Source organism: Peromyscus maniculatus, chromosome 6 (genome assembly GCF_049852395.1).
Source record: "Peromyscus maniculatus bairdii isolate BWxNUB_F1_BW_parent chromosome 6, HU_Pman_BW_mat_3.1, whole genome shotgun sequence".
Lineage (NCBI taxonomy): Eukaryota > Metazoa > Chordata > Mammalia > Rodentia > Cricetidae > Peromyscus > Peromyscus maniculatus.
The window spans coordinates 61,262,118-61,406,296 of record NC_134857.1 but is presented as its reverse complement, the minus strand read 5'-3'; the positions used below and the strand labels follow the sequence as shown (position 1 = coordinate 61,406,296).

The 144,179-nt window shown below is 37.7% G+C and overlaps 1 protein-coding gene across 1 annotated transcript; it reads left to right on the top strand.

The window, feature by feature from the left end:
- Window positions 1-49,413: 49,413 nt before the first annotated feature.
- On the top strand, window positions 49,414-121,352 carry Glrb (glycine receptor beta). The gene is made up of 10 exons (XM_076574292.1): window positions 49,414-49,542; window positions 51,124-51,274; window positions 83,380-83,486; window positions 85,077-85,144; window positions 101,492-101,721; window positions 101,827-101,909; window positions 103,590-103,730; window positions 108,489-108,641; window positions 112,486-112,778; window positions 119,673-121,352. The coding sequence occupies exons 2-10, from the start codon at window positions 51,153-51,155 to the stop codon at window positions 119,967-119,969; spliced, it is 1,494 nt and encodes a 497-aa protein (XP_076430407.1). The 5' UTR covers window positions 49,414-49,542; window positions 51,124-51,152; the 3' UTR covers window positions 119,970-121,352.
- The last annotated feature ends 22,827 nt before the right edge of the window (window positions 121,353-144,179 follow it).

Genomic DNA, 144,179 nt, shown 5'->3' with positions numbered 1-144,179 from the left:
AACTGATAACAGCTTGCAAATGAAATGTTCATTTTTTTTTCTAATTGAATCTTGGGGAATACAAACTACTCTTAAGGCCAGGTCTCATGCATAGCAGTAGATGGCCAACAAAAAACGAACCTAGTGGCATTTTTGGAGATTTCTTGTGTTGTAATATTTTGTCAGCACATTTTTTTTTCTTAAACCTTACAGGTCCTTTGGGTATATATTATGACTTCTGGTTTTATGTTCTTAGGTGATTCCTTTGTGTATGAATGAACATGTATGTCTCTGGATCTATATGTCTTTTTCATGGCTTTTCTTCAGCTCTTTTTTTATTTGTTTGATTTGTCTTATAACAGCTTTCTTGTTTTATACTATTTATTTTATTATTATTTAGATGCCTGTTTGTTTTCCAATGAGAGACAAAAAGGGTCTAAATTCAAATGGTAGAAGAGGTAGGAATGATCATGAAGGAGCTGGGGGAGGAAAAATCATAATCAGATTATATTGTATGAGAAATAGCTCTTTTCAGTACAAAGAAAAAAAGCCTTCTCTGTATCAATATGTGAGCAAAATCTTCTTGACCTAAACTTTATGACCTTCAAGGCTCTTAAATAGCAGAGCAATTGAAATAAATTGTTTACTAACCTGACAATGTTGACAAAATAATTTGTGATTTGCAATTTTAAGTCAATAAAACACACTTTCTGATAGACAGGAAACATTGAACAAGTATGTACTCAACTGTAAGATAAAATGAGACTGGAATCCAGGCACAGTGATGTGTGTCTGGATCCCCAGCTACCTGGAGGAATGTGGCAAGAGGACTGCTTTGTGCTAGCCTGGGCTGCATAGAAAGATGCTCCTCTGTCTAATAACAGGAGCAAATGCAGATATGAGTAAACTGAAGTATCTGATCAAAGAGGAGGAGGAAACAGCATATCATTTTCATCTTCCTACTAGTATAAATAAAATACCAAGATAACTCAGTTTTATTTGTAAGGAAAACCTAATAATTTCTTGGCCAATAAACTCATTGATTTATGAAGATAACAAATAACCTTTTACATTAAGAATAACTAGCAAGTCTTAAAGGACAGGAAGCTTGCAGATATCTAGATGGAATCCATTTTCTGCTTATTGTCTTTGTGGTCCCCAAGTTGTGCTGTCCTGCATGTCCCTGTTATCTGCTCCTGAAAGACAATGGCTAGAATTTATGTGCTGTTTTGTGAACCATTTTCTTAACAGATCCACATATAAGAAATCACATTGAAAATTACAATTAAATAAAGTACTTGCTAGCAGTTCAAGCACGGGGATTTGAGTTTGAATCCCCTGAACTCACACAAAGTCTGATTCTGTGGCACACCTGTAATCCAAGTATTCCTAAAAATGAGATGGGAGGTGGAGGCAGGAAAGTCTACTGACACTTATAAAACTCATGGTCCAGCTAGCTTGGTGTACACTGCAGGCAGTGGTGAATTAGCAAAGAGATTTTATATCATAAAACAATGTGAAAGATGTGGGCTAACTGAAACCCAAAGATGTACACTGACCACAAGAATGCCATAGCATCTGCATGCCTGGCACTCACATACATGACATACAGAAAAACAGACAGAGAGAAAGAGAGAGAAAGCAAGAGAGAGAGAAAGAAAGAGAGAGAGAGAGAGAGAGAGAGAGAGATTTAAAAGATAAAAATGCAATTAAAATTAAGATAAAGACATAACAACCAATTTAAGTTCACCTTTTTTCATTATTTTTATTCAATTTATTATCTACTTTGTAGTAACATTTCTTTTGTATTTGCACAATGACAAAGCTGTAACATTTGACAAGTTCATACACCTCTTCCCAAGTCCATATTTAGGTCATAGATGTATCTATCAGACACAGAAGGAGTATTTTCTGAAAACAGGCAAACAGTGAAAACCACGAATTCATCGCTTTAGACAACTTGTTATTAAACACTTCCTAGCATGTCTCTGACTCACGTTTGTTTGATGTTACGTAGAACATGATGACAGTGATCTGTGGGGGATAAATCACACTTTCTCCGATTCCCACAATTGTACTATTGTGTTCTTCATTTATAATAAAATCACTTTAAAATGTCCTGTTGCCAAAGGTCACAGTTAGGAAGATATTGTCATTGAAAAGACTACCTAAACCCAGCCCTTGTGGGTAGAGCAATTGCAGCATCCCCATGGAGACACAGGACAGCTCTGGCTCTTTGCCATGTTCTGCGCTGACCTCCAGCTCTGGGTGTTCTCACAGCTAGTGAAGTTCACCTTGTGTGCATAGAGCACGGGGGGGGGGGGGGGGCTTCCATGCTAACTCACAAGAGTCCATGTTCCAGGCAATTTGAGCTTCTTGATGATTTATTTGGTAATGATATCAATGCTTCTTGTGTACATTTAACTACCAAAACAATGCAACTGATGCATGTATCTACTGACAGTTCCTATGCGTCCACAGCGATTACACATCCATCCTGCTCTGCCCACCTTTTAGTTTCTTCAAAGGCAGGCTGAGGAACTCCTGGCAAGCTTTCTCATTCTCACTCATGACCTTTCTGACCCAATGAAAATGGAATGTTCTGTGGTTTGGGAACTCTCATGTAAATTATTTGATTCATATTCAGATACAGTTTGCCATGATACTCACCTTAGATGTTTGTTTTTCAGTCACTTTTTACATTATGTAAAGAGAAAAACTTAAATAGAATGTAAATTTTTCCTGAAAGCAAATGTATACTAAAGAATAATGAGCTTTGGTGGGCCACAAAAAACTGAATGTCATTTATGTCTTTCAGGAGAGAAGTTTCTCTTGGAAACTTGGCAAACTAGAGGCAGTGCTATCCGTTGTGAGAACCATGTCTTTTTTCTGAGGACTTCCTTGGAAGCTAACTACCTATATTTCAATCTGTTTATCTGAAAACATCCACTGATTTCCCCCCACACATTTAGAGGGTATATCTACAAGAAAAAGCTGATTATACAGACGTATTAAATGTATTTCTTCAACTGCTTCTTTCAGTACTTGGACTTTATATTAGATGCCTTTGGGATGAAGAACCAACTCTCAGACAAGCTAGGTAAGTAGTATTCAGTCAATATTACCACTGAACATGTATGGTAATTTATATTCAAGTCAGTTTAAATCAACTAAAGTTAAAAATTCAGTCCAATTTACATCTTAGTAAATATTGTTGTCTTGTGTGTAAAACATTCTGAAGCATACCTATGGGACTGTCACTGTTTTGGAAGCCATGCTGGACTTCTCCTCAGAGTTTTTGAGACAAACGGATGGCTTCCAACCCAGACTCTCTAGATCATAATTTTCTCCTCTCACAAAACACCTAGGTGCAATGCAAGGGTCCATCATAGGAAGACCTCTGGGAAGAGGTTGTTATTAACTTTGTTCCTAAATAATCACCCTGTTGTTATGTGCAATGTTAAAAGATTCCTAAGTTTTGTGTTTTACATCCTAAGATTAGAACACTTTCCAATCATTTCTTTCTATTCCATGGTAAAACATGTTTTACTAAATCATTCTAATGAGAATTATTTATTTATGACTATGTTTATTCTTTCAGGATCCTTGAAAATCACGGAAAACACTGGAGAAAAGCAGAAACAAAGAGCTTCTCATCATAAGGTACCACTATTTTTTGTTCAACAAGACCAACAACTCCTAAGATGGAACTGCAGATGGAAAGAAGTAGATATTCACACTTCTAATAGGATAGCATGTGATAATCCAATTTTAGAGGCAAACATAATAAATATTCTATATTCATCTTTATATATACAAACCCCAATACATTTGATTATTATAAAATCATAAAATAAGAATTTATATCTTCAAGTTGCAAAGTCACTTATTGTGGAAATATTTGAAACCAAAGGGTATCTTACTTGATCATTATATATGTTACAACTTGTTTCATGAATAACGAATTGTTTTTAATGACAGTTATTAACATGTCAGCCATCAAAATTAATACTGAGTTTTAGTAGTTAGGTCATTAGAACTCAATTATGTTCTACATATTTTTTTTTTACAAAAAGCCAAGAATATGAAATAAGCAGTTATTTTAAAGATGTAGAGGGTTTAGTTCAGACACTGAAAATAACTAGAAAGCTCCACACATGGGACATCCTTGAATTCCAACTCTTGAGATGAAACAGGGATCCAAATAAAATAAGATAATCTGGCTCAAGCTTCATAATATCATGCCAAAGTTCCATCTTTAACTGTTTAAAAAATATATACTTTTTAGTAGCCAAAGAGAAAAACAATCACATTATTTTCTGATGAGGACTTCTCTGAAGTGAGATTAATTTTATTTTTCTTCTGGCTGAGCTCCCTTTCAAGGATTACAATTTGCAAACCTAAATAATCAAGAACTTGTTCAAAGTGAAAGATTTTTCAGTGTTCTAAGTTCACAGAACCCCCACTCATTTGCCCTGATGGAAGTCTTTCTCACTTTCTTTATTTGATAATAGTCTCAGAGCCATGTTGGCATATGCATAATGGTGAATCTAAACTGTCCCATTGGCTCAAATGGTCATCTACATTAATTTCACCACTGATAATTTAACACTTTATCTAAAGCATGTCCCTTTCAAACATCAATGTTTAAGCTATATGTAGATGAATCTCTAAAGGTCTTGTTAATAAAAAAAAAAAACATGGAGCCAAATATAGGGGTGAAAGCCTTAGAGAGATGAGGAAAATAGGAATAGCCACCAGCCAACCTTACCTCACCAGCTCTGCAGCTTCCAAATGTGAGCTACTTCCTGTCTTGCCAGCACCTTTATTGCCTTGCTGCTCTTCCCTCTCATTGGCTTTTAGCCCAGTTACCTCACTTCATTGTCATTGTTTGTCTGTACAGACCTCCAGGTCTCTATGGTTGGTACTGGGATTAAAGGCATGTGTCACCACACTTGGCCCTGTTCCCTAGTATGGCCTTGAACACACAGAGACCCTGTCTGCTAAGTGAACAGATTAAGGGCATGTGCTACCTCAGCCTGACTTTTGTGTTTACTTAAAATGGCTTGCTATTTCCTCTGATCTCCAGGCAAACTTTATTTATTAACATAAAAATAAAATATCACCACATTTCAGCACAAATAAAATATCAGCACAGCTGTAAATCCTTGAGGTACTTTTCCAAGTATGTATTGACTATGATTTGAATATAAAACATCTCCACAGGCTCAAGTGTTTGAACTCCAGCTAGTGATACCATTTTAGGAGGCTCTGTAGCCTTCAGGAGGTGGATGGGACCTCTCTAGTAGAAATAGGTTACTAGTCCCCCGACTCAAGTACACTTTGTACCTTCTGGCCACCCTATCACTCCTTTGGTACAAGCTTCTGTCACCATGAACTTAAGCATATCTTCTGAGCCATGACGGAGAGGTAACCTCTTAAATCATGAACCAAAACAAATATTCTTCCCTTTAAGTTATTTTCCTTAAGCATTTTGTCCCAGAGACAATAAAAATAACAAATATAATATTTAAATTTTTTACATTTATTTATTGTGTGTATGTGCCATGGTGTGCATGAGGTCAGAGGACAGCTTGCCGGAGTCAACTCTCTCTTTCCACCACGTGGACTCCAAGGATTGAACATGGTCATCAGGCTTGGTGGCAAATGCCTATTGAGAGAACCTGCTGTCCCATTCTTTCTTTCTAAAAAGAAATTTCTGTTTCAAATATGACATTCTACTGTAGCTATTCTTTTATCAATTGCTTCCCTCCAGCTACGACAGAGTGTAGTGTCTTTAAGGAATGTGATTAGGAACAAAAGGGATAGGAAAAAGAAGAACCCTAGGGCACTCCTACAGATGACAGGCTTTGCCATGGTGCTAGAGGACATTCTGAGCTGCCTGGAGCTCTGACATGCCCAAGCAAAAAGCAGGTATTAGAGACAAAAGGAGAATCAATAAGCTCATTTTATTTGTTACACAGAGTTCTGAAGCCTGAAGTATTCAGAGACTATTAGTTGCACTGAAGTTTCTGTTTTTTTTTTTTTTAAGTGGGGTAGTGTTCTGGGAGTCAAATCTAAGCCCCCTTATCCGCAGTCTAGCAAAAATTCCACCTCTAAACATTGTTTCAACCCCAGCAGTAGAACTTTCCACTTTGCCTGAGAAACCTGCATGAAACGTCTAGAGATTAGAGCATTTTAAGGATAATAGATGCTATGAATCAGATTGTTTAATTATTGAATTAAAAGCTATGCCAAATGAAATGCATAACACAACAAAAATTTCCCATAGAAAAATAAAGATAATCCAAATAATGACTAATTTTTTTCTAGTTTCAATACTGATGAAAAATAATATCAGTATGAAATATCTACTGGGCTTTTCTTGATAATCACTATAGGCTCACAGTTTACTGCCAGAGTCATAGTCGGATTGTAACTCTTGTTATTATAATTGTATGTGATGTTACTTATTTGAATTATCACATAAAGATAAACACTTGAATCATTTGCCAGGATGTTTTAGTCACAGAAAATGAATATGGAAAACTGATAGTGATGGTAGTTCAAAACCAAACCTATCCCACCAAACAAACTTCCAAGTCAGGCATTCACAGAAATCCCAAGAATCCACCTAGATCAGTGGTTCTCAACCTGTAGGTTGACATTCATTTGGTAAGCCTCTACCTCCAAAAATATTTGAATTACAGTTCATAACAGCAGCAAAATTATAGTTACAAAGTAGTAACAAAGATAATTTTATGGCAGGGGTCACTGCTACAGAAGGAACTGTATTAAAGGGTCACAGCATTAGGAAGGTTGAGAACCACTGACCTAGATAAAAACTAACAACAAAAAGATTAACTTAAGACTGTAAGAAAAATTCTAGACTATATAAACTTGCAAAAACAACTTTTCTATATCTTTATGATTTCATATGTTCATACCATAATAATTTTCTATAAAAGTATATTGTTGGCCGGGCGGTGGTGGCGCACGCCTTTAATCCCAGCACTCGGGAGGCAGAGGCAGGTGGATCTCTGTGAGTTCGAGGCCAGCCTGGGCTACCAAGTGAGTTCCAGGAAAGGCGCAAAGCTACACAGAGAAATCCTGTCTCGAAAAACCAAAAAAAAAAAAAAAAAAAAGTATATTGTTGAGTATTTCCAGAAGAATGTTATACATTATTTACAAATGAATAGGAAATGATTAGTATTTATTTCGTGTCTAACTTCTCTCTACTTATTAAATTCTTCCAGAGCCCTGATGAATTAGAAGTGCGAAGAAAGCACATTTAAATTACATCTTATTAATTTAGTGCTTCTGGGCTCATATCAGCATTTTAATGATCTTATATGTCTAGAAAACTAAAACATGGCTAGATGACATTATTTCTTGGATTGCAAAACTATATTATAGTGAAAAAATGTTATTTTAATGTCCATAATTCCTCATAAATCTAAGACCTGATTTATTAAGTTTGCATGTGATATGAATTTATTATTAAATGTAAAGTATAATATTTAATTATAAATTCACAAAATGAAAAATGAGAAATAACTATGGTAGTTATTAAATATATATTAAATTATTAAAAATACACAGGCAATTTTGTATATAAATATATTTGTAAGTATTTTTTCCTTTTTAAATTTGTATCAATTGACATATAGAAATAGAAGAACTATTTGGGAGTCCTATGTGATATTTGGATACATGGTCAAAACTCTCAAAGCCTTTGTTATTTAAAGTATGCAATGTCCCAAACCAAATTCAAATTCAAAATTAAAACAATTTTTTACAGAAAATGAAGTAGAAATATGTGAAGTTGGGTGGATATGGGGATGGGAATAAGGGAGGAGTTGAGGGAGAGGCAAGAACATGGTCAAATATTTCATATGAAAAATTAATAAATAAAAAATCTAAAAAGTATATAGTATATTACTTTTGTCACTCTTTCTTGCACTAACAAACTGGAACCTTCTATTCTTACCTATCAACTTAGTACCGAATGATCAGCCTTTCCCCATTTCTCCATTTGCCGGTTAAATATTTTAAATACAGTCTTATACCCCAAATTTCATGCATTATATTAATAAAGTAAGTAACAGGTTTTCTGGGATAACTTGATTAGGTTCTCTTTGGCACATCGACTTTATTTATTTATTCATTTGTCATGGGAAGGCTTCCTCTTTTGTAGCATGAGTGTAACCTCCTGCTCTCTCTCCTCTTCCTTTCCTGGATCACCTGTTAGCTTGCACACACTGATTCTAGAATCCAGTTCTGGTAAGTGGTATGCTTTCTCAGGACCAACTATTTGAACAGTTTTATTTATTTTACCTTTTTCTGGTGCTGAGGATTAAACCCAGAGCCTCCTGAGTGTTAGACAAGTGTTCTGCTCTGGGCTAACTCCTCAGCTCTCAGCATTGACCATTTTTAGAGATCTTCATTGCAGGAAAGATAGACTATGACTTACAGCTCTCTCTGCCTTCCCAGTAAAGGAATTTTGCACTTAATTGTACAAAATTCAGAATAGAGGAATAAAATGTCAAGTTTTTCTTTTGGTATGAATTAACAAGAGCTCTTAGGTAAGGAAAATTAATGTAAGGGATTTGCGACCCAGGTCCTGGAGGAATACTGAGACAAACCACATAAAGAAATAGCAGGAATTAGCCACAATTCCCACTGCTGAATATAAGTGGAGGAGATTAGGATAACCAGAGACTCAAACAGCAGACCATGAGGCAGGACACTGCCTGGCTGCCATTCATATCACTGAGCGGAAGCCGGAAGTGGAAAAGACTGAATAATGAAGCCAACTACAGTGCTGAGTACTGATGGCAGAGGAGAGTTAAGCAGAGGGCAGAAGTCCTTCCTGCTTTCTAGACTCCCTCTAGATTCTTCCGTTTGCTGAATCTAGTGGGAAGTTACTGGCCAGGAAGTCTTAGCTAAATACAACAAAACATTTCAGTTCCAGCTCTACAAGGCCCATTGTTGAGGGGCTAATTTGGAGCTCATTGAAAGATAAAACTCTAACACACTCACAATGTGTATTAATTCTATTATTTGAATTTCATGTCAAATTGAAATGAGAAATATAGGGATAGTGTTGCATGGAAGAAGGACCTCATATCTTGCAACCAATTAGCTAGTTTTTAATTTAATTTTCATCATTGGTTTTGGACAAATCTTTTGGAAATTGCCTAAACTTCACATTATTCATTTTGTTCTGCCAATGTAGCTTAAGCTTCATTTTTTTTTATTCCATGATTTTTAGATAAGCGATCAAACACATTTTGGTTTTAGAACCGTGTAATATGCTTTAGAATTTACATGCAGAAACTTAGGAAATAGTCAAGGGTATTAAGCAATGTTGGATCAATCTGTTTGCTTCTAGACATGTAAGCTAAGAGGAAAGGTTTTCTTTAGTAGTAGCACATTGTAGGAAGAATGTTTTTAGTGGAGTTGTTCTTATAGCACATTGTAAGATGAGTGTTTTCAGTAGAGTTCTTATAGCACATTCTAAAATGAGTGTTTTCAGTCAAGTTGTTCTCATAGCTCATTGTAGGAAGAAGCAGAATTGTTCTTTGTCTTATGCAAAATCATTGCATTTTTACTGAAGTGGGAGAAAATATAATTACTTTTTTCCCAGAACCAGAAGAACTTGGTTAAGTATTGTTTTCATGATGCTTTTCTCCATGAGAGTTATGATATAGTTGGAAAAATAAACAGTAGTTATTGTAAAACTCAGTATTGAAATTACTGAATAATTAGGCTAGCACATACAGAGGGGATTGAGTGTTGGGTACATTAGCATCTGGAAACCTTGGCTTTATTCTTGGATGTTCAAATAACAATCAAAGTTGACATTAACAAAAATACTGGTTTCTGAAACAAAATAGAATGTAGAAAAGGAATAAAAACATTGGAAATTGTGACTATGGACACAGAACAGAGAGACCTGGAGGCTGACACTAAACTCCAACCCTGTGATTCTGGAATTTATTAAACAGAACAATGCGTGGAGCATTTGGAAGCAATCTGTGTGCTATATTATGCATTCGAGAGCTAGTTATTTAGGTATTGTGGCTACTTTTGGTCACTGCACTTTTTAAAAGATGTAGAAAAACCGAAATTGATCAGGGAAGAATGAGAACAATGAAGGAGAGGTTAGATAATTGAGGCCTGGAGGAAGTTTAAAGAATCCCGACTCTAACACAGAGAAAAGCCCCGAGGAACAGTCTGGTTGCTATGATTGGATACATGCAGTGATTTTCTAATATTAGAACCAATTAATACTTTCCCCATTGGCAATGGTACCTAGAATAAAAAGGAATTTAATAAAAGAGCAGTTTATTTGTTTTTGATTCTGCCTTTCTTTGCTCTGTGATGGAAATGCTAGAAAGTATGTAATCCTTGGGAGAATAAATCTCTCTAGAAATTGGAAAGCAAGTCCCCAGATCTTTCCGAAGAGTATTTTTTTTTCCTTAGCAGCAAATGGGCTACACAGATATCATCTATGTTTGGCTGGTATTAGAAACCAGACACTTAGTTAATCATCTCTTACTAGGGTAAGCAACGAACTGGAAAGAAATGGTACCCAGGATCCTCAGAGTCTCAAGAAATCCAAGAAGATCCAGCTAAATCTCTACATAGGTCTATAAACAGTGGTTCTAGGCTGCTAAGACACTGCTAGAAATATTTTGAAAAAGTATTCACAGAGTCTGGGCCATGGCTGCCAACAGCTGAGGCACATAATGACAAGTAGCTAGATTGCATAATCCCTGCAATGAGGATTTCAAAATGCCATCCTTCTTGGGAGGCACAAGGCTCAGTCACTTCCATGGCTATGGCTGTCCAGTTGTCAACAGAGACACCATGTGGTAGCGAGAAGCAATGGCAACCAAGATAGTGAAACCAGCTGTTCCACCTACAGGACACGCAGGGGCCCCAGAAAATGGGGTTTTTCTTGTAATCAGGGTATTTTGTCCTGAACTAGAGATACAATTGCATTACAGCCCAAGTAGAAGAGTAGCCATGGAGAGGAGCCACTGTACTAAGAGTACATTTTTAAAGACAGAAGGATTGGCTTAAATTCAAGTTGAAAACATAATAATCTACAAATTACTCATAAAAAAGCATTCCTAATATGCCTAGATTAGATCAAAGTGCCCAATTTTCAACTCCCATGGCACTAGAAACCTCTACTTAGAATTAATCAGAACTGAATTTTAGGATTTATTGCTGGAAACTCTGTCTTCCCTCCAAAATGTGAATTTCACAAGAACACACATTTCTCACCTTGTTCCTTTATTGTAAACTCAGGCTACAGTAGGAACATAGACATATTCAATAATTATCCATGGTCCAAGGGCCAACCTCTAACCCATTTAACAGGAAAAATTAAACACAGTGTTCAAATACCTTCTCACAATGAAAATCCTATCCTGAAATATTATTACTAGCATATCTTTACAAACATTCAGAGAATTAATAAAAATAAGAACCAACTCCAGTTAGACATAGTTCTGTCAGGAAACAGAAAAAGAGGTGTCTTAGTCAGGGTTCTCTACAGGAACAGAAATGACAGAATGGCTGTGTGTGGCCCAGCTTGTCTATCAATGGCATGGTCTATCCTTCTACCCATGGAAGGTGCAAGAATCCAGTAACTGTTTAGTCCATGAGTCTGGATGTCTCAGGCAGTCTTCAGGAATGCTGAAATTCTGGATAAGTAGGGTTTTATGCCAGTGAAGAAATGAAACTGGCCAACATGAGTTTGGACAAAAAACAGGCAAAGCAATCAAGCTTCCTCTTCCATGTCCTTTATACAGGCTGCCAGCAGAAGGTATGGTCCAGATTAAAGGCGTATCTCTCCACCTCAGAAGATCTGGATTAAAGGTGTATCTTCCCACTTCAAAAGATTCCGATTCAAAGTGGGTCTTACCACTTCAACTGGTTTAATTAAGAAAAAAAAATCACTCAGTAGTGTACCCAGTATCTTGGATTTTAGTTAATTCCAGATGTAGTCAAGTTCACAACCAAGAACAGCCATCACAGCAGGCAAGGTTCCTGTTTTTATTAGGTTAATATTCAAATCCTGATTCCAAATCCTAGTAAGGAAATTACAAAGGAAGTTACAGACCACTCTTGGGCATAAATGCAATTCAGTATGTTTTTACAATTATATAAATTCCAATACCAGATGCAGTCTTTCCATATGCAAAGTCAGCTTAACATTTACAAAAATAATTTATCATTGCAATGTACTACCTGAAAAGAAAAAAGGGAGTGAGGAAAATGATCTGGTTACCTTGATAAAACTTAGGAAAATTATTTGAGCAAATTTAATACTTATCCATGATAAAAATTCCAAAATATTGGGAATAAAGGAAAAGGTATCTGCTTAAAACAAAATAGATTCACATAAAATTAACCTGTAAGATTTGTAGACATATTATAAAACCATAAAAAAATTTAAAGAGCTATGAAAAATTACTTTCCCTTAAAACTAGGAAGTTAAAATTAATTAACTAATTGAAATTTAAAAATTCACTTTCAATGTATCACTCAATATTTTGCTTGAAACCACTGAAGCTATAGTTATTAAAATAAGGCAAGAAAAATGACACATCAATCAGAAAGAATGGAAATAAACAAAACAATTATTCATAAACATAATAATCACAGGGCCAGAAAACATCAAGAACTTACTATTATAATCAAATGGTGAGTTTTTCAAGTATTTTGGATAGATATTCAATATACAGAAATTATTTGCATTCCAGAAACAAAACAACAAAAGTAAAATGGAAAAATAATAAATGATAATATTACATCATCATCAATAAACATCAAATATCTATATTAAAATCTATCAAAGCCTGTGCACTAAATAAGTACAGGCATGGTATCTATTTATTGGATGGTACAGTGTCTGAAGGCACAATAATGAAAATAACAGTCAATTTTCCCCTAAGTTTGCACAGATCCTATGCAACCACCACAAAATCCCAATGATTCTATTTTCAATCTTCAATTGAAATTGGTGATAGGGTGTAGTGATGTACACCTTTAATCTCAGCATTTGGGAGGCTGAGGCAGGAAAACGGGCAAATATCTGTGATTTTGAGGTCAGGCTGGTCTACATAGTGAGTTCTGGGATCACGTACAGAGATCCTGAGTTAAAAAAAAAAATTGATGAGCCAATTTAAAGCATATGCAGAACACTTCAATAAACACAAAAGCAGTACTGGTGAGGACAAATAAAACTCAAGACCAGATCCTCCTAATTACCAAGTACCATTTTAAAGATAGAGTAAGTAAATCAATGTAATACCTATGCGAAGAAAGCCTAGTTGGGACCTTGGAACAGGACAGGTCTAAAATCACCCCCTTCTCCACTTATTGGATTGCAGTAAATGTTCTGAGGTACAAGAGTCCACTTGCTCTCCAAAAATGGACAGCTTATTCTCCCTTCTAACAATGGTGTTTGAAGCTGATCTACAGTTCTGCTCCTCCTTTGTGCATCATTATAGTTGAACATAAGCGGTCACACCTACTTCTGAGTTAGCCTGCACCTGTCACAAGGATAGAAAGACACAGCCGCTCACTAGTTCTGGATAACTCTGGAAGGCTCCAAATCTATTCATGGAACCCCTAGAAGCTTTTGTGGAGATAGGCATTCAGATTAACTTCTTTCTCTGTCCAGTGTCATTTCTTTTCAGTCTCATCTACACCGTGGAATCCTGAGTACTTTATAAACGTCTGGCAATTTCATCTTTGTCTCAGTGTCTGCTCCACATAAAAGCAAAATTGAAGCAGTTAGTGCCAGAAATCTGCAAAAAAACAGATGTTAGAATGTGTTTCTAGAGCCAAGTCATCTGTTATCTGATGGAGGATAGCAGGCTACTGCAACGTCAACCACATAGTAGTTCCATTTGCACCTGCAGGGCCAGAGGAGATGATCTTCAGTAGAGCAAAGTAGCAGGTGAATGATATGTGGCCTTTGACTTTATCTGTGCGTTCTTTCCCATTCTTACCTACAGGAGGGTCATAAACACCTTGCAATTAATTAGAATCATCAGAACATTCACAAACATTTACAGTTTTGTTGGACTGTGTTAACTTTCTTGCACTGTTCCATAATACAATTCAAGAAGATCTGCACCCATAGATATCCCACAGAACAGAATTCATGCTTTTCAAGTGCTTTGAAGCCATTATCTTAATTAGAATGTATGCCAGAAGGGACTAATGATTGGGGGCCTTGGTACCATCCATGTATTCCAATAAAACTCACAAACACGGACATTTTAAAGGGTCAAGAGATCCTTCATGCCTAGAAGTGAGAGAAAGACTATTGTTTTCCTTATCTCTTATTACAAGCAAAGACAATACTGGACAAATGTATTTGAACTAAGGAGACATTATGTGATAAACCTGGAAATGATTATGACCATTGTTTACCATTGTGTTACCACACAATGATCGTCTACCATGTGAGTAGAACCTTGAAGGTTCTTCAGAAAATCCTATGTTCTTTAGATGTAGTCTGTGATTTTTCACCTTTAAGTTAGTTAATGCATCAGTAGTTAAAAAAATACAGTGAGGAGTTTGTGGAATGCCTCAGAGGGGACAATATCACATGAAGCCTCAAAGTTCTATAACAGAATCATATCACTTCTACTGAATTAACTGAAGCTTTTTGAAGAGTAGTTCCTATCCTGGAGTATTAATGCTTCTTAGCATTCTAGACAGGCCCTGGAGCATTGTAAGTGATTATTTAATTTAAAAAAAAAAACTGCACATGATAAGCCAGATTCTTTCAAATCGGCCATGAAATGAAGTCTGTTATGCTTACCAACAATCCTCTTGTATCAGAACCAGTACATCTTGCAGACCAAGTATGGGCATATCTAAGAGCCCAAGCTTTAACTTAAGGGTTACCCTAGCTAGCTTGAACTGTCAAGTTGACACAGCCTAAAGTTGCTTGAGAAGGGAGTCTGAACTGAGTGATTGTCCTGGTCAGATTAGTCTGTGGGTATGGCTGTTAGAGACTGTCTTAATATTAATTTATTTAGGATAGGCCAGACCACTACAGGTGGTACCTACCATTCCCTAGGAAGGTGGTCCTAGACTATATAAAAAAGCTTTAAAAATGTGGGTCTGAAAGTGAACCAGAAAGCAGCATTCCTGCAAGTTTTCTGCTCTAAGTTTCTTCTGTGACTTCATTTGGGGATAGACTGTGACCTGAAAGTATAAGCCAAAAAATTCTTTCTTCCTGTGAATTACCTGTAGTGATGGTGTTTGTCACAAAAGAAAATGAAGCTAGAATGATGATAAAACTGAAAACTCCATATATATCTATCACCTGTGTACACCTCTTTCTGTTCACACTCATTGCAAAATTGATGTTCCAGAGGAATAAAAGCTTCAGGTTTTATTCTGAGGTAGGCTGGCTTGGGATATGAAGGAAAATCATTCTAATGAGCACAGCTTTGAGTACCTGCTCATCAACTTTATGTAAAAGGGGAATTATCTAAAAGTGAGAAATGTATGAACTAATGGTCAGCAGCAAATGGCTTGTTCAGCTAGTCAGTAGTTTAAAAAGAACTGGAAATTTGAGACAAGTCATTCTGGAGAAGCATTTGAGATGAGCCCACAGAGATGGGCACCATGTGTGAAATATCTCTGTAGCACATGTGAGTCTCTGTTAAAGAACACCCATGAAGAAAGAGGAAGCAAGCAAGGGGACAAGATTTTTCATCCAGTCAATTCCAGACAGTTTCTGTCATTATTGTATCCCAGGGCTGCACAGTACATTCATGAAAAAAGCAATCGTGGTAACTGAGATGGGATATACCTCTGCCCAGAGGTTTGGGATCCATTTACCAGGATGAAATTACTCTTTCTATCAAATTACTATGGCAAAAACAAACAAAACAAAACAAAAACAGAACCTGCCCACCCTCTTCCAAGCCAACTAGCCTCAGCAGCACCAGTGACCACCCAAGCCATATGCCCACCCTGCTTGCCCACCTGCACCAATTGGGAACAGGTAAGGCTCCAATCTCCAGACTGGTCAGCCCAGTTCTCTAGCCCTAGGCCACATGGACACATTTTGTGCACCTCTCCGCCAACCAGTGTAGCCCCAGAGACATGGCAATAATCCTCTCCTACCCCAAACCCCTCACCAACCATCCTCTGCAGCACCAGTGACCAACAGAGTCATAAGCCCCCTCCTGGACCTATTGGGAGGAAGAGCAAACACAGGAGCTAGAGACCCCACCTACACCAATTGGAGGAGTGACCTGGAGTTCCACCTGTTCAGATTAAAGGAAGAGATGGGTAGACAGCAGTGTAAGAATACATTTAACAACATAAAGAAAAATATGGTACCATCAGATCCTAGTGATGCTACAACAGCAAGACCTGGACATCCCAAACCAGATGATCCAGAAGAAAATCACCTTAAAAACAACTTTATGAAGATGATAGAGGCTCTAAGAAAGGAAATGAAAAATTCCCTTAAAGAAATGGAGGAAAAGATCAACAAAAAATTGGAGGAAATCTCTTAAAGAAAATCAAGAAATCCAAGAAAGAACAACCAAACAGGTGAAAGAAACAGTACAAGACTTCAAAATTGAAATAGAGGCAATAAAGAAAACACAGACTGAGAGACTCCAGGAAATGGGAAATCTGAGTAAAGGAACTGAAACTACAGAGGCAAGCATAACCAATAGAATAAAAAAAAAATGCAAGGGGCATTGAGGATACGCTAGAGGGAATAGATTAATCCATCAAAGAAAATATTAAATTCAGTAAATTTTTAAGACAAAACATTCAGGAAATCTGGGAAACCATGAAAATACCAAACCTAAGAATAATAGGTATAGAAGGAGAGGAAATCAAACTCAAAGGCACAGAAAATATATTCAACAAAATTATAGAAGAAAACTTTCCCAACCTAAAGAAAGACATGCCTATGTAGGTACAAGAAGTGTACAAGAACACAAAATAGACTGGGCCACAAAAAAGTCCCCTTGCTACATAATAGTCAAAACACTAAACATACAAAATAAAGAATATTAAGAGCAGGAAAAGAAAATGTCAAGTAACACATAAAGGCAGACCTATCAGAATTACACCTGATTTCTCAATAGAAACACGAAAGCCAGAAAGTCCTGGATAGACATTCTTAGGATAATAAGAGACTACAGATACTAGCCTAGATTACTATACCCAGCAAAGATTTCAATCACCATAGATGGAGAAAACAAAATATTCCATGACAAAACCAGAATTAAACATTATATGTCTACAAATCCAGCCCTACAGAAAGTACTAAAAGGAAAACTCCAACCCAAGAAAGTTAGCTGCAACTACCCAAACACAGGCAATAGATAACCTCACACCAGCAAATCCCAAAGAAGGGAAACACACATTACCACCAAAAAAAAAAAAAAAAAGTTACAAGAATTAGCAATCACTGGCCATTAATATCCCTTTATATTAATAGACTTAATTCACCTATAAAAAGACACAGTCTAACAGAATGGATACAAAAACAGGAGCTGCATACAAGAAACACACCTCAACCTCAAAGACAGACATTACCTTACAGTAAAGGATTGGGAAAAAAACTTCCCAATCAAATGGACCTAGGAAACAAGCTGGTGTAGCTATCCTAATATCTAACAAAATAGACTTCAAACTAAAATCAATCAAAAGAGATGAGGAAGGAAGGGCATTTCATCTTCATCACAAGAAAAATCCATCAAGATGAAGTCTCAATTCAGAACATTTATTTCCCAAATACAGGGGTAGCTACATTTGTAAAACATTATTAAAGCTCAAATCCCACATCAAATCCCACACACTAATAGTGGGAGACTTCAACATTCCTCTCTCACCACTGGACAGGTCTGCCAGACAGAAACTTAACAGAGAAATAAGTGAATTAACATATTTGATGACTCAAATGGACCTAACAGACATCTATACAACAATTCACCCAAACACAAAAGAATATACATTCTTTTCAGCACCCCATGGAACCTTCTCCAAAATTGACCACATACTCAATAACAAAACAAATCTCAACAGATACAAAAAAGAAAATGAAATAACCCTCTTTATCTTATCAGACCACCATGGCTTAAAGTTAGATTTCAACAACAACACAAAATGCAGAAAGCCTACAAACTCATGGAAACTGAACAATGCTCAACTGAATCACCAATGGGTCAAGGAAGAAATAAAGAAAGAAATTAAAAACTTCCTAGAATTCAATGAAAAGGAATGCACAACATACCCAAACTTATCAGACACTATGAAAGCAGTGCTAAGAGGAAAGTTCATATCACTAAGTGCCTACATAAAGAAGTTGGAGAAATCTCACACTAGTAACTTGACAGCACACCTGAAAGCTCTAGAACAAAAAAGAAACAAACTCACCCAGGAGGAGTAGATGCCAGGAAATAATCAAACCGAGGGCTGAAAACAATAAAATAGAAACAAAGAGAACAATGCAAAGAATCAATGAAACAAAGAGTTCGTTCTTTAAAAAAAAATCAACAAGATAGACAAACCCTTATCCAAACTAACCAAAAAGCAGAGAGCATCCAAATTAACAAAATCATAAATGAAAAGGGGACATAATAACAGACACTGAGGAAATCCAGAGAATCATTAGATCATACTTTGAAAACCTCTACTCCACAAAATTAGAAAATGTAAAATAAATGGACAATTTTTTAGATAGGACCAAATACCAAAATTAAATCAAGATCAGATTAAACAATTTAAATAGACCTATAGCCCCTAAGGAAATAGAAGCAGTCATCAAAAGTTTTCCAACCAAAAAAAAAAAAAAGCCAGATGGCTTCATTGTAGAATTCTACCAGAATTTCAGAGAAGAGCTAATACCAGTTCTCTTGAAATTGTTCTGAACACTAGAAACAGAAGGAGCATTGCCAAACTCTTTTTATGAGACTATACTTTGATACAACTAACTCTCTCAAGACTTGAAAATTAACCCAAAACTTTTCTTTTCAGAATTCCTTAAATGTATTTGTCCCCAGAAAGTAGGAAGTAATTTTTAAGAACACAACAACCACATTCTCAAGAGGTGGGGTGGGCAATTTTGGTTGTTTAATGAGTTATGGATATTGTCATTGTTTACAATAGTTGGTTACAATTTATTAATTGTTAATGGTCAAAAGAAAAGCTAAACAAAGGAGATTAGATTCAGGGTTCTTTAAAAAAAGAAAAAGAAAAAGTATAGATAAGAAGTAGATTATTGAATCTACTTTGGAAAGAAAAAGGTAAGATATAGAAATAATAAGATAAAAGGTAGAATTTTTAAAATGTGGTTAATATATTGTGCACCCCAATAAACTTATTTGAGTGTCAGAGAACAGAACAGCCACTATATTAAACATAGGTTTAGGTAGTGGTAGCACAAGCCTTTAATCCTAACATTCCAAAGGCAGAGATCCTTCTGGATCTCTGTGAGTTTAAAGCCACACTGGAAACAGCCAGGCATGTTGACACAGGCCTTTAATCCCAGGAAATGATGGCAGGAAGCAGAAAGGTATATAAGGCATGAAGACCAGGAACTAGAGCCTTTTTAAGCTTTTAGCTTATAGCAGCAGTTAAGCTGAGATCCATTCAGATAAGGATTCAGAGGCTTTCAGACTAAGGAAACAAGATCAGCTGAGGAATTGGCAAGGTAAGGTTGGATGTGGCTTGTTTTGTTCTCTGATCATTCAGTGTTCACCATAATACCTGGCTCTGGGTTTGTTTTTATTAATAAGACCTTTTTAAGATTCGTGTTACAAGAATTACCCTGATATACAAGCCACAACTAGGAAAGAGAATTACAGACCAATCTCCCTCATAACACTGATGCAAAAATTCTCAATAAAATACTAGCAAACTGAATCCAAGAACACATCAAAAAAATCATCCACCATGATCAAGTAGGCTTCACCTCAGAGATGCAGGGATCGTTCAACATATGAAAATCTGTCAATGTAATCCAGCATATAAACAAACTAAAAAAAAAAAACTACTTGATCATTTCATTAGATGCTGAAAAAGCCTTTGACAAAATCCAACACACCTTCATGATAAAGGTCTTGGAGAGATTAGGGATGCAAGGAATATACCTAAACATAATAAAGGCAATTTACAGCAAGTCAACAGCCAACATCAAATTAAATGGAGAGAAACTCAAAGCTATTCCACTAAAATCAGGAGCAGGACAGGGCTGTCCACTCTCTCTACATCTATTCAATACAGTACTTGAAGTTCTAGCTAGAGCAATAAGACAACAAAAGGAGATCAAGGGAATACAATTTGGAAAGGAAGAAGTCAAACTTTCCCTATTTGCAGATGATATGATAGTATACATATGTGACCCCAAAAATTCTACCAAGGAACTCTTAAAGCTAATAAACACCTTCAGTAATACATGATTAACTTAAAAAAAAACCACAGTAGCCTTCCTGTATATAAATGATAAATGGGCTGATAATGAAATTAGAGAAACATCACCCTTTACAATAGCCACAAATAACATAAAATATCTTGGGGTGACTAACCAATGAGTGAAAGTCCTGTATGACAAGAACTTTAAGTCCTTGAAGAAAGAAATTTCATAAAATATCAGAAAATAGAAAGACCTCCCACGTTCTTGGATAGGTAGGATCAACATAGTAAAACTGGCAATCCCCATCAAAATTACAACACAATTCTTCACAGACCTTGAAAGAACAATATGCAACTTCATATAGAAAAACAAAAAACCTAGGATAACCAAAACAATCCTATACAATAAAGGAACTTCAGGAGGCATCACCATCCTTGGCTTAAAGTTCTACTATAGAACTATAATAATAAAAACAGCTTGGTATTGGCATGAAAACAGAAACATTGATTAATGGAATCAATTTGAAGATGCTGACAGTAAGCGACACACCTACGAATACTTGATTTTTGACAAAAAATAGCCAACTTACACAATGGAAAAAAGAAAACTTCTTCAACAAATGGTGCTGACACATCTGGATATCTACATGTAGAAAATTGTAAATAATTCTATATCTATCGCCATGCACAAGACTCAAGTCCAAATGGGTCAAAGACCTGAACATAAATCCAGTTACACTGAACTTCATAAAAGAGAAACTGGGAGGCAGTCTTGAACACATTGGCAAAGGAGACGACTTCCTAAATATAACACCAGTAGCACAGACACTGAGATAATAAATGGGACCTCCTGAGAACCTTCTGTAAGGTGATGGATAGTGTCAATAAGGAAAAAAGGCAGCCTACAGAATGGGAAAAGATCTTTACCCACCCCACATCTGATAGGGGCCTGATCTCCAAAATATATAAAGAACTCAAGAAACTAGAGAGTAAAGTATCAAATAATCCAATTAAAAAATGGGCTTCAGAGCTAAACAGAGAATTCTCAACAGAAGAATCTCAAATGGCCAAAAGACATTTGGGGAACTGTTCAACATCCTTAGCCATCAGGGAAGTACAAATCAAAACAACTTTGAGATACCATCTTACACCTGTCAGAATGGCTAAGATAAAAAACACAGATGACAGCTTATGTTAGAGAGGATGTGGAGAAAGGGGAACACTCCTCCACTGCTGTTGGGAATGCAATCTTGCACAGCCACTCTGGAAATCAGTATGGCGGTTTCTCAGAAAACTGGGAATTTTCTCAAGACCCAGCAATATCACTCTCTGGTATATACCCAAAAGATGCTCAACCACACCACAAGAACATTTGCTCAACTATGTTCAGCAGTATTATTCATAATAGCTAGAACCTGGAAACAACCTAGATGCCCCTCAACTGAAGAATGGATAAAGAAAATGTGGCACATTTACAAAATGGAGTATTACAGAGCTGTAAAAAAACAATGTCACCATGAAATTTGCAGGCAAATGGATAGAACTAGAAAAAATCACCCTGGGTGAGGTAACTCAGACCCAGGAAGACAAACACAGTATGTACTCACATATAAGTGGATATGAGATGCAAAGCAAAGGATAACCAGGCTATACAATCCACAATCCCAGAGAAGTTAGGTAAAGAGGAGTACACTAAGAAGGACACACATGGCACATGGATCATCCCAGGAAGGGGAAAGGGTTAAGGTATTCTGGGTAAACTGGGAGGAGGGAGTAGAGGGGAGGGGATGGGAGTTGGGAACATGATGGGAGTTGGGAACATGAGGGCTCTAGATGACCAAGTTCGGGAGGAGATGGGAGGGAGAGCAAGGAAAGAGATAACTTGACAGATTGTACCATTATAAGGATGGGGATAAATCTGCAGATAGAGAAAACCCCAGGAACTCATAAAATTGTCCCCAGCTAAGACTCATAGCAGTGGTGGAGAGGGTGCTTGAACTAGCCTTCCTCTGCATTCAGACTGGTGTCTACCCTGATTGTCATCGTAGAACCTTTATCCAGTGACTGATTGAAACAGATACAGAGACCCACAGCCACACACTTGGCAAAGATCCTGGAGTTCAGTTGAAGAGAGGAAGAAAGGATTATAAAAGCAAGGGGGATCAGAATCATGATGGGAAAAACCACAGACAGCTGACCAAGCCAGCGGGGGCTTATGGACTCTGAGCTGACAGCTGGGGAGCCTGCATGGGACTGGACAAGACCCTCTGAATGTGGGTGAAAGTTGCATGGCTTGATGTGTTTGTGAGTCCCCTGGCAATGGGACCAGGACTTACCCCGGGTACATGAGCTGCTTTTTTAGAGACCATCCCCTATGGTGTGATGCCTTACTCAGCCTTGATACAAGGGGGAGGGGCTAGGTCTGGACCCGACTTAGTATGCCAGCCTGTGTTGATTACCCAAGGGAGGACTTACCATCTATGAGGAGGGAGTAGGGGTGGGATGGGGGTAGGTCTGGGGTGGGGAGCAGGAGAAGGGGAGGGAGGCAGAACAGGGATTGGTATGCAAAAAGAAAAATTTTTTTAATAATAATAAAAAGCCAGAAACAGTACTCATCATCTTTAGAGACTCATCCTTTGAGGAATTCTACCAGTCACTGCACTGACGTTGGAAACACAAGGAGTCTGTCAAGAGGAAAGGACATTGAAGAATTTGACAGGAAACTACATAGCATAATAGTTTAATTTTTATGTATGTAGGGCATCAGTGAACACCATTGATGTGCATTTACCAAATCTTTGGTCTAGCAGCATGGGATCCTTTGTAACACTCGCTACTGAAGATCATGTGACTCAGTCTATTACAGATATGGTATAAGCCCACACTATGATTAAGGAACCTTTCCCAAAGATTAAGCAGGTTGTGAAATTTGTAGGAAAAGAAATTATGAATATTAGCCACCTTCAAAACCCAGGATAGTAGTGTGTCTCATTATAATGACTCTTCTAAATTTCCCTGGAAGGAGAGGCTCATTAGAATCCCAGAGGAAGTAGATCTGTGTCCTGTAAGAGTTACATTCAGGGTCATGGGTCCTAACTCAGGAACTAAGAATTGAACTTCCCTCATCTTCTAACAGTAATGCTAGCGTCAGTCCTCCTTAAAAATGAAGCTAAATCTAGGCAGATTCTAGGTGCACAACTGTGCTTCTGTTCTTGGTCTGTATCTAATGACTGAACAACTTAAGAGCATGTTTGAGACCTCAGCTTCAAATCTTTTTATTTTTGTCAGAGTATAATCATTTTTTATTAAGAATTTTTTTTTATTCATTTTACATACCAATCATTTATCCCCCTCCTCCCTTCTCCCTCCTTTCCAGGCTTCCTCCTACATCCCACTCCACATCTCTTACAAGAAGGTAGGGCCTCCCATGGGGAGTCAGCAGAGCCTGGTACATTCAGTAAAGGCAGGTCCAAGACCCCCACACACACCTCAAGGATGTTCTGAGGTATCCCACCATAGGTGGTGGGCTCCAAAAAGCCAGCTCACATACACCAGGGCAATCAGCTTCAAATCTTAGCTCCAGAGCATCCCATATAGTTTACTGATTTTGTCATTGGTGCTGTATTGCTACACCACTTCTCTCTCTCTACCCAATATCAATTCATTGTTCAATCTATTCTTTCTGCCAGTACTGATCCTGATCCTAGAAGCATTCCACAACAAACATTTGACCTGCTAAATTCCATCTCATCATCTGCTTCTCAGGAGCAAAGCCAATTATGAGAGGTTTCTTATAGGCCAGAACTGGCTTAAAGATAGCTGCATCAACAAAGCTCACCACAGTATGGGTGGACAGCTCACAAATGCTTGGAGTCCTGGAGCACACTGCACAGCCTGAAGGTAGTTCAATAGGCTGGTAATCACCCTGTCCAAGTGACTCAGTTGGTCTAAACCTCTTCTAGGCAGCTAAGCTGGTTTCTGTTTCTTCTAGGCAGCTGGTCTGGCCTCAGAGTCTTCTTTGTCACTTGGCTTGTCTGAGAGAGGCTCTCAGCTATCTTTTATTGCTTACTCGGAGCAAGAGGGGCCTAGCAAATTTGATCACCTTCAGGGACATCCTGAAGGTATTTTGAGTTCTTTTCCTTATGTCTTAAAGAGCTTTCATAGGAGATGGAATATTTCATTCTCTGATGAAAGTGCTATACAACAGTGTTCAAGCCTGCCCCTGCCCATGTCATTACCTAAGAGTTAGTGTTCACAGTCAGTGATTCCATTGATTTCCACCCATTGAAGATATATTAGGGCAATTCATAACAACTAGCAAGCAAAGATAGATGAAGGTACAAGGTCCCACTCTCCCACTAAGGGGCACTTCTCCAGTGATGCAACTTTCCCCAACTAGGCCCAACCTCCCAAAGGTTCCTCTCTGTCTATAGTGCCACAGACTACTCATTAAGCCTTCAAAATGGGGGCTTTGGGAACTATTTATCAAAACCCTAGCAGTTCAATATTACTATTATATTCTCACTCTAGTCAAGCAGTTAATCAGCAAAAACTATCTCAGATATTTCATGCATTCCGAAACCCCACTTTTTCTCCCATATTCATACATTAGGAAGCAACTATGCCTCATGCTTCAAGAATCTAAGTGAGTCTTTATCTCTCAATTCATCTTGCAGACACAGCCATGTCGTTCAGCTTCCTGTTATGCTGAGTGACTGATTAACTCAAACCTCCTCTTTATGTTGTTCATCTTCCTCCACTTCCTTCTCTCTCTTCATCTGAGAATTGGACAGGTGAAGCTAGGTTATACAGGTAGCTGTGTGCCCAGGGAGAAGAAATTGATTTGATGGACATTATCTGGCATCAAAAAAAAATCTTCCTGTCTCTTTACAAATATACCCTACTATTCTTGTGATTGGAAAACACTGGCCTTCATTTTGGAATTAAATCAGAAAAAGGACCACAGGGACTGCTGTAAAAGATGAGGTTTATTATAAGCAGTAACATGTAAAACAATTATTTTGACCTCTCATGTTGAATCTGAAGTTAGCAAAGTAAATGCTTTGGAAAGAAAAAGGAGGTCTGGTAGTAGCTGAAGATCATACTGGCTGAGGATACATTAGGCCAACAAAGCCAATTGACGTACCAGCTATTTGTGTGAGCTGCCACAATGCAGTACTGTCAGCATAGACCTTCAGAGCAGCGAGAGAAAAAGACTGTTGCTGCTATTGCCCTGTAGTCCCGACACAAAATGAGGCTTCTTGCCCAGACTAGCTTGATATGTTGCAAGATAGGAATCTTCACAATATTAAGAATTTTAAAAACTGAAGTACAAGTTTCTCATGTCTCCTTGCCCATGAAGATGACAAAATTTTATCAATTTCTGAATGCATGGATATCTGGTTGGTTCACTGTGTCCTTGAAATCTAGCTGCAGCTTCTTGCACAAGTCCACAATATATAGCAACATAATATCACATGGAACGACAGGAAAATTAGGGATATAGAACAAATATCCTTGAAAGCAACGCTAAATCCTAGTGGCTACATGTCAGTGTTCTTTCCTGATTTGTGGAGACAGAACTCCTGGATGAATCCTTGAATGTCCATTGGACAGATGTTCATGTCCACCTCATTTCATAGTGCCTGCTGGGTCTTCTCACAAGGCAGTTCTTACAATGTCTATTATTGTCTATTATTACTTCTAAAATTAGACTTGAGACCTAGACCCCCTTAGGGGTATCATCATCTTCACAGGATGCAGGTTTGGGGGTTCAAGCTTTGGCTTTTCAGTGATTCAGTTCTAAGTTCTATGAATTTTTATTTGGAGCCAGTATTAAAAATAATGTAATTGAAAATGTATTTAGAATGTTAAGCTGAAGCTCATTTATTTATTAATCTATCCTTTCCAGAGTAATTTTTAAATGTTACCCTTTTCACACAGGCACAGCAGCATGTCTGACCCCCCGCCCCCATCCTGTGTCATTGATCACTTTATCCAGTCAGGACTCCTTCTGCTCTACCTCAGGAAAAGTCACAGCATCTCAGAGGGTTTTTATATTTTGCTTTTAAGTAAATGAGATGCTCACTTTTGAACTAGCTAAAGTGAAGAAATTTGTCCATATATATATATTGAAAGAACTCTCAAGTTCCCATCCTCCCATCCACCCATTCCATTCCCAGTTTACCCAGGAGATAGATCTCTTCTATTTCCCCTTCCCAGGAAAATCCATGCATTCCTCTTTGGGCCCTCTTTGTTATCTAGCCTCTCTGGGGCTTAGGATTGTACATTGGTTGTCTTGTACTTTACTCCTAATATCCACTTATGAGTGAGTACATACCATGTTTTTCTTTCTGGGTCTGGGTTACCTCACTCAGGATGATTTTTTCTAGTTCCATCTGTTAGCCTGAATATTTCATGAGTTTGTTGTTTTTTTTACAACTGAGTAAAACTCCATTGTGCAAATGTACCATATTTTTGTTACCCATTCTTCAGTTAAGGGGCATCTAGGTTGTTTCCAGGTTCTGGGTATTACAAATAATGCTGCTATGAACATAGTTGAATAATGTCCTTGTGATTATGGTTGAGCATCCTTTGGGTATATGCCCAGGATTGGTATAGCTGGGTCTTGAGGTATATTGAGTCCCATTTTTTTCTGAGAAACCACTATATTGATTTCTAAAGTGGCTATACAAGTTTGCACTCTCACCAGCAGTGGAGGAGAATTTCCCTTACTCCACAGGAACTTAACTGAGCAGGATAGGTGGGGTAGGCACAGTGGGAAGGTTGGGTAGGTGTAGAGGGGAAGAGTAATGAGAGAGACATCTTAATGGGAGAGGGGTATTTCAGGATTAGGGAGAAACCTGGTGCCAGAGAAACTGCCAGGAATCTACAAGGATAATGCAAGTAAGACTCCTAGCAAAAAAAGTGGAGAGGGTGCCTCGATTGGCCATCTACTGTAATCAGATTGGTGACTACCCTAATTGTCATCAGAGAGCCTTTATCCAGTAACTGAAGGAAGCAGATACAGAGACCCACAGCCAAGCACTGGGCTGAGTTCCAGGAGTCCTCCTGAAGAAAAGGAGAACTTGTTAGAGACAGGGGGGTCAAGGTCATGACTGAGGAAGCCACAGAGACAATTGACCTGAACTCATGGGAACACATGGACTCTGAACCAACTGTTAGGGAGCTTTCATGGGACCAACTTAGGCCCTCTGCATATGTGTGGCAGTTGTGTAGTTTGATCTGTTTGTAAGATTCCTAGCAATGTGATCAAGATCTGTCCCTGACACTTATCTGAATTTTGGATACCTATTCCCCATGTTGGATTCCCTTGCTCAGCCTCCATGCAGGGGGAGGAGCTAGGTCCTACTCAGTTTGATGTGCCATGTTTGTTCAAGCCCATGGGAGACCTGCCCCTTTGGAGGAGGAGTGGAAGGGGAGAAGAGGAGGGAGGGAAAACTGTGATTGATTTGTAAAATAAATGAAAAATGAAAAAAAGAAAGAACTCTCAATTGTTATTTGTTATCTGGATAAGTTAAAGTGCATAAATCAAAAATGTTCCATTTATTTAGAAAATAATCTTTCTGATAAATTGAGAAATGAAGACATCTACTTCCGGCCTGTATTTCTATTCATCACTATAAAGAGAGCTAAATATATTTCTCCCCAAACATGCAAATGATAGTAAATCTCCTGAGTTTTATTCAGATGCTAACAATCCCAGTTGGTTTTAACCATTTTTAGAATGTGGCCTTTTCTGAATTTCTTCTAGAGCACTCCCCATTTGGAGTTGGAATTTGTTACAATGCTTTGGTGCACATGAATAAGCCAGTAAATGTGCACTATTGTATACTATGAATTGTAAATCTTTTTTCAATAGCCTAATGGGCCTGTGTTGCTTTCACACTGTACCTCACCTGACATCTGGGCTGAAAATTCTGATTTGGTTTTCAAATAAATGCAATTAACTCGATCATTTGCACATATTTTTGTTAGAAATTACACTTAATAAAAACAGAATGGAGACATATGGAGAATTTTTGTTTTTTCTTGGAAAGTCTTTTGTTTTATAACATGTCCAAACAAAACAAACTTTCTTTGAGGTAGAAACTTAAGATTCTTTTGATATGTTCATTTTCTAAATGCATCTCATATTACACATTAGAAAAGAAGTAATAAAGAAATATATTATCTTTATGATATTTAAGCATATAACTCAGACATTATATAAGGAGGACTTCTGGCATTGCTGTTATAGATTTCTTCTGGAATTAAATAGACAGAGACAGTGTTGATTGATTCATTAACCAGCTTAGTGATTCCTTTTCACAGTGCTGCAGTTTGAATTTAAAATGTCCCCACAGATCTCTATGTTAAGGTTGCCAATTTGTGGGCTACTGAGACATGGGAGAAACATTATGGGATGGAGTATGTAGAGAAGTTAGGTCTTTGGTATAACATAAATCTTAAAAGGTCTTATAATAATAATTAAAAAAAAAAACAGAGCCAGATACTGGGGTGAAAGCTGAAATATCAGAGAAGCAGAACAGCCAGCCACTAGCTTACCTCTATGAAATCCTCTGCTTCAAGAGAGGGAGTTCCTGTTTCCTCACACCTTAGATACCTTTCTCTGTCCTGCCATATTACTTCCTGGGATTAAAGGTGTGTGCCACCACTGCCTGACCTCTATATCTAATTTAGTGGCTGGCTCTGTCCTCGATGTCTAATTTAGTGGCTGGTCTGTCCTGTGATCCCCAGGCAAGCTTTATTGGGGTACACAATATACCCCACACTTTGGGGCTTGCTTTCTATGGGGATATTGGAATCCTGGCCCTCCTTTCTTTGCTTACGGGCAACCATAAAGAGACTAGATCTCCTTCACCACATGCTCTCACAACGATGGACTGGGTGACTGCAGACCTAGTACAACAGGGCCAAGTGGGGTGCAGAGATAGCTTAGTGGGCAAGAGCACTTCCTTTAAAAGCAAGAGGACCTAACACCCATGTGAAAGCCAAGCATCATCATGTCTATCAATAGCCCCAGTGTGGGGGACAGAGGAATACAGATCTAAGGGCCTGCTGGCAAGATAGCCTAGCTGAAACAAGCAAGCTTCAAGTTGACCGAGTGACACTGTCTCAGAAGCTAAGGTGGCCAACAGAGAAAGACACATGGCATCCTCTACAGCCCCCATGTGATCACATATGGATGTTCCCATTTGTACCCACAGAGAGGCAGAGAATTGTTCTAAGAGGAGGTAAAAGGAGAAATTCCTAAGGTAGAAGTTCACTGAGGTGAGGTTTGGAAGGAAGCTTAAAGATGGGTAGGAATAATAAAGGGGAGGACTAGGGAAAGAGGTCAATATCATCATCAAGAGAAATGAGATAACTAAAGGAGAGAACAGAACAAAACAAATAAACAAGAACAAAAAACCCAAGAACAAATGGAGCTGAATGCTCTGTAACCAAGAGCCAGTGTAAATCCCCACCTTTACTTGTTTACTGTTGATGTTTTGTTACAGTAACAGAGAGCCTGAAAATGTGTAGCCACACCAACAGAAGCAGAGGTTCCTAGAACAATCCTGATTAGCATCAGCACAACCTTTTTGCTGTTGCCATTTTTTTTCTTTTCTTTTTCTCTTTTATTTTGGGGAGAGGACAAAATTGTGAAAAGAACAATACTGCGATAGAGCTGTTATCATTTGAGGGTTTGAAGATAAATCACAACTTAGGCTTTGCACAGAACTTGTTAATTAGAAAGTTTACAATTGCAACACATTATATAATTATTTAAATTCAATTTGAAGCAATTTTTAATAAAAGTAACAAAAGAAGGGATATTAAAGGATGAGCAAAATAAAAATGTCAATTCTTACTGTGAGATTTACTCTCAATGAAAATCCATTGTGCTGTTCACTTACTCTGTTATTGAAGTTCCTTTGTATTTGGAAATAAGTCAAAGTCCCCATATTGTTGTGTTAAGCTTAATAGTGATTGTTTTAGTTAATATTATAGTGCTATGAAGAGACACCATGACTAAGGCAACTTATAAAAGGAAGTATTTAATTTGAGTCTTCCTTACAGTTTCTGAGGGTAGGGAACCTGGCAGCAGGCAAGCCAGCATGGTGCTGGAACAGTAGTTGAGAGCTCACATCTCATCTACTGACAGTATGCAGAGATGGAAGAAAGAAAGAAAGAAAGAAAGATAGATAGATAGATAGATAGATGATAGATAGATAATAGATAGATAGATGATAGATAGATGATAGATAGATGATAGATGATAGATAGATAATAGATAGATAGATAGATAGATAGATAGATGCATAGATAGAGATCGAGCTTGCCATGGGCCTTTGAAACCAGTGACACAGCCTCTCCAGTGAGGCCATATCTATTCCAACAAGGCCACACCTCCTAATCATTCCCAAACAATTCCAGTAGCTAGGGGCCAAATGTTCAAACACATGCGCCTATGGGGGTTATTGTCATTCACACCACCACAGCAAGTCTGCTCATTTTTATTATTTGTCTTAGTTACTTTCATGTTGCTGTGAGAAAATACCTTGACAGAAACAAAGGGTTTATTCTGTCTCACAGTTTACAAAGGGTTTATTCTGTCTCACAGTTTACGAGTATGAGAGTATAGTACATCATGGTGGAGTAGCAAGGGAGCAGGATCTAGAAACAGCTGTTTACTTCATATCCAAATCAGGGAGCAGAACAAGAGATTGATCTGTATCAGAAATAAATTTTGTCTTGGGATCAGATAAGTTGATCTTGGTTCTATCAAGTTGAATTAATGAAATCCATGGATGTTCATGGGACTCTCTGATCTCCACTAGACTTACACCTTACATGATCCTGAAAATGCCAGACTTCACTTTCTGTACATGCTGTCTTCTAGCTGTATCTCTGTATGTTTATGTCTGGCTGCTCTATTAAACTATGCCATTTTTATCAATTCTATTTTCCTTTAGTGTTTTTGTTTCCATATATTTCTTCTAAAAATCCTTTACAGATAACATCCAATGAATAAGCTACATCAGGAGGACATGAAAAAGGAAAGGTTTAATTTTTAGTGCTGGCCTTAGTATACAGAAAGCTTGAGACATGGTTTGCACCAGTAGTGTTAGAGGCACTCTATGTAAACAAAGCTTCTGGGAAAAAGGGGACAATCTGCACCTGCTGTTAGGCCTTCACCATTCCCACCCTGATTTCTTGTTGTCACTCATCTCTCCCATTAGGTGACAGACAGTCTCCTCTGCTCTGACAATTGTCCTTTAGGGAACTCTCTCTGTCACATTCATGACAATGCAGTTTATTTATTATCTATCTGAATTATTTTACTATATTTTTATCATTTAAAAAAATCTAAAATATATTTTGTTCATTTTTCCACTCTCCCTGTAGCACAATTTATTAGAAGGTCTTATTAATAAAAACAAATCCAGAGCCAGGTATTGGGGTAAACACTGAAAGATCAGAGAAACAAAGCAGGCCACAGCTAACCTCGCCTTGCCAGTTCCTCAGCTGATCTCAGTTTCCTCAATCTGAAAGCCTCTGTGTCCTCATCTGAATGGATCTCAGCTGAACTGCTTCGAAAAGCCTAAAAGCTTAACCAGCTGTAGTTCCTGGTCCTCCCGCCTTATATATTTTTCTGCTTCCTGCCATCACTTCCTGGGATTAAAAGCATGTGTCACCATGCCTGGCGGTTTCCAGTGTGGCTTTGAACTCATAGAGATCCAGGTGGATCTCTGCCTTTGGAATGATAGGATTAAAGGTGTGTGTGTGCCACCATTTTCTGGCCTCTATATCTAGTGGCTGTTCTGTTCTCTGATCCCAGATACATTTATTTGCATGCATAATATATTGGGGAACACAGTATCACCCCCCAAGACCTTCTAGATTCTCTCCTCCTCCCTACCCACACAACTTTTTCTTTCTTAAAATACAAGCAAAACTCAATACAACAAAAACCCTCCAAAGCCTAGAAAATGAAATAACCCCCCCCCCGAAACTGACCAAATTGCAATCATAAAACCATACACAAAAAAAATCTGTGAAATCCATTCTGTGTTGGTTAACTACTCCTGAACATGAGGCCTGCCATGAGTGGCTGATATACTCAGTGTCACTCAACTGAAGAAAACTGATTTTCCTTCTTCCAGCAGGTATAAATGATTGTTCAGTTGTTCACCTTTACCCTAGTGGCTAGGTTTTCATTCATTCATTCTTTAATAAATTCATTCACCTTTATTTTTTCAACATTTGTCATTTATACATAGTAGGTGCCATTGATTTTTTGAGTTGATTTTGTATCCGGCTACTTTACTGAAGTGTTTATCAGCTGGAGGAGGTTTCTGGTTGAACTTTTGGGGTCATTTGTGCATATGATCACATCATCTGAAAATGGTAATACTTTGAATTCTTCCTTTCCAAACTGTATCCCTTTGATATCCTTCAGTTAGTTGTCTTATTGATCTAAGATTTCAAGTACTATAATGAAATAAGAAGAGAGGGGAAGAATTTTCTTATTTCTGATTTTAATGGAATTGCTTTTTGTTTCTCGCCATTAAGTTGATGTTGGCTATGGGCTTATTGTAATCATCTGACTTTATTATATTGAGGTATGTGCCTTGTATCCTTACTTTCTCAAGGAATTTTCAGTATGAAGTGGTGTTAAATTTTGTCAAAGGCATTTTCTTCATCTAATGAACTGATCATATGGTTTTCATCTTTCAGTTTGTTCACATGGTGGGTTATATTCATCAGTTTACATATGTTGAACCATCCCCGCATTGATGAAGCATCACTGATCATAGTAAATGATCTTTTTGATGTGTTCATGGATTCAGCTTCCAGGCATTTTGTTGGTAATTTTTGCATCTATTTTCATAGGGGAAATTGTTTATAATTCTTTTTTTGTTGGGTCTTTATGCAGTTTGGGTATCAGGGTAACTGCAGCCTTGTATTGGGCAATATTCTTTCTGTTTCTACTTTGCAAAATAATTTGAGGTATATTGGCATTAACTCTTCTTTGAAAGTCTAGTAGAATTCTGTGCTAAAACAATCTAGCCCTGGGCCTTTTTTGGTTGGGAGCCATTTAATGACTACTTCTATTTCCATGAGGGGTTATGGGTCTATTTTAATTGCCCCTTCTGAACTTGACTTAACTTTGGTTCATGGTATGTATCAAGAAAATTATCCATTTCCTTTAGATTTTCCAATTTGACAGAGTATGTTTTTTAAGTATGTCCTTATGATTCTCTGCATTTTTTCAGAGTCTGTGGTTTTCAACTCTATTTTTATTAATTTTGATCTTGTCTCTTCACAAATTACCTAATGGATAAGGGTTTCTAAAATCTTATTGATTTTCTCAAAGAATCAACTGTTTCTTTCATTGATTCTTTGTATTGTTTTCTCTTTTTGATTCATTTTAGTACTGAGTTTGATTATTTCCTGACTTCTAATCCTTTTGAGAAAGATTTCTTTCTTTCTTTCTTTCTTTCTTTCTTTCTTTCTTTCTTTCTTTCTTTCTTTCTTTCTTTCTTTCTTTCTTTCTTTCTTTCTTTCCTTCCTCCCTCCCTCCCTCCCTCCCTCCCTCCCTTCCTTCCTTCCTTCCTTTCTTTCTTGTTCTAGAACTTCCTGATGTGGCATTAAGTTGCTATTATAAGATCTCTCCATTTTTTATGTAGGTATTTAGTGCTATAAATTTACCTCTTAGAAATATCTTCATTGTGCCTATAAGTTTGAGTATACTGTGTATTCATTTTCCTTCAATTTTAGAAAGTCTTTAATTTCCGTTGACTCATTTTTTTTATTCATTTGGTTTATGATTTTAGTTAGCTCCAGCATTTCTCTTTTTAGTTTTTGTTTGGATGACCTGTCTATTGGCAAGAGTGGTGTATTGAAGTTTCCCACTCTCAGTGTGTGATGGTCAATATATGACTTAAGTTGTTGTAGTGCTTCTTTTACAGACTTGCCTGCCTTTGTGTTTGGGGCATAGATGTTAAAAATTGAAATGCCCTCTTGCTAGATTTTTCTTTTGTTGAGTATGCAGTGTTCTTCCCTATCTCTGCTGAGTAGTTTTGGTTTGAAGTCTAGTTTGCCAAATATTAAAATGACTATACCATATTGTTTCTTAGATTCATTTGCTTGGGATATCTTTTTTCCATACTTTCCCTAAGGTAATGTCTATGCTTGGTATTGAGGTGTGTTTCTTGTATGCAGCAGAAAGATGGATCCTGTCTTTGCACCCATTCTGTTATTCTGTGTCTTTTTGTTTGGAAATTGAGTCTGTTGATGTTGAGAGATGTCAATGACCAGTGACTGATGATTCTTGTTCTGCTGTTTTTGATGATGGAGGTGGTGGTGGTAGTGGTGGTGGTGGTGGTGGTGATGGTGGTGTGTGTCTATGTGCTTCCCCTCCCTTCTTTTGACCTTACTGGTCTGGAATTACTTATTTCCTATGTTTTCTTGGATGTAGTTAACACCCTTTATGTTTGAGTTTACCTTCTAGCATCTTTTGTAGCCTGAATTTGCAGATATATCGATTCTTAATTTATTTTTCATGGAATGTCTTATTTTCTCAATGATGATTGAAAGATTTCCTTGGCAGAGTATTCTAGGTGGCATTAATGGTCTCTTATGGTCTGTACCACATCTGCCCAGACCCTTCTGGATTTTAGAGTCTACCTTGTGAAGGCAGGTATAATTTGAATACGTCTGCCTTTATATGTTACTCGATTCTCCATCTTTTCCCTTGCAGCTTTTAATATTCTTTCTTTGTTCTGCATAGGTTTAGTGTTTTGATTATTATATGCTAAGGGGATTTTCTTTTCTGAGCCTGTATTTGATGTTCTGAATGCTTCTTGTATTTTGATAGGCATCTCCTTTTTTGGGTTAGGAAATTTTTCTTCTATGATTTTGTTGAAAATATTTTATTGTAGCTTTGACATGTGTTCCTTCTCCTTCCTCTATTCCTATTATTCTTAGATTTTGGCCTTTATATCATGTCCCAGATTACCTGAATGTTTTCTGCCAGGAGGTTTTTAGATTTAACATTTTCTTTGACCTATGTATCCATTTTTTTTTATCATGTCTTCAATGCCTGAGATTCTCTTTTTCATCTCTTCTATTCAGTTGTTGAATGTTACTTCTGCAGTTCCTATTTCAGTTTCTAAATTTTTCATTTCCAGATTTCCCCACTTTATATTTTTTAATTTATTCTATTTCTTTCAGATCTTGAATGGTTTATTCATTTCCTTCTACTGTTTATGATTTTATAGATTTCTTTAAGGGATTTATTCATTCCTCTCTAAGGACCTCTATCATATTCATAAGGGCTAAAGTCTTTTTCTTGTGCTTCAGTTTTGTTGGAATCTTCAGAGCCTGCTGTGATGGCATTGTTTGGCACTAATGGAGGCATACTGTCCTAGCTGTTCTTATTGTGTTTTTATGCTAACATCTAAGTATTAGGGATTGGGAAGATTGTAATTCAAGGTGCTGATATCTGTACTTATCTTTGTTGTTTGGGTGTTTGGTCCTTCATTTCTATTTCCTTCCTGTTTCTTAGGAGATTATCTATAGCAGGCCTTTTCTTTTGAGCCACCAACCAGCTCCCAAATCATGTCACAGAGACTTAATATTAGTCAGGAAAGCTTGTCCTTATCTTAAGCTCATTTCCTGCTAGCTCTTATAACTTAACATGTTTTTCTTTATCTATGTTTTTTGCCTTGGGGCTTTTTATCTTTCTTTCCTTTGTGTCCTACTCTGTCTAGCTGCCTGGCTAGCTGGAATTGGGTGTCTCCCTCTCTTCCCCCCTTGTTCTCTCCTATCCTTTTTCTCTTCTATCTTCCTGTTTATTCTCTCTGCCTGCCAGCCCCACCTATCCCTCTCATTCCCACCTATTGGCCATTCAGCTTATTAGACCAATCAAGTACATTAGGCAGGCAAGGTGAAACAGTAACACATCTTTACATAATTAAACAAAGGCAGCATAAACAAATGCAATGCATTTTTACACAGCTGAAGTAATATTCTGCAAAATAAACAAATGTGACACATCTTTGCCTAATTAAAGTAATATTCCATAACAAGAATGTTAGCTGAGTGTTGCATGTTAAGAAAATCTTCTGTGGTCCTAATAGGTGTGTCTACAGAGTGTCCTGGTAAAATGTGTTTCTGAACTGTCATAGTTAGGGTTTCTACTGCTGTGACAAAACACCATGACCAAAAAGAAAGTCAGGGAGAAAAGGGATTATTTGGTTTACACTTTCATGTTGTTCTTCATTATTGAAGGAAGCCAGGACAGAAATGCAAACAGGGTAGATTCCTGGAGGTGGGAGCTGATGCAGAGGCCATGGAGGGATGCTGCTTACTGGCTTCCTTCTCCTGACTTGCTCAACCTGTTTTCTTATAGAACCCAGGACCACAGCCCAGGGACAGCACAGTGGGCTGCACCCTCCCCAAGTGACCACTAATTAAGAAGATGCCTTACAGCAGGATCTCATGGAGGAACTTCATGAAATGAAACTCCTTCCTCTCTGATGACTCTGATGAATCTTTGTGTCAAGTGGACCCCAAACTAGCCAATACATGGATATTGAGATCTGAGACTTAGGAACGGGCATGGATTGGGGGCAGTAAAGCAGCTTCACAAGAGGATGGAAAGCAGGATATTTCACCAGATTCTGCTTAATTAGTCCTTTTGAATGGGGCAGAAAGTGAGGAAAGGCCACAGAGAGAAGGTCTGCTATAGTGCTGGGCATGAGACTGTGAGATTTGGCTTAGAGGAATGGAGGAAGAGGTGAAGATCTTCAGTTAGCCTACTTGCTTCCCTGTTCAGAGTGACCTGTAGGATCTCAGGAAGTTCCTGTTGGAGTTGGGTGGTTGGGTAATGCAAGGAGTATGAAGCAGGAGGTTAGGAGGATAAGATCTCTGTAGTTCACTCTAGATCAAGAAGGGAGAAGGGAGGCTCCAGTGGGCAGTCTGCTGCAGTTCAGGATGAGACTATGGGGATTGAACTTTGAATAATGAAGGGAGAAGTGAAGATCTGCAGTTAGCATCCCTGCTTCCCTACCCAGAGTGGTCTGGGGGTTCCCAGGCTGGGATAAAGCAAGGAGTTCGGGGAGGGGTATAGAGGAGAAATATCTGCAAACTAGGGGAGATCTCAGAGGAGTCCAGCCTCAAGTTCCCATTGTCTTTAACTTCATATGTCATAACTGTTTTAATGAGTCAGACTGTAGGATTTTGTTACAGCAACAATAAAAAACTAATTTCTTATCAAAATATTCCAGCCCCTTAGAAGCTGGCATTGTTTGCCCTGCAAATGCCAGTTAGTCATGTGGAAAGGGAGAAGACAGCACTAACAGAGGGAGCTGAATCAGACAGAGAGCTTCAAAGTAAAAACGCCTTTTATCCATTCCGTTCCTCTTTAAATTAATAGTAATTAGACTACTAATTTACTGCTAGTTTTCAAAAAAACTTATAAAACATCAATTTTATAAAGTGAAGTGAGTATAAAAATGTACCCTTTTCTCGACTCTTTGGATTATCCCCATGGGTGGGAAAAATGAAATTAAAAACCAAATTTTTTATTAATTGAAAAAATATGTACATTGAAAAATGTCACCCCAGTAAATGAATTCTTTGTAGAATGTATTTCTGTGGTATGCTCCCTACCTATTAATACTACACATTGTTCTTTTTGCTGTTTTTATTATTCTTCCTTGGCCCAACTGCCCAGCCTTCTCTAATTCAATAGAGAAGAGAAATACTCAACAAGTTGTTTTCTTTCTTTTCTTTTTTTAATTTCACAAGCACAGAAAGTATTTTGATAAATAGGACAAATTATCTTCCAGGAACCTGATGTTAACAGAAATAGAAACGTAAAAGAATAAACAAATAAGATAGCAGTTGCTGACCATGAAAGGATTGTGAAGGCACACGGTACACTGAAATGAGAAATACCATGCAATATTCATGTGGACAGGGGAGCCTGCATCTCAGAGAAAATGTTTCAGTTGAAATTCCAGGATAGCATTTTTGCTGTCATTGAACTGACAAAGTATGTTCTCCATAGAATTCATGATTTCAAGGGTATGCAGAGGAGGATAGGTTTGGCTTGTTGGAAGGGATGAAGCCAGTGAACCAAAGCATAACCTGTGAAGTAGCAAGTGGCACATGAGGCTCTGGGAAATGCAATTGTAATGGTGCTTTTTTTTTTTTTTTACTGAAATAATAAAATGTGGAGTATGAAAAATTTGGAAAGATGCTGGGAGCATGCTATTCCTCACTTAGAATCCTTGATGTATTTACAAGTAAAGATAGCAAGAACACACCTATTATACCAGTCTGGAACTATAAGAGAATTCTAGACTGTAATAGACACATGAATTCAGGAACTGGTGTGCTTCAGAAGAAAAGGGAAAGACAGCAGGGATGTTTGTGCACTCAGAGGTGACTGTGGGAAAGGTCGCGTTTCCCACCCCCACCTCGATTTCTGATGTTGGAATTCTTCCCCATCCCAAGTGATGATATCAGAAAGTGGGCCTTTGGAAGTTGGCTAGGTCATGGTGGTAAAGTCCCTGTGGTACACCTGTACTCAGAAAAGCCAGCTGATGTTCTTTCGGTCCTTTAAAGAGGCAGTTAAAAGAGAGCAGTTTGCAAACCAGGAAGAAGGCCTTCGTCAGACATTACATAGCTGCAACTCTGACCTTGGACTTCACAGCTTTGGAACTGTAAAAAAGAAATTGTTTAAGCTGCCCACTCTATGGGATTCTGCTATAGCAGCCTGAACTAAGACATCTACATCTGGTGGCAACTGAAGTGACCAAAATGGATGAAGAGAAGGGTCTGTACAGTGAGCTGAGCTGAAGGCCCAGGAACAGAAAGGATCCAAAGCTCTTAAGAGCTGAAAACAGCAATCAATGAGACAAAAAACAAACAAACAAACAAAACAGCCAAAGAAGGCAGAGTAGGTGGAAATGAAGAAGATTTTTAGAGTAAAGAACAATAATTTACATTATTGAGAAATAAGAGAAGTAAAAGAAAGGATGTGCGAGCCCCTGAGGTGCTGGTTAGAGCAGTCTGAATTGGAGGACACCCAATCATTTTCTATCCAAGAAATGTAGACAGATGAGTAAACAAGTGGAGATCAGGAAAGGCAGAATAAGATTTCTACTTTTAAATGATGATGTCCAAATGATGATGTCATTAGAAAGAGTGGGTATGAAGATCAATTCAGGGAGAGAAGTAATGTCTGTCAGTGCCTGAGACATGATGATGATATTTGAAGTACAAGGGAAGAAACCAAAGAGTTTTTATTGGATGGTAGCAAACAAGCGCAGTTCATATGATAAATAAATTTATTTAGTGTACATCAGAAGATTTATAATCTCATGTCCTCTATTTTATTTTTATCACCTGTTTATTTATTTTATCACCTGTTTTGATTGAGTAAGAAGCGGCATGTGTGAGAGTTTTGGAAAACTGTAGACTATAAAATAACCATGAAAAAACAAAGAGAAAAACAATAAGATTGCTGTGCAAATATTGTGTTCCTCGGCAGCAACTCATTGGGACCTTAATGCTATGCTACTAGCCTTTCTCCGCAGTTTGAAAATGATGTAGCTGACCCCTGCTATTGTTGGTGTGCTGTGAGAATGGAACAGAAAGTCAAGGCAGCGGGGTTCCGACTATCGGAGAGCTATTCCTTTAATTGTGTGACCACGGTTTATATTCCCTTCTGTGCCAATGAAACCACACAAAACAAAACACATGCTCATGCCAGCCACCTTGTTATCTCTTTGAGTTTGGCTTGGCTCTTGTCTCCTTGCCCAACCACTTCTTCCTCACCACTTCCTTACCATAAACACTTCCTTCACACCATCCCTGAAGATTCTGATTCACCAGGGTCTCTGCTTTTCCTTGGCCTTCCTCTCTCCCAACACTCTGCCTATGCTCAAGTATATGTTGTCCTGTGAAGAATATTTCAACTCCATCAATGTTCTTCCTGGTCTAAGCTTTTCCTCCTCTACCAACCTAGATTCTCAGATGGCTGTTACTGTAAGTTGGCCAATGAAACAAATCTAACCGTGTCTTCTGAAGAGCCTTCTCTAATATATCCCAGTCTTTAAAATAAAATAAAAAAAAACACTTGAATGACAGTATTAAAGATGGTCTATACCAATGTCTCCAACATAATTTTCATTTTAAAAATTAAAACATAATTGTATCATTTCCTCCCTTCTTTTCCTCTCTGTAACCTCTCCCATGCTCCTCTACTCCTTCTAAAATTAATGGCCTATCTATCTATCTATCTATCTATCTATCTATCTATCTATCTATCTAATGTGTGTGTATGTATATGCACATAAATATATAAATACAACCTGCTGAGTTCATTTAGTGTTGTTAATATGGATATGTTTTTAGGAATGACTGCTTAGTTTTGGACAATCAATTAGGAACTCAACCCTGGGGAAGACAGTCCTTAGATGCCTGTAGTTCTTTGCCTAGGTGCAGAGCTGCCTGAGATCTCCTCTTTCCACTGTAGCTGTGCTGTCATTGCTCAGGTTTGTTTAGGTATTTTTGAGGTATCACGTTGTAGCTTCACTGTCCTTTTCTTATATCACTAGCTATTTATGTTCTGGCAAAATAAAACTCTTTAGAGACATATCAACTTACCACATACTCTACACCTGTCTTTACATTTGCTTTTGCAACTATTAGAATTTACCATTTTCCTTTTGGGTCATTCTGACCACTGACACTGAAGGAACAATAAAAGCATAACAAGGCTTTCTCTCCTCCTGAAGCTGATTAAGAACTTCTTCTCTGGGCTTGGGAAGCTGTGAACACTTTGTACCTGAGCCTGTTGTGGTTATTATAGTTAATATAGTATACTATAATATCTAGTGGCACTCCATTAGAGAGCAGGTACTCAAGGAAGGAGGCAGTATTGTGTTTGACTCATTCCAGCCTTAACAGGTGATTATGGCATTTCTTAGTGTTCCTTGTGCAGTCAATAGTATTTGTTTTTAAGGCAGGTCTTTTAAAATCATCGTGGAAATTGCTCCCTCTATTATTTAGGCCTAATCCTCATTGTCTCTCCTTTTGAGAATGCCCTTCTCAGGCTATGGATGCAGCTCATTATTATACTGTTGCCTTGTCTCTTCAAGACGCTATGTTTAATTTCTAGTACCAAAAATGAAACAAAACAAAATTAAATTAAGGAATCTCTCCTAACCTTATTTATAGTAATATTTTAAGGTAGATAATCCCCACCTAAATAAAGCTACTCTTGATTCCTTTCATGTTGATTATCCATTCACTTTATCATTTATGTTCTCAAGAATCCTCTTATGTGGCCTGAAGGCACGCGCATGCGTGCGTGCGTGCGTGCGTGCGTGCGTGATGGGAACGGAACCCATTGCCTTATGAACCCCTGCCAAGTACTCTTATCACTGAGCTGCACTCAGCCCCTGAAGCACTTTCTTATCTACAGTTGGGCACTTCTCCATCAGAACTTAAAGGTCATTTAGCAAGGGTGTCTTGTTTTACATTTCCTTGTGGAATCCATATACTTTAGTTCTCACTAGATAGCCCTCACTATTTCTCCAGAACACCTACGGAATTCAATAGTTTCTATCTCCTTTTGTGGCCTCTATTTAACTTAGTCTTTTTCCTCACACTGTGTTAGTTGTAAGATGCCTAGACTCCATATCCCAGCTCCACAGAACCCGTGGGTACATGAGTATTGTTTACACACCTTTTTTTTTTTTTTTATTCTGCTAGCACCTTGTTCTTACAGGTTGGCTTTTTTTTTCCAGAGAGACATTTTCTGAATGACATTAATCATTTTTCATGGAATCCTGAATATATGGAATTATCTATCAATCATCTATCTATCTGTCTATCTATCTATCTATCTATTTATCTATCTATCTATCTTCTGTCTACCTATCTAAAAAGCTATTTCTTGGTCAAATGTTTTCAAATACTTGAGTCTTAGACTGCCCAGGCTGCTGTAACAAACAACAACAACAAAAATTGCCACAGACTGAGTGACTTAAACAAACATTTCTTCTTAACATTTCTGGAGTTTGAAGTCCAATATGAAACTATTAGAAGAAACAATTCGAAAATACTTCCTGTTAGTGTAGCAGTATTCTTGTTTCGTAATGCCATGGTAGAAGGAAGCAGGTGAGCTGTCTGGGATTCCTTCATTAGGGTACTGCCCAAGTCCTTAGTGTCCTCCTTCATGACCTAATTGTCATTTAAATTCCCTTTCTCCTAAGACCTTCTCATTTTTAATTAATAAGAATTTCAATATAGGTAATTTTGAGAGGCATAAACATACTAAATAGTGACAAGTTTCTTTATGACATAAAATTGGTTTTGTATCATATAAGTCTTAGAAAGAAAGCACAGACAACATTTTCTATTATTTCCCCCACAACAAGCATACTAAGGGTTAATGTGGAATTTTAGAAAATGCTGAAGTACTACATTTTATCAGAATATTTGATTTTGCCCCATTTTTTTTGGCTGAATTCGTTACTTTCTTGTTGTATTGAACAAGTACCTAGCAGGTAGTAAGTTGAGGGAGGGAGGGCTTATTTTGACTCACAGTTTGAGTGGATACGGCCCATCCAGGCAGGGAAGGCATATGGAAATAGAGAGCTCTGGCTAAAACATACACTTTTGATATAATTTATATTGGAGTGAGTAGCTTTCCCAAACTGAATATCCAATATATTTATTTGTTTCTAAGGTTCATTTTAAAAACAGCAATAATATGGCCAATAGAATCAACTAAGAAGTGTTCATTAGGGCTCACAGAGACTGGAGCTGCAATCATTCACAGAACCTGCACAGGGTCTGTGCTAGGTGCGCTTCATACATGCTGTGGTTGTTTAAGTTGGGGTTTTTGTGGGACCCCTAACAGTGGGAGTAGGGTTGTCTCTGACCCTTTTGCCTGCTCTTGAGAACCCTTTCCTCCTCCTGGATTGCCTTGTCCAGCCTGGATGTGAGGGTTTGTGCTAAGCCGTATGGCTTGTTATGCCATGTTCAGTTGATATCCCTGGGAGGCCTGATCTTTTCTAAAGGGAAACAGAGGAGCAGTGGATCTGGGGGAGAGGGGAAGGGTGGGGGAACTCAGAGGAGTGGAGGGAAGGAAGGCTGCGGTAGGGATGCATTGTATAAGAGTACAATAAAAGAAGGAAAACAAAAAGATCAAATGGAAAGAAAAAATATCATGTCATTTACATAGGGGGTGAGGATTCTTTTATTAATTTTACCCAGAATTTGTGTCATAAGTCTAAGTCATCTAGTTACTGCATCATCATATCATGAACATGCTATTGCACTGAGAACTCTAGCAAAAGTAATACAGTCCAGAAAATTATTTTAGGTTCATACAGAATCAACTACAGATTGCTCCTCCCTGTGGGTGGACCATGAACACAGGCTGGTAGATGGTAAGGTGGGCCATGTGATGGTTCTAAGCAGTACCCTCAATGTAGTCAGCCAAAGCACACTACACATATTGAAAAGTAGGTCTCATTCATTTAAATCTCATTCATCTTGTTTATACAGCATCATAGTTAATATGGATTTTACCTTGAATGTGATTACTCTTCTGGGTATTATGTGATGATGTCAAATATAAAATATTTTAAGGTCCCATTTTCAAGAGTCAGATATATGTAGGTAGGTACATCTTGCCCTAAATAATTTACTAGCAAAGTGACTTTGGAAATTGCATGATATCCTCTGACCTTCCTCTATAAACCACCACAGGATGATTATTGATCTCATAAAATTGTTGAAGATACAATAAATTGAAAGTACTGTATAATATCAAAGAGTAAGTAACATGCTATATGCAACCCCAATCAATATAAAAGAAAATTTAATTTATATAATTTACATTATCATTACTGTTTTGAATACAAAACATTTCAGAAACAAAAAAGCTGACATAGTAGCTAATGTTTAAGATCAACCTGAAGCTTGAGGCAACAACCTGCTTGGCTTCAATTTTCTGATCATTTCAAACCTGTTTATGTCTAGACACCGAACTGTTTTCCTTGCTTCATTCATGTGCCACTGGAAACAACAGACTTTGAGGGCATGCTGGGTATTAAACACAGAACCTCATACAGCGAAGCACAAGGACCAGCACTGAGTGACACCTGTAGCACCGGGAACCGGTGTCTTGACATTGCAAACAGAATTAAAACTGACCTAAAACTCTGACTTCCTTTCTCACTCAATTACTTTGGGTAATTTGATTTCCCTTTCCAGCCCCTGGTTTGTCACAAACCTACAGTCACAAAAATAATTTCATGGTAAATCGTGAAGTTTTTAATGTAAAACACCAAAGACACTTCTTGTAATTAGCATGGAATTAAAAAATGCACCCCTTGCTTGAAAGCAAGCTTCAAAAATAATGGTATGATGGGAGGATAGTTTAATAACAATCTGCAGTGTCAGGAAAACATGCGGAAGAGATTTTGGATTATCAACTACTATTGACATTGTTTCAGGAAGGCTGTCGACTCATCAGCTCTTGAAAGTCTTGCTTTTCCTTACAGTTTGTGACTAGAACCTAACAGAGGCCACTAGACCCATTGCACTCATCGTCCTCTGTTGCAGTTTTCTCTGTTACATTTATACTTCCATCTTCTATTTTGAGAAATTTTAGAAAATGATGATTTATGAAAAACACATCTCAAGCAGCTGGATATGGTTTATTGCTGACATTTGAAGATTCTGACCTCAAATGGAATGGAATATTGATGAAAACTTCAAGAATGATGATTATAATTCAGGCTATCAGTGTAGAATGAGTCAGGTGGAAGAGCAATAAAGAAATGAACTTATACTTAATATTTTATTTACGTTTTGAGGTTACTTGAGAGGATAAGAACAAAAAGTCCTTTCTTGTAGACCAAATGATATTATAATAAGTCTTCTCTTCTTCCAATGTTTGATTTAAGATACTTATGACTCTATTTAAATTACATGTTCAGGAAAGATAGATTGACATATTTTAGGGCAGGTCTGTATACACAGAGAGTATGTTTCTTACTGACAGTTTTGAGATAGGCCCACAGAATTTCTCCAGCTAGTAGTAAATAAACGAATCAAAAGCAGAAATTAATTATCTAACTGGGTTTTATAATTCATAAATCTACCATTTTATGAAGCAAACAGAAATAAGCATAAATGGTGGAGGGTATTATTTTGGCTCTTCCTCTCCTTTTCAAATAATTAACCCCAATTAACATGTTTGGTTCCTGGAGCAATTCTCCAAATTATGTACTATCGTTTGCATTTTCCTTGAGCAATATCAGTAGATAAAAACTGAAAGAAGCTCCTGTTTTTATCGAGCTTACCACTCAACCAGCAGAGTGCATTCTAGAGAATATCAGAATGTAATAAATACCATGCACAATAGTGCATTCTAGAGAATATCAGAATGTAATAAATACCATGGGAAAGAAGAAGGAGGTCTAAAGTGATCACAAATTCTTGGAAGGAGGAAAGTTTGAACTTTTAAATAACATTTACTCAGTCTCTATGCAGTCTTGGTATCTGAGAAAGAAGACAAAAGTATTAAAGAGATAATTCATGGCTGTCGGTGGGAAGATCGTTTTGACCACAGGGGAACAATTAGAGGCAAGAATCCCAGGTGGAACGAGAACAGACAAAATCAGAGCAGCTGAAAAGAGGGAGCAGGAAGGGAACAGAGTCACAGAGGAGGGGGGAGCATGGAGAAGATCTTGAAGATGATTATATCCACTTTGGTTCATAATGTCCTGGGGTCACACTGCTGGGCTTTGACCTAAGGAATAACATCATACAACATGAAACATTGACAACTGAAGGTTGTCACTCTGGATGCTGTGCTGAGAAGATTTAGAAACAGGAGAACAGTGTTGTAGGACAGCTGATGGGGATTTATTCTAGGGTGGTTGTAGTGCATGTGGTCAAAGGAAATTGGATTCCAGGATTTCTACATTGATGGTAGATGTGAGAAAAAGAAATCTTGAACAGCTTCACAATTTTTGGTCCTGCAAACCCAGATGATGAGTTTCCATCAGTGGAGAAGAGAAAGGCTTCTTATGGATTAGTTTTGGAGAAACGCAGTTCAGATTTTAAGTGTTGAGCTTGACATGTGCAGTGGTTAATAGTGATTGCCATCTTGACAGGCTCTAGACTCACCTAGGAGACAAATCTCTGGGCATGTTTATGCATGGGAGTATTTTTCGTACCAGGGTAACTGAAGTGAGAAAACAGAACCTAGCTGTGGGTGGCACCATTCCACGGCTGAGCTAGCAACTAAATCCAATACAAAGGAGTAAACAAGCTTGAGTCAGCATTCATTGATTTCTGCTTCTTGACTTTAGACGCAGTATTACCATTCACCTCCCATTCCTGCTACCAGGCCTTCCCCACCTTGATGGATTGTGTCCCTAGAACTGTAAGCCAATGAATTCTTTCTTTTAAGTTGTTTCTTATGGAGAAACTTATTCACAGCAATGAGAAAAATAATTAACACAACATACATATTACATATGAAAGGTTTGATGTTGAAAAAGCATTTGTATATGTAGTATCTGGAAGAAGTGTAGTCTGATGAGGTAAATTTAGTAATCTATATGATATTTTAAAACACATAGATGGATGAATAGACTGGAAATGGAAAAAGAAAAATCTAGGAAAGTAAGTCAACACTTAACAGATTACAGAAAATAAACCGCTTCATGACACTTATTTAGAAGTTTCCTCTTTCACAATATAATACCACAGTCAACAACCATATGACTATAAGTTCATCATATTCATAGAAAAATACTCAAAATTGTGAATGTAATTTTTCTCCTGCTTAATAGAGACCCATTTAGATCATTAACTCTGTTCTCTAAGCTTTGGGCACAAAACTCCACAAATTCAGCAAAACTCCTGAACACACTTTAGTGAATAGCCCCATTCTCCTTTATGATAGATTTTTTTTGGAGTACAGAGTAAGGGGACAAAAGGCAGAAAAGAGACCAAAGTCTGACCTCAACAGATCAAACTGCATTTATTAGCACAGCAGAAAGGGGCATCAACTTTCCTCACAAGAAGGGAAGTTGTGTGAAGGGCAGGCAACTGCTATGGACTCTTATAGGAATGGGCAGGGTGCTTGAGTACAGAGATGAGTTGATAGGGCTGTGAAGGACAGACATGCAGGGTAAGGCAGCCTTGAGAAACCTGTGGTCCCCCCCCCTTTTTGGTAGGGAGAGGGTCTGCTTGCTTAGGCAAAGTAGTATATCTTGAGAACTACCTGTCTCAACAGTTCTCTCTGAGATATGGATGTGGCTGACCCATAACAGTCGAGGAATGGCAGTAAGACTAACTGAGAAGCAGGACTTCCGGTTTTCTGCAGCTGGGTCATACTACCTAGAATATTTTACACACACACACACACACACACACACACACACACACACACACACACTAAGAGTCAATGATAGGAAAACTGGACTAGCTGTGGAGATTTTGAACACGGATGGTCTACATGTGCCCATATAGTCATATGTGAGAGCTAAGTCTATTTCATTACTTCAGACTCTCCATGACGGGGTTACCAGGTTATACTCCATTCCCACCCTCACGTGGTTACATAAACACTAACTTCTTATTCCCTCTATATGGCCTATTCTCCAAATGTTACATGATAAAAATGTGTGCAATAACATGGTGTCCTTTTTGTGAGCCTGTAAATTGCATGGTCATATTTTGATACAATTTAAGGTGTGCTGTTTCATTTAGTGCTGCCTTTAAACAGGGCCACTCTGACTTAGCGCTGTAAATAATGATCACTGCTCTTGTGAAGCCAAGTGCTTTTGTGAAGCTGAAAGAAGATGGCTGTGTGGAGGGAGTGCTCCAGTCTCACCATGCGTTGCAGGCCAACACATGTAGCAGCGGACACATCTGTACTTCCACACACACGCAATGCTAGGCCCTGCCCACTTGGACTCAAGTCAGTTAGGCCCTCCTGTAGAGTTACCAATAGGTGGGTATAATTTTCCAGCAGTAGCCTGACACAAGCAAGTCCATCTAGGGTTTGAAGCCAGCCTGGCCCACAAAGGGAGACTCCTATTTCAACATACACACACACACACACACACACACACACACACACACACACACACACACCAATACAAACCTCACTTTTTATCCAGGAGCCTACATCACGCACATAAAGCTGCTTCTTCACTATGGAAATGAGAGCTAAAGCAGTTTAGTATCAAAAGGCAGGCACTAACTGGTACAGTCATAAAATCACTGGGAGTTTCTGGGAAATCCTATCTAAGATCTGTAACCCCCAAGTTAAATCCCTTAGCCACCCGAGCTTCAGTTTCGCCCTCTACAAAATTGGGAAGGACATGCAACTGTCCAGGCACACTGAGGACAGACTGTGATAAGGTGAGCCCAGAGAACGAAGGGACCCTGTTCTGCACAATGTTAATTGTGTGAGCCATGTTAAGATCCGTGTTCCTTGAGCACCATAATGCTGTAATGAGTCTGCCCAGATGCAGCCTGCATAGGAAAGGTCAGGTTTCAGAAATTGGAATTATCCTTCTGACATTTAGAAGCCACCAGAACGGGCAGATGATGAAACCACAGGAACCTTCCAGTCTGGTTCAGGAAGGCCATCTGATGTTGCACCTTGTGTAACTAGTGTCACAAGCAGACCCTCGAGCCCTGCCACCCTGCTTTATACCTCTTTTTCTCCCAACAGTCTGCCCCTGGGGCCCCTGCGGTTCCCTAAAAGGGGACAAGTCTGACGGGCTCCCTGCAATGGTGCCCCAGCAAGGGCCTCGACGTCCTCCCCGCCGCCCTCCCCTTGCTGTGGAGTCTAGTCCCTCTTGGCTGCGACCCGCTCCTCCGCCCGCGGTCCCCGCAGATGTCCGCGGCGCGCCACGGCGCACGCTCGGGGGCGGAGCAGACGCGTCAGGCTCGGCGGCAGCGGCGCGGGCGGCGGCGGGGACTCGCGGGACGCAGCTGCCTCTGCGCCCGCCCGCGACCGGCGCCGCCGTCACCTGGGCGGAGGGCTGCGGGGCGCGGACGGTAAGGCCTGGCGGCGAGGTCCCCGCGCCGCGGGCTCCCGCTCTGCGTACTGCGGCGAGGCGGAGCGGGGGCCCGGGGCGAGTTCCCAGGACGATGCAGAGTCCGATGCCCGCGCGGGACGGGCCGAGGGCCCGGGATAGGGACATGCGGCGGCATGGGCCCTTGGGTGCTGTTGGGCGGCATCACCTGGCCCAGCATTGGCCGATCGGGAAAACCACCGAGTGTTGGGGACAGGGGCGCGGGAGCCTGGCTGTGGAGGCTGGCAGTGCTCCCGGAGGGCAGGGGCGAGCCAAAGGGGACAGCCCTATTGCGGTGTTGGGACTCTTCCCTGGGAGTCGTGGTGGATGCTAGTGAAAAACCTAGTAGCATGCCCTTTGGGCCTGCTATGGGGTGTAGAGGATAAATTTGGGGTAAACCTGGTCGGGGGTGGTGGTGGTTAAAAACAGGACATTGGCAATGCAGATACAAGAGTGGGATGGGAATTGGGTGTTTGGGTCTCAGGTTATAGAAAACAATTTTATGGTCTGAAAAAACACACAAAAGTGCTTTTTAACTATTCTGCTGTTTGAGCCGGGCGGTGGTGGCGCACGCCTTTAATCCCAGCACTCGGGAGGCAGAGCCAGGTGGATCTCTGTGAGTTCGAGGCCAGCCTGGGCTACCAAGTGAGTCCCAGGAAAGGCGCAAAGCTACACAGAGAAACCCTGTCTCGAAAAACCAAAAAAAAAAAAAAAAAAAAACTATTCTGCTGTCAGTAAATGCTTGATGGTTTTTGCATTTTATGTATTGGACTCTGGCAAGGATATTCTCTTAGGGGCATGGGCAGAGATATTAAATATAGGTAGCAAGATTATCTGAAGAGTGTGAGCACATTTCCAGTTTTGTTTCCTTACTATTACCTAAAGAAAATCTTTTTTGGTGAAGTGTGTTACAAGAGTTCTCACATGAATGGGAAAACTAACAAGCTAACTTATATTAAAGCATGGAATTTTCAGGGTAAAAAGTAGCATGCAGATTTAATGATATACATAAAACCAATGGATATAGAGTGTGAAACTCTTTCATGCTAATCTTTCTTTGTATCTGTCAGTTGCTTAATGCTTTGAATTAAATATTTGGCTGTTTTTGAAAAAACATACATGCAAAGATTTACACAAAGTAGATTAAAAAAAAATACATCGAATGTACTAGCCAGAGAGAATTATTTAAACAGTGTGTTAAACATCCTTACAGGTATCTGTCTGAACCTATATTTGAATACTCTCCAATTTAATAGCAAATTTTAATTTCATATCACCCCAGAGTTAGAAAGTGTACAATCTCCAATTGTATCCTATTGGAAGCTTGTTTCCTCCATATGTTTGAACTGAGTTTTACTGTAATATTCTTCTCCATATGTTTGTTTCACCATAATAGTCAGGAGAGTTTAGTGCTATGTGAAGAAAACTTAAATGGACCCTGAAGTAGGATTTGAGATACAAATACGTTTGCCTGTTGGGTAGCCGTGGAGAAGCTCCTTAAAGAGAAGTCCCAGGCATATCACAGGCTTCTTAAGTATGAACGTCTTCCTGTTTTCTCTTGTAGATTGAGCTGCTGAAACTTCCACCTTCAAGATGAAGTTTTCATTGGCAGTCTCCTTTTTCATTTTCATGTCCTTGTGGGTTGAAGAAGCGTGTTCGAAAGAAAAATCTTCCAAGAAAGGGAAGGGGAAAAAGAAGCAGTACCTGTGCCCCTCGTACGTCCTTCTCATCTTATATCCTTCTGCAGAGCCGTGTTGCTGCTTCTGTTGACAGCCAGACTGGTTATTAAAACGCCCATCCACGTGTCTTTCCACAGCCAGTCAGGCACCCGTTGTGTCCTGCTAGCAAAATGCCAGAGTAGACAGGTTTGGAATGTCATGGTCCCTTCCCAGTGGTAAAGGAGGCCTTGTTCCTACATCTTCACATATCATTTACAAAAGTGAAACAAGTTATTATAGCTTTCCGAGGCCACATATGCAATTTTAATTGGATGATAAGAGTCCATCTTTTGAGAAAAAAAAGGTTCCAAAGGTAGATTTAAAAAGAATCTGAAAATTTATTAAGAACCAGATAAACTATGATCTTGAGGTCTATTACATTTGTATTGGTATATCACGATGGAAGTCAGTTTGCATGGTAGACAACATTTCTTTTTCAGTATTTGTTTATAAAGGATTTACAAAAGGATTTTAGTGTATCCCTCCAAAAGTGTGTAATAAAATATAGAATTACTTGTAAAGACAAAATCCAGCTATAATCTCTCTAAAGCAAAGTTTATCAGCTTGGGTTCTTTTCTGGGAGGGTTTAATATTACTGGCCAATAAAAACTGAAAATATCCAGCAGGTGAACACTATATAATGATTTCTACATATTACAATGTTTTTAGGTAATAATACAGCACATGTGATTACTTTGCTGTTATAGGCCATTTTTCAATTAAGATGTTTGAGATGTCATATTGACCACAGACAACATTTTATTCCAGCATTGTGACTTACATGTGAACCATTGCACTTTTATAGATGTCTCTAAGAAGCACAAAGTGTCTTTAGGAAGAAAAATTTTGTATATCAAGTAACTTAGACTTCATATATTGCAACTGATACTTGTACAGATGTGCATGGAGAAGAAAGTCTAGCATTAAATACACTTCATATCATGTCAAGAGGCATCTCATAATTTTACCATTGACATCCTACCTATTTAACAGTGTTGTGTAAGGGTCACATTATTATCTTATACTTTGAATTATATGCATGCTTCTCCTTGGCCTCTGTACCCTTCTGTATCTGCTGAGTGATGAAGAGGCAGGCTCCATCCTATCCACCACTTGCTGACATCAGGATTCCTCAATGTTATGATTTTTGTATCTTAATCAAGAGATTAGCCTTTGAGGGAGCTAGATGATTCTGGGCCTTCTTCTTCTCATGTGAAAGATGCATTTTCAAGTTCTAAATATTCTTTGTTGATACAAGCTGGTATATGCCTGTAGCCGTGGTGGCTGTGTGTGGTGGTGGGGGAGGGGGGGGAGGGTCAGGCTATTGTGGATCATTCGTGTTTTCTTCTGAGTAAGTGATTTGGCTCAGGTACTTACCTCCCCATCAAGACCCTGCCATACTTCCTGCATCAAAAGTCAAATTGTTTGAAGTTCACAACAGCAAGTCTTGATGCCACCATTTACCTTGAAGTAGTATTTAGAGGACACATGCTCTTCCCTCCCCCCCTACAACTACATTATTAAATTACCCAACAAATATAAATGGTCAGTATAAGTTGTGTCTATAGGTATTAAGACAGATCATTTTAGTAAGGTAAGATGATAAAGTTTCTCTTGTTTGAGAAGGTGCTGCCATGTCTATTGAACCCCTTGTCACACAATACTTCATATATAATGAGGTGGAAGTTGATCTTTACTGGTTTCTGCCATAGCCTTAAATTTATCATTTTATTTTATTTGTATAATTTTGAGACTAAGTATTTACTGGCGATTTAGTAATTCTGTCAAACATCTAGCTCATCGGCATGTAAGTAGGACAGAGCAGATGACTCAGCAGGTAAAGGTGTGTCCTGCTGAGCATAAGGACCCCAGTTAGCAGCTCTCTGGAACCCTTACAGTGGAAGGAGAGAACCAGCTTCCAGAGGTGTACCCCGACATCCACAAGCATGCTGTGACACAAGCATGCACACATGATCATAAAAATAAATACATAAATATATTAAAAGTAAGTGTGCCCTGTTGAATTACCATTGTATATTTTTGGTTGAATATTTTTCTTATAAATAAGTGTCTCCTGGCATAGGAATGCAATGCTATGATCCCAGTAGTTGTCAGGAGGATTGAGAGTTCAAAGCCATCCTGGTTTCACAGTGAGATCTAGCTTAAAAAAAAAAAAAACAAGTAAAATAAATAGAAAATCTGTTTTAAGAAAAGGAGCTTAAGAAATTCAGAAGTCATTTCTCTGGCTGGAATTTGTTCCACCATAAGAGGGTTCTCTAAAATCTCAGGCTAGAATCTCAGCCATAGTAATGTGCTGTAAGATAATCTTATTCAGTTTTGTGTAGTTTTGCAATCTAAACTGTTTGTTTTGTGTAAATTTATTAGGTGTCTTGCTTAGCAGAATGAGAATTAGAAATCTTAGAGGTTGAGGATAGAAAATGAATACTTCTTAATATTGTCAGGTTCTTGCCTGTTGACCTTTGGTTTACTTAAACTCTTTGAAAATGGCATTGGTAAGCAATGGGATCATATGTAGCTAGCTAGCATATTTGTAGTGAACAAGCATTAAATATTTCTACTTTTCCATCAGAAATTTCCCACTGGGAATCCCATTATGAGAATACACATTTTAATATACAGGAGAGGCACTGGAGAGATGTCTCAATGTGATTTTCTGTTCTGCCTGTGAGATTTTGCCTAAACTCATGTGTATAGCTGAGGTCACTCACTACTACTACCCAGGTCTTTGTTTCTAGTTCATAGCTGTGTGGAGGGTACCACCCACTACATCATGTTGCAAAGCTCAGCTTAACATGCTAAAATTTGCACTTAGAACTCCTCCACACCTCTCCTAATATATAGCTCCCATTTGCCAGCTAATGACCTCAACAGCTCCTTTTCCATTCTAGGATGACTCTTAACCTGCTCTTAGTTTCTCAGATTCAGCAGTCACCAAGACTCAGCAGCTCAGCAGCTCTTCTTTGCCACATCTGGAGTGTCTTCACTTTCACTTCTTTATAGACATTGTTTGAATTATCTTCCCTACAATCTGTAATAAGGCTTGTTGTAATCTTTTCACTTCTTGGTTTTTGTTTTTGGTTTGTTTCTTGGCCATTCCTTCTCCATACTGACTCTAGAGATTTTTGGTTTTTTTTCCAGATCTTAGACCCAATTAAGTCAATCCAATATTGAGACACCTTGCAGGAACTCCATGGCTTTCTTGATATGGCTGACATTTCTTGTCTCTACACAGAAGACCCTTGATGGCTAGAGTCTGACATTTTCATCACTGTCCTCTCCATCTCAGTCCCTGGACCAAAGAGTGCACACAAATCACCTCTCATTCACACTTGTTCTTTCCCATGACTACCAGTGTTCTTCTCAATAGTTAATGCACCAGTGTTAGATAACTTCTACCTCTACCTTGATGCTGTTGCTCCAAACTCATGACAGTGACTATCACTTTTTCACTGTTGATTCTCAATCTGTCTGCCTGAACAAATACTATTGCATGTATCCTTTCTCATTCAGCATTTTAAACTGACATTTCGATAATGACATCAAACTTAATCAAAATTTAAAACCATGATCTCTACTTTAAGAAGTGTGTGTGTGTGTGTGTGTGTGTGTGTGTGTGTGTGTGTGTGTGTGTGTGTGCTTGATGCTGTGAATCAAGCTAAGGGCCTCATGTACGCTAGGCTGGCACTATGGTTGTTAGGAGGCATCCCAGTCTCTTTCCTCATTTTGACAATTTCAGTAATCACCTTCTCCATCTCCACAGCCCTCTACTTGTCTCCCATGTTCATAACTCTTCCTGGAACTTATCAGTTATAACTGTGTTCTTCTCCAGCTCTTTGTAAATTCATGAAAGAACAGTGTCTTACTTGACTCATTAAAAGATAACGACAGAATGCCTGGTGCAAAATATAAGTAAAGTGAAAATTTCTTCAGTAAAGTCCAGGGAAACCCAAATGTCTTTGCTTCTTACTGGCTCTGTTATATCTGGATTTCACATCATTGATGGGGTCTCAACATATGGACAACTAGATGTATTCACAACTAGGTTGATGGGTGGAACATTTTCACCCTAGGCTGTGTTTGAATGTGGCAGAATTTTGACTTCATTATATTCAACATTTTGTCAGTGGTTAAAAGAAAACTTTAAAGAAAAAGACTCATACAAAATGAAATTTGTAATGTTGGAAAATTTAATGAGGCAGAATTGGTATCCAGTATAATCCCAAATAAAGGGTCTAAGACTCAGAAAGAAAAGAATTGCATATTGATATTATATGCAGAATCATATATATATTCTTGGTTTTGTTTTTGGTTTGCTTCTTAGCCATTCCTTCTCCACACAGACTCTAGAGTTTGTTTGTTTGTTTGTTTGTTTGTTTTTCCAGATCTTAGCTTTAATTAAGTCATTCCAATATTGAGACACCTTGCAGGAACTCCATGGCTTTCTTGATATGGCTGACATTTCTTGTCTCTACACAGAAGACCCTTGATGACTAGAGTCTGATATCTTCATCACTATCCTCTCCATCTCAGTCTCTGGACCAAAGAGTGCCATCTATCCATATATATGGATAGATGAATGGTAGGGTGGGTAAAGAAGGCCTATCTTGCAGGAGGTTAGGGACCAGCAGGTGTAGGGAGGTGAATAGGAGTAGGTATTATGGTGAATATGAATGGAGCACAATGATACATATGTAGCAAATTGTCATAATGAAACCCATTTACTTTTTATGATAACAACAACAAAATAAAAATAAAGTAATGAACAGAGCCTAACAAGGTAGGTAAATGAGTTACCCTTGGTTCACCTATCATTTGTGCATGTATGGGTTAGATAGACTATTTGGAAAATATTTGATGATACCATTATAATGATATAAATGAATCTATCTATATAGTTATATACATAATATATGTATATACATATATACATATATGTATATATAGTGTTATACTCAACAGAAATTTAAAGCAAAGTACATAGGCATTTCTGCACTGTTCTACTCAATAGGTCCAGGACAGAGAAGCGATAGAAGCAGTTAAGATCTTTTCATACTAGGAAGTGCTAAAGGAACTAAGATAATTGAACAATGTTTTCAAATGTTTGAAAAACCTGTGAGGTAAATAAGAAACCAGACTTTATGGCTTGGTATCAGCTAAAAGCCAGTCTAATGAATACAAGCTTTAGGGAGTGAGAATCTGGCTCCCATGTAAGAACTTTCAATTAGAGATCAGATGAGATATGATTGACTGGAGAAGAGGTGGGGAAGTTGTTGTCATTAGAGGCATTCTGGCATGGGAAATGTGTTTGGCAGGCCTATGTTAACGGATTTCAAATTGGATATCTAGGTAGACCATATGTTGTTGTTTAAGGCCATTTCAACTTGTGAGATTTTTAAAATTCTGTAACCCTAGCATTGTATTTAATTATCTAATAGCAATAGGAATTAGAGTCTTCATTCTGCAAATTTAAATTTTATCTTGGGCCAGTTTGATAGATCTGCCTTTAATTTTGGTGGATTGACTTGGAAATTTCTAGTATATAAAATGCATATGACTCTGTCTTGAGGTGAATTTAAAGACCTTAGTTTTCCTTTAAGCCAGGCTTGGTGGTGCACACTTTTAATCCTTGTATTCAGGAGAGAGAGAGACATAGGAGTATCTCCGTGAGTTCAAAGCCAGCCAGATCTACATAAGGAATTCCAGTTCAGCCAGAAAGACAGGGAAACACTGTCTAAAAAAAAAAAAAACAAAACAAAAAAACAAAAAAAAAACCAAACCCAACAAACCAAACCAAAACATGCCAGGCGGTGGTGGCTCACGCCTTTAATCCCAGCACTCAGGAGGCAGAGTCAGGAGGATCTCTGTGAGTTCAAGGCCAGCCTGGGCTACCACGTGAGTTCCAGGAAAGGTGCAAAGCTACACAGGGAAACCCTGTCTCGAAAAACAAAAACAAAAAACAAACAAACAAAAAACCACTATAATTTCCCTCTGAAATTTTATAATCAGTTTTTGTTGTTGTTTTAAAATCTCCTTTAAACCCAGAAAAATCTCTTTTCTGACATAATCCAGTAGGAAAAGATAAGTCAATCCATCATACCTCTGAGGAAATGACTGCAGGGATGACAAACGGACATGATGACAAACGGACATGATCAACACTTCCATAGTCATATGACTACGACTTCATCGTTGCATATTCTAGAAACAAGAACAAGCAGAAATATGCTTAATGATCCCAGGAAGAAAAAGAAAAAAAAAATAAAAACACTGAAGGACATTGTCTGTCTCAATTTTCACTTGTAGGAGACAGGGTAACTCCTTTTCTCTGAGCTTGTCTGGGCCCTGTCCTGGTGTGCATCACTCTGTTTGCCATTGTGGAGCTAATGGTGCACATTCTTATGCTGAGGCCTCTGAATGTCAAGGATCTGGCAGCTGATAATAGTAAGTGTAACTAATGTGTTTATCAAGTATGTTAGAGAACTGTCTTGAACATGAGGCAGACAATCTGGTGTGGTTCTCAGATGCGTCATTTATTATTCATACATAAAAAAAATGGAGGACAACTCACAGCAAACAAACCTATCAGTCAGCCTAGCTCTAAGAGATGTAAGCAATATCTGGCAGCATTCACTCACAGACAATGGGGAGAGGCAGCAGGAAGTGAGCTGAAGTTGGATTGGGCAGTGCATAGCAAGCCACCATGCCCCTGTCCACTGGTGGGGGAAGGACAGTGAGTGGGCGTTGGCTCTGCAGCAGACACTTCCCGAGAACTGTGCTCCTTGAGAGCGCTGGATGATAACTAGTCATGGCCTCAGTTGTCCTTATTGAGGTCAGTCAGGGTGATGGATGCTCAGAGCTCACCAGGAGATCCTGGTGGGAGACATGATCACTGGAAGGTCCCCTTGTTGTTAGAGTGCATGGCTCAGGTATATTGAGGGTTTTTTAGAGCCCAGCATCTACTAAAATGCTTGGAGCCTGAATTTTTGTGGAACTTCTGAGCTTTACCTTGTCTTCTCAAACCTCTGCACATGATTGGCATAGGCTGCTCACCCCTACGGCATTCCTGGGTACACTCAGGTGCTCGCTTCTGCTATCAGCCAGTTCTGGAGTCAGGACACTGAACAGGACTGCCACCATCTTGGGAAACACCCCATTTTTATTTTCAGGATTTTTGATTTAAGTGTTCACTACACAATCTTGTTTTTCTTCCTTTCTCTTTTTCGCTCATACTATGTCTTCACTCTGAGGAGCTTCACAAGAAGCCTTTAGTGGTTTGGGCAGCTTTTCTTGTGTGGGTGTCCAATCATGTCAGCCTACATTTTCCCTATCCTCTGATAAGTTTTCTCAAACCCTTGGAACTCTAGTGTCAAAATCATGACATAAGCAACTCAGATTTTCTTTTGGTTCTGTGAACACACTGGAAAAGAATGGGAGTTATTTCTATAAACTTGTTCATAAACTGAAATATTATGTATAAATATAAATGCACTTGATACCTTTGCTGAGAACTTCTGTCTCTTTCAAACATGTAATGCTAGATCATATGCACTTCAGTTGTGTATACTGATGAGAGGTAAGATTACAATGACAAAGGAAAGCCATGTTCAGGCAATTTAGTATGGTGCTCATTAGTCTCTATAGATTCTTTTAACTAGTTTTCAATAGCGGACTGAATGGCTCTTTACTTAGTTCCAGCTTCTTGCCTCCTTGTAGAAAAGTTCAAGATGAAAATGTTGGCCAAAGATGAGAGACTGATTGAAAAAGATAATTTACAAAGTGGATACACATGGAGATTGCCTATGTTGTCATCATTGTATACCTGGACCAGGATTTTTTTTTTCTGGTGTTCGATTATGTATTTTCATACTCTCTACTTTGCAATTTCTCTTTGATGGCACACTGTTATTTTGCAATCACTTGAATTAATGATCTTGTCTTTCCAAGTAATTCTCCAGTTTTAAAAATTGGCATCCCCATTATTCCAGTTAGTCAGGCATGAAACTGAAATGGAACCCACCTCTTTCCTTTGGAATGACCTCCTCTATCATTGTGCTCAGATTTCTTTTCAATGCATCTCCACTTCACATCATAGTCAACAGAGCTGTTGTGGTATTTTCCAATTTAGTCACCTTATTGTTATACATCTAAGCATACTGTTTTCATTTTCTTCTTGCTAGTCTTACATTCAGTAACCCACAAGATCTTGTTCTTGCCCAATAATCCAGCATATTTTCTTTAACCCTAGATTTCAAGGGGCTCTTGATTTTATATTCCAAACTTTGGCTGCAGCTACTATCTTGTTTTAGAAAGCTTGATGTACTTCTTTTTCCTAACCTTTCCATGCTATTATCTTCATCATTATCATCATTACCATCATCATCATCATCATCATCATCATCATCATTATTTTACATTTAGTTTAGAAACTTAACTTTCTATTTATCCAGATTTTGCCAGTTCTTCAGGATTTAGCTGAGTAAATATTGCCTTGTCCTACCAGGTAGAACTTTTAAATAGTTAGTAGTTTCAGTTGAGGGTGTGAGTTCTGTGAACTAACAGCATTCTATAGAAGTGTGATTAGGTAATGTCTCGGAAACTGAAATTCAACGTTTAGAAGGGAAAAAAAGTGTTCCCCTTCTGATTTTATCTTACATGTAATACTATGTTAAATGCCTGTTACCATCATTTTCAAGAGGTAAAACTATGTGGAAGTTTGTTCAGAGGGTCCCAACTGGTACTTGCATGGTCATAAATGTTTGTTATGTATTGTTGGATTAGTTTTACTGCAGCTTGCTTTCTTTGGTAAATAGAAGAATAAATAACTTCTAAGTAAGGCCTTTTCTTATCAAATAAATTAGACGTCTTTTGTATAAGTCAAATTATAAAGCCAATACTAAGGAGAGAAATGTAGAAGACATATCTAAATTAAAGGATACTATAGATGGGTCCCAAGAGAAAATGGATTTTTTTTTAAGTGGGATTTTTTTGGTCACCACAGTGATTTTAAACTAGAAGAGGTAAACTAAAATCAAGCATCGCTATGACATTAATAATACTTAAATTTATTTTCATAAGCCTGTGATTAGGACTGATGTTAAACTCTTTTTCTCTCCCCGAATCCTTTTTCTTTCACACATATATTTTGGCAGTTGACTAAATTGAATCCGTCATATGATGATGTCTTTTACTTTTTTAGCGGAATCATGTGTGTGTTAACAATCTATGTTGCACACAAGTGAGAGTAGGTGGCCATATATAGTTTTGGAACATGGATATAAATCTTTGTGCCTAACAGCTTATTTGTGCTTAATAGTACAGTAGAATCAAGTGAGTAAGTGGTTACATTGACAAATCAGAGTTAATATTTTTACACAAACATGGTTTGATATAGGTAAGATAAATTTACTTTGCACCTCTCCTCACAAATGCTGGACAAGATATTGGGTCATAGCAAGAACATGGCATGCACATACACATGGGCCTTCTGAGAAATATTGTAGGTATGAAATGAAATTTCATAGAGCCTTCACTTGAATAACACTGAGAGAAATAATAAACTGCTAATAGAACATGTTAGATACCAAATCAGCAGATGCTTGTTGAAGCCTTCTTGTTGACATGACCTGTGCTGATTCGTCTCATCTGCTGATGTGTTTGGGGATGTGCTGTATGGTCCTGAGGTCCTCCCGTGCCCTCCATCAGCCTTCTCACTCTGTTTCTGACTTTCTCCAGCACGCAGCCTTTCCTCCCACTTGGTTCAGTTCCAGCATGACATTTTAATAATAGCTGTAGAGAAAAGGAATCAAGCTGTTTGGTAGACCCTCCCAGTTATCTGTTCCTTCTTCACTCTGAGGCTTGTCTAGCAACATTCCTTTTTTTGCCTCCTCAGCTCCTGACATTGAAGAAAAAGTTCTCCTTGGTGAGGGGTGAGGGCACTGTGGAATCCACCTTCTCCACTCTAGGAACAGCTCTTCCTTCATTTCCATTTATCTCTTCTTTTATTCCTAAGGATTTAAAAACATACTGAAGGGGCTTCTGCCTGAAAAAAATATGGAGTGTACATATTTGATTAACATTTCCATCTACTCATTACGGTATTTCCTGAATGAAAATGACCTGTTTTCTGAGCTTCAGTTGGCTGTTTCCTCCTTTGTTGGGCTCCCTTTAGTTCCTAAAGCCATATGTTATCTTAAGAAGCAAAACACCCTCAGTCCTTCATTTGTTAATGTGCATTCCCAGCCCTACTCCATTTTTTGAAACAGATACTATTTTCTTCCTCTTAAAGAAATCTAGTCACTTCCTTGATATCATTATTACTTGGTACATGCTGTTCTCTACACCCCAGGAGACCCCTGTGTCCACCCACTTCTTGGTTAGCTTCTAGAACTTCCACCTTCTGAGTCTTTCCTTTCTGACTAGAAGTCATCAGCTGCTTTTATTGACCCCTTAACCATTGGCTTTGTCCTGGATAGTCATCTTTGGTTCTTACAGCTTCTTACTCATCAATAGTTTATCCATGGCAACGTCTGGTTGTGTATGCTTGCACAACCAGGAATTATTGTATGTACATCTTTTTCTTCAGGTGATAACCAGGCATTCATTTTCCGTTACCTACTGTAATGTGTTGTACGGTAAATGCATTGGGCAGCACTCAGTCATAGATTATTTGTATGAGAGTCTGGATTTAATCCCTAGTACAACCAACAAAGAAACAAAAAAAATTTGCATAAATGTAGGCATTAAATATTAACGAGAATAACTTACTTTATAAAAATTTTATGATAATAAGTATAGTTATGAAATTAGTGAGAAGAGTATTTTGGTTTGCATTGTTATGTGTTAGTTTAGTGGCTGATTTCATGGAAGACTCCTCATTTGTACTCTGCCATGCACATTTGCATGAGGTTCACAGTGTTATATTAATTTGTCTGAGGTATGTGCAGAAGGGATTACCACATGCAGACACGAAATTGGAAAAGGGAAGAGTGCTTAGATAACTTTTCCAAATTCTGGATGTTCTTTAATGTCATGCCAAAGTTAACAAATGATAGTTCCTTAAGAGAGGGTTTTTATGTGAAATCTAAAATCAGATCGGTGAACATTTTGTTCTGTTTCATTACAGTTCACTGCTCTGGCATGCACGTTGAATGGACTCTTTTGTTCACAAGTGATTTTACAACAACATACAGAACAGCTAGAAGATACTCAGTTGCCTCCTTTGGAAGTCTTCCAGAGGTTGATTATGTCATTGCACAGCATCAAAAGGCACTTCCATTTAGTATCACTCTTTGTTACTGGAGAGAATATATAAATATTGGGACGTACTCATAGGAGCTAATGTTTTTCTAATATTATGATTCATTTTTGAAAATGTATTTTCATCAGCCACAAAACACAACCATTTTTGATCAAAGTTATATGATCTTTTTATTTACCTTTCATAAAAAAATCCCAAATATTCACATCTGGATTACCATAGCTTTGTGTGTGTGTGTGTGTGTGTGTGTGTGTGTGTGTGTGTGTGTGTGTGTGTGTATGTGGTATTAATGAATGATCTTCCATGGAAAATAGGAATCCAATTTAGTCGGTAAGTCAAGCTCCCCAAGAGCTTTTATTCCCGAAACAATTCAGTTTGGGTTATAGCAATACCCTTGTGTGTGACTCCCCATCTTGTCAGGTACAATGTTAGGATAATGCTGATTTATGTTTTAAAAGTCAGTGAAGTTATGCTTGCTGTGGATATCACTCTATATAAATAAAACACTGATGGCCAGTGACCAGGCAGGAAGTATAGGCGGGACAAAGAGAGAGGAGAATTGGGGAAACAGGAAGAAGGGGGAGGGACACTGTAGCCAGCGGCAGGAGAAGCAGCATGTAAAGATGCCGGTAAGCCACCAGCCACGTGGCAAGGTATAGATTTATAAAAATGGGTTAATTTAAGATAAGAGAACAGTTAGCAAGAAGCCTGCCACGGCCATACAGTTTGTATGCAATATAAGTCTCTGTGTTTACTTGGTTGGTTCTGAGCGGCTGTGGGACTGGCGGGTGACAAAGATTTGTCCTGACTGTGGTCAAGGCAGGAAAACTCTAGCTACATATGCTCCTCTTAGTAATCTTTAAAAATGTTGCTTAGGAACACTAACTCAAAAATTTGCCCCAATTGCTTTTATGTTGATGATGTCTGTTATGTTTTGAGGGTTTGTGGTGGTGTTACATATAATTTATGTAGGCTTATATATTGGTGGTGTGTGATATGTTTTGATTTTAGTTAGTTAGGAGCTTAGTTTTGGTGGTGTGTTGTATTATATTTTGGTGTGTGGTGTGTATGTTGGTAGTGTGTAGTCTCTTTTCATAGGTGCTGTCGTATGTTTTGATATATGGTATTATGTATTAGTTGTGAGGGTTTATGTATTGGCGGTGTGTATTGGTGATGTGTGGTGTTATGTATTGATAATGTGTGCCATGCTGTGGTGGTATGTGGTGTTATAAATTGGTGGTGTGCAGTGTTGTTTGTTGGGTGCATGGAGGTTGATGTATTGATGTGTAGTGCTATGATTTGGTGATGCATATTGTTATGTTTTGGTGGTATGTGGTCCTATACATTGGTGGTGTGTGGTGCTGTGATTTGGTAGTGTGTGGTCTTCGGTTTTTCTAGTGTGGGGTGGGGAACAATGCATTGGCATTACATTTAACTGTTTTTGTCTTGTTTTGTTTTTGATTTGTGCTAATGCACAAGCAGTTTTATCCACCATTACTTTTCCACCATGAGCACAATTGTCAATACTTAATAAGGTAAATACTGTGTTACTGGTTTTATGAATACAGTTTTGACTGTGGTGTGGCCAATTTGCAAAGAGACAAAGCAAGCCTTGAGAACTGTTATTCTAGTGTGCAGGCATCTGTGATGTCTGGAATAGGTACAACTGTTCCTTTCTCTGCTGTCGCCAGCCTTTCCCTCCTCTGGCTTTGCTCTGCATTACCAACATCTTGTGTTCGGATATACTACTCAGCTTCCCCTTCACTGTGGTATATTCTGTAAGTACTTCCTGAAGTTTGCCCTGCTTCTTTCCCTTAACCTGTCCCATCCCCTCTTATCTTACTACGTTCAACCACATGTTCTTCAGAGCCCCTAGCTTATAACCTGCACAAAATTCAGTATTAAAGATACAATACTAATAATTCCAGGTCCCAGGCAAAACTGTTTGAGTTAGTTCTGAAGAGAACAGATAACACTGAACTCAAGTGAAACAGTTCATTACCATTTTCCCTTATGTGCTCTCACTGTCCAGATCTGTAAAACCGAGCTTAATGCATTCCTTAGGGTTTTTGGAGTAAAACATTTTCTGCACCTTTTATATAAAATAAATTAGCATCTCCTCCAGAGATTGGAACAGGATTCTTAATCATTGTTGTGTAGGTATTGTTTATTTTAATTACTGGGTTTCCTTGAAGTCTTTAATAAACTTTGAAGTTCACTGAACTGTTTAAGAAGAATAACAGAATGTTAACTTGCTGAGAACAGAATTTTATGAGCTTCCTCCTCCCAGACATGTGTTCTATTACATGGGAACCAGTTACTATAAGCTGGAGAGATGGCTCCATGGTTAAGAGTACTTACCGTTCTTTCAGAGGATCCAGGCTTTGTTCTCAGCATCCACATTGGGCACCCTATAACCACCTGTTACTTTGATTCCAGGGAATCCAGTGTTTTCTTCAGGTCTCTGTAGGCATCTGGACCATGTCTACACACCCCTGCACACAGGCACACTCATATAGGCATTTTCTTTAGTGGGCTTTACATTGATGGGTACCCACATTGACTCATAGCTGGGATGAATAGATTTGGATACAGAAGGAGATCTTTGGAGCTTCCTGTAGAAATTACTGGTTTGTGTTTAAAATATTGATCTGGACAAAAACTTTAATTAACAAGTTATTGCATTTTAATATGTATTGTTTATTTAAATGTTGTTTCATTTGAACATTCTCAAATTCTTGCTTTAAATTTTCTGCCAACTGTGAATATTAATTATGACCTTCATGACCTCATATTATGTCCTGCCAGGATCCAGCATTCAAGAATGTCTGCTGGTTATTTCATACTGTGGAACACTTTACTTGTGGCTGTTGCTTGGGCACACCTTCCCAGAAGTTTAGGTTCTAGAGGCTTGGTCCCCAGTGTGGTGATTTGAGGTGATGGTATTTTAAGAAATGTTGCCCGATGGAAGGTGACTGGGTCCTGATATCCTCAAGGAAGGAAGGAAGACCAGTTTTGTAGAGTGAGTTAGCTTTCAGGACAGCAAGCTGCTAGAAGCAAGACTGCCCATGCTTGGCTGCCCTTGTGATGACTTCTACTCTGCTTCTTGACATGTTTGGCATTCTGCTCTTGAACCACACAACCTGAGAAATAAAAGAACTTCTTTTCTTTATAAAGTGCTCAGATTCAGCTATGTTTATATGAACACAAATTATGTATTTACCATAAAGGAACATTTGTATTTTCTGTTAGAAATGCCTTGGAGGGCAGTTCAAAGTTATAAAAAAATAATGAAAAGTGTATCAAAAAGTAAAAATGGGACTATTAGTTATGGCTGAAACACTCAGGACCAGGAACAAACCAATAGATCCCAGATACTGCATAGCAATGGTAGGAGTCATACCTCTTCTGTAAGCAGTGAGGATAAAGAAAGGAAGCCTGGCTTGGTGGCTTTCACTCAGAATCTCTTCTTTGAGCTTTGCTAGGACTGAGGAGACCAGGGAAGACAATGTTCATGGAAGCCCTGAGTGCCTTTGCATCTCTACAAAGTGACCAGGGAGCTATAAGGAAAGTACATTCCCTTCTGTGTGACACTGAGAGGGACATGGAGGAAGAACTGTGCCTACCTCTGGTGTTCTGGGGCCTCATGGTAGACCGTGATCAATTCTTGCTGAGAACTCAGAGGCAGTTGTGGCTGAGGCCTGGGGTTCATGGGATAGAGACAGGGACTGTGTGAACTGGGGAGGATTTCTGCTGGGAATGGGAATACTGAATACTCAGGTATGGATCATAGGAGGGAGAAGAGAGCCGAGAGGGCTGGAAAGAACATGGACTGGTGAGTTTAGAGAAAGAAACAAAAGCGTTTTTTTTTTTTTTTTTTTTTTTTTTTTTTTTTTTTTTTGCCGAGAACTTAGAAGGGGGCTGGAGTCAAACAGCACCAATGCAAGCTGTGGACTGGGGTCAAGCAAGAGCTGAAGCTGGAGAACAGTAAAAGCCGTTTCCTTGGCAGCTGATGCAGAAGAATTGCTCTGAGCTTGAGGTCTGTATAGTGGGATCTCGCCACAAGAAAACAGCAAACAAAGAAACAGAATTTTCACAGAGAGAATCTGAGAAATCCACGAAGTCTAGATTAGTAAGTCAGAGGCCAGCAAACCTGGCCATGGCAGAGCCAACGCTCTTCCCCCTCTCTGTCTCAGGGCCTGGCTGGGGGAGTTGGAAGTTTGGAGCTTTTCACCCAGCATTCAGTTGTGTTACCAGGACTAGACATGTTACATATGTAGTGACAATTTTGAGTGATAGGATTGTGCCAGAAGGCAGTTTTCATTTTCTGAAGGTGACTGAAAATGTTAGAAAAGTTGCTGGAGATTCCATCGCATGTGCTGGGAAGTACTAATATACCAAAATATTAGGATATGGTGTAGAGGGGTAGAGTTTCTTTCTAAGGATTCATGTGGGTTGCAATTTATTCAATCTAAAGTGACGTTTATATTTCTAAGCAATAATTCATAGAGACAGAAAGGGCTATCTTTCTTTTTCTGCATTGAAAAGAGATAGGTAATCCAGTATTCAGAAGAACATCTGTATTTGCTTCCCTGTCCTGTAATGGAGTTTGTACATCATTGTTCCCATAAGCCTGCAGGGGTATAATGAAGATAGTAATTCAAAGGAAATAGCTTTCTTGTCTCTGTTAACAATCTATTTGCACATAGGATCTTACATAAGAGAAAGTGACAAAATCATGGTAACAGAACCAGGTTAGGTGTTAGGGGTGGCCTTGGACTTCTCTACTGGGTTCCTGACAGGAACAAAAGCCCCTTTATCTAAATGATTTGTGGTGTCCCTGAAGTGGCTTCTTCAAAGAGCTTTGAAGTTTAAATTATTTATTTCTCAATTTCCCTGCTTTAGTTCTTTTAAAAATTGGCTTGTAGTGGCAAAGAAAATATTTCCTTTCAAAACTCAGTCCCATCAATTTTTAGAGAATAGTGGAATTAAAGTGGGGATTTGGGGAGAAAGAAGATATGTGAATATATATCATGTATTTATATAAGAAGGGAAAAGCTCTGCATATTTGCTCAAGTAAATCACATGTCCATGACTTTCTTGTAGTTGAGAGTAAATTGTGAATGTCTGTCATTTTCCAAACAGCTGGTGTTTTCTTTCCCTTTCCACAGGACACAAAACAGGCTCCTGGGAATTGTTCATCTCACAGCATCATTACTGATCTAGGTTCTTTATTATGTTGTCACAGTTCATTCCAGAGACAGGTCTTTTGTGAATTGGTTTTCTGCAGTTATCTTCTCTGTTTACAGAGAGACTCAGAGAGTCAGATACCAAGTATGTAGAGCTAAAGTGCTCTTGTTAACTGTAAGTCAGCAACCCCCACCCGGACAGCCAGGCCTGCTTGGCCAATTAGAGAGTGAAGCTATATATCAACTTTGTTTCTCCTCCCCTGCCCTTTCCTCTCCTCTCTATCCCTCCCTTCCTCCTGTCCTGTCCTCCCCTTCCGTCCTTCCCCTTCCTCCATCACCCTCCCCTCCCCTAAACTGAGATGGACAAGGTGTAGAGTGAGAGTCACCCTCCCCTCCCCTAAACTGAGATGGACAAGGTGTAGAGTGAGAGTCTGTGGAGCGCTCAGTCCTTTCTTTATCTTCTTGTTTTTGAGACAAGTGCTGCTAAGCGCCTAGGCTGGGCTGAACTCACCCTTATCTTACTTCCTGCTCTCAAGTACTGGGATAGCAAGCCTGTCATCATATTTGGATTATTTACATTGCTTTTTTTTCTGTCAGAAGAGAGCAATCTTGCCTTTGATATCCAGTTAGGTAATCTCAGAATGATATGTTGTATCACACCATAAAGCACAACAGATAATCATATGCAATTGGAAAAGAAACAATAAACATGTATTACCTAGCATAAGAACTGAACAGTTATATTCTTGTATTTTTTACTGCATAATACACATTGCCTGTATATTACAAATATTAGCTTGCAAATTATATCAGTGACTCTATTTTCATAGATTTTATATTTGTTTTATATGTTTAATTATTTTCTCAGTGTGTATGTACGTACAGCATATAAATGCAGGACCCCAGAGAGGGCATCTGATCCCCTGATACTGCAATCACAAACCATTGTGAGCCACCATGTGAATATTGGGAACCGAACCTGAGTCCTCTGGAATAGTGGCCAATGCTGTCTCTCCAGTTTCAGATTTTGATGGATTGCACGGTTTGGTGCCAAAATTTGTCTGATTGATCTTTTCACTGTTTAGAGACTAGTTAAGATAGTCAGCAAAGCATACAGATAGCTATGGTACAGTTCTGTGACATTTAGATATGTACAAGTCCCATTTTCTGGTAATTCTCCTGTCGTCATCTCACCAAGCAAGCACTGATGTTTCAGATATGTGCTTTTGCACCTGGCTTTATGTGGGTTCTGGTGAGTTCAGGTCTTCACGCTTGTTCCTCTGGGCCACCCCTCTGGGACGCTGTCATTTGATGAGCAGAAGGACTCATTTTGATAAATTCTTCTCTGGACCTAATCTCCTGAGATAGTATTTTATGGCTTTATAGGGTTCAAACAACTTGATGCTTGTGTGCAAAGGGAAGACAGTCAGAAATGAGTAAGCACTACCTCGTGTTTCTGTCCTGGGAACATCCTTTCTGGTTATGCTGAAATAGAGTGTAAATTCCTATGAGCAGTAAGTGCCCCATTGTACTGTAGAGAGTGAGAACTAAGCTTCTCTGAGTTTTGACGCCCCTTAGCCTGCTTCTTTCCATTGCCCCACCTTGAGCCCTTCTCAGGTTTAGTGCTCATCACTCCACTGCTTACTTCCATAAGAGCTGCTGTTCAGGTTTTATGAATGAGGGAGGTAATGGGCCACTGGTCATTATATACCTGGCATATTTCATTTAACACAGTGACCTCCAGTTCAAACTGAACTGCTGTAGGGGATAGAAATTCATTCTTTCCTTATAGGTGACTGACTAATAGGCTATCATGTGCACATGTATATGTACATATACATATGACCTATTATGTATATGCTTCCTTTTTTATTCTTCCATTGAAAGTTACATGGATGGATCCTGGACTTTGACTGCTGTATATAGTATAGCAAAATAGATGGGGCTGCCAGTATCTCTTTGATGAAGTGATTTTATTTCCCTTGGGTATATATGTTGGAACTTCTGAGCCATAGGCTAAATATATTATTTTTTAAAGGAATTTCTAAACTCTTTTCTATAACATCTATAGTGAAATCTTTCTCAACACTGTATGAGTTCCCTACTAATCATGTTCTTGTAAGCATTTTAGTGTATTAACTTTTTGATACTAACCGCTGAAGAACTTTTTTTTTTAAACAAAGGCTGATTTATTACTATTTCTTTCACTGTTGATGCCTCTGCACTCTGCACAATATTTCCCTCTACTCTCAGGTCAGGAGGATCCGTCTGTTTTGGTTTAGTCTTGTAGAAGCTTTGTTGTTTCATGGCACAATTTGCTCTGTGATCCTTCTTCCACCCTGCTTTGACTCATGCAGCCTGCACTTTCAGCGTCTGTCTGTGAAATCATTGCCAAGAGCAATGTCATGAGGACTTTCTCCTGTGTTTTCTTTTGAAGTTTGAGATTGTATGCTTAAGCCTTTAATGAATTTTGATTGGATTTTTGTGTGACCCAGGAGAAAAACATCCAGTGTCTTTTGTTTCCTTGTAGATGTCTGGCTTTGCTAACACCATTTGTTAAATGCAATGTTTTCTGCTCATTGTGCATTCTTCCTCGCTGACTTACTGAAGATCAGTTGGCCATTTATGCTGTATTTATTTCTGGCTCTCTTCAGTTGCATTGGCCTATACTATTTTAACTACTGAAATTTTGGTATATATCTTAGGAGAAACACAGAGACGCACAAAAGAACACTCTCTAGCCACAGCAATGAGAATATTAAACAGAGAAGGTTCAGGTTGGTACATATCAAATTATTGAAGAGTTTCAAAAAGAGAAGCCTCCGGTAAAATGGATATGAAATATGAAATATTATTTTAGGAGAATCTGATCTTAAAAAATCACCCATTAATCACTGTGCAAATTTTCATACTCTAGATAATGGCAGTGATAATCGGCCTCCTCTTCTTATAGGCTATCTCCATGCAGTTGTCCATAATCAGTTCCATTAATACACCTTTTGCTTTGTAACATATTTTTAAGTTAGGAAATCTTATACTTTCTTAAACATGATCTTTCAAATGTTCGATTGTTTTGTTTCTATGATGCTGCCTTCTTTGCTAACAACATTGGATTGAGAGTGACTTAGATTCATAAAACATATCTCTGTGTGTGTCTTTGAGGATGTTTTCAGAGAGGAGTCACTAAGTGAGGACACTAATCTCTGTATGTGGGCAATACAATCCCATAGGCCAGGAGTCTTAAAGGAATAATTGGCAAGACAGAGGAAGGAAGGGGACTATTGCAGGATGTCCTCCATTTCTTGGCTTTCTAGGCAACTCTGCACATCCACCCTCCATGCCATGTTCTTCTGAAACTTGCGAAGCCATGAGCTCAGAGAAATCTTTCTTTCATAAACTGTATCATTTAGATGTTTGCCCCAGCCTCAGAGTCTTTATTGATTCCTCAGGAATTTTTGAATTTTTTGTGATGTATTCCTATAGAGGTAGGATCTCATGTATTCATTGCTGTCCTCAAACTTGCTATGTAGTCAAGAATGACCAAGAATTTTAGATCCTCCTGTCTTCACCTCCCATATTTGAGAATTAGGGAGGTTATGACACCATGTCCTATTTATGCAGGGCTGGAAATTGAACCCAGAATGAGCTATGACCTAAGCCTCTGGCATGAAAATTTTGATAGGTGATTGCTTTTCATCTTACATCCCTATGGGAAGTATGGACATTTTAATCGTATTGTCTTCTTACCCATAACCTTGGCTATCTTTCTATTTGTTGGTGTCTTTGATATTTGAATTACTTTACAGTTGTTAATGTGCAAATATCTCATTCCTTTATCAAGGATAAGGTTATTTCTAAATATCTTACTCTTTCTGATGCTGTTATAAATACAGTAATTATCCAGATTTCTATTTTATAGTTTATTACACACACACACACACACACACACACACACACACACACACACACACACATAATATAAATGATTTGTTCAGTTAATGCTGTTTCCTGCAGTGTTACATTGTCAGTTCTAATAGGATGTTTGTGCAAGTGTGTGACAATGTACAGATGCTAAGGAATTCTACACATAGGACTGTGTTAACTGCAAACAGAGACATGCAATTCTGAATTTGGATCCATTTTACTCATCTGATGACTGTATAGGACTTCTGGTAAATGTTGACTAGATTTAGTAAGAGAATATCTTGCATTGGTCTTGATCTTAGTGTAACAGCTTCCATTTTTTAAAAATGTAAATCACATAAAATGTGATGTTAGATGTGAACTTTTCCTCTATGACCTTTATCATAGATAGATGATTTCCTTTCTACTTCTAGTTTCTTGATTTTTTTTAATTCAGAAGGAATTTTAAATTATTTCAGATTACTTTTATGCACCTATTGCTATGATTCTATGGATTTTACCTACATTTTTGTTGATGATGAATGATGTATAACAGTAATATTCAAATGTTGTATGCTCACACCTTACACATAAATTGCAATGGGCCATGGCATATGGCCATTGAAGGTTCCGTTGAATTGTTTTCCTAGTCTTTGTTAAGAATGCTTGCTTGTGAGGGACATTGGCTTGTAGTTTCTTATGTGTGTTGTCTGGCTTTAGTATCAGGGTCACGTTGTCCTCATAAATTCCTTGGAAGTGTTCCCCCCTTTCAGTGTTTGGGCAGATTGTGACAAGTACTGGCTTTAATTTGTTTTTAGCTGTTCAGGAGAATTCTCCGGTGAAGTCATTTCTTCCTGGGATTTTTTTTTTAAAACCATTCTCTTTATTAGTTAAAGATCATGTCAAACTTTTATATATTTTATGAAAAAGTTTTGGAATGTTCTGAGTTAACCCTTCTGAGGGGATCTAGTGGTTCATCAACATTTTTTATCAGCCTCCTTCCTGTCTTGTTATAAGTTGTTGTGTCTCTCCTTTCAATTGTGGCTTCATTATTTATTTATTTGTTTGTTTGTTTTTCGAGACAGGGTTTTTCTATGTAGTTTTGGTGCCTGTCCTGGATCTCACTCTGTAGACCAGACTGGCCTCGAACTCAAAGGAGATCTGCCTGGCTCTGCCTCATGAGTGCTGGGATTAAAGGTGTGTGCTACCGCTGCCCACCTTATTTATTTATTTTTTGTTTGTTTATTTCTTTGTTATTCTAGAGATATGTCAATTTTGCTTATATTTTCAACACACCATTTTCATATTTTTCTATTCTTTATTTCATTTTCTTCTCACTTTTGGTTTATTTTGTTCTTTTTCTCTATCAGATAATTGACATATGTATATTTTGAAAGCACATGTTCAAGTTTTATCATGTCTTTTTTAATGGGTCCCATGAATCTATGTTGGTATCTGTGTAGTAGAAACTACCTCTACCCTTCCTTGTTTGTTTGCTGACGTCATGCAAGAGAGGTCCTTGTTTAGCCAACTTGTCCACTGTTCTGTAGGTGCAAAAACCTTCATGGTAGTGCACAACCATGGTGTTTGTTCTCCGGGGTTGCCAAGTATGTTAGGCCAGAAGCTAGTCCCTCAGTTCTTAGAAAATTTTGAAAGCTAAATCTGTGTCCTTCCCTCCTCAGAAGAGTTGAGCTCATGGTTATATTTGCTATCTATGTTGAGTTAGGGGAGGTCTGGTGTTTAGTCCTAACTCTTATTCAAATGACCACTTTCTCATCTGTCACTTTCAGTGACTTAGGAATGCTGGGTCAGTGCTATGAGGCAGATAACTTAAAATCTAGTCCCTTGGGAGCTTCAGAAATTATTATGTTGTTAGGTGTGTGGTTCAGATGTTCCCTACTGAGATCAAGGCCAAGTCTGAGCTTTATTGCTTATGCTTTTCTGGGTTATGGAGAGTGTTTGCATGCTAGTTCACAGGAATACTTTTCCCCTTGTATCTCAGAAGAAACTACCCTATAAAGGGACCCATCAGTTTTCTAAGATAAAGTGCCAGACTCTCAGGTACAGGAACAGATCAGGACACTAGATACCTGACCTGGCCTAATTCCTTTGTTTCGCAGGGAGATGATGACCCAAGAATTCCCTGCTGACCATATCTGTGGTAGGATGAGAACTATGAAAGTATGTCTTTCATTTTCCTACTAGACACATTGTGCATGGTTTCTCAGAGGCCTGAGATGCAGGAGAAGCTCAACTAGTTGCAAAGTTTTTCTAGTTGCCATGAACTTGTATGTCTACGCGGGGAAGAAGAACCAGGCTTTCTTTCTTTGTCATTGTAGGTGAGCACAGTGGTGCATGCCTATCTTCCTAGTCTAAGGGTGGTTAGGTGGGGGCTAAGGTAGAAGGATTGTGAGTTTGAGACTGACCTAGGCAACAGAGTAAGATAACCACCTCAAAAAGTAAAACTGAATAAAACCCAAAATTATTTCATGCTTTAAAAAATAAAGAAATAAACAAAAAAGCAGAACTCTCTTAATTGGAAAGATATAAACAATAGCTGTAAATAAGAGAAATAAGTATTTTTTGCAGGAGCACTTGTTATGAGTAGTTTCATGCTTTATGTGTGAATATGATGCCTGTAACCATTTTACTTATCTGAAAAAGTGTACACTCTATTTCTATCTTATTATTGCATATTAGTATTTCATTATGGAGAGCTGAAGAAACTGCTAATCCGATAACAGTGATAATGCTGTCACATTTTAGGGCCTTTTCCTGAACACGATTATTTGTAGTGTAGAAATCTGCAAGAATGGCTACCTGAGTTCCAATCTCTAAAACCCACATTTTAAAAAAAATTCACATGGTAACATGAACCTGTAACACCAAAGCTTGGAGACGAAGACAGTAGTATTGTGAGGCTTCACTGTCGGGCACCCTCATCCATTGCTGATCTTTAGAATCAGTGAGAATCAGTCTCTCTCCTCTGTTTCCCTCCCCCCCCCCCACTATGTATAGTTGGAAAGTGATACCAGAAGATATCCAGTGTCAACATCTGATCTCCACACATATGGGCATGCATGGTCATGTACCTCTGCATACATATGCATACACTACACACACACACACACACACACACACACACACACACAAACACTTCACACACCTAACCCAGTTCTTTTCACTAATCCCAGGGTTCTTTTGAGGTCTCTTCAAGTAGTTCATAAAAAAATAGATAGAAACATTATTTTCTCATTATCAGGGTCCCTTCATTTTTTTGTTGATGATCAAATAGTATGAATAATTGTTTTGGCTAGATGGATAGCAAAAGCTACTGACATTTAAGCCTGATGTTCACAGGGAGACATAGAGGGCAGCTGCCTGCCAGGGGCTAAATTATCTCCTGGATTTAAAGATGTGTCTTATATTTGTTAGAAAGAAAACAAGGCTAATGTCTGAGAGCTGCCCTGTCAACTCTCCTTTTCTTGCCCTTGAAACATTTCTCATATGCTTTGAGACCATATTTTTATCCTGAATATTTGTGGAATCATTTCTTGGTCTCCGCCCTTAGGCAGTAGACAGCATGGGGGTTAGCTTAGTAGCCTTCCCAGTGAAAGCTCTTTAGTAGTTTTTCATTTAAAAACTTATTTTCCATTACTGTGTGTGCTCATAATGTGTCTGGGGACCTGCATGTGTAAAAGTCAGAGGGCAGTTTTGTTGAATGAGTTATCTCCTTCCACCTCTGTGTGGATTCCAGGATTTGAACTCATGTCACCAGGCTTAAGAAGCAAGTGCCTCTGTTCTCTGAGCCATCTCATTGATCCATTCCTTGTTCTTATGTTTTCATTTCTTATACTTAGCAAACTATCTGCATTTGTTTCTTTTCTTTTTCTTGTAGAAATGTTCCAGGTATGTGTGTGTGTCATTTTACAGCTGTGTTTTCCAGAGTGTGAAGTTGATAAGGTTATTGTGGAATGATAGGCACTTCCTTAGCAGCTGTTAGTACTTTGATGTAGCAGAAGCCCACGAAAGAACAAGGTCCGATGGCCCTTTCACATTCACTATCCTTTGAAGACCTTTTATAAGTGTGTTAATCACTGGGGTCAACACATCACAACTCCCTGTTTTTAATTTCTGAATTACCCAATAGACTAGTGGGTACTCACAAGTGGACTGTGACAGTGCTTCTGAGATGAGCACTGACTGATCACAGCCTCATGTGGGTCCCCTCCTCCTTGGCACAAAGGCTACCAGGGAGGTCTCTGTGGAGGTGGTGGTGCACACCTTTAGTCCCAGCACTCGGGAGGCAGAGGCAGGTGGATCTCTGTGAGTTGGAGGCCAGCATGGGCTACCGGGTGAGCTCCAGGAAAGGCACAAAGCTACACAGAGAAACCCTGTCTCAAAAAAACAAAAACAAAAAAAATTTTTGACTTTTAATGCATAATATTTTAATACTCTGGATGAAAATATTGGGAGATTATGAATATCATTGGGTCCCAGTACTTCAAGACATTTAGCAGTTTTGTAGACAACACCAGTTTTGTTTTGTTTTTTTTAATGTGGCTCAGAGTATCAATGTGATGAGGACAGTTTGTGATGTTGATTGTTGGTCTGATCTAAAGATGCCAGAAATTAATTTTGCCAATAGTTTATCAAAAGCTCCTCCATCGAAGTCAGTGAGCCCAACTGATTATCAATGGCCCCTTTTTTCTCTGACTAAATCAGATTAATATGATGTCAAGAGATTTATTGACTGATTTTCATCCTGACCTGACACAGTTCCTGTAGAAAGGTCATTCCTGTGAAGTTACAGGACTTGGTTTCTAGGTACACAGTCTTTTTTTTTTTTTTTTTAGTAAGTCTTTAAACAGATGGATGAGAAATTTCCAACCATTCTGTAACTGGATGAGGCATGCTCTGTAAGGGTCAAGCTTTCTCCATTAACAAATACCAGCTGCTGGTGCTTTTCATTTACATCTCTGGCACTTGTGAATTTCTTAACCCCTGCATTTCCTGGAAGCTTCACAGTTCTAAGTAAACACTAAATACTCTCTTAAACACTTATAGGTTTGCTCTTTAATTCTGAGCTTGAAGTCATTTCTACAGTTGCTTAAACGCAATTGTAGGTGGTCAGTGCTTTTCATGAGAAATACCCCCACAGGCGCAGGCATTTGGACACTTGAGCCCCAGTTGATACCGCTGTTCGGAGAGGTGATGGGGACGGTATGTCACTGGGGTGGAGTTGAAAAGTTTAAAGCCTCTTCCAGCACAGTCTCTTCTTCCTGGTGCGATCTCTCGGCTTCCAGTTCCCGCCACTAGCGGCTGTGCCTCCCTGCCGTCTCTCTGGAATCATACGCCAAAATAAACTCTTCTGTAAGCTGCCTTGGTCATGGCGTTTTATCAAAGTAACAGAATAGAAATGAATACAAGATCCAGGTGTGTGATGACACCGCATGATGAAACTTGTATTGACACTATTCCATCATGTCTCTGTGTGGAGGCCACGTCTTAGCCTCTGCAGAGTGAGTGACTAGGCCATCATCCCCTGAAAACTTGAATGGCTATGAACTTCATTTGGAAACCTTGCCCCATCTCACTTCTAGGGTCATGAAGAGGAAGGTACAGGTGCCCTGCTCAAATGCATTCCTATTACTGCAGCTCCCCACCCTAGGAGGCTGAAGCCATCCATTCTCTGGGTGTGCTAATCACAGTGTAGTGTTAAGAAAAGGGAAGCTCTCTCAGTTGGACTGGGAAGATCAAAAGGACACAGCAATGCCTGGAGGATTGCTCTTCAGTGGCCCGCTCACCAAAACTCTCATTCACATCCAGGGAGACCACCTGGCTTCTCAGGCTCAGCTGCATCCTGTGAGCAGCAGCCCTGTGTCAGCCATAGCTCCAAAGATCCACATCTTGAGTCCACTTTTCCCTTCATGGCCACATGACTCCTATTTCACCACCCTAGCATCACTAAGACTTCTCAGTAGTTAGATGAATTATTTTACTCCATCTTCTCACCAAATGCTGTTCTGTTTATCTCCATCTTGTCTCAGCCTCTCTGCTGAAACACAGGTCTCACTAAATCCTGTGTGGAGCCTTCATTTCTCATCGTAACCTCTCTTGGTGTCATCTGGCCAGTTTATCAAACTCTGCTAATAAGATCTTTTTGTGTGAACGTTGTTGGAGCCATACACTTCTGGGCTTTTCTCAGTGTCGACTCACCGTCTCTCCTAAGGCATCAGTGGTGTGAGAAGCTATTTGGATCCATGGTACAGTCAACACAGGATTACCGGACATGTTTATCGAAAACTAGTTTTGAATAACATTTTCATGTCAGAATGATGAGCGTGTATGTTTGATTCTCAAGATGTATAGCCAGTATACAGTAATGCGCACCGCACATAGCAAATACTCAAAAATCGCTAAATGAATTAAATAATAATTAAATGAGAAGAAATTTAGCATTTTAGTCACTGTATATCTAAGATGTTATTGTTTTTCTTTAAGGAAGTATAGTAGTTAGTGTTTTTATTTTTTCCTGCTGCTATTACAACCTACTTGAGACTCCTTAATATCTTAGAAAAGATTTTATTTAACTCATAGTTTGGAAGCTAAAAGCCAAGGATTGTGCAGTCGTTTTTATTTTCCCTGCGGTGGTGGCCTATTTGACTGTGGTAGAGTGAGACAAACACCAGGAATTTTGGAGCAGGGGTTGGGGTGGGGTGGGGGGCTCACTTGGTGAGGCAGGATGTAGCCTGCTGACATATTTTATTTTTCGGATCATTCCGGCCTGGCCATTAGGAGCCTTGTGTGATAGCTTTCCAGAACCCTTCCGTGAACAGTGTTTCATCACTGTGAATTTATTATTTGTTTGTAAATACTTCCTCGTTTTCAGTATTCCATCCCTTTGAAGAACTCTCCCATCAATCTGTAAGAGAAAACGGCCTTCTTAACAATCCTGACCGATGTCACTGCTGCCGTTATTTGTAGTTACAGTGTTGTCTGTGATTTGCCTTCTTTCTTGTAAAGACAGGCAGCTGTCGGCCAGCCCCTCGCCCTGGTGATTGGGAAGGCATAATCCCAGTATAGGAGTTGGAATCTCTTGCTGTCTGATTCTGTAAGAGACAGTTTCATCACCTGGGTTCCATAGGTTCAAGAGCCTGGATGATGCTTGTGTGCCATTTTCAGAGTGGTATAGCTTCATCTGATCTTCGTGAGCATCTCACCCAGCAATGAGGAGAAACACCGCAGCCTATGCCTTCCCATGCTTCCTTCTTCCTCCATATGTGTGCTCTTGTGCTTGAGTTAGGTCATGTGCAAGTTCCTCACTCTGACAGTGCTCTCAGCCTGAGAAACCCTGTACCATTGCTGCTGCATTTTTACACTATGAAAAAAAAAAAGGCTATTCTGTGGATATAGAATTGCGGTTTAAGGACAACTGAGGCGACATGCTCATGTGTATCTGTTTTAGACTGACCAGTTATAGTTGTCATGTACTGATAAGATTATTTTACATTAAATGGGAGGGGAAGCCTCTGTTTAGAAAGAGATTCCTGTATTTTTCTTTGTGTGCTGGAAAGCATTACATCATACAGCCATATAGCCTGACGCATTCTTTGCATAACTTTCCATGTTAGTAATGACATTGGTTCAAGTTTAGACAAGTGAACAATACAGGGATGGTTGTAAAAAGGCTTATATGTTATGTTATATAAGAAAGCATTCCCTGTTCATTTGATCACTTTGCCTGAGTGAGTTATTTCCTTAATATCGTATTTCTAAAGAAATAAATCTTGTTTTGCAATATACTGGAATTGTTGATAGACTGAAATACAGTGTTCACATGGATAAAACATTCAAAATCTTAACAGTGTACTACTGAAGCAGTTACTAATTGTGTTTCATATAAAATTATTAATAACACACTTTGAAAGTTATGTATGTGTGTGTGCATGTGTATGTGAATGTGTGTTTCTATATAAACAATCAAATATGCTGCATGCATATTTCATTTTGTCTTTTGGAGAAAGTAGCTGCAGCCATCTGTTCCCCTGCCCCAAATCAATAGAGAGTATTTTTATGTGATTTTAATATTGGTAAGCTAAAACATATGATTACTATTTTATATTAAGGGGAAAATCCCCTTAAGTTATACCTGTGAATATAAACTACTTGTGATTTCTTTACATTTTAAAGAGTTTCTGAATTTCTAACATAGGAAAGATGAAGCCTTTATTAAATATTCAGGTCAAGTTGTATTGACACAAATAAGGGGAAAAACAGTGCTGAAAAAGATTTGGTATATCTCTTGGTGTGTGTGTGTGTGTGTGTGTGTGTGTGTGTGTGTGTGTGTGTGTTTATACTTGATTTTTTTTGAAGTGATACTGATTTCATTTGTTAAAATACAATAATTAATTTAACTGTAAGGAAAAATGAAAGCATTTGGGAGCAGCTACAGTGTGACACTAATAAAGTTCAAAAGAGGCTAAGTCTTATTTTTAGTACTGACTTAGAATAAAATGGTTAGTAAGAACAATAGAAGCCTGGGTGGAGCATAGGTACCCTGAAGTATTGATGGTGCTCACAGAAACTATAGCAAGGTGTTTCTTTGCAACAGTGGAAACATCAGACATCTTGAAACCCACATTACAGTGCCAAAGCTCTGAAACATGTTTTGCCTTTGAAGAAATGAGGACTGGAGATGTCATTATGAACTTCCCTCAATGACCACTTTCAATTGGCATGATGGTGGGGCTCCTCCTGCCTCCTTACACAGCAAGGCTACCCAAAGTAACCTGATATTGAGAAGTTATCTTTCCTTGTTCTGTTTCTGTCTCTTACAAAGAAAGTAACAGTGGTCGGTGACCAGTTCTTATTGTTTCTTTTTGCTTGTTTTCTCTGAGAGAGAGAGAGAGAGGGAGAGAGAGAGAGAGAGAGAGAGAGAGAGAGAGAGAGAGAGAGAGAGAGAGAGAGAGAGAGAGAGAGAGAAGAGAGAGAGAAAGAGAGAGAGAGAGAGCACAGAATCTGTAAATCTGTAAAATCTGTAGCCTACCCTGACCTGGGACTTGTTGCTCAGTCTAGCTTCAAACTCAAGGTAATCCTTGTACCTCAACTTCTGTACTGGTTGGATTATAAGTGTGAGCCTCTGTGCCTGGTTCAGGCTACTTATTTATCTATAAAACTTACTTCATGTGTAGATTTGTTTGGAAACTTTATGTTTCATGGAGAGAAGCTCCCCTTGATTCTGAAATTGAAAGTGTGAGCACTTACAATATTCAAGTCAAATGTTGCCATTTGGTTTGAACGATGGTAATGAGAAGGTAGATAATATTCCACCAACACCATGCCAAGCATGGCATGGGAAGTCAGCTAGGAAATGTGACCAAGCTTTTACATTTTTAAGTAATTTACTACTGTTTTCATTATTATTTTCTGGAACTGCTAATAAAAGTATCATCAAATTTGATTAACCTGTCAAATTGGCCCACTCATGACCAATCTGTGTTTTTCTCTCTCAACTGAAAAATAGCCTTCTCTTATATAAGTATCTTTTTCTGTTTAATCAAGCAATAATATGTTTGTCAGTTGAGAGACTGAAATGGACACATGAGTCAGTTCTCCACTACCCATGTCATATTGGAACATTGGCCTGAGCCAGTCAGGGCAGGTGGAAAGTGTTCAATCCTGCTTGCTTAATGTTAGTACAGGGAACTGTAGGTCAGACGCCATGAGTCTCTTAGTAATCATGGTTTCTGTATTGTACCTACTTGGTATTCTATAAATAGATATGGATGAAAGCTACAACTTTGTCATCTAATGCTGCATGTATTAGTTTGTATTACCTGGAATATCATTGCATGGTTGAGACAAATTTTTAGAAAAGGAATAAAGGTCCAGGCATTTTAAAGACAATGTAGGTTTAGATTGGTACAATTAGAAAGAGGATTTATAATGTGGAATGATGGAACTGATTCTGTATGAGTGAACACAGGAAGGGCACAGTTTGATAGTGAGAGGGCTGGAATTAGGATTTAATTGACCCAGTTTATGAGGCAGGAAAAACAAAATGTCCTGAAAGTTCCAAACTATACAATTATACAAGAGTTAATTGTCTTCATAACCTCTTTTCTTTGCTCGGAAGGAATGTAATTGTAAAGGATTTTATATCAAGAGACACAATAATAGCTGTCCTTAATTGATTCAATAAAGGTATATTTCATAATTAATTCCATTTTCCTTCCCTGAATGAGAAAATCGATAGATAGGACTGAACACTAATTTGCATCCTAATATCCAATTTCTCCTCATACTCTCATTCTCCTTAGAGTGTCTGATCTTTTGATAAGGGACGACAATTGGCTCTAAGGAAGTTACAATTTTACTTGCAGTGAAATAGAAAATCTCATTACCAATGCTCAGATCCCTGGAGGTGTGATATTGGAGTTGATAAGGCCATGAGAAGCAATTTTAAAAAAAAAAAATCTATGCAAGCTCCTGCACTTTGGGAAATTTAACTAATTGCTTTTCATCTGTTGCTTAATATGTTGCACTCAGAATCATTTCTATCTGAAAGAATTGTCTATAACAACTCATAGTCCTTTTAGCTCTTCCATACACTTAAGTTGTCTTTTGTTTCATCTCTAGTGGCCTCCTTGTGTCACAGCAGAAATGGCTAGTAGGTGTTTAAGTTGTGATAAAAAAAAAATCAAGAAATTTGCATCACAGTTTGCTTCACACAAATTAATGTCGTTTATCACCACATCAGTACATATTAGACAATGCCAGATGTTGTCTCTTTTTAATCTATCTTGTGGTCATTATGGAGTTCTGTGTTTGTTACTGGGTTAATGATTGTCTGAAAAAAAAAAACTTCATGGGTGGTACAACAAAACAAACAGAACAAAACATATTTCCCCTTGGCTACCAAGGAAGTTCCTTTTGTAAAATGTGCTCTTAAACTGTCAATGTAGTCATGACTCATTATTCAGAAGTAATAGCAAAATGGCATATAGTTAATAATTAGTTAACAGTAAAATATAAAAACATGGCAGTCTATTCTCTTCTAAATAAAGAGTGTATGACTAATATATGCAGAAAATAAGTAGTAGTTTTCTGTTGGTGATTTGTTTGTTTCATTGATCTGACATTAGAGAGACTTTTTTTTAAGCCATTTCTACCCTGGATGACCATTATTTAATTTTGAAGGGAAAAATGTTATTGTTACTTGAGAATAACATTTTATAAATAGCATGATTGTCTTGTGGATACTTAACTGTTTCTCTGGCCACATTAGCTTATAACATTTACATTCCTCTTTGCTTCTGTACAAGCTAATGATATGCATTGTTCAAAAAACCTATTCTTTGCTATCTCACTGACTTGTGCACATTTGATTGTAGATTGTGTTGCTTAAAGACAAGTAAGAAATGTGCTTAGTTCTATTGACTATGAGGTGAACTGGAAAGTGGTTTGACGTTATTGCTTTATGAATTTAGTAAAATTAATGCTAAAATATTTGTTTTTTTCCATTTTTATGCAAATGACTTTGGCTCTGACAGCATTTGTAACTCCTTATTTACTTCTACTTGGAAGTAGTGGAACTACTTAGTGGAGCATCTTAGTGGAGCTGTGTGTTTGTCTTAAGGAAACCAAGCTTGTTCTCCTGCGGAAAATGGCCTCTTTTTCTTGCTATTTATTAATACTCACCAGCTTTTTCTTTGTCTTCTTTCATGTAGTCAGCAGTCACCAGAGGACCTTGCACGTGTGCCCCCCAACTCCACCAGCAATATCTTGAACAGGCTGCTGGTCAGTTATGATCCCAGGATAAGACCAAACTTCAAAGGTTTGTTGTCTCTCTGCCCTCCCAATCCCCTTCAATCTTTATAGTTTAAAACTTAATTCTACCTATATAATGTACAAAAGAATAAGATTTCAACATTTAACAGTCCTGTTGTGTGCTTAGGGTCAGAGATATTTAATACTTAAGATACATTTTAGTTATTAAGAAAAAAATCCATTCTAATAGTTTTATACAGTTACCAGTTGAAAAAGTGAAAAGGTATATCCTGTGAATTAATAGGCTGACCTCTGAGATGGATTTCGTAAGTACTATATGTCCCTAATCTTAGTGATTTAAAGTTCAGGCTCTGGACATTGATGTGGTGTTCATTAATAGACATAACAATTTAATATATAATAATTTATAGAACAACCATTTACTCTGGGAAAAGGAACAGTTCTGATTGTATATAAATTCTCTCTTTTATTAGTATTTCATATTTATAAAAAATACTTTCTTCTTTTGCTGAAAAAAATGGCCAACTTGTTTTTTAAAATGCATTAACTTTATGAGTAAAGATTTCCAGAGCAAAAGCTATTATTTCAACAAGATATTACCACTTGTCACAGTTTTTAAGGAAAAATACAGCCATTTTTAAAATAAAAACCTTTATGACATGGTTGCATTTTTCATTACCAAGTTTTCAAAAAAAAAATCTTCTTGATAAATTCAGAAACTCTGCGTGAAGCATGTCCTCTGGAAGACTGTAATCCTTATTGTTGGGAAAGGCCAGACATTAATGTACATCAGATTAGCATTATAAGGCTTGATATTTTTTTCCCCTTTGCAGAAAAAAAAAAAGGTCTGCAGCTGCTTTTAGTCAACTAGGGTTCTACAGCTATGTTGTAAAAATGGGGATTTTGTTCATTACCACAGCCTATTCAGTCATTTTCCATAGCAGCCGCAGTCTGGGTTGTCACATGCCTACCATGCATTGATTCACACCTGTTTCTCATCAGCAGTGCTTACAAGGCTAAAGGCTAAATTCACATGTTCCCTTTGATAGGCACAATGAGTTAGAAAAGAAAGAAAATTGCAACATTATACTTCGGTTCTCACTCCATGAACTTTCAAATTATTTTCCAACAGGTCAGACAGAAATCTTTATAATGGCTCCATTTTTAAGTCCGATTAGCTTTGTGCTTTCATGAAATAAAGTAGAAATATAGTAATTATCAGTAAAATTAATTGAATACTGTTCTAGCAATTAATTTAAAGACTCAAAATGACTAGAAAATGCAAAAAATAAACTATTTTAAAAGTGAATTTTACAGAATAACTTAGTAACTAGATCAATTCAGTTATGCACTTCTCAATTAAAACATATATTCCAGAGTTTATGCAACTTAATAGAGAAATATTTCTGAATAATGCATACCAATAAGTATAACTGAAGTTAGGTTTTATTTGTGTTACAGCTTATATTCAGAAAGTTAAATCAATAGCAATTGTGAACATGTTATATTAACAACAAAGATTTTTGCATGTAAATGCACATTTCAAAATACAAAAATTAAATATGTATACCATATTATAACAATTCTCACCAAGGTTTTTGCAGCTGCTAAATTTATCCTTATTTTTTATTTGTAGGCATTCCTGTTGATGTAGTAGTCAACATTTTTATTAATAGTTTTGGATCCATTCAAGAAACAACAATGGTAAGATAATAATTTCATACTTATAATTCTCAAACTTTCAGTCAGAGGACAGTGTAAACCATTAAAACTGAAAAATAAATAGTGACTGTGAAGAAAAATGCATGCAATCTAGCATGGAAAATTGCAAATTCCCAAGTTGTGTTAAGCAAGAGCTTTCAACACCTAAGCGATTTTGCAATTCAAATTCAGCCTTGAAACTTTCAGGCTTTGGAAATATGTATTCACTCTGAAAAACTATACTGTCTGGGGAAAGGATTTATGTACCTAAAAACTCTCTCTCCCTGGCTCCCCCTCCCTCTCCCTCCTCTCCTCCCCTCCCTCTTCCTCTCCTGCTTTCTCCCTTCCCTCTCCACCTCTCTGTGGGTGTACCTGCGCACAGGCCTATATCTGTGGACTTCCTCAATCCCTCTCCACCTTATTGTTGAGACAGGGTCGCCACTCAACCCGAAGCTCACTGATTCAGCTGGACTGGCCGACCCTAAAGCCCCAGGCGTCCTTCTGTGTCCATCTCCCCAGCACTGGGGTTACAGATGTGGACCACGATGTCTGGCTTTTTGTGGGGGTTTTTCAGGATCTGAATTCACCTTTGCTTTCATGGCAAATGCTTTATAGAGTGAGTGAGTCATCTCCCCAGCCCCCAAGAAGCCATTCCAAAAAGACCCCTGTTGATCCGTTCTCCAGTTTATATGAAGTAATGAAAACTGTTAGGAAACATTCTTTCCTTTGAGTTTTCAGATGTATCGGTTTTCAGATAATGTTTTAAGTTTCTGCGAAGAGCCTCGCTTTCTCTTTTATGCTCATTTTGAGAGAATTGAAATGACCATAGGGGAGAATTTATTTTCATAACACATGCCTGAAATCTCTGGCAGAGTAACAAGTACAGAGAAGGATGAAGAGGGAGTGTTGCCTGTGGTCTTGAAGGAAACAGAAATTTGTAGATTCTCTGAACTATGAGTATTATAATTAAAGTCCCATACACATGTCTTAAAAAGTCCTTCAACAAACAATGCCATCATGAAATTTGTAGGCAAATGGATGGAACTAGAAAAAAAAATCATCCTGAGTGAGGTAACCCAGACCCAGAAAGACAAACATGGTATGTACTCACTCATATGTGGATACTAGATATAAAGCAAAGGATAAACAGATTACAACCCACAATCCCAGAGAAGCTAGGTAAAGAGGAGGACCCTGAGAGGGACACACATGGATTGCCCCAGGAAGGAGATATGTTTAAGATCTCCTGGGTGAACTGTGAGGGGGCAGGAGATGGGAGGGTATGGGGGGATAGGAACATGATGGCTTGAGAAGGCCGAGTTAGGGAGGGACAGAGAGGGAGAACAATGAAAAAGATATCTTGACAGAATGAGACATTATGGGGTTAGGGAGAAATCTGGTGCTAGGGAAATCCACAGGAACCCACGAGGATGTCCCCAGCTAAAACTCATAGCAATGGTGGAGAGTGCTTTAACTGACCTTCCCCTGTACTCAGTGACTACCCTAATTGTCATCATAGAACCTACATCCATCAACTGATGGAAGTAGATGCAGAGACCCACAGCCAAGCAAGCTCCTGGAGTTCAGTTGAAGCGAAGGAGGAGGGACTATAAGAGCAAAGGGGTGGGGTGGGGGGACAAGATCATGATGGGAAAAATCACAGAGACAGCTGACCCAAACTAGTGGGAACCCACAAACTTTGTACTGACAGCTGGGAAGCCAGCATGGGACCACACTAGGTCCCTTGAATGAGGGTGACAGATGTGTGGCTTAATCTGTTTGTGAGTCCCCTGACAATAGGACCAGGACTCATCCTGAGTACATGAACTGGCTGTTTTAGAGCCCATTCGCTATGGTCCCATGCCTTACTCAGCCTTGATACAGGAGGAAGGGGCTTGGACCTGCCCCAACTTGGTATGCCAGCCTGTGTTGACTACCCAAGAGAGGTCTTACTCCCTATGAGAAATGGGTGGGGTCGGGGGGAGTGAAATAAGGAGTGGGAGAGGGAGGGGGAACAGTGGGAGGTATGTAAAATGAAAAAAATAAACTTTGAATTAATAAGTAAACTTAAAAAAGTCCTTCAATTAAAATCTACGGTATGTTCATGGTTTTAGACAAGCAGATATTCTGGTAGTATCTTCCCTTTTTGACAAACAAAACACTGAAGTAATACTTAAGTGGGAGGAAAAAATAACATTTACCTTTGTTTTGTATTATTGTTTTATTTTTTGAGATACTTTTTTTTAAGCGATGCTAATAGGTTTGATTGTAATGGTAGTAGAACTGTTACAATATCACATAATCTTCCAGAATATCTCAGGCTACATAAAGAATGATCTAAAGTAGTCACTCCTTTATTTGTAGCTGCAGAGATATTATATTTTTATAATAGAACAATCGTGTGTTGTGTTTACTTTTTGACAGTCATAGTAACAATTGTGATGGATTTGTTGTTGTTGAAGTACATATTTCAGCATATTTTAAGCTCCTAAGCAGCTGGTAGTCATATGCATATATATTACACAGAGAGAGAGAGAGAGAGAGAGAGAGAGAGAGAGAGAGAGAGAGAGAGAGAGAGAGGGAGGGAGGGAGGGAGGGAGGGAGGGAGGGAGGGAGGGAGGGAGGGAGGGAGAGAGAGAGAGAGAGAGAGAGAGAGAGAGAGAGAGAGAGAGAGAGAGAGAGAGAGAGAGAGAGAACTATTTAAAAGATTTTGGAACTGAATCCAAGTCACACACTTAAGTGCCATAGATACACATTCTAGGTCACTACAACAGTGTTTTATACTTCTCTAAAATATACTGTCATTTGTCACTTAGGAGAAAGGTTATAGTGCTCATTCATTTAAAAGATGTTTCATCTACACAAGCTCTTCATTTCACAAGAGTTTTAGAGTAAGAGATGGTTTTTGGAGGTGAAATTTTGAGGGATCTGTTTGGTTTACTTGGTTTTTGCATTCCACTTTGTACTTTAGCATTCTGCCTTGGACCATGGAGCTAATTCTAAAACCCTGCTCTCAAGAGTTTGCCTTCTCTTGGAGATATCCTGACTCTTCATGTTGCTTATTTCACCTCTAAAAACATGTCTATGAAGTTTGGAGGTAGATAATTAAATGATCTTTTGTTCATCATTGATTTCTTTTTCATGTGCCATCACTCAGTAGGTGACATAACCCAAATGTTTGACTATGAGCTGCATCTATCAAGTGAAGTTGTTCTACACTGTTAGTGTTGTATTTTCCTCTTGGCAGTGTTGGCTTCTTAAGTACCTACAAATTTTAGAGATGTGTCATCTGAGGATGTCATATTTTATAGACTTACTCTGACTATTTGCTAAGTAGTGTTGCTTAACAGGAAAATATACACATACATGCACACACACACACACACACACACACACACACACACTAAATCTCTTCTAAGGAAAAATGGAGCTAGACAGAACAGTCCTTCATTTTTTTTTTTTATGATAAACAGTGCTCAAAAATGATAGAGCTGACTCTAGAGTCATAAAAGAGGATGTTCATATATGGGTAAGAGTGTCAGAGGTTGCTTATTAAAAGCAAGCTAATAGAAACAAAACTCTTCCCCAAACAAGAAGTTGGGAAGCAGAAAGATCAGCTCCATCAGCATGTTGGCTACATATTCATGACTGTGTGATGCTGAATATTCAAGTTCTCACCAATAGACTTGAACTCAAGCCTCTCAGGCCCCTGTTGTGTGATACCTTACATACCGGAGAGAGGAAAACATGGAGCGACTGTTTTTGCAAGCCTTCTAAAGTCCCAGTGGTGATCACCTTTTGCTTGTCCTACTTTTACAAATGGATAGAACATCTCCAAGTGCTAAAGAAGGTGCAATAACTTTGATGTGAACTCGCTGTTTTGTTAATTAATGGACTAAAACCTTCCCTTCAAGAATCTGCCAAAACAAAAGAAACCTTAACATTTTGGAAGCCCAGTATTTCACTCACTTTAAGGCTTTTTTCAGGATAGACAGGCAGTTGCTTACTTAAATCTCAATGCAAGACATGGAGCTGGGGGCTGGATAGGACATTGATAACTACTAGTCAAGTGGCAGACAGATGTGGGGTAGCTTCTGGAAGGAGAGGTGCAACTCTTCCCTCCAGTGCATAAAAATGGCATGGCAGCCTTTGTCATTTCTCTTAGCATTGTGTTTGGGTGGTGGCATTTCCTCCATGTTATTCATTCATTTATTTTTATTTTGGATGCTGCTGCCTAAACTGAAAGTTATCCCAACTTATTTGCAAATAATAGTTTCGTAGTAAAGGGAAACACTGCCACCACATCAGTCTTCCCCATACTGTCACTTATCTCTGTGGATCTGTGCCCTTCCTGCCTGTTCTGGGGTCTCATTCTGTGGCTTGTTGTTCCCACTTCCAGTGTCTGTCTGGCTTGCTTGCATTCTGCTACCTCCTATTGGTATAAGCTATCATTACCGATGCCATAAGTGATAATTGCTAACATTAATACCAAGATCACACAAATTAACAAGTGAATATTACCACCCCAATATGAAATTGCCAGAAGGAATGATTCTTCTTTCACCACTTTCTGTGGTACTATTTGTAGCAAATGAAGTAAGAGCACTTAAGGTAATGAGAAGGTTGTCTAGGGAACATCTGCTCTACAGTCACACTTAGTTGCTGATTTTTTCTGTTTGTTCCTACTGTTTACTTAAGACAATGGGTTTCCTTAAATGAAAAGTGAACCATTACCCACTGTGGAAAATTGGGTATCATAGTTGATTGTAATAGTCTATGCATGAGCACTCTGTCCAATCAGCAACACACAAGAGCTCCTTCATGGAAATAAAAGCCTGTTTATACAATCCATTTTCTTTCCTTAGGCCTCCTTTGTAATTATATTGAATTATTGCTATGCTACAATTCATGATCCTGTCAGCCTTTCTATGCCATTCTGCTGCATGACTTTCCCTTGTTTTAATAATAGACTTCAAATCATCCTGAGCAACACAGCTGTGCTCGTCAAGAAAAGGAAAATCATGTTTGGGATCGGCTTAAAGGGCTTATTTCTAATTCCTTCCAATTGCTCATCTTTGTTATTTGCTTTTTATCTTTTCTTGTATGTATAGATTTAAAATCTATTTTTAAATCCATTCTTTAAAATCCATCTTACTGTACTATTCTTTATATTTTTTATTGGTTTTCCAGCAGAGTTTTATTTTTTAATAGTATTAGACACACTTGTATCAATTTTTATTTATTTTTATCTTGATCAATTTTGCTTTTCATCGTAGGTATAAAATCAGAAATCATAACTCAGTTTTCCTGTTTCTTTTTAAAACAAAGATCTCTCTCTCTCTCTCTCTCTCTCTCTCTCTCTCTCTCTCTCTCTCTCTCTCTCTCTCTCTCTCTCTCTCTCTCTGCGTGTGCTACAGCATGTCTTTGGAGGCCAGAAGAAATTATGAGGGAGTTGGCTTTTTCCTTTGACCATGTGGTTTTTAGGGATGGAATTAAAGCCAGAAGATGTGGCAGCAAATGCCTTTCCCTGCTGAATGATTGTAGATGAATTTCTAAGCAGTCTTATTAAATAAAAACACAGAGCCAAATATAGGGGTGAAAGCTTTAGAGATCAGGGAAATAGGAATAACATACAAATAAAATATCACCACATTTCATCACAAATAAAATATCACCACAAACCATATCTCCACCCCCTCGTTTCTTTTCATATTCTTAATCTTCAGGTTTTACCCTATGGTATACCAATGCTGCCCATGTCCTAATCATAACAAAGAGGATATGATGATGTTCATGGAAAAGGAACTGTCGCAGATACTGTTCAATTCATGATCTTAAGAAAAGGAATGGGCAGGTTCATTGTAGTGGTCCATGTGTATCCACGAGAGCCATAATAAAAGAGAGACAGGAAGATCAGAGGCATTCAGCAGAACTGAAATAGAGGAAACATGGATTGGAATACCATGTGGAAGGGCCATGACTTAAGAAATATTGACAGCTACTAGAAGCTGAAAGAATGGGAAAGAAATTATGTCCTCAATTCCTGTGAAGGAACTAGCCCTGTGGACAGAAAGCTAGAGTTTCACCTGGTTATTTTGGTCTTCTGTCTAAGATATTGAACTTATGATATTTTACTTGACATTTTTGATTGTTTTGTTATGACAGAAAATAGGACACTAATACATATGTTTCTGAATGTTTGTAAAGAATACTTTCATAGGCCTAAATCCTGCTGGAAGAAATGTGATTAAATAAAACTTACTCTTTGTCCTGCTAGAGGCCTATCCAATGATGTCTGACTCTATATGTGCCAAGTATCTCACTTGATTTATACTGAGTAATTTCTAAAATAGCTCTTTAATATAAATCCTACTAAGAAGTTAAAAGGGTTTCTATTTAAATATAAATCTTTAAAACTATAGTATCTATTTGGCAAAGTTATTCTTTTAGTATAAAAAGATTGAGAGAGTAAATTTGGTTTTCATGGGTACTTTCTTCTTGACCTCTTCTCCAGAACTATACCATTTATCATTGGTGATTAAACTCCATAGGTCAGAACACTGAATGCTTTAGAAATGTGAATAGTGTAAGCTTGGTTTTCTCTTTCTAGTAACTCATCATTGTCAATGCATAGGATGGAAAGTAAGTCTGACACATGACACATGTTAAACTTTAGAATCTGTCAAACTGTCAAAGGCATCATTTCTTCTCTCCTGTCATTAACAGAAGTATATTGAGCACTTCCCGAACACACAGTCCTAGCAAGTTTCTGCTTGCTCTCTTCCTGCTCTTCAGGCCCTTCCAAAACTCATACATGTAAACTAAACCCCAGGCCTATAGCATTAAGATGGGGGGACTTTGGGAGTTGAAAGGGACTTAAGGTGGAGCCCTCAATAATGGAATTCAAACCCAGTGAACGGAACCAGAGTGAGCTTGTTTTCCCATTCCAGCTTGTGGTTGGACAAATCATCAAGAAATTGCTTTGAGGAACAGACCTTCATCTGACTTCTAAGCTCAGAACTGTGAACAATATATTTCTATTTGCTTAGAATTTGCATAAAGTATCATGCTCTTATAATAAGAATGGAGAAAGATGCTAACCTCATGGGATTTGTAGTCTGATTTCAGTAGTCTTATTGAAAAATTACAAATACAAACAGGTAATTGGTTTAGATCCAGAGAAATGTAAATACCAATAAAATAGTGTTCAATGGAACTTACTAAAAAACATTAAAAAGTGGTATTTTTTTAAGAAAATCACTGAAATATGAATTGAGAGCTTTAATTAGTATTTTCACAACTGAACAACTGTCATGGGAAACTTTTAGTCTCACAAAAGTCTGTATTTGGCATCAGTGTGGGCCATGTTTCTAAGCAATCGTTGACAGAACCTTAATTATAATGCTTCCAGATGCTGCCAGAGTTGGTCTTTTTACTTCCTTGCTTACTAATTTTATTTTTTATCACAATGTAAAGAAAGCTAATGCGTTAATGGTTACTTATATGGAAAGCAGGTAATAGTGTATCATGGAAGAGTTTCATAATAATTTTATGAAATAAAGATAAATAGTTCTTACTACTAAAATATTGTGAATGAAATATAACTGGCTTTGTGTCTCATTGTGGAAAATTTTATTGCCTTAGAGAAACAATTTAATTTGAGTATTAATTGGTACTGAAAATTTGGAGAACATCCATTTTCCAAATAATGAATAACAGAGAGTTATTTAGAATGAACAATGAGTAGTATTTGTCACCAAGTACCTTACAATTAAGTCATTCCTCACTGATAAAGTGGTCTGTTTCTGATGAAATTTGTTTATCACAAAATAAGTGATAGAACTATAATTATTGTGATTGAGGGATTAAAAATGAAAGATTTCAAAGACAGATGTCTTAATATAGAGCATTTGAAGTATCAATAACTAGTAATTATTTAGTTTTGCATTAAACATCAATCAAATATTACCAACTAATGAATTATTATTTTTTAATGAGTGTCGAACCAAACTATTAATTTGAATCATAAAATTTAAAATGTTCTTAAAAGATATATGACCTTGATGTAGCTTGTATCGAAACCCAATAATATATAGTTATTTACTTAATAGAAAAGTATCTTTCAAGTTCTTTGACAATAAAACAATAAAATATAATAATAAGAAATGATACATTGAGTGAGACAATGAAATAGAAAACTTCCAGTTTGGGGAGTTGTCCATTGGAATATTACTTTAATAGGTATCTGTTAAAGACAATAAAGTAGCTAGGATAGTTTAGTCCGTGAAATGCTTGCCAAGGAAGCATGAGTACCTGAGTTTGATCTGAAAAACCCAGGGTTAAAAAGGCCAGACACAATTGCATGCCTTTGTAATCCCAGCTCTGGGAGGTGGAGACACAGGAATCTCTTGGGCTTACTAGTTGGCCACTCTCATCTACTTGGTGAGCTCCAGACCTATGGGAAACAGCCCTAAACAAAAACAAAAAGAAAAATACTGATGGAGTGATGGCTCTGAGGATCGATACTTGTGGCTGTCCTTTGATTATTACATGCACACAGATACACATGTGCCCACACTCACAACTACACACTTATGCAAGACAAAAAAAGGACCATCAAAGAAATCTAAAGTTTATGTTCTATAGTGAACTTATCATAGTTGATCTTATCATAGTTGATCTTCAGTAAAGAAAGGTACAGGAGGTGCTAAGAAAATGTATTAGCAGTGTGTTGACACTTGTCACTTAGAGGTGAGGTGTAATTAAGAGATTTAGACCAGTGAATACACTCTAGCACAAACTAAATTAATTACACTGGGCACAGCAGTTTTTCTGAAGCAGAGGAGACTAAGCTTAGAAGGCTAGCTCTTAGTCAAAGTATTTATGGTACAGAATGGAGAATTGCATTTACAAATCTATGATTCCATAGTCCTGGGCTTATCACTTAGAGTAACGTAATTTTTTCCATTGCACTAGGTTTCCACACCACTCCCAAATGTCCCCTCCCCCCCCAATTCCAGTTGTCTTTCACCAAATTCTCTTCCTCTGCTTCATCTCCCCCACACCTGATCTCCCCTCCCATCTCTACTTGCCCCCACTCTGCCTGTAAAACCTATTCTATTTCTCCTTTCCAGGGAGATCCATGCATCCCTCTTAGATCCTTCCCCTTCATTTAACCTCTCTAGGTCTATGGATTGTAGTTTGATTATCATTTATTTAACAACTAATATCGACTTATAAGTAAATACATACCTTATTTATCTTTCTGAGTCTGAGTTAACTCACTCAGGAAGTTTTTTTCTTCTTCTAATTTCATTCATTTGCCTGCAAATTTCATGATGTCAGTCTTTGTTTCTTTTTTAACAGCTGAGTGGTTCTACATTGTGTAAATGTACCACATTTTGTTTATCTATTCTTCTGTTGAGGGACATTTAGGTTGTTTCCAGGTTCTGGCTATCATCAATAGAGCTGAATGAACATGGTTGAACAAGTGTCTTTGTGGTAGGATGGAATGTTTTTTAGGTATATGCAAGAGTGTTATAGATGGATCTTGAGGTAGATAGAATCCTAGCTTTCTGAGGATCTGCCATATTGATTTCTAGAGTGGCTGTACAAGTTTGCACTCTCAGCAGCAATGGAGAAGTGTCCCCCTTGCTCCACATCCTTGCCAGCATGAGCCATCAAGTATGTCCAAATTAGCCATTCTAACAGATGTAAAATGTAATCTCAAAGTAGTTTTGATTTGCATTTCCCTGATGGCTAAGGACGTTAAACATTTCTTTAAGTGTTTCTTCGCCATTTGTGTTTCCCCAATTAAAAAATCTCTGTTTAGATCTGTATCCCATTTTTTTAATTGGATAATTTGTTTTGTTGATATCTAGTTTTTTGAGTTGTTCGAATATTTTGGGTATCAGTTCTCTATCAGATGTGGAATTGATAAAAATAAATTCCCATTCCATAGGCTGCCACTTTGTTTGATTGATGGTGTCCTTTGCCATACAAAAGCTTTTCAGTTTCATGAGGTCCCATTAGTCAGTTGTTGATCTTAGTTTCTGTTCAGGAAGTTGCCTCCTGTGCCAATGTATTACCCATTTTTTCTTCTATCAGGTTCAGTATATCTGGTTTTATGTTGAGATATTTGATCCACTGGGACTCATGTTCTGATGTTAGAATCGTTCTCCGTGGTCATTCCTCTGTGTACAGGTACTGCTGTCTATATGTGGGCCCTTGTTTGGGCACAGGTGTAGACTGTTTCTTATGAAGTAACTTGATTGGTTGGTGTAGAATCTTTGTGATTACCTGTCTGCTCTCTGGTGCTGATTTTATGGTCCTTGCTTATTCATAGGTACACAATGTCTCTTTAAATTCCCTTGGCTGGCAAGTACAGACTCTTCTCTGTTTGTTCACTCTCCAAGGCAGACATGCAGGTCATATTTCTATGCAGTCTTTCTTTTAGTTTTCTGTGCATGTCGGTTGGTGTCTTCCAATAAGAGCAGCAGCTTTTTGGTGCCACTCTTTCTGTATTGGTCTTTGTGTTGTTTGTGCTGCACCTAGAAAGTTCAGGTCGTGGAACTGGCAGTGGGTGGTGGAACTATGGTCATCTTTCAGTCTCTAGATACTAGAAAGGGTTATGTCCGACTTTCCATTTGTCTGCATTTGATGCTTTTGTGTTTAAGCATTTGCTTTTGTTCATTTTTCTTATAGGAAGCTGGTGAGTCACACTCTAGTCTGTGGTTCAGATGAGATTTGCAATATGTGGAATTCTGTACACAGTTCTGACTCAGTTTTATTTCTATTTAAGATTAATGTATCCTGCAGGTCACCCTCAGAGTAGTCCTGGATCCCCACAGTGGGCCAAGCAGAAAGAGGAGGGACCTTTTCTCCTACAGCCACCCTGCTGTGGACTCAGCAAGGGTCCTTATAAAACTCCCTCTTCCCTCATCAAGATTGAAAAGAGAGATTTTCCTGCCCCTTAGATGGTGGGTAGACCTCACGGTCCCTGTCTGAGCACAGGCCTGCTCAGTGAAAATGTTGGCTATGCTTCTAAATTGTTTTCATTTTCCTTTGGTCCCTTCCTCCCCCCATTGCTGTGGCTGCCATAGGAATTTGTTCCTTGCACTAGGCTCCAACACTCTCCCCTACGAATTATCTGTTTCTGAGAGGCAAGACTGAATTTTCGGAGGCTTTTCTCTGTTTTACACTGTGCTTCAAACCTTCTCCATTTAAACTCTGTCTACCTCCTCTTTGCGGGCTAAGGTACCTTAAGGATCTTGCTCTCCTCCTGTTTAAAGCTTCCTGTCTTTCTTTAATACTTAAAGAGTGTTTCTCTGCATCATTCACCTCATATGCTAGTTTCTCTCCGACTGTCCCCACTTTGTTCCAGAGAGATTTTATCAGACAGTGTCTGGGTATCACTTGCTGCCTTCTGTTTCCAGATAGGTGTAATGTTTGAGAAGTCATTTGTGGAGAGCAAGCATTACATGATACCTCATTTTCCCTACAGAAGGATTGTTTTTTCAAAGTTCCTGATACTTTGTGGGAATTTTCTCTGTATTCTGCCAGTGTCTGATGATAAAAATGCTTTGAACGTGGTGTACTAATAAGCATCATAAATGCATCTTGAATTGTTTAGAATTGTAGATTAGACTTTTGAAAAGAATTCAAGAAATAACAAGGAGAAACACTTTTAAAACTGTTCTAATTATTAACCTTAAAAGGTTAATTTTGCATGAGTTAGCCCTACAATTTTGGAAACTGGTAGAACTTTAAACTGTGCTTCCAGAAGTACCAGTTGGTGTGGGGAAATTTTAGTATAATGCATAATAAATTTCTGAACTTCAACCCAAAATGTTAGAGGCAGCGTATTCTGTAATTATGCAAAGTATGCTGGAGTTAATTAAAGGTTAGCATTGCTTTAATCCCTCCCAGATATTATCTTGAATGTTATTATGAAATATTGATATAGTATCCATAAAATTAATTAGCAGTAAGCAAATTGGCAGACATATTCCACAAGGTAATTGTTTTAGTGTACAGAATACTAATGAGTTTTTTAAATTGCTGTCTCTTTATGTGTATGTACTAGCCTACTAAAATAGGAAAATCTAATATTAAATTAAAATACAGCTTCCTTAATTTAGAAATATTCTAGGGAAGTTCTTGAAGCTGTACACAAAAGATGATGGAAGATTCTCTATAAATACAAGGTACTCTCTAAATGCTATTTTCTCTATTTTTCATTCATTCCTACTTCTGGCAATGATTTGAGGTATAAAATTGTAGCTTGAGTTTTCCTGCCTTGCCCATAGTCAGGACAAATCTTTGTCACCCGCCAGTCCCACAGCCAAGTAAACACAGAGACTTATATTGCTTTATAAACTGTATGGCCGTGGCAGGCTTCTTGCTAAATGTTCTTATAGCTTAAATTAATTCATTTCTATAAATCTATGCTTTGCCATGTGGCTTGTGGCTTACGGGGCATCTTCACATGGGGCTTGTCCTGGGGGCGGCTGGCTGTGACTCCTTCTGCCTTCCTGTTCTTTTATTTCTCCTCTCTGTTAGTCCCGCCTATACTTCCTGCGTAGCCACGGTCAATCAGGTTTTATTTATTGACCAATCAGAGCAACACATTTGCCATACAGACCATCCCCCAGCACAGCCAAGTGCAGACCATCTCTGACACCTGCACTCAGGCCCGTGGTCCTAATCATCCTCTATGTGGACCTGCTGGGTAAAGCCAGGAGGAACCGAGAACAGGCTCCCACAGGACATACAGAACATCCCACAGCATAAAATAGTAATAAAAATAGAGGAAAATAATTGAAGTTGTGGCTGGGTGGCGGTAGCACACACCTTTAATCCCAGCACTCAGGAGGCAGAGCCAGGCAGATCTCTTTGAGTTTGAGGCCAGCCTGGGCTACCAAGTGAGTTCCAGGAAAAGTGCAAAGCTACACAGAGAAACCCTGTCTCGAAAAACCAGTAATAATAATAATAATAATAATAATAATAATAATAATTGAAGTTGTACTGAGTGTTTATATGTCATACCATGGTAGCTGTACCAAGGTATGAGAAAGAAGATGTGAGTGCAGGTGGCTACAAGATTACCTCTCAGTTCCTTAGCCTCCATACAAAAGGCAAAACAAAATGAGACACTTACATATTACTTTCCAGTAAAAGGTAGCTTTGAAAATCTGATGATTAGATGTATTTGTTTTTGTAATGTGCCCTCACTAAACATGCTTTCTGCACAGGAAATAACTATAAAATGATGCAACATTAGCATACCAATAAACAAATAAATCACTAAATAATGAAAAGAAGACACCATCCAGGGTAGTTTCATAGTAGTGTCATCGGCTGAACATGGAACTATAGTATTTCTTAAATGGATCCTGCTTAAGAATGCATTGTCTGTAATAGTACAGTGAATACATATTGAGTTTATGAGTTTAAATATATAATGATATGATGGTGTCCCTTTACAAGGCACAGCAGTTCAAGAATGTGATTAAAAAATGTGATCATTTTTGAACATATAACTTTATAATGTCAAAGATTTGGGCAGATCATGTCAGGGATGGTAAAAAATTTGAAATGGAATGTCTGTGAATGCTCAATATGATCTCAAGTTGAATCCCACCATGTGCTTAGGTAAATTACAATGATCAAAATTTTATGAGAAATTGACTTAGTGTGAGATATATTGCTCTTGAAGAGGAAGTCATGAATGACTGTGTGGAGTAGATACAAAGATTTGTTAGGAGCATCGTTGTCTCTGGAAGCTTCGAGTTGTCACAGTTGTTATAGTAAATAATCATTTAATCTTCATTAGACTTATATATGCGTGCAGGTACATGCAGGTGTATGTGAGCAAGTGAATGTGTGTGCTCACATGTGCATGTGTGCCTGTGTGCTAATGTAGTAATGTAGCACATTGTACTGCCAGTCTTTGTATTCTGAATGACAAGGCTCCTTTACTCCATCTGGGTCAAAGTTCATTTGGTTAAAAGAGTCTTCCCTTTTCAGTACTGCTACCGTAAGGTCAGGTGTTTAGACATGTTTACACATGTGTAGACATGTTCATATAATCCTTAGCTGGCCTGACATGGCACTTCTTAGCAATCGGCATATGATTTTTAAGACTTAATTTACATGTTGAATTTTGAAATCATTTTTAGTGCCAATTCACATTGACATGGAACAGTGTGATGTTTCAGTATGTTTATAGAACACACAGTAGTCATTTATGTGAAGCTGGCATACCTATTATGTCAGTTTGTTATAACTTTTTACAAACATCCAGTGGCAGTTGCTGATAGAGATGAGTTGACGACATGGTACTTCCCCAAGCTGTAGCTAACTAACCTAGGTAAGTTCACAGTTAGTCAGTGTTTTACCCTTCTCCAAATACCGAATAGAATCTGAGTACAGAAACAAACTGAATAGAAGAGTAAAGTTCCTGTTCTTTTTTTTTTTTTTTTTTTTTTTTTTTTCTGGAATGTAGCTGAAGATTTCCTGTGTCCTGGCCTGCTGGCAGTTGGGACAAATTTCCCCCACTCGTATCCACCAAGTAAACACACAGAGGCTTACATTAAATAAAATGGCTCAGCCATTAGCTCAGGCCTACTACTGACGAGCTCCTACACTTAAACTCAGCCCATTTCTGGCAATCTATATGTTACCACATTTTCCATGGCTTTACCTGTGTGCCATTACATGATGCTCCCTGGATGGTGGGCAGGTGTCTCCCTGACTAAGCCTTCCTCTTCCCAGAATTCTTCTTGTCTGCTTATCCCACCTATATATCCTGCCTGGCTACTGGCCAATTAGTGTTTTATTAAACCAGTGTACAAAAGAATTATTCCAAAGCACTGGAGTTCATGCTTACAGCTTATGCTTTAAAATATTTGTATATGCATAAAGCATATATATATATATATATATATATATATATATATATATATATCGTGTAGAGAGGCATTGGTTTTAGTTTTTAATAAAAGTGATCTATCACTTCTATTTCTTTAGCTGGATTTAGAATTTAAGTTCACTAGTCAGTTCATTATCCAAAAGGCTTTGGAAGGATAAAATATGAACTTTGGATTATGACTATAAAGAAGGTCTTGAAACCCAATATAACTTATGCCTTGAATACTGTTGTATACATCCTGAGTATAGTAGATGAAGTGAAAGTCACCAACGGTATACACTGATGGTCCACTTTGTGCCAGAACTTTATCTTCACCACCCTTTTTCCTCTCTTTTTTCCCTCTGTCATTTTTTAAATAGGGTCTCACTCTATAGCACTGGTTAGCCTGGAAACTCATTATGTAACCTCCTCAACGTGTCTCTGCCTCCCAAGCTCTGGGATTACAAGTATACACTACCATGTCTGGTCAGAGAGCCATACTCATTGGCAAATATAAAATACTTTAGGTGATCTCATATGGTTTCTTTGTTTATATATTTTTAGTATTAAATGCCAACAAAATTTGATTCTTACAATTTTGTGGAACTGAAGTTTCTGAACATGAACTAATAACTGACTAAACTATTTCACTATTTACATAAATGAAGGATAAATTGAGAGTATAAATCTTGTATCCGTTTTGGTCTGTTTCAAATAGTCCAAATATCATTTTACTATGTGTCTCAGGCTCTATAATAGCTCATATGAGTGAATAGTTATGAACTGATTTCTCTAAACATCAGAAGAATATATTTCAGTCCTCTGAATCTGAGTTCTGTATATGTGTTCTTTCTTGTGCAAATGGGTTTTTGACCAAAAAATGCATATTACACAGGACATGTTCAGACTTTTGTTTCTTTTCACTATTCCATAAGCTATACTTTATAACAACTCTTCATGTAGCATTTGCATAGTATTAAGTGTTACAACTAATAGTTTAAATGTATATAAGATTGCATAGGCTATATGCAATTTTATATAGAGATTCTGACATCCACATGAAATCTTGGAAACAGTTACTAGTATCAAGGCACAATGGTGTAGAGTTATTGTGTGTATATATGTAGTCACATATGTTCGCCATTTTATTTTTTGCTTTTCTAGTTAACAAAAGACAAATAGAAGTTCTTTTTCCTCTGATTCTTATCTATTCTTAGTTTTACCCTACCTTGGGAGCAGGGAGAATAACTGAAATCTTTAGAATTTCTCATGTTTAGCTAATGCTATATCACCCAGCCAAGTAGAGTTATTTGTTTGCTACTAACAGTAAAATTACTTTTGCTGTTAAAATATCTATAAACATACACATATCGTGCATTTATTTATTTATTTTTAAGCAACTAAGTATATCAGTATGCAACATGCTTTTTTTCCTCCAGGACTATAGAGTTAACATTTTCTTGAGGCAGAAATGGAATGACCCCAGGCTCAAGCTCCCTAGTGACTTCAGAGGTTCAGATGCACTGACAGTAGATCCCACAATGTACAAGTGCTTGTGGAAGCCTGACTTATTCTTTGCAAATGAAAAAAGTGCCAATTTTCATGATGTAACTCAAGAAAACATCCTATTGTTTATTTTTCGTGATGGAGACGTCCTTGTGAGCATGAGGTATCCTTTTATATTTACTTCCTGTATATTTGCATTTTATTTTCAAATCAGTATGCCACAGAAAAGTATATTCAATGATTCCAATTTTTCTGCTTTTGACTTCAGGTTGTCTATTACTCTTTCATGCCCTTTGGACTTAACTCTGTTTCCCATGGATACACAACGCTGCAAGATGCAACTTGAGAGCTGTATGTAAATGAGGCCATAATTATTTTGGGAATGAAATACTTATATCTAGGCAATATATTCTATTATTGTGCTATATAACTGTGAAATCCATAATGCTTTGGTCTTAATAATACCATACTAATCATGATAATCTTGTAAAGACTAATCCTTCTCTTGTAGTTGGCTTTTCAGCAAGTTGATATTTGTCACTTTACTTCTTATTCTGAAGGCTAGACTTATTTGGATAAGTAATGCAGAAAATATACACAAAATTATGGTCTTCTAACAAAAGAATTTCTCTGATGTTAATATTTTAATAGTCAGAATATTAATAGTTTTCTAATTTTAGAAAACATTTTTGAAATACATGTAAGCCCAACCAAGTGCATTTCCTATGAAAGTACAGAAAAATTATTTTTTACAAATTGCATATTTTGTGTTCCTATGATTGTATTTTTCAGTTTATAAAACACATACTAAATGTTATTAATTGTAATTTTCTATAAAAAAATTAATTAATTTTCTCTGATGATTGTCTTTAGAAAATAATAAGTCATAAACCCTGAGAAATAAATACTGATATCATAAGGAATCTAAACATGAATGCTTAAAGATTAAGCTATTTCTGTGAATAATAACTGTGTATGTTTGTTAGATTATATGGTATTTAGTGGTTATTTGTTGTTTTTTTAATGCACTAAAACAAATTCTAACTTTTAATATTTGTTTCTTTCTAACAATGAGATTATGTTTTTGTAAGTCTATGCAATGTTTTAGTACCATATATATGCACACACACACACATACACACACACACACACATACACACACACACATATATATATATATATCAGAATTTAAATAAGTCCATATTTACTCAATGCACTCATTTGATACACTGTATAGGATTTTAGAAACTGAAGGTGTTTGAGATCCAGTGGTAGGTTGTTCTAGGATATAGTCCTGAGTTTTACCCACATATCCTAAATCCAGGCCATGAACTCTTGGTTAGTTTAATGAAGCTATAATAACGTTCACTTGGAACACAACCACTGCTCTTTTGCCGTGGTGAAATTCCTTCAAGGAACATTGTAATGATTTATTTAAAACCATACCTGTTTTAAAACTTTAGGTTTGTTTTATTTTATTTGTTTTGTTTCATTTTGAATTTTTCTTTAAAATTTTGTTTTATTTTGGGGTGGAAAGAAGTCATAAGGGCAGAGGGTGGATGTAAGGGGACTGGAAGAAATGTGAGATTGGAATGCATGATGTGAAATCCACAAAGAATCAATAAAAGTTAGAAACAAAGTTTAGAGTGAAAAAAGAAAACCTTTAGGTACATCGTGCTTGATTGTCAATGGACATATGCAGAGAGCTTGCATCTTATTTGTCAGCTTTTTATTGATAGCAGTTAGGAATGCTGACACCGAGAGGAAATCTTTTATACATGATGACCTAGGACTGCATCAGATGTTGATGATTATTTAACCTTATTCCTTCTGTATAATGATGACGTGTTATTCTTGTGCTGAGATATTGTGCATGGCCATAGATTAAATTGCTGTGACTTTTAAATTATAATTCCATAACGATAGGTCATGCTTTTTTTTACCTTTTCTATGTTTAATATGGATTAGCAAAATAATAAGAAATCATTGATAAGCATATTTCAATCTAACATGCTCATGTATTTACTATAGTTGGTTATACAACCGATGATTTGAGATTCATCTGGCAGTCAGGAGATCCTGTTCAGTTGGAAAAAATTGCTTTACCTCAGTTTGATATTAAAAAGGAAGATATCGAATATGGCAACTGTACAAAATACTACAAGGGCACTGGTAAGTGATGCCTTAAAAAATAAAACTAACTCGGGTCTCAAGGTTTTGTTTTAGACTTAATATAGACTAAGGAACCAATAGAGGAGAGATGACTGAAAATGAGCTAAATGTAAGAAGTGTATCCTCATAACCACGTGTCAAAACCTTTTCCACAACCACATTCACTTAAGAAGTTTGGTCTTATAATTATAGAATAGATCTGCTTTTCTCCATGTAATTCTATTGGTAAGAAGTTGTCAATATGTCATTATAGTTATGAAATATTGTAATGAATATAGCCATGAAACAAACTAGTCCAGTTAATGGTTTTCTTAGATGTTGCCAAGTTTTGACAAGATTTTCTTTGGCACTAAGCATTTAATATGGCACAGTATAATCTACCTGTGTTCATTCATTGTCTTCTGAGCAGTTTTATTTACATGGCAATTTGTCTGGTTTGTTAATTTTAAAAATCACTGAACTTTGTGTACATGAGAAGCAATAAGAGTGTGAGGTAACTGAACATCTGAATATTCCCTGTATAGTGTTATTTATCTAGGTCATGCCATAACCAATTTTGAAAAGCAAAACAAATTAACCTTAGTCATTAAATTACATTGAACTTTTGAAGGAAGTATAAAAATCATTCCTTTACTCTCATAACATATAGTATTCAGTCTTGGGATCTGCATTGTCAGCTGTAGGTCACTGAGGAGGTTCGGTAGTATTAATAAATTCACTTAACAATATGGAATTAAACAATACAGAAACTTAATTGTGCCATTATTAGCAATGTTCAGTTCAACTTGTAAGCTGCCTACAATTCCGTATTGGAAAGCAAGTCATGACAAAGATACTCAGAAGTAGATAGGAGCTAGGTTATGTTTTTGTAAGCATTTATATTATATAAAAGTCTGCTATTATGATATCAACAAGGGAAAATACATTAAAACAAGAGTGAACCTAACAAGTTGCATATACACAGTCCTATAATAAATATATGCAAGACTAGGGAATTTGGTGGTAAACATAATTTATTTTTTTATTGTTGTTGACTTAATCTGATGTTGAATATCAAATACATTCATAAGATTATATACTTTTATTTTAGAACTTAAAGTAAAATATAAAATATATCATAAATAAAATAGCAAATAGTTACTGAACTTAAATGTAAAAAAATGGAAAGTTCTTTATTTCTTAGGAGAAATAAAGACATGTGCTGCAAAGAAACACCTTAGAGCAGTGGTTCTCAACCTTCCTCATGCTTTGATCCTTTAACACAGTTCCTCATGTTGTAGTGACCCCAATCATAAAATTGATTTTGTTGCTACTTCATAGCTACAATGCTTCTACTGTTACAAATTATAATATAAATACCTATGTTTTCTAATGGTCTTAGATGACCTCTGTGAAAGGGTCGTTTGATCCCCAAAGGGTTCAAAACCTACAGGTTGAGAAGTGATGATTTAGATGAATGCTCTAGAGATCCTGTGAAGGTCTTTGAGAGGTATTTTTGTTTCTTTATTTTTTTATTTTATTTTATAATTTAATTTAATTTTACATATTAGCCACAGATTCACCTGTCCTCCCTTCTCCCGCCCCCCCCCCCGCCTCCCTCCCAGACCTTACAAAATCCTATTAGTTACAGTAGACAGCATGAGGTTGTATCTAACATACTTTGGGCATTTACCACGTTTCAGATTCTTTATCAATATTTATATAAATCAGAAGAAAAACATATTACTGTTTGGATAATATTTGTGAAACTTGATAAAATTCAATAGCTCAAAATACATGTGATACTAAACATGCATACTTGTATAAAAGTATGTATACATATATATGTATGTATACAGTCGTGGCAAAACTTTAATTCGTAAAGAAATTCTGACTTGGCATTACCTTTACTGAAATTATGTTGTTCCATGACTAACAGATAGTGAAGGTGAGGAATATGGGAACACAAAATGAAAATAGTTAAACTGGGCTCCTAAGTGAATAATGAAAGAAAATGACACAGGAAATAGAGAGTAAATTGAAATTTCCAAATGCACATTTATATCAATTAACTGCCCACCTGCCTCTCATAAATATAACAGACTAGAGAAAGATCAAAAAAGATCAAGAAATGTTTCTCATAAAAGTTTATGAAGCAAATCACTGTAATGCCCAACATGCATTTTACTGCTAGATGTATTGACAGCTCATGAGGTCCCCTAGTGAGTGCCTTTATGAAAGTACATGGTGGAACCATGCTTTAAAACACATGACATACGGCATTTAGTCAGGCAATCTTTAAACAGAGTGAGGTGAAATTTAAATTTTTAAAGTTATACTATTTTAAGTTACACTGCTTTATAGTGACTATATACTATATTACTATATATACTATACATGTAATGACTGGAGAAGCTTCACACACACACACACACACACACACACACACAATTTGTTTAGAGGTACATACATATGCATTTTCTTGTTTTCATATGCAGCAGGTGAATGAAAAAGTTGCCTGCATAATTTACACTGTTGCAAAGCAAGGTATTTTGAGCACTATATTTTAGGAAGCACTGTGAGCCTTTTTAATTCAATTACTTTTAAGTATGAAATATTTCTTGTTCTTATGAAAGTTTGTGTTTTTGAAGTATTGCAAATGATCATTGGCAAGAAGCATATGTTTTTGTTATTGGGGAGGAAGTTAAAATGGGTGATGGGATAGAGAAGGGGACATTTTATTCACTTTTCCCCCTCATCCTATGGAATTTGTGAACAATATACTATATAGCTTTTGTTTAATGAGACTAAAATTAGAAAGTTGCATGTCTTGTTTCCGATGTATTAATTAACATTTGCTTCTATTCCTACCCACTAGTTGTTTTTGTTCTATATTGATGTTATCACCTTTCCAATCTCCCTGAGACAGCATTAGGTATAATCATAATATGAGCAGAATTATTTTCTCATGTAACTTAAGACAATTGTGAATATCCTTTTTAAGTCAAAATTTAAGACTCTATTGTATGGAAATCTTGCCAAATAGATAGCAAGATTATTTTAGTGTGTGTAACATGCTTGTTTTTCCTAATTAAGGTGACTAGGTAAATATTTTTTAAGAGATAAGGCAATGGGACATAAATTATCCTTCTATCCATAATTATTTTACTTATAGATTGTTCGTTTGTTTCAACATTTGAAAATAATTATGCACAGTGTCAACTAAAAACAACTGGAGGGTTTTTAACCTATGGTATTTATACATAATCTTACTTTTATTGAATTGTAAATGCCATTTTTATCTAAATAAATTATTTTCATTGGGTGTGGAGGTGCATGCTTGTAATTCCAGAACACTCAGGCAGAAGGATCACAAGTTTGAGGTTAGCTGGGCTAAACAGAGTGACTAGCTCAAAACAATTAAGCCATTTAAACAATAGATATTATATATAAACTGTTAACCAAAAGCACAAAAATATTTGAAAAACAATCCTCCACATTGAAGTATGTTTTCTTTTCAAACGGAGTATTGTCAGAACTCCTTCACCTTCCTCCTACAAGACAACAAAAGCCATCATCAGGCCAGGCTGCCAATACTCATGAGTAAATTTTGGGACTAGTTAGTGTTTGGAAGTTCTAGAGTGATATTCTGCATTTGTCCCAGCATAAGGAAATAAAAATCCTTTTCCCAGGTAGAAATTTGTAAGCTTTGGCATGCAGGAGGAAAGAGGGTAAAGAGATGCCATCTTCCCTGTGGTGATATTTTATTTGTATGTTAATAAATAAAGCTTGCCTGGGGGGGGTGGGGGGAGGCCAGCCATTTTAAGTAAACAGGGAGACAGGCAGCACAGGCCCTTAATCTCTTAACAGGTAGGATCTCTGTGTGTTCAAGGTCACACTAGGTAACAGAGCCAAGCATGGTGACACACACCTTTAATCCCAGTACCAGCCATAGAGACCTGGAGGTCTGTACAGATAGACAAAAAGTAACAGAGCTGTATAAGAAGAGGAAATGAGGTAGCTGGGCTAAAATAGCCCATGATAAGGCAGAACAGCAAGGCAATAAAGGCGTGGGTAGACAGGAAGTAACTCGCATTTGGAAGCTTCAGAGTTGGTGAGGTAAGGTTGGCTGATGACTTTCCCTATTTCCCTGATCTAAGGCTTTCACCCCTATATTTGGCTCCATGTTTTTTATTTAATGAGACCATTTAGAAATTCGTCTACACTTCACACTTCACAGCCCTTGTACAGTCACTAGAAGTTTTTGTCCTTGGTCTTCCTTGGTCTCTGCTTACTTGAATGCTTACCTAAAGTTCTCAGGGTTCCCTATGCCCCTGAGCTCTTGCAGACTGGCACCTTTTTCCAGAATGTGGCTCACATGTCTGAAAGTTAGGCCGACAAGATGCAATCTAAGAGTGTTTCCTCTTAGAATTAACCTGCTGCCTTGATTCAGGCCTCATGTCTCACAGGCTAACGTTCTGTGCTAATGCCACTGTGGAGGGAAATTTGAAGTATTGCAGACTCTCACACAGATTTAAAGCCTAGACCTGCCACAGAGCAACATGTGAGCTCTGCTCCCCAGTATCATGGTGAGGTGGTGGAGGTCAGGAAAGCATGCCCCGCCCCCTTTATAAAATGTCACCAACTAAAGAAGAACCCTTTGCAGTGTTTACTTTCTGAGATTTCCAGGGGTAGAAGTATTCTGTGCCTTGCAGGTCTTTATGGCGTGATTCCGTGTGGGTGTAACCCTCGTACCTGTTGCTTCTCTGCCTTTGACAGGCTACTACACTTGCGTGGAGGTCATCTTCACCCTGCGAAGACAGGTTGGATTTTACATGATGGGTGTTTATGCACCAACCCTGCTGATTGTCGTCCTTTCCTGGCTCTCTTTCTGGATCAACCCTGATGCCAGTGCTGCCAGGGTGCCCCTGGGTAAGCCTCCCTGCTTCTCTGCCACCATGACAGTGGGGCCTGGCTGAGCATCCCACCCTGAAAGTGTGAGGCTCCAAATATTCCAAATGCAATAAGTAGAAAATCACACATCTTTTCACTTCCGGGAGAGCATAGTAAAAATAGCATGTATTAAAAACGAGTAAACTATCCTCAGGCTTCCTGTTTAAGGTGTACATGTATATGAAATATATATGAGTGTTTTTGGGCTTGGGTCCTATTCTTAAAACATCATATAAAATATACAAATAATACAAAGTCTAAAATCTCTGAAATTGGAAGCATTTGTGGTCAAAGCATTTCCAAAAAAGGGGATACTAAACTGTGTCCTTATATATGCTGAGTGCATTACCAACTACTTTGAAACAGGGAGTTTAGAAGTGATGACTAGGTGTTATTTTGAGGGAGGCTTCCTTCAGTATTTGACACACGCTGATCTATATTTTCTCAGTGTTTATGCAATTAAGTTTTTATTTTCCTGTTCTGAGAATTTTTCAGGGGTTGATTTATTCTATGTTTCCAGTAAGTACTTATTGACTGGATATATTCATGCACCACTAAAATATGAAATCTTCAGTAATGCCAAAGTTCAAAACAAATAATCATTTTGGTGGAAATTATTCTAAATAATGTACATCTCAGGCTCAGAGGAGATGAAATCATGCACTACTTACTTCATATTTCATCAGTAATGGCTGCAAGCGTGATGGTGTGTACCACATAACCTACACATATAGCAGGCTTTCCCATATAGATCTGTGTAGATACACTATGATATTCACACAATGACAAGGCCACTTGATGATACATTTTGTCCAAGTATATTTTCATCTTGAAATGGCATCTCAGTGTCATAAGACGATCTATTACTAAGAAAATCACTAGATAGTGCCATTCAAGTGTTGTTTCTCTGTAGCTGGAGAGTTTCTCTCCACGTCCCGCCAAACCCCCCACAGTCCAGCAGCCCACTTATAAAATAAACACACAGATGCTTATATTATTAAAACTGTTTGGCCCAATGGCTCAGGCTTCTAGCTAGCTGTTCTTATATCTTAAATTAACCCATTTCTATTAATCTATAAGTTGCCACATGGCTTGTAGCTTACTGGTATCTTAACATCTTCTCATGGCGGTGGCTGACAGCATCTCTCTGTCTCAGCCTTCCACTTCCCAGACCTCTCCTCTGTCTTTGTCCTGCCTATACTTCCTGTCTGACTACTGGCCAATCAGTGTTTTATTTATTAATCAGTCATCCACAGTATTTCTCTTTCCTTTTAATTTTCATGTGCTACAAGTTTTTATTTTCAAGACTGGTGATAAACACGACTATCCAGTTATTTGAAAATTGCATTTGTTTAAATATTCATAGGTATTTGCTCCAGCTAGAGGTGAAAGGTCAGTGTTAAAGAACATGCCTTGTGCCAGGCGGCAGTGGCGCATGCCTTTAATCCCAGCACTCAGGAGGGAGGCAGAGCCAGGTGGGTCTCTGTAAGTTCAAGACCAGCCTGGTCTACAGAGCAAGATCCAGGACAGGCACCAAAACTACACCGAGAATCCCTGTTTCGAAAAACAAAAAAACAAAAAAAGAACATGCCTTGCATATGTGTAATCTTGGGTTACATCCAAAGTAACTTGTGTTTTCCCTTCATGAAACAGTGTTTTGTGAGAAAATAAGCAAGAACTCTTTCTGTAAAGAAAGTAGGTAAATGTCAAAATATAAACATTAGTGCCATCAGAATGTGTGTAGGAATATTTGAGAATTTTCCATTTTGTGTGCTTTGTGAATCTCACCAGGACCTCACCATAAGAAAAGCTCTGGTATACATGGCCTCCCAAGTGATGGCCTGCTACGTTTAGGTTTTATTTTTACTTCAAAAAGCTTTTGTGTATATCTCATTCTGAAATTACTGAAGGGAATTGATGAAATGCCAAGTTTTACACACACATATATGTATATCTTAGAGGTTATGTATATGTAATGTTTAATATATATAATAAATATGCATTACATTTAGTATTAATATTAGTGTTGTATTATATTTGCATATGTAATATATCTATATTCATTATAGTTACTAACTATATATTCTTATATAGCTGACAAGACACTTTTGGATATTTAAATTTATTCAACATGTATTTGTTTTGTGGTAACTATTTGTTGGGTACCAAGAAGATGGTAATGTAGTCATAAAAATGAATAGCAGTTGTTAGTAAGATAGATTAAAAACATCTTAGCTTTAATGCATTTATATTTCCTTGCAAGGAAGCAGACACCAAATAAGTATGATATATAATATAGTGATTTAAGGGAGAGCAATGTGCTTGTCAGATAAAAACCTTTAGAAAAGATAGTTCTGACTAAATAAAGAAAGTGGAGGAATAAAATCAATTAGTGTTGTTACTAGGAGAGAGGAAAACATGGACTTGAGTCTTGATCATTAGTAATAGCAAGGCCTAGACATCTCTTAGTGCTCTCTGTTGTTAAGGTTTTTACCCAAATCAAACAGGAAGCTCTTGAAGGCTTTTTATGATTAGATTCCAATTTTGATCAGTTGTAACTTTAATCATTGCCTAATTTACTGTGGACTGACTGATGAGGGAAAGGTAGAAACAAGGAGATCAGTTAGGAGGTTGCTCATGGGGACAACTGACAGTCATTTAGGGCAATCAATAATAGCATTCTAGATTTTCATGTTAATATTCTACTTAGAGGTCAAAAACCATTGAGACCTATGCTAACTCCTTATCGTACAACTCACAAATGTTTTGCCTGAAATAGTTAGACACCAGTCAAATAATTGTTCCAAAAGGTGGTGAGGTTCTAAGCAAAACAATAACAAAAACATCGAAGAAACAACAACGAATAGGTGGACTCACTGTGTCCACTGTGGCTGATTGCATCTCTCTGATGACATCACTGGAGGTTTCTTTAGTCATAGTGTGTTCTGTGTCTATGCCAGCAAGTTATATTTCACCACATCCCTCCTGATGATAGGAAGAGAGGAAGAGTGACAAAGAGATGAGAAACACACCTGTAACTGCACCAATTCATCTTTTGTGTTCCATGATTACCTAAATTGGTATACATTATATAAACTCAATTACCTTATGTTGATTACATGTGTGTTTATGTAGAATGCTGGTTTTCCATCTGAAGTTAGTATTGCCTGTAGCATTTCTTTAGTATTCCTTTTCTGAGATTTTCTTCTGAAATGAGGAGGAAGGCTCTAGTCTTGTTCATGGGTGAACATTCCTCCTACAAATAAAAATCTCTCTTTAAAAAAAGTTGCAAAGTCAGCTGGGCGTTGGTGGCGCACGCCTTTAATCCCAGCACTCGGGAGGCAGAGCCAGGCGGATCTCTGTGAGTTCGAGGCCAGCCTGGGCTACCAAGTGAGCTCCAGGAAAGGCTCAAAGCTACACAGAGAAACCCTGTCTCGAAAAACCAAAAAAAAAAAAAAAAAAAAAAAAAAAAAAAAGTTGCAAAGTCAAACAACCAGTCTAATCACAATACTTTGTCATTCCCTCAGAGACACTGTTGAATGATTCCTGATATCACTGATCCTCAAATAAGGTTCACATTGTGCTTCCAAACCTTGGTTTAAATTCACTTATTTTTAAAATGATACTTATTTACAAACATTTTCCAAACACAATTACTACTTCACATAGTGCCATATATATTTTGTTTGTCTTAGATCTTTACAGACACTTAGGGGTTTCATCCTGTCTATTGACAGTCATCAGAGAGTAGTTTTAGTGAATGACCAACAGCTGTAAAGCGTTTCTCAGGTATAAACACATCCAATTCTCCGTCTGTTGCTAGGCATCTTCTCGGTGCTCAGTTTGGCCTCAGAGTGCACCACACTTGCAGCGGAGCTTCCCAAAGTGTCCTACGTGAAGGCGCTGGATGTGTGGCTCATTGCCTGTCTGCTCTTTGGGTTTGCTTCCCTGGTGGAGTATGCTGTTGTCCAGGTGATGTTGAACAATCCCAAAAGGGTTGAAGCCGAAAAGGCCAGAATCGCCAAGGCTGAGCAAGCAGATGGGAAAGGTGGAAATGCAGCAAAGAAGAATACTGTGAATGGAACAGGGACTCCTGTTCATATCAGCACTTTGCAGGTAAGACTGAAATCAACCATGGAAGTGGGTCACCCATCCTCTTCTGTGCCAGGAAAGAGACACTGTGAGAACGAAACGGTGGGACTGGCATTTATTTTCTATAGGTGAAAAGAAACTGAGTTCAGCATACGTTTTTGGAAGTGTTTACAGAAAACACATAAGACAAGTCAAAGTCTTGAAAATCTGGTATCTTAACAATTTGAAAACTTTCCACTGGGTTTAAAATCACAGCTGCACTTTGGTGCTCATCACTGAATGGGGAGATGTTCTCAAAATGTATGCTTCCCTATTGGTCCTCATTTGATAAGCTTTAGTAAGAAGCCGAGGGACTTATGGGGCTAAACAGGCCTTTATCCAGCTGAGACTTGAAGAGTCATGCTGTTGGCTGGTGACTCTCATTTTCCCACTGAGTTAGACAGCTTCCCATCGTTTGTCAGCTGTAGCTAGATGACTGGCCCTCAGGGAATCTCTACACACTGTTAAGGGTCCGTCTAGCCCAGCCATCATGGCTAGAGAAGGACTGGATAGGCTTTCTCCCCTTAGCCCTGACTTGTCACATATCATGGGCTTAAGAGCAACTGGCTGCTTAACAAATTAACTATGTGCACTCACCCACGGAGTCCTGCTTGATGTTCACTCTTTAGAAGAAAAGTCAGCCAGAAGGCCATTGATGTGGAGCAAAAGGCTGTAGACTCTGCAGGAGACCAATAGCTCTAGCCATCCCACAGCTGTGAACACTGCCTAGTCTGCTCATGTTCTGGCCCCATGGGGCACTATGAGCTGACTCCCACTGCCCTCCTACCTGGAATTCTAGAAAACATGCTACACGTGGAAATTTTGGAAAGAATAGCAAACTAATCCTTCCTATCTTGCATATCTGTGGCTGTTTTTGTTTTGTCCCTTTTTGTCTTTTTAACTCAGTGCACTAATTTTCAAAGCTTGAAACTCCAACGCTCTGCCTATCCATAGCTTCCACATTGAGAGAAGCTTCTTTATGCCCTATGACCTTTTTGTGCTGTATCACTGCTCCTGAAGGAGAAATGCTTCATCAATGCAGTGCCATGACTTAAGTCCTTTGCCGTAACCCCCTCTTCTTCTATGGCCATCAATCATGTCTATAACACATGTGAAACAAGTTTCATGTAGATGGCAGAATTGTACAGACTTTACTCCACCAGTCTCTTAAGTTTTAATTGGTTGTATTCAGCTGTTAAATTATTATAATGATTGGTACTTTGAGATCTCCACATTCCTTTGTTTTTACTTCTTATTAATTTTTGTTCTGTTTTCTGCTTCCTATATTCACATGAGATACTGAGAAAGTTACAGAATTCCATCTTGAACTTTCTATATTTTATGTGTGTGCCTTTATAGTGGCTTTAGATATTATATTATGGCTTTAATGGCTGATTAAGGTATTATATTATGAAGACACAACTTATTATGACCTAAAGATCGCATCATCTTACTAGTTTGTTGTTCAGATTGGATAACGTCATCTTTAGAGTTTCTTGTTCACCAGTCCTTTCCTCTGACTCTGCAGTCCCTCATTTGCTAGTGTGCATGTGTGTATGTATGTGTGTGTACACGTGTGCATATGTGTGTGTGTATTTACTGTAGTAAATATTTCTTATACCCCAGTGGTCCAAAGTTATGTTTCATTGGTTTTTTATTTCTACAGAACTCCTTTATTCACCATTTTTTGTAGTGTGCTGGTAAACTATGTTTTCTGCTTTCTGAGAGTGCTTATTTTATTCTTGGTTCTTATGGCTGTTCTCTTCCGTTATGGGACTATAGGGTAGCAGTTAGCTTCATTTAGCACCTAACAAGTATGATGCCACTTTCTTCTGCCCCTGTGCTTTTCCAGGGGAACTAAACATTCCAATTATTTTTCAGATAGGTAATGAAACTCATCTAGATTTCAATACAATTGCCTTCTTTAGAATTAAAAGGCAGTGTCTTCTTTAGACCTCACCCTTCTTCGATTCTTCATCTATTCTTCCTTGCATTTTCCAATTTATCCAGCCATGGTTTGTATGGCTTTCCACTAACTTTTCAGATTCAAACTTCCACTTGTTTAGTATGTATGTATTTTCTTGTGGAAATTCATATTTCTTACTAAGATAGTCTAGGTTTTCACTGGCATATTGGTAATAGCTCTCTGAAGTGTTTTTTTTTTATCATGGATGCTTTAGTATTTTTCCTAATTTTTTAAGATTTGACATTTATCATTTTTTCTCATTCAGTTTGAGATACTCCCTAGAATGACTGCCAAATCCTAGACATTTCATATTATGACACTCTGAATCATGTTTAAAGCTCTGTTTTAGTGGTTTTGCCTGTCCTAGCAGGGGCAGGGAGTGTCCTGACACATTACTGCCTTGAGGGAATAGAAGTCTGGGTTCCACATCGGTAAGGGAAGGCTCATTTCTCCTACTGGGTAGAGATGGTGGAGGGGGGGAGGGTCAGGTTTTTTTGTTTGTTTGTTTGTTTTTTTTGTGTGTGAGTGTGTGTGTGGTCCACAGACACAGCATGTGGGGATCCTGTGATTGCTTGGCTTTCACTCAACTCAGGAGTCTAAGGTATCACTCCTGTGTGGAGGAAGACTATCTGTCAGGTTTAATATCTGCTTGCTAGTAGTCTGCACCTAAACAGGCAGTTCACTGTGTTACTGATGTTCAGAAAAGAGACTCCTGGCCATCAATAGACTTGTCTCCCACCATGTCTGTGGAGATGTAGACCTTGTTATTACAGAAAGATGGCAGCTCCCACGTCTTTTGTTGGTGTGTCTAGAAAGGATCTTTCTGTATCATTTGACTGGAATAGGTGATAGGTCATTGGCTCAACATTTTCTCCATCATTGGGTTGTTCCTTCTTGGCCATTTCTTTAGACAGAGCAGTCTCCCTTGGAGGCTTTTCATATGTTTATATATATATATATATATATATATATATATATATATATATATATATATATATATATATATATATATATGAGAGAGAGAGACCACCATCTTCAGCTCCAAATCAGAATCATGTAAGGCAAAAGAAAATGAAAGAGTTTGTTACCATGTGTGACTCCCTGGGTTTAGAAGCTCAGAGTCTGGCCTCTGTCCTGAACTTTTATAGTGGTCCTTATCATGATAGTCTTCTTCCTTCTCCTCCTTTCCTCTTCCTCCTGCCCCTCCCTTCTTCCTTCCTTCTTCCCTTATTAGCATTTCCTTCTTTAAGTATGTCTTCTCCTTTCCAGACCACTATTCATTTCTATGCCTCCAGCTGCTGCTTCTCTTAAAGTCTTTTGAATATAAAACCAGGGTTTCCATGGAACTGAGTGGGAGGAAAAGAAGACAGAGGCTGTTCTCTTCCTGGAACCAAGTCCATTGTGTTCTCCAAACCGTCTGTGTTTACTTCTTCTGCACCTCCCCTGACTCAGATGATTAAAGATGGCTGTCAGTGCCCTACTCTGCTTTTCTTACCTTTCCTCTCTTCATTTTTTTATCTGTCACCCCACTGGTCTATGTTTTCCAGCATGGCCCCGATGTTAGCCTGCTGAGAGCTGTGTTTAGAGGTCAAGGACACCATAAGTGCTTTAACCCTTTGCTTATTTTCATTATGCACCGAGAAAACCTTTTTTCAGAGAAATTGCAGTTCCCTTCCCCAGCATTTTACCTGAGTCTTTGTTGCCATCCAAGCTTCAGAAGCTCCTGGCACTGGGCAGAGTTAGGGGACTGTAGGATATGCTTCTGCACATTGAGATTTCCTTCAGAAAGACTAAAAAGCTCCTTTGCTCCTGCTGTATGCATTTATTTCTCAATTTCAGAAATGCAAGCAGGGGCACTGGGACTCCCACACTGTGGGGAGATATGCGCATCGCATCTTGAAACCACAATCAACTGCTGCTATTTAGTTGTCAGTTTTCTGCCAATGTCAAATGTCCTGCCGTTCATCCCTCTGTCTGTGTTGAGCATCCTGCCATTCATCCCCGTCTGTGTTGAGTATCCTGACATTGTCATCCTCCTGTCTGTGTTGAGCATCCTGACATTGTCATCCCCCTGTCTGTGTTGAGCATCCTGACATTGTCATCCCCCTGTCTGTGTTGAGCATCCTGACATTGTCATCCCCCTGTCTGTGTTGAGCATCCTGACATTTTCATCCCCCTGTCTGTGTTGAGCATCCTGACATTGTTATCCTCCTGTCTGTGTTGAGCATCCTGACATTTCATTGTCATCCCCCTGTCTGTGTTGAGCATCCTGACATTGTCATCCCCCTGTCTGTGTTGAGCATCCTGACATTGTCATCCCCCTGTCTATGTTGAGCATCCTGACATTGTCATCCCCCTGTCTGTGTTGAGCATCCTGACATTGTCATCCTCCTGTCTGTGTTGAGCATCCTGACATTGTCATCCCCCTGTCTGTGTTGAGCATCCTGACATTGTCATCCCCCTGTCTATGTTGAGCATCCTGACATTCCATTGTCATCCCCCTGTCTGTGTTGAGCATCCTGACATTGTCATCCCCCTGTCTGTGTTGAGCATCCTGACATTGTCATCCCCCTGTCTATGTTGAGCATCCTGACATTCCATTGTCATCCCCCTGTCTGTGTTGAGCATCCTGACATTCCATTGTCATCCCCCTGTCTATGTTGAGCATCCTGACATTCCATTGTTATCCCCCTGTCTGTGTTGAGCATCCTGACATTCCATTGTCATCCCCCTGTCTGTGTTGAGCATCCTGACATTCCATTGTCATCCCCCTGTCTGTATTGAGCATCCTGACATTATCATCCCTCTGTCTGTAATGAGCATCCTGACATTTCATTGTCATCCTTCTGTCAATAACATGTGATCCCAAATAGGTTATTTTTAATATTCCCAACAAGTTTACAATAATTTATAACTTGGTAAGTTCATAAATTTGGTACATAGTAACACATGAAATAAAATACAAATAGAAAAATATTAACGCTTACCTTTTGAACTCAGTACTTTTATGAAAAAAATACATATGGAATTATGGCTTTAGATTCATAATTCACTTGTTCCAACATATTTTACTTTTCAAAACACAACAAATTTCCAAGTAATTTCAGTCAGGTGATATGTCACTAATTTTTACTCTAAATAACAAGAGAAGCATAATAAAATTAGAATTATAGAAAACTTAAAGGTTAATTTAAAAAATAATAGTGTGCTTGCTAAGGAATAGTATGACTAATATCACAAAAACTCTATTCCAGTCTTCAGTAGGAGAGTTTTTAGGAAACATAATTTTGACTCTTATGCAAAATCATGTTTTTTATCTACAGACCTGGCTTCAGGCTCCTCTCCATAAAAACAAAAAGTTGGTGCTGTCTTAGTTAGTTTTCAATATTTTGGCAATTAATGTATCTTATATGTTTTTCTTTCCATTCAATAAAAACTGCTGCACACCCTCTGTTGTTATTACAGTTCTTTTCCTAACACTTAGCGCTTGCCGTATGGCAATAATAAAAGAATAAAAGATAAAACAGGCCCCATGCCCACAATTTTCAATAATTTCATAAACAAAAGCTGATGACTGATCATGGGAGCGGTTTCTTTATGGTAAAGATGTGCTTTAAAAATTAGCAATGATTTTGATTCAGTAAAATCTGTCCAAATTGTTTCCTCTGAACATCTTTTTATCATCTATAGAAGATATCTTATCTTCAGTTCTAGAAGTTTATACAAAATTATTTGCTTTTACATGAAGCACAAACAAAACCTCTGAGTTTAAATTTGCAAATATTACATTTTTATCAGCAGGTTTTTGTTGTTCTTCCTGGCAGCTTTATCTTTATGCGGCCTCATTTCTGTTATCAGCACTTTGCAGAAGTGACAGTGTATGCCACGAGAGTAAATGAGATTGTGGAAAGAAACAATGGAAAAGTGATGAATTCAGGGTTCGAACAGCCAAATTAGGAATGTGTTGGGCAGGATTACTATCTTACTTATGTGGTTCATTTCCTGACTTATGAAATTGTAGCTGTTGCAGGTGTCATTTTATTATAAAATCTTCTGTCTTGTCATATATGCATTTTATTTAATAATGAGTTCAAAACAACAAAGAAAGTGTGTGTAAAGCCTCTAATTAATGGAACAAAAAGAGAGACCCTCAAACTAGTGGGTGAGCCATGACTTGTTGAAGGAACCTTGAGGATTCTTCATAGGAGGGAACCTGATCATACTCCTTCAGCTGTCATTGTGAATCCTTTTCTAGAACACGTGTGGTACACATGCACTTGTCCTGAACATGAGAGACATGCAAAATGTCACAGAGTTTCCAAGGAATTAAGTGTGGGAGAGTGGCAGCTTCTGGGAATCCTTTTTCATGTGATTGTTAAAATACTGAAGTTATGCTTTCCTGGCTGATGTGATTAGATATTTAAGCAATCTGCACTTTTTGTGGCTATGATTCAGAGGCTGACAGTCTCAATGCAGGAAAAAAGGCTCCATCATTTATTAATCAGCAATTCTGTTCAGAAAAAGGACAGCAAAGATGAAGGTACCAAATTAACACTTAGAATAATGTTTTCTGCAAACACACCCCATATTGGACTAAGGAAAGATTTTTATTTTTTAGTATTTAAATTGAGAAAAGTCTTACAACCCCAATAGTAACCTAAATCAATGTTGATTCATGCTTTATTTCTATCTATAAAACAATTTGAAAAAAAAAAAGTTCATTCAATGGTATGAGCCTTGTTATTTGTGCAAAATATCAGAGCCTTCTGAAATGTTTAATTTGTCTGGTGGAATCATCAGTTGACTTTTATCCCTGCTAATGTGTAATATCAGTTTTAAAATATATTTTTGAAGAGATGTAGGCTTTATAACTCTAAAAACTCTATTACACCATGTTTCATTTCTATGCTTAGGTTGGTGAGACCAGATGCAAAAAAGTTTGTACTTCCAAGTCTGATCTGAGATCCAATGACTTCAGCATTGTTGGAAGCTTACCAAGAGATTTTGAATTATCCAATTATGACTGCTATGGGAAACCCATTGAAGTCAACAATGGACTTGGGAAATCACAGGCTAAGAACAACAAGAAGCCTCCGCCTGCCAAGCCTGTCATCCCTACAGCAGCCAAGCGAATTGACCTTTATGCGAGAGCACTGTTTCCTTTCTGTTTCTTGTTCTTCAATGTTATATATTGGTCTATATATTTATGATAAACCATTTCCATTTGTATGAAATACAATACCATTTCATTGTGACCAATGCAATTCATAATTGCTGATCTATGAAAACGTTGCATTTTCATAGCAATATATCACATTTTGGATGCCAGTCAATTATAATAAAATACAGCACCTTACTTTTGAATGGCAGCATGATCTTGTAACGTCTCTGCTCCAATCATGAAATAGATAGGTAGATAGATGTATGTATATTGAGCATAGTGCTTTAGGAATCAATGAAAAATAAGCATACTACATAATCTACATAATGTGCTCTTCAGCTACTCTAACTCTGTAACTGCAAATACTTCAGATAACCCTGATGAAAACATGTGCACGCTGACTCCTGTTATGGTGACCATTCTAATGTATGTAGTATCTTACATTCCCTTCCTTGTAACTTTCAAAGAAAGCCATCTTACTCTTAAATAATTTTCAATAGTATTATTACAGATTAAGCAAGATTGTATGACATATTGTTTAAAGTTTTTAAGAGAGGTAGATCAGTAACAGTTATGCAGGCTCACTGAGAAATAAAATAAAAATATACATTTATAAAATCAGCTTATTTTTAAGTGTGCTTGTTTTGTCAAAATGCCAGATAATAGATCAGTAAGTGCTTTTGAAGCAAAGAGAAATATGGGATAGTATAAATGCAGACTGAATTCTGGCATCTGATAAAATACAAATAAATGATAGATGTATTAATTAAATATTTTGGATAAAATAAATCATTTAATCCACCTTAAAATCTAAATCTATTTTCATGCCTTTCATTTGTTGATATGGAGAGCATTAAGCATAAGCCTTAAGAAGAGTTGCACACATTTCTGATGTGAACGGAGTGGTGACATGTGGTTCTACATCGCTGTCAGACTCGAAGAGGAGCTGTTAACATTAACTTGAACTGGAAAAATTGTTATCAATGAAGGACTTAGCTTGTTTGTTTTATTAAGATGCTTCTGTATTTCAAGTAATAGCCAACTGTTTGGGGGATTTGTTTTTTTAATTTATATGAATGTACTTAGATATGTTAAAAAACAATGATTTAGTAAATAGTGACTTTTATTTAAATTTTAGACTTCACTTTTTCTTCTTGCTAAAAATCTAGACATTGGGGGCTGACTGACATTATCTTGTTCCTACCTGAAAACAACCCATAAGCCTTGTCTTCTAAGACTCTGTTCTCTAACAGTGTCACAGTGTAACTGTTTATTTCTGTCTCAGCTAAAATTGGAGCTACTAGCAACTAATGTAATATAAACATAAGACCACAAAAGTATTTTACATTATTTGGAGCGCTTTTGTTCTTGTTGGTGGTTTGTATGGCCAATTCATAATATAATACATTAAAAATATTATTTGTGCAATTACCATATGCAATTCATTGCAATTTGATTCATTGAAGATTTTTAACTTAAAATATCCTCAATAGTTATGAACTTTTTAAATGGTATATAGACTAATCCTCTGTAGCCTTTCAGTCCAATTTAGTTATGAAAGCATGACCACATGAATAATTTTAAAATGTCATGAGTAAAACTGCTAAAGAATTTCAGGATTCTACCAAGACCTAGAAAATATTACTTTAATGGGATGACAATAGGGAAAAATACATTGAACATATATCATTTTAAAAAATCTGCTTGTAATATTTTCTTACATTTGTTTTTATAAGTTGGTTTTGTATTAGGACCTTTGATCTAGGGTTTTAGAAGACGTCTTATAGTGAAGGCTGTGTCATTATATAGAAATGTATTGGTGAAAATTATTTACTTCATGTATTTCAACGTAATAGTCTCCTAATGTCAGACCATATCTTCAGTCTACAGTCTCTCTCCACTATGTATTTTTGAACTAAATATGTTGATGTTTTATAAGTCACATACATCTGTTTAGGATAGGCATATGGCATTGCTTTCCTTGCCTTTTTCTCTTCTTCCCCTTCCCGAGGTCAGTGTGGTGGGATCCCAACCAAGACCTGATTTTAGGTGTTTCCAACCTCTGTTTGACTTGAATATAAACATATTTTAACATAATAGTTTGCAAAATAAATGGCATTTAACCTCACATTATTGGGTTTTTTACATTATATGTATAGGATTCTTTCCAGGTGAAGACATCCTTATAGTCACATATCTAAATTCTGCCTCCTCTTATTAGGCTGACTTTTTTTAAACGTGAAAATGAAGTTGCTCTTTTTCTAATACAAAACAGTATTACAATAGTTATTTGTGTATGGATATGGCTGTTTATGAGAGATGGAGTGAACACAAAGCGAAGTTGCAGACTTGGAAAACAGATGTGTAAAACATTGCTTTGCTTCCTCACAGGTTTCTGCTAAAAGATACTAACGCATATTTTCACCATAACCGGCTCATGCTCTCACAGAGCCAGTTACTACCCAATTCCATGTCGTTGACCTGTTTCTTTTAAACTTTTTTTTCACTTGGCATCGTTTCAGGATGTTCCAAAGAACTTGAAAAATTACAGAGAATTCCTGTGTCCCTTGATCTAAAGTCTACAAATGCTCTTTTCTCAGACACGCTTTATTTCTCTCCCATCACCATGTGTGCCTAAGAAGCTGTTTTTTTAAAACTTGAAAGGGCAGATAGGATGTCCCTTTACCTATGCAACTTGAGTTTGCCAAATTTGCAGTGACTTTCCCACTCACAACCACAGTGACAGAGTGAGTCCACACCAGGAAGTGAACACAGTCTTAAATCTGCCTCTCCATTTCCTGTTATTCTCTTTCATGAGTCAATCCAGGATCATGTGTTGCATTTAATTGCCATGACATCAACTTCTTTAACATGATTAGGGGCTGGTTTAACATGAGAGATGGTTAGTGTTTAAGAATGTTCTCTGGTCTTGCAAGAGGGCCCTAGCTCAATTCTTAGTATTCGTGTGCAGCAGCTCACAACTGCTTGTAACCCCCCCCCCCCCCCCCGCTCCAGAGACTGACACACTCTTCTGGACTCTGCAGACCACCCATTGTGGAATTCACATTCACATACACATAAATAAAAATATTTTTGGAAAATGATTATGCCACTGTCCATTCAGATATACTTAATGCCTTCTGTTAGGCCTCAGTGAACTAAACAAAACATTCTCACATAAAATTATCATAAAGTTATTTATACCCTAAGATCCAACCAAATACATTTTGACCATTTTCTCTCATGTTTGGATTTAATTGAAGTGCTAAATTCAGGAATCCACTTTTAGGTAAATGGTTAATTTAATTTTTATTGTTTCTTTTAAGAAGACCAGCCTTGGATGTCATGTCTGCAAACATTCCTTTTAAGTCATATGTATTTCATTCAGATATAAGTGTTTTTCATTCATACAATTTCCTCTCTGGTGAATAATGAAGTTAAAATATTTTTCTCTGGAAGTGCAGTGCTCAAATTAAGTGGCTCTAAAACCCACTCAATTTATCATTATTTATATTACTGAAGACTTCTGTTCATGTGCACAGTGGATATGAAATTTAAGTAACTAGGCCAAACATGGCAAATAGTTTGCCATCTTTTCTATAACCTTTACTATATATATTCATACTGAATGTTACTTTGCTTTAGAAAGTAAGGGTTATTCAAATCACTTTATCAATTTGATTGCATATTTGTGCAATATAACAATGATTTAGCACTCACTAGCTTGCTTTGTTTTACAAAAAAAGCTAGTCTTAACCTTCTACAGGGTAAAATCAAGCTCTTGGAAAGTGTCAGCCACATCATCAAAGGAATAAGAACATTTTAAAGACATTTGTGTGATTAACATTAATGAAAATGCGATGCAAGTCACATTTAAGATTAGTTATATTCCTCATGTACATGCATGCATAAATTAGAACCTTATATTTTGATACAGTCAACAATTTCTCTGTAGATATTTATGTGTTCATTACATATACATCTATCATTTTATTGTGTCTTTCACAGCAAGACTGTTGAAGAAATTCATAAATCTTGTTCAACTTTCATTTTTCTTGACTTATTTTTAAGAGTGTAAAATCAAGACTTTATACTCTTAGATATTTTTAAGCTTCTCAAATCTCACATGCTACACCCCACATAAGTTTTAAATCAATGAATATGTAGGTACTTTATTTTGCTAAGGGATTGTGTGAGTCCAAAACTGTGGAGTTGAATAAAGCAGAGCTCCCACTAAAATTGAATGCCATACAGCAATCAATAGTGTGAGAATTTCATATGTTAAATATTTAAATCACTGTAATGCATTTTAAAAATATAAAGCATATTAACAAAGAAGCATAAGAAAGATCCAAGCCATTTGTGTAAGGAAAAGGGAGCTCTTAGGAATAATGGAGAAAGTGAGTGAAATGGCTCAGCTGATAAAATGTTTGCATCCAAGCCAGGAGCTCTGAGGACGCTCTCTGAGACCCACACAGTAGAAGGAGAGAACAGAGTCCCACAAGTTGTCCTCTTATCTCCACACACATATGATAGCACACACACACACACACACACACACACACACACACATCAATAATATAAAAAGAACAAATTAATATGGCTAACTAAAGGTAGTTTAATCATTTATTATAGAATTTTTACGCTAGAAGCTAAGCCAAAGAATAATTACAAATTGCAATGTGCAGTAACAGTCCAGTCAAAACCCACCAAGCACTGTTGGGAGGGCAGCAGGTGAGGTTTCTTGGCTGATGGTGTAAGTCTCTCCATCTAAAGCATATTTCTTGACTAAAACCGGCATATGCTCTTCTTGATCCTCTAACTTGAAACGATTTTCCGTAATTCTCAATTTTCAGTGGGAGGCAGTTGCAGTTCAATCAATCCTCCTCGGTGAGGGAAGATCAAGATAGCAGAGCATTCCCCAGCCCAGTGGCTTACTTAAGACTCTAGACCTATCTGCAGATCCTCAGCCAATTGCGTCCGAATGGAGATTTTATTGGTCAGTTACTATTGCCTGACCCTAGGCCCCCGAGGACAGGCATAGAAATACCTTGTGTGAAATCGCTGGCAAGATGAAGAGGCCAAATGCCTTAGCTTTGATGCTCTCCACTATGGTCCCAAGAGGCCCTCTGCTAAGTTAGAGCTGTAATCATTGCTTCGCAAGAGAAAGCTGGCATCCCACAACAACCAATTTATTTGCTCTTTGAAGACTGCAAATGTGTGCCTACAGTTTATGGAAATTTCCTTCTATCCTCATATCTGCTAGCTTGACTCAGGCACTCCAGTGTTTAACATCAGTCCCAGTCAGAATCAGCCAGTTTGACAGCTGTGAAGATATCTTTAGTTTATTAACTGAGAGCATATTATATGGGACTCATTAAGAGGGAATAACCTAATAAATTCTGCTTTGGACTAATAGAAAGCCTCTTTCTAAACACAGCTGCACTTTTCCTGTTCATTCATTCCTAGGCTCAAAAGCTCTTTCATTCGAAAATCACGAGTTTCCACTCAGTGTGCTGGCATCTTGGAAGTTTTGAAATTTTTAGGTGAATTAATTTCAATGTCCAGTATCACATAGTAGAGCAGAGGAGAAAGTGATAGGACGAAGCTTTGACCTGAAATGCTGGAGGCTTGGGTTGCTGTCAATCTTGCAATTTTGTCAAAGAACCTCTCCTTCAATTACCCTATTTTTAAAGAGGGATACCAACTATCTATGACTCTCTAATGTGTTTTTATGGTGGTTAAAAGCAAATATTTGGAAATAGCTGAGGCTACAACTTAGTTTAAAAAACTCCTTATAAGATTCATTGTTTGGCTAAAGTTTTGACCAAAGTTTCAGGTAAATTCTGAGCCTAAGAGGCATTGCTATCTGTAGTCATCCAAATCAGAGGAGACTATTACCATTTAAGGATAGGCGTGGCAGAAGGAATTATAAATTACACAATTAGATCTTCTTGGATGTTGGAATTTTAATCTGGAGACCACAATTTTAAGTTGGGTTGTGTGTATGAAAAAATAATATCCTAATGTCAGAACTTCAGAATGCACACAACTTCCACCCCATTAAATGGAAGGTATAAGGAAACGAGCGGGCTTCTGAACATTACAAAGACTGAGGACACATTTCCCACATCTATTAAACAAGCTGTACAAATTGAGCTCAATTTTTGTATGTAATATATATATATATGATATATATATATATATATATATATATATATATATATACATGATAAGTAGAAGTACTTCTTATAATGATCATCCTGGAAAACTATGATTCTGAACTTATTTCTGAAACATAAAAAGAATTTTAAATTATGTTCCATAGCATAGTAATGTTAATGTATTTTATTATATTCCAATGGTTTTAAATTACATAATCCTATTACTAAATAGAAAAATAATTCTCAATCAATCAATATATGAAACTAACATGATTCTGAGAAAATGATAATGTTTTATGTTCTGAACTCATCTTTAAGTGTCTGAGGCAAACTTCCAATTTATGAAATTACATTGAACTCCCCTTAACACAATATTCTATATTACAACTACCATATCTATCCATTCACTGAAGAACTTCTTAAACTCTTGACAGATGGAAGTGTATGACTGGTATAAGCTGAGGTCAGTTAATGTGCTAGCTCAGTGCAAGCTCTGTATACACTTTTAAGGAACAGTCGAAGAGGGTGCCATCACTCCAAGGGACCTGAGTAGTTTGAAAATCCAGCCACACAATACATATTGGATTTTAAAAAATAATTATTTCAAAGACTTCAGTATTTTTAACAAAATTAAACTTAGGTGAAAATAATTTGAGATTAAATGCCTAAAACAATTAAGAAAAATAGGAAGAAGCTCTAAATATGGAAAAATTATTGGTGAAAGATGGTATGAAGTGTATACTTGTTAAGTGTAAGGTAATCACTTCAAATGAGGAATTTTAAAAACAGCAAAATAGATAATTTTTTCTTCACCAAAACCTATTGTGTTTTTAGTTTTTAAGAACATTTAAATGTAAATTATGTTGTACACTTTTGGGCGATAGCTCACTGTATTCCCTTGACTTATCCATGACACCATCTAGGATGTTGTCAACCAACACACAGATGCACACACATTTTTATAGAAGTATATATTTCTATATAATATATTTCAGATACTTATAGATTTACTAGATTGCTGCATACCTTTGTACGGGTATATATGTACACATACACAAATGACTACATTAGTGTTCTATTCACAAGCATGTGCTATAATTTTTCCTTTTTAAAGTTCTGCATGGTATACATTTTATGTATGTTCCATAACAGTTTCACATTATAGTTGCATTAGGAGCCTTTTGCCAGCTTGCCTATTAAAAGATCAAATAAAATAAGTGTGTGCTAATTGATAGGAACCAGATGGCCCACAAAGTGAGTTAGTCTCAACAGATTGTTCCATTTACTTATTTGTATGTTTATTCGTTTAAAAAAAGCTGCCATTCTTGAATGTACCCCAGGCTCATTCTTCTGCACCTCATAAAATGAAGTGTACCCTCACCTCCTTCTATACATCCAAACAACTCCCATTTCCTATATGCTACATGGTTCTGGGAGGACTCCAACTCATTTTCATCTCCAGACTCCTAGTCTAGTTCTTTTAGACGTGCACAGAATTCCAGGAAATTTAATCCCTCCCACATAGCCCATGCCACCCCTGTCCTCCAGGGGCATGGGGACTCTGTAGAGTTTTCTAGGTTGTTTTATTGCAGTGTTTGTTCGCATCTCTCTTTTCCCATTTCTGGAACTCAATCTTTTGGTTCCCTCTTCCAGTTTGTTTTCCTTAGTGCCCTCTTAAATACTGTTTTTGCACAGTGTCCTCCATTACCAATGTTGGTGTGTTCCACTGCCCAGGCTGCCTCCTTTGTGTGTAGTCACACTTTCCAGTTTTCTATGTTATACTTTAAACTATGGGGTAGTTATCGAATGTGTGGAATTCAAGCTGGCTCTGCCATTGTCTCTCACTGTGGACTCACTTGTGATAGTTGGAGCTTTGGTCTTATTTCCTAATAATGTTCCTGGATTCCTGCTTCACCAATGCAAACCCATTTTCTTTTGAAGATGCTACTATGCTATGGCTCCAGACATTGAGTGTGTGTATGAGAGGAAAAGAGAAGAAATGAGAGAGGAGTGGTGAAGAAGAGGAATAATATTACTCTATTTTGAGCATTTAGTAACATACCTATCACAGCTACAAATGATTTTTTTATAAAAAAAAATTACAGAAAAACCACAAAAATCTCTGAGGAGCAAATATAATCTTCAGAATAAGAAAAAGACTACAAGAGCCACCACACTTCTTTATTTTCAAAACACAGTAAAAAGATGCAATAATCAAAACAATATCTACTGAAATAATCACAGACACATAGGCCAATGGACAGAAGAGGAAGCTTAAAATTAAACCTTTGAATGTATTGTTGATTGGCTTCTGGCAATGATACTAAGAAGAAAAAAAAAGAGAAAATGAAAGAGCAATCTCTTCAATAGCTAGTATTGTGAAAATTGAACTTGTTCATGAAAAAAATGAATTAGATTTTTATTTCATAACATATATAAAAATCTACTCCAAAAAGATTTATGTTTTAAAATAAGAATGGGAACTGTGAAAGTTCTGGAAGAAAACATAAATAAAATGCTTTATGACACCTTTTCTGCACTATGAAGACTATTAATCCCAAAGAGTTGAGGAGAAGGACCACTGACTCAAATCATCACAGTCAAATTAATTAAAACAAGCAATTAATTATAACAATAATTTTTTTCAAGTACATGGCCTGCCTCCCCCCCCCCCAAGATGTGATTTGAGAGGTCAACATTGGATATGAGGAAGACAAGGTTTTTTTTTTTTTTTGTTTGTTTGTTTTTGTTTTTTTGGTTTTTCAAGACAGGGTTTAAGACAAGGTTTTTATAGCTCAGGGGTAGGAAGTTTCCAAATGAAAGATTTGAAGGGCAAATAGGTGGGATTATAGTAGCAGAACGTAAGCATAAGAAATTAATCATAAAGACCTCCTGAAACAAAGACATGATTACATGGTGGTTTTAGCAACAGGTAGTCATAACAAGATAGCCATATCAACCCTTTTGAAACAAAGGTAAGGTTTCAAGATGGTTATTAACTTCTTGAAACAAAGACATGATTACCATTCCTGGAACAAATAGCACAGAACCATTTATATTTAGTGTTACAGGTGAGGCATAGTCCAATTCTTAAGAAACAGATTTAATCATAAACAGGAGTGAACCTAGTTTGTCTTTATTATAAGATGGCTTTTAAGCCTAAAATGGAAGGCAGGCTGTTTCTTCAGGGCTAACACAGAGACCCACAACTGGAGAAGGTACAGAGAATGAGGGACTGCAGAGTACTCAGTCATAAATTGGACATCTATAGCATCTCCCTTCCCTTAAAGTCCAGGAATCATTCCAGAAGATGGGGTGGAACAATCATAAGAGCAACAGGTGGCATATGGCTACAAGAACACAGTTTTTTATGGACACAGCAAGTAGTCGGAAATTTGAATGCCAGCAGTTGTGACAGCATGCATAATACCTGCATAGGCTCAGCACAGACAAAAATCCCAGCATGGAAGGGGAGGTGGGCATAAATGCTGACCTTTAGCTGAGGAAGGTGAGAGTCACTCTTAAGTGTGTGGCCCCTGGTAGTGCAATTATGCTCTTGAAGAAGGCCACACATCCAAGAGTAGATGGGTAGTACAAATTGTACTTGATGGCTTTAGTTTATATTAAAAAGAACACAATGTTCGGTGAGTAGGGATAGATCTGGGAGGAATTAGAGGAGAACAGTAAATGTGATTAAAAAAACAAAAAAAAACATTGTACTAAATGCTCAAATAATAAATAAAAAGAAGAAAAATGGTGCCTGCACCAAGTGAGAATATTTGTGTCATTTATTTTTGGATAGTTCATAGTTAATTAAAACAGTTAGCTTTTATACACTGATTTAATTTTTCCCAAAAAATTTTATTGATTTTTTTGTATTCCAGTAATCTTTTGGGATAATCTTTTGGGAATTCATTTTCTTTATATTAGAACAATTCATGTTCAAATAAAGGAAATTTAACTTCTTTCAAATTTGAGTTCTTTACATTACTTCTCTTGCCTAATTTCTCTGGCCTAGAAGATTTTTTTCTTTTTAATTTGTTTTTCCCTGTGTTTTCTAAAGAAGTCCTCTCTTCTGTGGCACAATATTTCTGGCAAAATGTCAGATATCAATGTAATTCTTATTTTTATAGACCACTTGTTTCACAATAAGATGTTATTTTTCTTTGATATTCTGAATTTTGACTGGATGAATTTTTATTTAGTCAGCCATTTCTAACTGGATTTTCAAACTTGTTTTCATGATAGTAACATACTGTTTTTATTATGGTAGCTCTGTAATAGAACTTGACTTCAGGGTTGGTGAACCAGCAGTTCTTTTATTATGCATTATTGTTTTATCTCTCTCTCTCTCTCTCTCTCTCTCTCTCTCTCTCTCTCTCTCTCTCTCTCTCTCTCTCTCTGTGTGTGTGTGTGTGTGTGTGTGTGTGTGTGTGTGTTCCCATATGAAGCAGTTTTTTTTTTTTTTTTTAATTTCTGTGAAAACTTGTCCTGGGGCACTGAATCTGTTAATTGCCTTTTCATAAGTACAGGAAATCTTTCATCTTCTAGTGTCTTCTTTAGTTTCTTTCTTCAATGTCTTAAAGTTTTTATTATACATGTCTTTCACTTGCTTGGCTAGAGTTATCCCAATATATTTTATTATTCTTCTTAATCTATTGTGAAACTACTATTTCTCTGATTTGTTTGACATTTGTATACAGGAAGGCTATCAATTTTTGTGTGTTAGTAATATTATATCCAGCTTCTTTGCTGAAGGTATTTGTCTGCTGTAGGAATTTTCTGCCTTTCATTTGTAAAGTCATATCATCTGCATATGAAAATACTTTCTTCTTTCTTTCCTATTGTATCACCTTGATTTCCTTTAGTTGTCTTATTGTTCTAGCTAAGATTTCAAGTAATATATCAAATACATATGGAGGGAGTAGATTACCTTTTCTTGTTCCTGAATTTTGTGGAGTGCTTTGAGTTTTTCTCCATTTATTTTGATCTTACATGTTGGCTTCTTGTAAATTGCCTTTATTATGCTGAGGTAAATCCCTTGTATCCCTAATCTACCAAGACTTTTATCATGATAAATTGAGATGATCATGTGGCTTTTGTTGTTTAGTCTGTTTATGTGCAGGATTATATTTATTGATTTGTGTAAATTTAATCATCCCCGAATCTCTGTAAAAAAGCCTACTTGATTATGGTGGATATTTTTTATGTGTTCTTGGATTCAGTTTGCAAGTATTTCTTCAAGGATTTTTGCATCTATGCACATGAGGAATATTGGTCTTTAATTTAATTTAATTTTTTTTGCAAGTAATTAGAAATCACAGAGGAGCAGGTATGACAATAGCAACCCTTTCTTGAAGCAGCTTTTACAGACATGTTCTTCCAATGAAATATTTGATCTGATGACTTATACATGCTGAAGGTAGTTCATTCAATATTCATATTAGTTATTTTTCTCATTGCTATGACAAAATATCATAGAAAAGCAACTGAAGGAAGAAAAGGCTTTTGTTTTGATTCATACTTTGAGTATTTCTTCATGATGGCTATATCGACAGTCGGAGTGCAGAGAGGTGATTGCTAATTCTTCACTCATTTTCTTTGTTTTCTTAGTCTGGGATCCCAGTCCAGGCAATGGTGTTTCCTGAATTCAGGGTGAGCCATCCAACATTGGTTAAGTCTCCCTGTAAGCACATTTGTGGATATACCCAGAGGTGTGTCTCCTGTGTGATCCTAAATCCTATCTAGTTGACAGCTAGGGTTGACCATCACAGCCATGAAACATTTCCCTTTCATACCACAAACCTTCAAGTTTCCCAGGTAGAGTAGTTCTAACTTCTGCAAGACATTCCAAAATTAGAACTCTCGATACTAAAGTGTTTTTTAGGTCGCTTGCTGATTAGCATATTTACAAATAGATGTCACTTCTAGACTTGTCTGCACGTTCCCCACAAAGAGAGAGAATCTACCTATATCTACTGCTAATCTACAATTTCATAGTTCACCCCTTCACTTCAACTAAGGTCACCTTGATACATATTTATTTCAAATTATTAGTAAGTTTTCGTGTTTCATTTTATGCACTATTTTATAGTAAAAGTATAGCTTTCAAGCCATTTGACCTCTGAGACATGAACTCTTACATGTGTAGAAAAATTCTTTCTACAGAGCATGTTGACTGAGGCCATATTCCCTTTTTTTCTTTGATTTTTTTTTTTACTAGCTCTATTAACTCCACCATCTGTAGTTATTTGAACTTCTTAAAAACAACATGTGTTGACAGATGTATTTTTAGTAGTTCCAGGAGAAATGTATTTTTTTTTTAAACTGGAAAATTCCTTATGGAAGTGGTTTGGAATCATTTGTGTTTTTAAGTTTACCTCTCAAAATATTTTCCCCAAATGGAGATTATTAGCCATAATAAGTGTGATTTTTATTTTATTTTACTTGTTGGCCTATGAGACTTTTGCTACCTATCATAGAAAAGCAACTTGAGGAAGGAAGGACTTATTTTGATTCATACTTTGAGGATACATTCCTTCATGATGGCTATGTCCACAGTTGGAGTGCAGAGAGGTAGAGCTGTAGCCGATGAAAGGATATTTGGAATGTCACATTTTCATACACCAGAAAATGACAGTACAATTTTTCATCTTTTCTTAGCAGAAGCCACGTTCTATAATACACATACAAATCAGAACAATTATGGTAGTGACTAAGTGTTATTAGTACAGTAAATTATGGGTTAGATCTCGCTATGACATAACTATATCCTATTAATTATAATTGAATTTCCTACAAGGCCTTGTGTCAAGGTAACAGATTGTAAATTTGCTGATCTCTCCATGCTGTGAGTAATAGTGTAATGTTCTTTATAACCCATAGCATTAGAAAAGTAATAGTTGCTATTAGAAATGATAATATCTTCTTTTTTAATTCATAGTGCTAAACCATTACAAAACAATACCAAAGGCAAACAGACCTGTAACATCTCACAATAATTAACTTAGACTTACCATTATGTTTCTATAAGTGTTCCTGTGACCTTTGCCATCTGGCATTCCAGAAGCTAATGTTTAAATACATCACATTATGTAAATATTATAAATTTACACATTATGTAAATATTATAAACCTCTATATTTGAGAATGCAGTCTCCCGCTATCATTGTTGATGGGTATGGAGTTCCATAAGAGCAGTTACTGAGGATTTCAAACTGAAGACCTGTTGGATTTGACTACAAATACATTATAAGTTGTCATGGTATTCCACAGTAGCTCTTTATCCCATCTTTGTCAGCATCCTGCTAGAATCTAGGAGAACTTGTATATCAACCACAGTCCAACTCCAGACTTCCAAAGAGAGCAAATTTGGAGTTTCTCTCCCAACATAAGGTGTGGTGATATTTTATTTGTACTGAAATGTTACTTTAATTTTATGTTAATAAATAAAGTTGCCCTGGGGTCAGAGCTATTAGAGCCATAGTAAGAGCGTGGTGGTTAGAAGAGCTAGGTAGATTTCTGTGTGTTCAGGGATACAGCCAGTATTGGAGACATATGCCTTTAAGACCTGGAGGGCGGTACTTACAGGCAGTGATGAGGCAGTCATGTGGTTGGGTTTACAACCAATGAGAAGGCAGAACAGAAAGATTATTTAAACAGGGACACAGGAAGTACCTCCCTCTCTCGGGGAAGCTAGGAGCACTGCAGGAGGTAAGATTTTATCTCTGAGCTCTGACCTCTCGGCTTTTCTCTTTTACCTTGGCTCTGTGTTTCTTATTTTAATAATACGATTGGTTACATCTACATCTGGCGCCCAACGTGACAAGAATCCATTAAAAACTGCTTGGGGCCGGCTCCCTAGCCGGAGCAGCCGGCTCCCTAGCCCCGGCCCAGGTCTGGGCTCAGGCTGGACCGTGAGCTGCTTGCTTAAAGCCAGTGCTACAAACAGCTCAGGCCTGCCCTGCTAAACAGGGCCCCTGCCTGTAAAGCCAAGCCTTGACTCGGCTCAAGAGGGAACAAGTGGCTGGCTTTAAGCTTTAGCCGGCTACCCCTTCGCTTTCACTTTCACTTTCACTTTCGCTTTCGCTTTTGCTTTCTCTCTTGCTTTCTCTCTGTCTCTCTGTTTCTCTCTCTCTCTCTCTCTCTCTCTCTCTCTCTCTCTCTCTCTGGATTTACACCTAGGACTCTAGGTGGCTGTTTTGAAATTCGCTCGGATTTCTACTGTTCTACGCAGATTTGGTAAGTCATAAAGGAAACTATTTAAACGACAAATTTTTTCCACATTTAAAAAAAAAATGGGTTTTCTGTGTACATTGGAAGAAAATTGGGTTTTTGAAATTTTAGGCAGTCTGACAATGGAACAACTATATGAGAAGATTAATGTTGATCGAATTATGCAGTTTATCACCATGCTTATTCTCATTTTACTATTTAAAAAGATAGTCGATTTAAGTGCCAGGATAACAGCTTTAGAAAAACCTGTTAATTTTAACAGTGAAGTTGGTTCAAGTTTGGATCATAAGGTTACAGAAAGAAAGCCTGTTTTCACACAGTCATCCTTAATTTATCCTGTAACCGTACAGCAGATGCCTGATCAAATGGCTACACAAAATATCTGGGCTCCAATTGAACTGATGGATTTTAAAAGGTTTAAGGAGGCAATAGTATCTTATGGCATGCATTCCCCATATGTAAAGCAAATGTTAAACTCTTGGTCAACATATAATAGGATTATACCACAGGACTGGCGGGACCTTGCACAAGCTGTTCTGGAACCCAGCCAGAGAATTCAATTTCTAACGTGGTTTAAGGATGAAGCTAGAAACGTAGAAACACAATGGAGGGCTAAAGGAATACAAGTTTGTCAGGATCAGCTTATTGGAGAAGGCCAATATGCTTCAATACAAACACAATGTTTATATGATGTTCAAACCGTAATTTTATGTCGAATGGCAGCCTTGAATGCATGGGACAGAGTTGATGAACCAGGAAAAAAACCTGAGTCATTCACAAAGGTTATGCAAGGCCCAAAAGAATCTTTCACAGATTTTTTAGAAAGACTGGCTTCAGCAGTAAACAGAATGGTCTCAGGATCAGAAGCTAGTAAGGCAATAATTGAAGCTTTGGCATTTGAGAATGCAAATGCAGCATGCAAAAGAATAATCAGGCCGTTAAGGGCAAGATCTGCACCTTTGGAAGATTGGATTAGAGAAACAATTAATGTTGAGGTTGATGAGCATGATACGTGGGTAGGAGAAGTAATTTCAAAAGGTTTGAGGAGTGTTAGATGTTTTGGGTGTGGAAAGCAAGGACATTTTAAAAGGGACTGTAAACAGGTCATTCCTAGAAGCAATGTTTCTTCAAGGAACAATGGCAACAGTATGCCCCTTCCTTCTGGAGTATGCAGAAGGTGTGGTAAGGGAAAACACTGGACCAACGAATGTAGATCAACAAAGGACAGACAGGGTAATCCTTTGCCTCAGTTTTCGGGAAACTCCCGGAGGGGCCTCATGCAGGCCCCCATAGCAAAACCAGTTCAAACCTTTCCTGCAGCTGTAGAGGAAATCCCTGCTCTGAGCGATTAAATAACCAAATGACTATTGGAATAAATCATGCTGGTCAGGATGATGAAAAAGAGAGAATAGAAAATTCAGGAGAAAACATAAAGAAAATTTTTTGGCAAACTTCTATTAATGAACAGAGACCAAAATTAACGATAAAAATAAATGGTGTTTTGTTGTCTGGTCTGGTAGACACAGGTGCGGACATTACCATAATTGCACCAGAATTTTGGCATCCAGCTTGGCCTCTTCAGGAGGTAAACGTTCAACTGTTAGGAATTGGGACATTATCTGGAGTGAAACAGAGTGCAAGATGGCTGGAATGTATAGGTCCAGAAGGACAGAGAGGAAAATTAAAACCATATGTCGCTAACATAGCTATGAACCTGTGGGGTCGAGACTTGTTGCAACAATGGAATACTCAGATTAAAATCCCTCCAATCTCAGAAACAAATCATAAACTAGCACATGTTTCTGAGAGAAATATTAGAAGGCATTATTTTGAGTGGTCACCAGCCATCCATATTATACAGGAACAGGGCACAACAACTGATAATCTTCCAAAAATACCAACAGCTCTACCTTTAAAATGGTTAACAGACAAGCCTGTATGGGTTCAGCAATGGCCTTTAACAACAGAGAAACTCCAGGCTTTAGAAGAGCTGGTAGAAGAACAGTTAAATGCTCAGCATATTGAACAGTCAACCAGCCCTTGGAATTCTCCTATATTTGTTATTAAAAAGAAATCTGGTAAATGGAGAATGGTAACAGACCTTAGAGCAATTAACAAAGTAATTCAGCCGATGGGCTCTCTACAATCTGGAATTCCTTTGCCTACTCTGTTACCAAAAGGATGGCCTCTCATAGTTATTGATTTAAAAGACTGTTTCTTTTCAATACCCTTACAAGAAAAAGACAGAGAAAGATTTGCTTTCACAGTGCCTACTTATAATAATTCTCAACCGGTTAAAAGATTTCAATGGAGGGTCCTCCCACAGGGAATGTTAAATAGCCCAACTCTGTGCCAATATTTTGTATAACAGCCATTGGAAGTGATACGTAAAAAATTTCCTAAATCTATAATTTATCATTATATGGATGATATTTTACTAGCTGACTCAAATGCAGATACTTTAGAAAGAATGTTTGAAGAAGTAAAGAAAATTTTGCCTTGCTGGGGATTACAAATTGCTCCTGAAAAAATACAAAGAGGAGATTCTATTAATTATTTAGGATATAAAATAGAGCTACAAAAAATTAGACCCCAAAAGGTGCAAATTAGGAGAGATAGACTACAGACTCTTAATGACTTTCAAAGATTATTTGGAGATATTTCTCATCTACGAACTATTGTTGGGGTAAAAAATGATGAACTGACTAATTTGTTCAAAACCTTAGAAGGTGACAAGGACTTAAATAGTCCAAGAGAATTATCACCTGAAGCTGAGAAAGAATTGGCCTTGGTAGAAAAGAAAGTACATGAAGGGCACGTGGATCGTATTGATCCAAAGCTGGATTGCATTTTGGTTATTTTACCTTCTAGGCATTCCCCTACTGGAATATTAATGCAGAGGGAAGATATTATATTGGAATGGATATTTTTACCAAATAAACCAAATAAAAAATTAAAAACTTATGGGGAAAAAATCTCTGACTTGATTTGGAAAGGAAAATTGAGACTTCGTCAATTAGCAGGAATAGACCCAGCAGAAATTGTCGTACCTTTAACTAAGGAGGACATTGAAAAATTATGGACAGAAAGTGAACCTTGGCAAAGAGCTTGCAGTAATTTTTTGGGAGAAATTAACAGCAAATATCCCAAAAGCAACAGAATTGATTTTATAAAGAGAGCTGATTGGATCTTGCCTCGAATTGTACGGCAAAAACCCATATCTGGAGTTCGTACATTTTATACAGATGCCAATAAACAAGGAAAGGCAGGTTACAAATCAGAAAATTTAAGTAAAGTGGTACAAAGTCCTTATAATTCAGTGCAAAAATCAGAATTGTATGCTATTCTGTTGGTATTAATGGATTTTTCAGAACCTCTCAACATAGTAACTGACTCTCAGTATGCTGAAAGAGTGGTATTACATATTGAGACTGCAGAATTTATCCCTGATGCTTCAGAATTAACTTCACTATTTATTCAATTACAAGATACAATCAGGAAAAGGAGTCATCCTTTATATATAACTCACATCCGATCTCATACTGGTCTGTCAGGCCCTCTAGCACAAGGCAATGATGAGATTGATAAATTATTGATAGGAAATGTGCTGGAGGCCTCAGAATTTCATAAAAAACATCATGTCAATAGTAAAGGTTTAAAAAAGGATTTTTCCATAACCTGGCAATAAGCCAAAGAAATAGTAAAGAAATGTCCTACTTGTTCCTTCTATAATCAAACGCCATTACCAGCAGGATGTAACCCAAAGGGTACTCAGAGAAATGAAATCTGGCAGATGGATGTGTTTCACTTTGCAGAATTTGGAAAACTGAAATATGTACACCACACCATTGATACTTATTCAGGATTTCAATGGGCAACTGCTCTGAGTTCTGAAAAAGCTGATTCTGTAATCACTCATTTGCTAGAAGTTATGGCCATCATGGGTATACCTGCACAAATCAAAACTGACAATGCTCCATCATATGTCTCTGTTAAAATGAAACAGTTTTTTGATTATTACAAAATAAAGCATATTACAGGTATACCACATAATCCTACAGGTCAAGCAGTTATAGAAAGGTCAAACAGAACTCTAAAGGATATGCTAAATAAACAGAAAGGAGTAACAAAAACCCCCAGAAATAGACTGCATAATGCTCTATTAACTTTGAATTTTCTGAATGCCAATGAGAAAGGAACAACAGCTGCAGAGAGACATTGGGTAATAGAAAAAACTACAGAATTAAATCAGCCTATATACTTTAAGGATGTGCTGACCTCAGAATGGAAGCCAGGGTATGTATTACGTTGGGGACGAGGTTTTGCTTTTGTTTCTACAGGAGAAGATAAGCTGTGGATACCATCAAAATTGATAAAGGTTCGATTTGAACAAGAAAAACCTCTTAATTAGAGGAGGTGATAGTTCATCAATCAGCATGAACATCCAATTTAAACTAACTTGTACCTGTAACACATGTCTTTTCATTTAATCAGATAATAACTTGCCAAAAAGGAACATCCCCAAAATTAGTCTTGGGGGAAGGTTTTTATTTTTGTCTTTTAGGAGGATGAAGGTTAAGGAATCTGAAGAACACAAGACAAATGAGACAACTGAAGAAAAGGGACAAATCATCTATCCCAGGAAACAGAGTGAAACGGCGTATGGGTATATATTATCTAAAAAATTTTATGTCTTCTTAAATGTTTGTTTCTGCTTTTCTCTAAAGATTTAACACTATTGGTTTTCTAATAGTCCCAGTTCAATTAAAATTTAAAGCTGACTTTGGAGTTGGAGAATGGCTCTCTCCTTCTTCAAACTCAAGCATGTTGTTAAAAGGAAAATGCAAACTCCCTGTATCATGCCAGAAAGAGCCATTTTCTGCTATGGGACAGGACAAAAGCCAAATTAATTAAGGGACTATTCTATTACTAATCTCAACTCTTTGATTCTATTCTGATTCTTTAAACTTTTCTTAAAGTATAAATTTTATATCAAAATTTACAAGATTAATATATATATATACATTTTAAACTTTGTTAAGATATGAATGGTCATATAGAGTACTAACTAATTCTAGAAAAAAGGCTTCAGTTAGCTGCATATATATGTCTTTGTGTTCGAGTCTCTTATCAGTTTTCTGCAGGAAATCACGGCCAGGCCTAACATCAACTGAAGTCTCCGGAAAGAAGATGGGGCCCCACCACCACCACCACAACAACAACAACAACAATTCCACGTGGACAATAATAATATCACTAAACTGACAAACATCATCTACAGATCAGCTTTGAACTACAAGGTGCTCAGAGCAATTTTGAGATGACTAGCTGAGATGATCCAGTCTCAAAGACTACTTGAATAAGGACTTGAGATAAACCCTGAACTTTGGCTTTATACACAGACTGGATAATAATGAAGGATATAGTTACCTTTCCTAGAATTTGACAATTAACCTAAATTTTTATTTCAGGATAAAGATAACTTCGCCCATACCCAGCAGGAAGCAATTTTAAGAATATGACACCCACATTGCCAAAGAAGTGGTGTGGGGCGGGTGGTTTTTTGGTTCTTTTAATGGGTTTTGGGTCTGGGATAATTTTCATTGTTTAGGGGGGTTGGTTACAAGTTGTCAAGGGTTAGGAAAAAGGCTAAGCAAAGGAGATTAGATTTAAGGTTCTTGTTTTTTTTTAAAAAAAAAAAAAAGAAAAAAAGAAAGAAAGAAAAGAAAAGAAAAAGACAATTACTAGTTTTAAATACTTTACATTATTACCAACTATTAGGATATAAAGAAATGAAAGTAGTTAGACATTACAATATAAATTGTAGTCATATTAGATATGTTTTAAAAATTGAGCAGATGTTTTTTAGACAGGTCATCTTCAAACCCTTCAGAGATCTACAGAATATGGCATTTAAAATGTTTTAATAACTTAGAAATTTTTCTTTTTTTGAGACATGTCGGCTCCTGGCAGTACCAATCTACTTCAGAGAAAATATGGGCACTGAAGAAACTGCATATGGAGTTAATTTTCATTGTGGCAAAAGTTAGCCACTGGACAACAAAGTATCCTCAAATCAACAGAAAAAATGGACAGACAGAACACGAAACAAAGGACTACCAATTCCTGCCAAAACAAGTGTGGTTATGGCTTTATCAAAAGGCATCTTCTGAGGCCAGGACAATATGGCACCATCCCTGAAGTGGCCTTCACAATCTGGAAAAGGTACAGTGCCCTTTTCTTTGAAGGCAGCTGAACAGGCAGTGGGCCGATGGCTTCTGTTGTGCAATGGAACAGCAACTGAAAGCTCACGCCTCTCAATAGTAGACTGGCATTTAATAGAGGGATGTGGAGAAGGGCATGCTGAGATGAAGCCATATATACACAGCCAAGAAGAATGGACAGCTGAATTCAAAAACCATCAACAATTTCCAGAATTTAAAATCCTGAATCATGACATGACACTAGTGGAATTCAGGTGTTTCTGGTACATGGACTGCTCTCACCCAATGTGAGGTTGAACTGTTGACCTTGTGTACAACCTACTTCACAAATGAGTCTGTCAGATACGATAAGCCTATAGGCTGAAGATGATGCCCCAACACTGTGGAGAAACCTCAGGTGACTGTCCAGGCAGCTGGCTGTTTCTGTCAACTCACAAAATTTTTGGAAGCTGCTTTTGTGCACTTCTTGTTTTTATTTTTGTTAGCTAATATTATTTCCTTCCTGGGTCTCTGAGGGAGTTGAAGATTAGTTAGTTATAGTTGAAGATTAATTAGGATAAAAAGTAAATTAGATACATTTTGGACTTACTAAAATAGGATAGATAAGGGAATTATTTTCTCTGATTTGTCAAATACAAATGGACTAGACATCGTTTAGGTATTTGTTACTTGTATATAGTTATTGTACTTTTGTATATAGTTTTTCTTTTGTTAGTTATAACCTTTTGCCTTTTTTCTTTTTATTAAAATAGAAAAGGGGAAATGTGGTGATATTTTATTTGTACTGAAATGTTATTTTAATTTTATGTTAATAAATAAAGTTGCCCTGGGGTCAGAGCTATTAGAGCCATAGTAAGAGCGTGGTGGTTAGAAGAGCTAGGTAGATTTCTGTGTGTTCAGGGATACAGCCAGTATTGGAGACATATGCCTTTAAGACCTGGAGGGCGGTACTTACAGGCAGTGATGAGGCAGTCATGTGGTTGGGTTTACAACCAATGAGAAGGCAGAACAGAAAGATTATTTAAACAGGGACACAGGAAGTACCTCCCTCTCTCGGGGAAGCTAGGAGCACTGCAGGAGGTAAGATTTTATCTCTGAGCTCTGACCTCTCGGCTTTTCTCTTTTACCTTGGCTCTGTGTTTCTTATTTTAATAATACGATTGGTTACATCTACAATAAGGCACTTAATACTAGATATGAAAGAACTTGGGAAGAATGCTCTTCTCTGCTTCTTAAGCACTGTTAGGGAAATCCCTCTTGGAGAGAGTGTAGTTGCACTATTCCCTCATGAAGGCCATCAGTTAGGAATCATTTGCTCTCATTCACTTCTGTTGTTTCATTTAGTTCAATCATAATATTCTTGTCTAGCTTAATTTTTCTATCCAGCCAAAGGGCTGGCAATAACAGCAAGTCGGCTGAGTTTTTCTTCACACAACTCCTAAGTAGATGTAGTAGGACATGACAGATTAAAAAAATTCAAGAATTGTCTGTCCCATTTGGTAATTTGGTAATTTGTGACACATTCTCATACCTACATTTAGTTTTCCTGATAAATTAATACTGTGACTCATATGGATGAATGTTTACAAATACACACTTTCAGGTTTATTAATATTAATATTGTCTATTTTTACCATAGTCACATCCATTGGCATAGTTAGTTCTGGTAATTTGAATGAGAATGGGCCCCAAATGATAATATATGTGAATGTTTGTTCCCAGGTGGTGGGCTATTTTAGGAAGGATTAGCAGGTGCAGCCTTGTTGGAGACAGTGTGTCACTGGGGGCAGAGTTTGAGGTTTCAAAAGCCCACGTCGGGCCCAGTCTTACTCTTCATCTGGCTCCATCCGGCAGATGAGATGTGAGCTCTCAGCTACTGTTCCAGTGCCGTGCCTGTCTGTCTGCTTCCATATTGCCTGCCATGATGATCACGGACTCACCCTTTGAAATGTGAGCCCCTGTTAAATGCTTTCTTTTCTAAGTTGTCTTGCTCATGTTGTCTCTTCATGGCAATGGAGAAGCATTAAGACATACATTTAAGTCCAGACATGAGAACATTTTAAACAGCAAACATTTAAATAATGATTAGTTGTGAAAGATATAAAGCTCTGTGTTTCCCCATCCCACACTTTCTTACCTCTTCATGTGAAGAAATCGCTTCAGTTAAAGCCATTAGTCCTCACAGAGTTGATGCAAGATACAAATCAAATAAAATGTAAGTCAACCATTCTTATGACTCCATTACTCATTTGGGTAATCAACATTTCAATAGGCACTAGAATTAAAATTTTACATTCTGGATGTCCAGGTGTTAATGGCAGCAAAGTATACCTTATTATTTATTATAAGAAATATATACAGGTGAAACAGTAGAAAATTTGGTATTCTGAATTTTAATCATTTTCTCTAAGATTTTTTTGTTTGTTTGTTTTTTATGGCTGCCAAGTGCTACTGGTTGAGCCCAATATAATCCACTCTGCAGGTATCCATTCCCTGCCTGTTGACTTTGGCCATAACTGCTTATCTCATCAGGCATATTATCAAGTGTCAGTAACACTTCATTGAGGCCATGAGCACATGTCCTGATCATTTGTGCAGAAACTCATCAGCTAGCTAAGCATTTATTCTAATTTCCCAATCCACTGCACAGTTGTCAACAACGTTAAATTGGTGGGTATCTGCATGAACTAGATTATTTTTCCCTCTAAATTCTCATAAAGAATGCCATATCTGAATACTAAATATACAGAATCAATTACTGGGGGCTTATCCAGAGCCATTTGTCTGGCCATATAACAAGACTTTGGTACAGCCCAAGTCTATTCCAAAACTCTTTAGAGGGCCTAAAATCTAATTCATGTTTTGTTTTTAATTAAACACTTCTCAGCTTTGTCTCCTTAATGCACTTGTCTATTTTTATTATCCTTTGCCATCTGCAGGGTATTTTGTGACAGATCCCCAAATGCATTGTGGGCTTGGTATTGAGAATTCCCACCAGTGACTGAGAACTTAATTTTCTTCAACTGAAGGAGAATTGGTTTCTGCCTACACAGCAAAGGAAGTAAGAACTCATTTCAAATGTTAAATTTGACTTATTGCAGGATTGTGTACTGAAGGTAGACAGTGTTGCTGTTGTAGGATGTGCTGAAAAAAAACTCCAACTGGGAAATAGGTTGAACTTGTCCTTGGAGGCTAGACTTGGACATGGGATTCTATATCTCTCTTTCTCAGTCTCTTTGTCTCTGTCTCTGTATCTCTGTCTTTCTGTCTCTTGCTCTGTGTGTGTATCTGTCTGTCTGTCTGTCTGTTTCTCTCTCTTTCTAGCCTTTGTTAGCACCTTTTCTCAAACCAAGAATTTCACCCTTATCTCAGGACCAGAGTAATAATACCAGCAAACAATGGATGGATACCTCTGAAATTCTGAGCCAAAATGAACACTTCTGTCCTTTAATTGGTTCTTCTTTATATTAAGCACGGCTGTAGAAAGTTATATAATACATGCAATTGGAAATAGGTACCAGGGTAGTGGGGCTGTTGATGATAATAAACATGGTCAGGTGGGTCTTTAATCTTTGGATCTCACTTGTAGGAGATATTTGGAAGAGTTTGGGAATGTGAAAACTTTAGAGTACTGTA

What these genes read in the sequence shown, in the direction of transcription:
- Glrb (XM_076574292.1), top strand. Translation starts at nt 51,153, where the DNA reads ATGAAGTTTTCATTGGCAGTCTCCTTTTTCATTTTCATGTCCTTGTGG. An exon ending in AAGCAGTACCTGTGCCCCTC is followed by an intron (nt 51,275 to 83,379) that starts GTACGTCCTTCT and finishes TCTTTCATGTAG; the next exon opens with TCAGCAGTCACCAGAGGACC. An exon ending in AAAATACTACAAGGGCACTG is followed by an intron (nt 103,731 to 108,488) that starts GTAAGTGATGCC and finishes TGCCTTTGACAG; the next exon opens with GCTACTACACTTGCGTGGAG.